The sequence below is a fragment of the Vanessa atalanta genome, chromosome 3, assembly GCF_905147765.1.
Source record: "Vanessa atalanta chromosome 3, ilVanAtal1.2, whole genome shotgun sequence".
NCBI lineage: Eukaryota > Metazoa > Arthropoda > Insecta > Lepidoptera > Nymphalidae > Vanessa > Vanessa atalanta.
The window spans coordinates 10,195,588-10,339,766 of record NC_061873.1 but is presented as its reverse complement, the minus strand read 5'-3'; the positions used below and the strand labels follow the sequence as shown (position 1 = coordinate 10,339,766).

At 33.2% G+C, this 144,179-nt stretch overlaps 2 protein-coding genes across 4 annotated transcripts in view; one reads left to right on the top strand and one right to left on the bottom strand.

The window, feature by feature from the left end:
* The window catches only part of LOC125076898, a 5,202-nt gene extending 5,176 nt beyond the window's left edge, over nt 1-26 (bottom strand). For all 3 annotated transcript variants that reach the window (XR_007120726.1, XM_047688628.1, XM_047688630.1), the window contains exon 1: nt 1-26. This exon is cut by the window's left edge and continues 71 nt beyond it. The gene's annotated coding sequence lies outside the window, so the exon portion shown is untranslated.
* Nucleotides 27-142,783: 142,757 nt separating this feature from the next.
* LOC125077265 (transcription factor Sox-14) overlaps nt 142,784-144,179 on the top strand; it is a 1,944-nt gene continuing 548 nt past the window's right edge. Inside the window, exon 1 of the mRNA XM_047689152.1 lies at nt 142,784-144,179. This exon is cut by the window's right edge and continues 548 nt beyond it. Coding sequence (XP_047545108.1) covers nt 142,917-144,041 — 1,125 coding nt within the window. The 5' untranslated portion in view covers nt 142,784-142,916 and the 3' untranslated portion in view covers nt 144,042-144,179.

Below are 144,179 nucleotides of genomic sequence, written 5' to 3'. Positions count from 1 at the left end.
TGGTTACATTATCTCGCGTTTGCGTGTGCGTGATGTCGAGCGGCAAGCGGAAGTTATTTTTTAGTCGGTAAAACAGTCTATTACGCAGCAAACAAAGATTCTTCGAAATATCAATTAATTTATAACAAAATTGCGTTTATAATGTATATTTATGTTTTTAATGGTTAAAAAATGATTTTTTACGACGTTTGTAGGCTTATTTAGTCAGAAAATAATATATGATTATATCTGCAGCAGCGCCATCTAGGCAAGGCAAACCTAAGACAAAACTCGAATATTTAAATAGTTCGTTCAGATCTGTGACGCTAGATGGCGTAACTAAATTTAAAGTTTACGCTATATCTAGGAGATGGCGCTCTCAGGTACTATATTAAGCATTATAAAAATTGATTTCTTTGGTATTATTGTTATAAAAAAATGAGTGGTTTATGGTACTTATAAATTACTTTAAGCTGATGACATGTATTAAAGGTCAATATTCTTAGTCGTAAAGCTTTGAGGATATGTGAAAAATGTTTTGATAAATAATCAAAATTAATTTATTCAATTTAAAACTGTCTTCAATACAGATATAAAATATTAAAAAAGGGTAAAAAGTTTAGTCTGATTATATCAAACAACCGTAAAATAAACTTGCTATTTGTGTTTTCACATATGATTGTAAGAGGGATTTTTTATGATTACGGTTGGCGGACGAGCAAATGGGCCACCTGATGATAAGTGGTCACCATCGCCCGCAGAAAATGGCTTTAAGAAATATTAACCAGTCCTTACATTGCACATGCGCCAACAACTTTGGGAAATAAGATGCTATGACCCTTGTGCCTGTAGTTAAACAGGCTCACTCACCTTTCGAACCGGAACACAAAAATACTGAGTACCTACTGCTGTTTGGTTGTTCAATATCTGATGAGTGGATGGTACCTACCCAGATGGACTTGCACAAAGCCCTACCACCAATTAGAATAATTTTCTTTCTAATTATTAGGTATGTCATGTTATAAAAACCAAAACAATAAAGATGTCCAGGCAAATTGCAAATTGTTTCTATGAATGCTTTTCTTTGATATAAGAATCAAACTGCAAAATAGAAACTACATAATATAGCAGATATATCTATTAGCAAATTGCACTGAATGTGTAAATCTATGGTTTTATTTATTTTCATTGCAACTGTCATTGGAATATTGTATGCTTCACCTACCCAACCATCGCTATCTAATGAAAAATATTTACTTTTTAAATTAAATGTATTTAAGTGTTTAATTGTATTTAGGAAACTAAGTATATTTTGTCATTTAACACTAGCTCACTAACCCTTCTAACCGGAACATATAAATCTTAAGTTTTGCTGTTGGATATAGAACATGATATATGGCCCAGACAGGTTAGCATAAAGGCATTATAGCAAGTACAAAAACCTCACCACCAATAAAAGCACTACTACCAAAGAAAACCTACTAATAGCTACACCTATATTGAAATTATTTTATAAACGCTCCAGAAATACTGATGGATTATACGGTTATCCCATAACTATAGCTATGGGCGTAGTTTATCACAAGAATAGTTTTAAATATGTGGTTGTTATGTGGAAAAATTGAAGACTGAAAATAGATGGGTATGATGTGGGAGAAGGTAGAAACGGCTCAAATCAAAATAGGGTATAAAAACTTTGCAATTTAAACAAACTTCATAAATTTTAAAATATATTTTAACTGCAACTTAGAAGAAAATAAGATGTAGGTAACAAACACAAACAAAGAAACACTCTATGTTATATGTAAATCACAATTAGGTAAGTATATCATAAAAGGCAAGTGTTATTTTTTCACAGATTTAAATCGATCGTCAAAACGGCTACCTAATTAGTATCTATCTACTATTTAATTTATGTCATGATTAGGCTCGACTTACGCCAGTAAAAAACCCGGGAGCAAAAGGGGGCGCTTCACCGATGATGGTCGAGTCTTGGACATAAGAAGAGGCACCTTAGAGAGTCTCACATTTTTTTTTTGGGTATGGGGAGTTTGCCAAAATACTGCACTCGAACGCGTAAGCATAAGCCTAAGATGGTTAAATACATTTTACAAATTTATTTTTCATTTAACTTACTTGAGCTCTAATACCTACCTATAACTTAAGAATTCTTTGTTCATCACTTCGACATGCACAATTAATTTATGTCATTAGAAAACTTTATCCGACTATTTACATTATAAAAAAGGTAGGTATTTGGCAATTAGTTATTTAGTTTAAAAATCTAGTAAGTATATGGAACTTCATATAATTTCGGGACGGATAATGCATGTATAGTATCTTAATATGTTGCATGTTATTTGAGATAAAGTTTAATATGCTGTGATGTAGTCGAAGAGAAAATTGTCAGTCCAGACGCTTTCGGAGCGATCGCTGCCAACACTATACAGAGACAAAAACATACCTAGCATGAGAGATTTGTAGCGCTCTTAAATATCTACAGAAAAGTCAGCGACATGTAAAGCGTGATATATAATAAAGTAGTTAGAACACATGAACCATTTTGATCTTTAAGAAAATGGGGTTACATAACAACTATTTTAGTAGTTAGGTACCTATGTTGTAATGCTACAATTTATTAATCCATAATAAAATTAAATAAAATACTTCTACTCGTTTTAATTGTAACCAGTAGGGTAGTTTTAGAAATGTTACAGGATATTGAAATAAATTGTATGATGCATTAGTTTGAGCAAAGTCAGGACGGGCTGCTAGGAAATAAAGCACTTCAAAATGTTCAGAAACATATCAAAACGTCAGAACACAGAGTGATTTAAACTAGGTAGGTACCGACTCCACTCAATGCCGGATTAAGCAAGCGCGGGGCCCGTAGCAAATTCTTTCGAAGAGCGCTTGATCTGCTATGGATTCTTAAGTATAAAGTGGTAAAAACAAAATTATCTATATAAGTGTTATATTTTTCTAGGTAAAGTCTAGTAGATGACTATGACAAATTATAATAATTTTTAAAAACTGATTGAGTATGCGGGGCTTCGCGCGGGTCCCGTAGTAATTGCTATTGTTGCTACGTGGTTAGGCAATACGGCACTGACTCCACTATGAAGTGACGTCACGATATAGGTACTTACCTTGAAGATGGATGAATAAAAAGTATGAAATGCTTTTATATTTCTTAAATATTCGTTAGTTACTTTTTTTTAAATAAAAGTATTTTTATCGCCGTAATTTTGAGTATTTTATTTCGGATAAACAATTTCGTTGGTGTGTTTTAATGTTTATGGTACCTTATTTACATCGGTGATTGAATCTTATAACTCACGAGTTTGTATTATATACCTATATGATTATTATCTATATAAAAGTTATAATTTTAAAATTTATAGCAGATAAACAAATTTTGTATAAATGTATCTAGTCAAGTTTTTATTAAATAGTTTCAAAGGTAGGTATTTAACAAATGTATCAGGAAGTATTTAGGTAGGTACCTATTTACTTTATCATTCACCCCATACCTTATTATTCTATTTTTTTAATACGCAACAAAACCGACATATATTATCTGGGTACGTATCAAATAACGCGTCACAAACAATACTTAACGATTCATAGGTTTAAGTTACAGTAGGATAGATACGTTCTAATAATAAAAAGAATTTGTAACATCCGATGTGAGGTTACTTGCGTTCAAGATCTATTGAGTAATAAATATTTGTAAAGATAACAAAATAGTTTAAATGATAAAGCTTCTTCCAGAATTTATGCAAGGTTAACCGTTATGTATTAAATATATTAAAATATTAGACAATATGCATTCCTTTGCAATTACGAAATACGAGCGACGGCGTGGAGGCGTCACAATAGTGTGTCACTCGTTTATCGCTCCGCCGTAATTGCTACGGCCAGCGCCCGCTGCCGCGATTTGTAAATATTCTTATTTCGCCACTTATAGCGTCCGTTCAATAAAATAATAATAGTAAACATCCGTGCAAATGGCCGGCGGGCGGCGGGCGGCGGGGCGCGGGCCTCGGGCGGCCGAAGGGGCAGCGGGGGTGCGGCGCGGAGGGAAAGCTTATCGATTCGCGCCCGCGCGACACACTGTATCTATCCTCTCATCGAAGCCCGTTTGCTGGCCCCACAAAGAAAGAGATAGGTTTCGCCGACTTTGATCCTTTTGTTTTTGGGCAGCGTCCGGCGATGCGGGCGGGGGCTGAAAAATGTGAAGGGGCGCTGATTGGCCGGGCCGGCCCCGCCCCCGCTCCGCGCATGCAGCCTCCGTCAAAGCCTCCGGTGCTCAGTTCAAGGGCGGTTGCGGCGCCGCACGCTGACTTGTTTGGGTTCTCGGTTATTTATAACATGATCAGAACAATTACCGCAAGCGTGCCGATAACGGTATCGACAAGCGGTTCATTTGCCTGTATTTGTCAGTCCAAGTGGCAATTTCTATACAACACACAATGGTTATTAAGCAGACTATGGATGGTCAACACTAGCATGATGCTTAGTTACCACGAACATGACACATAGACAATTAAATAAATAATTACATATTTACTATTTTAGTAGCAATTAAAACTCAGCTTTCTTTTATACGGTTTATCAGTAGGCATATAAGACGTTTTATGAATATTTTTGTAGTAAATTATAATCAAACGTTTTATTTATAACGTTTAACCGTTGGTTCCAAAAACAATATTCATTTAACATTTTATTAAATGTATACAAAGCGCTATTCATGAAATAATGAAGTAAATAATTATACAATGAATATATAGTTACTTACCGGAGGGTAGACAGACGTTTGTTCATGATTTTGAAATTAAAATATATTTCGTTATGTTTATCTTATTGCAAAAAGTATATGTTTGAATAGAGTTTATAACTACTAAATTGATAGAGTATATCGAAGTAAACAAAATAGCTCTATATTATATAAATTTATAAATCTTCTTAGCGTGTCTTCTCTCATAGGTATGTAGGTACAAAATAATTAAATCTTATCTAATATGAATTGTCAAAGATTAAGTAATTATAATCTTTTTTTTTTAATTAATGTCATATTGGACTAAAATACGAATAATTACGCACAGAAGTGAAATTTGTTGTATAACGACGACCAGAAATATTTGTGAAGGCGGTTTAAAAGCGTATTTATTTTAAGCCTCATTAACATTTAATAGTTCACGCTTATATCAAGACAAAGCTCAATCATATCAACACGTAATATTTATTTATTTTGGATTACAAAGTTATTTTGACAATTAATAAAATAACTCTAATAAAACTTAACCAATAACAGTTTGCCTTGATATAAAAATAAAAGGAACGAATATACAAAACATGAAGGACTTTATAATAAAAATTAACAAATTAAGAAAGAGAAAGACTATAATGGATAATTTCCAAAGAGTTCTAATAGGATAATTACAAATGCAAACCTTTTATTTAGTCTATGCATTTTTTCCGCTATTATCAGTCCCGGAGACTTATCACAAGAATGCGTAGAATGTAACCAACGTCTTGTTCAAATTTGTGCATATACATACTGATTTTATATACTTTGATTACTCTATATATATATAATTTCATAATCAAATAAGAAATTGGAACTATAGGGTAGCTTGAAGATATGTCTTATATACCTATATATTTTAAATAGTTTAGAATTCTTTGGGAAGTATAAAAATGTACAATAAAGTAAACTTTTTGATGAGATCGATTCAATGAAATAAAACACCATTTTTGTATTGAAATTAATTTCATGGATACATTTTTTTAGGACATAAATCCATTACGTTTGCACATAATATCACACGCAGCCGAGTTACTTACATACATTTGTACATAGATGTCCAGAAATGAAAAAATAAATATATTTTAGATGGACCATACTTCTGCGCTTTTAGTAACCACTGATGTACCTATACAATTTTATTTTTTTATTCGATATAGAAATTCAGTAGGTAATTGGGTCACCGGGTTATAAAGCACATCAAAAATTTTTCTAACGAAGCAGCACTTTAAGTAACGTCCTTATATTATATGTAGGTATGTCAAACAAAAACTTAAAATTATATTTAACAACACTAAACTCTTTTTTGTTTCATATAACATAGGTATGGGTAGGTAATATTAAAATTAATCGGAATTTTGTTACTACGATAGTTTATGACAGAGTTAAATGTATAATTTTAAATAAATTAAATCTTATTTGATTATTAGGTATGTATCTTAATCAACGTATAAATAATTTTCACTACCTACTATAAAAATATTACACAACTACAATGAAACCGGATAATTAAAAACATCAGATAGGAGATCGAATATCTTAAAGATTTTAAATAAATTTACCTTAACATATATGATCTCAATTCATTTTAAACAACTCGATTCTTATTTATCTAACGGTGATTTTATCTTGTCATACAAAAAAAAAAAAGAAAATTTACGTAAAACCTTTTACTACTAACCTTTTTTTCTCTGTTACGGATGTAGGAATTGTGCTATAATCTATACAAAAAATAAATACTATGCTATATAGGTTGACCTATATTCAGTTAAGTTAAACATGGCCTATAATAGATATATGTTGATACCAATGGGATATGGAACGGATTCGGAAGAGCTATTCACAACGCAAATTTGTATTAGAATGTATGTCAAAGACAGACGTAAAAGAAGTCTGCAAAAAATCATATACCATATATATTTTTCAAATGAAATAATTGATATGTCAAGACGAATTTGATTGAAAAAAAAAAACATTCATTTGAATTAAATATCTAACCTGAAATTGTGTTATTCCAGTTCCCAAGTGTTTGAGATGATTTAAACTATACGAAACATTGAAGGGTGAAAAAAAGAGTCAATGATTTTTAAAAAAAAAAGAACAATTCATTCATCAATAAATACTACGCTTTCCCAATCCGGTACACATAACGTTTTTTTTTTTCTTTTTGTTTCTTCACGATGTTTTACTTTCGAGCACGAGATGAATAACAAACACAAATTCAGTACAAGAAAATTCAGATTGAAAAAGTATATTTGCTATTTTCGGTTAAGATTAATTCATGAATATCAGATATTTCTTAAATAAGTGTACATTATATTTTATTAGTTTCTGTAATACAATTACAGTTTAACTAATACATCTTCGTATATGTCGTTTGAATAAAGTTGTGAAGGGGTGAAATTATTAATTATGTAAATACACCCAGGGATAGAAGCGTGACATTGTTATTGAAAATGGAAATATTGATTTAACCGGTTAGCTATATTAAATCTCATATATTACGAGGTAAGTACGAGAGGTTGTTAAGTTATCTTTAAAATAAGCGACTGTAGCAAAATTATGATATTAATGCTGAAGGTTCCGTATGTATGTTTATTAAACATGTCCCGGTCAACTATTTAGACTGGTAGCAGAAAGGGATCACTAATAATAAATTTTCGTTGCCAACCAACGTTCTATATTGTTATATTTCTTTTACTTATAATTGAACTGGCTAACTTAACATAACATTTAAAGTAAAGCACAGTATTAAAAACTATTGATTTTTATGTAGGTATCTAACCAAGTCTGGGTTTCACAATGACCGTTTGAATGTTGCGTAGTATTCTTAATAAATTATCTACGAACGTGGTTATCTGATAAGAAAATGATTCGAGCTTACTCTGCCACGGTTTTTTATTGCAAGTTAATGGATACTGGAAACGTGTGGGCTCAAATGGAATCCAACTTTGGTCAAGCCACCTCCAAATACAGTGTCGCGAGCATAGCTTTGAATTTGAATTTGAATCTTGAGTTATTCCGTTTAGATCAACACTATCTATCCACTAATCTTACTTAGTTCTTTGCGTGTTTACTACCTATCATAGGGCAAGGTTCTGTAGTGCTCCAAAGGTGAAGTCCCTAGGGGTAACTATTATGATATAAATAATACAAATTTGAGATTTTCTTATTAAACTTGACTATATTTCCATATTATAAATACTATAAAATAAATAGACGTTTACAAATTAATTATTTATAAAGTGATTGATGAGACCCGAAGAAAAAAATAATGTTATCTACAATTTTTAAACGACAGTTCAATACCGCCAATGCGATATTATAAGAATTCTCATCTCACTCGTGAATCGTTGACAGCCGACTTACGGTGACACGCCATTTCGATACGTGTATTGTATAAATTATAAAAATATTATAGTCAATTTCGTATATCACATTCTGACAGTTCACGGTCGTGTTCGTGCGGTGAGTATCGAGTATCTTCTTACAGAATACCTCTGCGGTTCGTGAAATCTTAATATGTTTTAATACGTTTAAGCGCAATTACACGTAAAGAATTATCTAGAACCCTCATATATAAACATTTATATTAGGTAGCTATCTTAATAACTTTCGGGCAAGGTCTACATCAGCTGCTTAGCTACACCTTCTGTCACTACATAAGTTAACAAACGCAAAATTAACAAATGATCTATTTAAATACATAACTGGTATTTTATTAAAGACATAGAGACGTATACAAATTTATTTCACTTTGTCATTCGATTTGCATGTATTTGAATCTTAGAAGGCACGTGACTTTCTTTCGCTTTAAACGTGATGATAATAATCAGCGTGACATTTATTTAAATCGTTACGTTACAACAAATGACGAGTCTCGCTTCGATCACTTTAGAGCTGGTGAAATGGCGTCTTCTCTTTGACGTGATATATATGAACGCGACTGCGCTTAAAAACGTCGTAAGTAAGAATTGTGGTGATAATCGCTTTATTGGTTCATTATAAATATTTTATATCGTAAGTATTACTTATGCATTGACGACTCAACGTTAAATATATGTTACGAGTTGTGTAATAAATGTATTAAATTAATGTAAATTTCATTCGGAGCTCTTGTTAATCTATATTATAATAATATTATAAATGTGAATGTAGCTCTGTCTGTCGTGTGTGTGTCGGACTTGCGAGCGAAGTTGCGGGCGACCACTTGTTATTTATATTAGTTTGTTTTAAAAACAAACAGTATTGTATTTTAAGCAGGATGTTTAATGGTTTCGACTATAGACATTATCAATTTAAGAAATATTCTAATATATGTTCGTGTATAATTTATACTAATATTATAAATGCGAAAGTAGCTCTGTCTGTCTGTTGCTCTTTCACAGCAAAACCTTTTTATGCCTATCACCTGACCAACCCCTGAAACACGAGCGTAGCCGCGGGCGACAACCAGCATTAGGTAAATAAACTAAAATCTAGGCAAGCGAGGCCGCAGGTTTAGTTTAAATCATTATATATTGCTTGGTGTTGAAAAATAGACTCTATGTTATATATTAAGTGAAAATAAAAGATGATTGCTTCGTTACCGTAAAAATAATATTCAATTTATTTATTAAAATACTCTATTGACTTACAGATTGCAGATTACAGAGCAAATGGCGTACTTAATGCCCGAAGGCATTGTCTATCAGTCCTGTTTGGTAAACAGATATTCATGAAATACAAACACTATTTAAATAAAAGCCACTGAATCCGTTTAATAATAGGAAACATTTTTATGCGATGATACATAAGTAACTTTATAACATAAAATAGTTTTTTTTTAATATATGTAATTTGCGGCGTCGTGACAAAAATCAATCCGTGTGTCCCCAAGTCGAGTCGTGACAGACTGACAGGTAAATGAACGCGACCAATTGAGTTCGTAACACGTTTCTGTCATGTCCGGGATATTTGAAATGAGTCAAATTGTTAGTGTGGAACATATGTATTTACCAAATGTTTTAAAAACCCTTGTATCTTGACAAATTTACGAGGGCGCTAGTGGTTTAAAAAAAAAACAATTAAATAAAAACTTATTTTTATTTAAGTAAGTACTTACGATGTAAGACGATTCATGTTACTTTCCTATAATGCTGTTTAAGCATTTACTTGTACTGTTCTCGCACATTGGGCCCACATAACTATCTGGTACTCATTAATTAATATGTATTATATTAATAGGTATATAATATACACAAATATATAAAAAAATAGAACGTAAAAATTAATATTTCATTTGAACGGATTTTATTGTACTTAGGTCCCTATTTCGTGTAATCCTATAATATTTTAAATTCTTATGATTAAGTTACTTCGTACTTATTTTTATTACATAACTTAAAGTTAAAACATTATGTATATTGTTATTGAACTTACGTTTTAAAATATGTTAGGTACAGCTGAAAATAAATAGCAAGATTTGGTTGCATTCATGCAAGGACTGTAGTGTGTGCAAAAAAAGTTGCATTAAATTAGGCATAATAACAGCTAATTATAGATAATGGATAAAAAATGATTTTATAATTATAAACAAATAATTCTACCGATTATTGTGATTGTTTCTTAGGATTAACTCTAACTGCAATTATTAAAATGCGAAAGATTGAAGAGTAGGCGATCAGTGTATTACAGTAATGTGAATTAATTATATTTTAAAAGTGTACTAAAAACTTACTTAAAAGGTGACTAAGAAAAAATTTAAATCCAAAGACATTTTCCTCGGATGACTGTTATCGAAATAGGTAAGACACATCAAGAATACTGACGTACGTATCTCTTGTTATAGGGTAAAATACTTCGACGTATAATGTATAGATTATGCGGCACCATTAGCTAATGGTTGTGTACCTTAGGCGTCCGCTAAGCGACGAAATATTTAAATAGGTATCCACGATCCATCCGCGGCTATCTCCAGATAAAACGCCCCAATTCACATGCGTGAGCCGCGTGATGGATGAGTCCGACGATCAGACCCTACCCCCCACCGAAATTTGCCTTCCCACCCCCGACAACGGCTCGGCCTAAGTCCTGTAGGTGATCCATTACACTGGCATTTTTGCGTAATCCCCGTTTATAAATATGAAATTGAAGGAAGACCTAGTGATGGTTAATCGACTGGAGGTCGGGGGTCAACGCGTCCCTCTGCCTCAATAATTTATAGCTGAAAAAAAAACCCTCGCGAAACATGCGGTATTTTTCAACCGCACCGAGTAAATCAAATCACGGAAAAAGTCATTGAAATTTGATTCGTAAAAAAATAGGTTTCGGACCGCAGGGGTACCGGAGAACCGAAGTCAATGCAGAGTACGCAAATTATAGTGATTGTAATCAATACACTGCAGTCCCGTTTATTATAGACGGGGTACGGACTGATTATAGATAATTATAGTTGGGGGAGGTGCGCCGCTCTGATGAGCGATTTGGGTATTATTTGCGCTTTATTTAGGTATTTATTGCGCTCGAGTGACGACGCAGATATTATGCTCGGTTATAATATGCCGCGTCCCTTGAGGGCTGCCTCCCTTCGGCTTTGTACTTACGCGGACATTGATTTGGTAATATTTAGAATGAGAGAATTTAAATATTTGGGCTTGCTACTTAATACGGATAATTTGGGTCAAAGGGAAGGCGAAGAACACGTTTTCGACGGTTTCGTTTGATTTCCTTTTTAGCAATCTTATTTAATGTTTGGTCAAAATATTTACCAATTCTATGTGTTTTAATTTATTTATTACAAGTTTTCAAACATATTATTTTATTAATAAAACAATGTCATCAAATTACATTATAAAATAAGTGGCTTTCATAGATATATAGATCGTAGAACTTTTATAACCAAGATATAAATAAACTTTATTCAAGTAGGCTTTTACAAGCAATTTTGAATCGTATTTTTCCAGAACTGTATTAAACGTAAAGAAAATACTTACATTGATTCGGAATTTAGCATCTATCTATAAGAACCGTCAAGAAACTCAGCGGTTACTCTTTTCCAACATTTGGAATACATATGGTTATAGGCATATAGTAGACCGACGCTTATATATAGGACGTTTTAAAGTGATGGCATAAATAGCGTGTGTTTTTATAATATAGCTTCATAGAAGGCAATCAACCCTGATATGGGTACGCAGTAACGAATTGCGGGTGAGCGAGTCCGCCACAAACAGCAATCATCAAGATTACGTCAGTTCGGTTCAGAATTACAATGCAAATGCTATAATATGATTGGTCTAATTACATCGCGTATATATATTTATCTAAATGATATATATGTATCGTCATAAAGGTAAGTACTCATAGCATCACTAAGTTGTTACTAAGTGAGTTATTTTAATGTAAAAATAAGGAGAAAAAGAAATACCTAAGTAAATATGCTTGATTATTATACATTGAATACATCAATTTATAATGAGACTGCTGAAGAGTTAGGCACTTTTCAAATTTATTTTCATTAAATATTTATTTATATATTTTTTGTTTCTAGGTCATCCAAATTAGAATAACTAACCAAAGTTTCATCAAATGCGGATGAACTGCGTAGGAACGCATCAGGAACGTATAAAGATACGTTTTAAATTATAATTTAAATATTTAACATTTTTAGTTGTAGCGATCATACAAATTAGGTCATATAATTCGTATTTGTACATGAAATGTAAGGTTTTTTAAGCTCTATACTTAAAACTTAATAAATAATACTCTAATCATATTAAGACTTAAACTATTTTTACTGTATGTTGCTAAGATATAAAAACATTTCTACAGCATTGTTTAACTCAAACATACATTTCTTTTATTTTATTTAAGTATTTTAACCCTGAAAAGAAAATGGAATATGTATAACAGTAACAATATAAAATATTTTATTTAAATATTAAATTAAAATATAATATCTGAAACTAGATAAGGCAAATCGTGGTGACGCTTCCCAACCACCATCGTTATAATACCTGGGGGCGTATAATATTCATTAGGTGCAGGCCGGGATGCTTCCTGGCTTAGTGCACTGATGTGGCGATAAGCGCTTGTTTGGGGTTACCTCAATTCTTTCCGAATTTTAATGCCAATTAGACTACACAATGTTGCCACAGCTGAAAGGATTGAGACCTTTATTAGTGTCGGATATTGTTATGTGCCCGTTCGCGCGGAAATTCGATGGTCATAGAATATGCTGATTACAAGGGTAATTCACAACCCCAGGGCTTTCGATTATAATGGTTGAAACTATATAACTAATTAATTAAATTAACGTTTGAAACGTATATTTTGGGTTACGAATTATAACTTTATTCATCCTACAAGTATACTACTTAGGATGAATGTAATATCAATGTTTAAGTTTATATACATATATGTTATTATTCTGTATTTTATTACTGAAAAGTAGAAAGTAGCTTAACGGCTTGTAAATTTCCCACTGTTGGGCAAAGGTACCTCTCAAGGAGAATGTTATGGGAACTTATTGAAACACGATTCTCCGGTGCAATTAGGGTGAATTTCACCTGACACATTTTCCTTTACAATCTCGTACGAGAATTAATTATATTCGTACCTATGATTTTTGATTAAAATTAAAATGTCCTGGCCACTGAGCCATAACGGTTCGTGCTTTAATCTGTACATGTCATGTTCTAACTGCTTAAAAATAAATATTGGACAACATCACATACATTATTCTGATACCAATGAAAGTAGCTAAAGTACTTGTGTTATGGAAAATCAGACGTAACGATGGTACCACAAACACCCAGACAAGACAACATAGAAAACTAATGAACTTTTTCTACATCGACTCGGCCAGGAATTGAACCCGGGACCTCGGAGTGGCGTACCCATGAAAACCGGTGTACACACTACTCGACCACGGAGGTCGCATATAATATGAAATAAGTCCTACTCATTTTTATATTTAAAGGAATTTAGAGAAAGAAACGTTTGACGATAATGTTTACGCGAAAACAGTTGCATATCGACGCGACGGTGCCTCAATCATTCTTTCGCCTTAATGTAGCACATACATCACAACATTAATCTGACGTCCATGATGGATGCCCGGATTCCCTCTAATATCAACGATGTTTCGTTGTTTTTTAACAAGTGCGTATTTCTCACGATTCATTGTAAAACATTTTTGCCGGATTAATTGCTTTATATCGTGCAAGATAAGTATTAATGGTTGACTATCAAGGGGCACCTACATTCGCACCCTTCTAATTATAGAATCTCGTTTATCATAACGTACGTAATGGCGACGTGAGTTATTGGGCTAATTATTGTTATCAGTGTAAGGGAGAATTTAGAGCGATCCTCGGATTTCTTTTGCCAAATATCACAACACTTGTTCCGCCTATAGTAAATTAAACTTATATATATTATACATATATATATTTACTTACTAAAACTTTCTTTCAGCCGCACTGTCTCTTCTAGTATAAGTTTTGTGAATATTGGTTTATTTGTTTTTTCAGTTAGGGTTTCCATAAAAAGTCTGCTCATTTAATAGTATAGGAGTTTGAGTAAAATTTATTACAAAATGAGAAATTAATTTGAAATGAAAATAGTCTGCTAAGCTCGTACCGTCTTTTGTTTTCATTTGCAAATGACAGAGTATTATTGTTTCGGTAGTAGTGTCAAGTGATATCCCCAGCGGAGCAGTCGCCGGTGTCCGGAGGGCGAGGCATTTCACGAGCGGCTGCCCGCCTGACCTTTCTGGCTCCGGGGACCGAAATGCCATCATGTTTTCATTTTTTTCTGCCGCCCGCGCCGCTCACTCGACGACACTCGATTAATTTTTCACGGTACGCTTGTCAAAATGTGATTTAATATAGCACGCAAGGGTTGACCGGGAGCGCGCTTTGACGTGTGATGCGTGCACTTTGTTCGCATGTCCGACGAGGCCTTGGCAAATCCGTTCAACACAGACATCAAGATACACATAACGTAATTTTCACTTTAATTTCACCTGAAATTTTCATATTTATTCCGTACTGAAATATAAAACATTTACAATAATGGCGCTGTTTTAAGCTCACAATAACCGCCTATTATTATTTGATATTCGGCATTCCGACGCCAGTTACAAGTGGCATTATCAATAACGCCAAAAATAGGAACCGCAATTTTCAATTTGCCGCGTCACTCCGGATTCCAATAGGAAGCGGGGATAAATGGAGTCACATTCCAATATGTCACATTGGCTTTTCGGCATTCTGGATTCGGGGTTTGGGATATTCGGTATGTTCGTTCGTAGTTGGTAGGTACATACGTCGCATAGTGCCCGCACGCATTCCATATCCCACTAATGAGATTCTAACGCACCAGCCGTATAAGACGATTTGTTTTATATTGATTATACTAATATGTGCCAACCTTAAACAAATTTCCTTAAGTGCGTAAAAAATATTTTTTGAATTTGATAATTGTTTAAATGCTATGTTTAATTAAGAATACGAACTTAGTATTTGTACCGAAAAAGTACTTAATTAAAAATAAATATTAAATGTATTAAAATACAAAATTTATTTTTTATTTTTGTGAGCACTTTTGAATCTTACAAAATAAAATTAAATGAATGGTTACTACCTACTTGGGATGTATATGCATGTACACTACCGGGAATAACGTGGAAGAAACTACTGAGTTTTTCTTTTTCGACAATTAAGTTACGTAGGTAATCAAATACAATTGAATTATTATTTATCCTACTAGAATATCAATGAACACTCACTCCACACTTTTTTATCAAATATGTAATACTGCTTATAAGTACTAACAAAGAAATGTTTTCTTTGAAAGTTGCCAAACAGTTACAGTTTAAAGATAATGTTTTAACATGAGACTTCTAACTTAAAATGACAAATATATGTAGGTTTATTATTAATCACACAAATTATATTTACTAACTATTTTTCACAGTCTGATTGGTCACAAATTATTATATGGTGAAAATGCTGCATTCCAATAGGAAGATGGATTAATTGAGCGTATCTTTATTAAGATGATATTATATATGTTAAAAATGTAATGTCTAATGCTGTGCAGTTAGTTCAATTTGTGGTACGTTTTAATAATTATTATTAAAATTGTTTCAAATAACCTTGTGACGATATGACGTCATATATGGATGAAACGAAACTGTGAAAATAATTTGTCAAGATGACATTTCTATTCAAGGAAATAAAGGATTTTTAAATTTTTCCAAAACAAGACATAAATAGGGTGAAAGGCTCGATACGCTGCCCTTTCAGATGTACATTAGGCAGTCTACACATGAGCGGCATGCGTGTCACGTCGCTCGTTATTGCCTGTATGGCGCTGCCATTGCCCGTCCTGATTTGAAATATTTCCACGGAACCACTTATACGCACCTAGGAAGCTTGATGTGCTCGGTAGACGACTTTGATTATTTCAATTCGTATTGGGTATTACGAAATCAGAAATAAAATTGTTGTTTTTTTATTCTTTAAATATTTAAAAAATGTAAAACGGAATGTCGTTTAACTGATGCAGCTGTTACTATACTATATTAAATTAAATTAATTTAGTAATGGTAATATTATTTAAATAATTCATGTTCATTTTAATCTTATCAAAGTATACGCGAATAAATTAAAAAAAAGCAATTTTCTTAAAGAAATTTATCACGTTTACAAACCACATTGTCATAAAAACTTTTGTTATAGTTTATAATCTTTACCTGAACAACAATTTAGCTCGAGTGTAGAGAATACGTGAATTTTAAAGCTTCTAGTAAGAGTCAAAGAGTGTTTTTCATTTGTGTTTATATCTCGTGCTTGCTTGACAGAAAAAAATTACCACCTTCATGTGTCGCACAAAAATTTGTCATAATTACTTGATTAGAAAAAAAGAAAATAAAATGCTTCAATGTTGCCTGTTACTTTCTTATAATTAAATTATTTTTTAAGTGTAATTTTTGAAGGTTAAACCACGTCGTTACGTAACGCGTTACAGTGCCAGTTTGCCTAGTTTCCCTTTCTTATTCGCATGCGGCAGCGGTAGGCAGGCAATAATGATACTAATAATGATCAAACACAAAATTCTAAAGTACATATTCAAGAATGTAACTAAGAATAAAACACATTAAAATCAATAATATAAGCTTTTCTCAAGTTAAACAATTTCAATATTAAATAGTTCAACCTAGATTTGTATAATTTATTCTGTCGGGCTTCCCGTGACGCACATTTTTTTCAAGAAAAGAATTCCATGAAATAAAAAAAAAAATGCCACTAAACAATATTAGTATGATATGATAGAAACGGAAGTGCGAGACTCAAGTCGAATATGATGACACGTGATTCGCAAATCCGTGGCATGTGAGTCTCTCAGGGCGAGAGGGTAATCGTTTTGTAGTGCTGCGTTTTGTGTTCCATTGTACGATGGGATGCGAGGCAACAGCGACCGCGCATATTCCTCTCGCGTACCTAGTCTAATGGGGTTACACGACTCGCGCCTTTACCTTACTCCGAGCAGGAATACTTCTCGTTATTACAAATGCGACTCTTATGGAGCATATTGAGATGTCGTGTCTTGAATAACATTTCGGTATGCGAATGACGTTTAAATACAATTTAATCATTCTATCAACGTTTTATGAATAGAAAACGAGTGTATTGCATATCCAGGCTTAAAAGAAATGTTCATAAGGCAATTACGATACATTAATTCTTAACACTATTTTCATAACATCGTAAGGAAACCCACATCTGTCAGATGTTGTCATATGTCACCAATTTGCATTGGAGCAGCGACAGCGTGGTGGAATAGGCACCAAGTTTTCTCTTTAGAGGCTTTAGAGCAGGAGTGGGATATTTACAGGGTGGTACGTTGTTACTATAATGTTATAAATTGCAGTGGCAAGTGGTCACCATCACATTGCGGCACTGTAAGAAATATTAATCACTGAATATAATACCATTACGCCTACCCTGAAGCTTTACATTAAATCAATGTGAACACAACAATACGGTGTACTGCTTTTTGTCGGTATTGAATGACCTGTGTACCTTTTGTACTACCTACCTATGAGTATCAATGCTTGCTCATAATTAGTACTACCTATTAAAATACATAATAATTTTCTGAAAGATATTTAAGCAAACAAAACTATTAATAAATAAGATGAAGGAGAAGATCGGAGTCAAATAAAATGACTAATAGAACGGACAACAAAAACCCAGGTGTTGCCGCTATTTTGCCACGGAATACCTACGTTACTGTCATCAGTCTATAAAAAAAAACTCGATTAAATCTTGCACAAGCCGAAAGCTCCGTGGAAGCAGATGTGCGCGTGCGCATCACCTGTCCCACGTGGCGCTCGAAAGAAACCATTGTTACATCTTCGCGAGCATTGATTTAGTATTTGTCCCATTGTCCAGTACGAGACGCTTTGAGTAACACCTGAATTTAATATATTTTTATAGTTTTATGCGATCGTTTTTAACAGCCGGCATTGACTTCAACTTCAATTATTAGAACCTTTAAAATATGTATATAGATTTCAAATTCGGTATCGATAAATCGATCTGGAATAATTTATGGTTTAAATAGAATCGTTTCGTTAACGTGGATTTATATTATGGTTTGAATATAATTCGTTATACATGTAATTAGGTACATAAGTTTTTTTTCAGTCAGTTCAGAGATTCTTACCGCTTCTCGCTAGAGTCTACATTCCGAACCAGATTTATTTGAAACTTTGAACAGTAAATTGTTATTAGCTTAGCGATAGATTAAATATTTTACTTACGTTGCGTGTATACTAATACTGAATATATTATAGAGTACTAGTTGTCACCCGCGGCTATGCTCGTGTTTTATGTAAAGTAGTATTATTCGGTTCAGTGGTTAACGCATGAAAGAGCAACAGACAGACATACTTTCAGATTTATACAAATAATATATAACGATATGATAATTTGGAGATCTATTATCAAAGAATAAATACAATAAATTAAATCCAGAAACAATAAAAACATTACAGTTAGGAAATAAAACGTAAACACAAAAGTGTACGTCATATACAAAAAGTACTAACAATAATAAATATTCTATTTATTTTGCAATATGTCTGGTCGAATTAGCTGTGCAATGTGACCTTTCATGTATAATCCAAAATAGGAACCATAATTGCAAAATTAAAAGCCGCATGAATTAAAATTGATTATTAGGTAGCGAGGCCAGGGGTCACGGGCAGAATGTAATGCAGATGACAGCAATCTCGTTAGTTATGTTAATTATTCAATAAAATTTGCAAAAAATATGTAACAATGTCGAGGTGAAATGTATTCGAATTAGTATTCTATACAAAATGTGGATTTCAAACATAGATCGAATTTTCACTTAGTGATTTGTTTATAATTTTTATTTGTTTTAAAATGTTCTCCTTTACATAAAGTAACTAACTAAACAGTGAGCCTGTGTAATACAAGCTCAAGGGAGTTTTAATGCTAGTTTCCATGATTGGTGGCCAATGATAGTAGTAATAGTTCCAATGTTTGTGGGTGGTGGTGATTACATACTACCAGGTGGCCCATTTGCCATTCTGGATATTTGAAATAAAAAACGTAACTGACAGCCTGTAAGTGTCCCACTGTTAGGCTAAGGCCTCCTCTCCCTTTAGAGGAGAAGGTTTGAAGCTTATACCACCATGCTGCTCCAATGCAGGGTCATATGTGGCAGATTTTTAGCGAAAATAAAAACATGCAGATTTATTCACGATGTCTTTTTTCGCCGTCGTACACGAGATACAAACAAAAATTAAGCACATGACATTGATTCAGTGATGCCTGGGTATTAACCAGCAATCATCGCTTAAGATGCACCCGCTCTAGTCATTGGGCCAACACGGCTGAAAAAATGTAGGTAACATGCCATCCTATGATGAGGATATGCTATAATAAGTACCTAAATATTAACTGAGAATGTACGAAATATCGTTACAAATACAATGATGTTATAGCTGCTTGTTAATGAACAGATTTTGGCAGAAACTAAATAAAAAAACCTTGCGCTATTACGAAATGCAATGCATTGTTAAACGCATAATACACGAAATGACCGAAATTCATTCTCGAAATTCATTGATGGATGACAGAAAAAACTACACGTACCTCTCATTTACCTGCCCGTAAGTGTCTCAGTTTTAATGATTTATATCTCGGGATGTCAATGAAAATAAAAGTAAACTTAATGTTCATGTAACAGAGCACATTTTCATTTAACGACAATATTAAAAAAAAATTAATGTCCTGCGGAGTTATCGACAATTGCTGTACAATTGTCATAGACGTGCGTCGTATTTCACTGATGTTTACGACACGTCGTATACGATTTGTGTCCTCCTGGGTGGGTTAATTTACAACTTTTGGAATATAAAAATATGATATAATGAGAAATTGACATTACGTTTTTATTTAATTTCAAATAATAATTAATATAATATTCAAAGTTTATTCAAAGTCATTTGTTAATTTCTATCGTTTTAAACATTGGTTATTTGTATTATTAATCATGTCTAAATGTTAACCTTCCATAAAATCATAAGATAAAATAGGTAATATAAAATTACGTTCATTTAAAAGATATCAAATTTTGGATGCAAATAAAATATAATAAAAAAAATAATACCTGAGGTACTTGCAAGCATGAGAGGACTACGCAGAAACGCACAATAGGCGTCAATTTTTTTCCCCAATGCGAGTTAAAGCGCAGTATTTCGGCATGCATTCCAAAAAGACACCTGGTCGGAAACGAGCCCCGGGGGTCCAGTACCCTGATCGATAGAGGCCGTACCGAACGTGATTTCGCAACACAATACCACTAGAATCTATCGTCATTCGAAGCGGTCCAAAGGCGGCGTCGTGAAGTCTGTTTAAAACAATCAATGATGGAGTTTTGTGAATGGACCATGAAACAAAGATCCTTTTTGGTCCGATAGTGGGTGGGCAGGATGTCAGGTGAATTATTGAAGGTATTTCGACAATTGGATCAATGGAATGCTTGAGGCACTCATTCAGCTCTAACAGCTGTATACAAGGCATGCGTTGTTCTTAAAGATCCAAAGGATATGCAATCATAATTACATAAAAAAAATTAATAAGATGCACGGTTTTTTTATTCACATACCTATACTACATACTTCATACATAGATATGTAGGTACTTGGACTTAGTTTGTTGTTATTAATTTTTGAAATGATTTATTAAAAATAAATACTAACATTGTATAATTTATTCATTGAAGTTAAAATTGTGTCAAAATAATAAAGATATTGAAATATTTTTGATTAATTATTTAAATTAATTAAAGTAAGGAGTTATTAAAACGTACGCCCTATATTCTTACATCCTCATCCCACTTTAATCCAGATTAATGCATGCCGAAACAATGAAATCCTCTGTACGTTTCGAGACAATAATTTGATTGATCTCATAATGAATATGCAGATATGTTAAGTAAAGATAAGATCCCGCAAAATAAAGCGAACTCCCCAAGGAGTGATTGCTGCCTACTGCCTACTGCCTACCTCAGTTACAGCCAGATTTTAATCTCAGATAAGTGGAACGGGCTTTGAGCAGTTTACATAAATTGTAAAGTTAGCACCTTGTTAACAAACTGCAGTGTTTGATTATGAGATTGTTTGATAAAGTAAGCTATGTGCTACTAAAATTTATGACGTACCTACTTACCAAATTATTATTATCTTTATAGATTAAAATATTATCAATTTATTATACAATACAAGTTATACAATTTGATACTGTGAGAATAAGCACAATAATTTCTATTTTTTATGAGTCAATGATGGTAAGTGGTGACCACTATCATAGAAATTGGTATTTTAAGAAATATTTGGGAGCTGAGATGTTCTGTACGTTAAGTAGGAAGTAATTTGATTCAATACCCTAACAATTATAAATGTACATTTAAGTGGTTATTTGGACTTGCTTTATATTGAATATTAAAAATGAATGTAATATATATATAAAATTAAGAATAAAAATTATAAGGTAACAGTTTGACCGGCGTTAATATGTAACGTTGAAGTTTGATTGATGAAATGAAAACGTTAAATTCCGTCCAAGTAACGAGTTTATTGTAAGCCAATTAATGATTTGTTTTGACCGTTTATGAAATTTAGGAATTTAATTACTTATATAAACATTCTCAATGTCACAAAATATTTCTGGCATAATTTATTTGTCACTCGAAAGAATAAGACACGGCATTGTTTAACAAAACACTGCAATAACATTTATAGCAAAAGATGATATCGTTTCACGTGAAATTATAGTTCAAGTGCATCAACAAATACAATGAAAACTTTTTGCTCTCTTTATTCTTAAATTAGTCTCTACGTGAGAAATCTCGTTAACATGAGTGTCATATTAACTCAAAGCGATAATTCAGTGTAGAGGAGCGCGTCTTCGTGAGTGATCTATAATGGCATAACCCGAAAAAAATTAACCTAAAAAAAAAATAGTAGCAATTGTTATTATATAATCGAATATTTAATTAACCTTTATTCTGATTACAAGTTTGAAATAAAATTTATATGTGGCAATAGTACAGGAAAAACTCAGTCAAAGTCGAAAATCTTTATTCAATACCACCACCATCTCGGATCAAAATCTACTAACGGTTCGATAATGAACACCGAACCTGAGAAGATCCAGCAAAAGAAACTCAGCGGCTTTTTTGTATGTCATAATTTACAATTATTATTTACATATAATAATACAACCACCAAGGTATGCAATCAACTAAGAAATCTTTCTTTTTGTAATATCCTAACACAATAACACTCTTTAACGATTCTTTTAAATGTTACAGTAGTTACACGTCGTCACTAAATTAATTAAATAATTGCTGTATAATTTCAATTCAGTCTAAAATATAAAAAAAATAAACGTTGCAAACAAACGACTAATTTACGAATCCAAAGCGAGTTAAAAAACAGACATGGAGTGCGAGAAATAATGAAATATCTTCATTTACCCTTCTAATTAATAGCCATCAGTGTCTCCTCCAGTCTCGAGGGCTGACAACGCTTTCAAGTTTTTTAATATGCTTCCTCACCTCGGTAAAACAGGAAGTATAATTGCTTTTTTTTTCTCTGCCAAGTTCCAACTCCCTTCGTAAATCTCGCTACAATTAGGAAAGTTGGCTCTGTTTTAGGAACGGGTTGACTTTAAAAGTTGAAGCTGCTGTGAGGGCAGATGATTTTTTTTGTAATAATCCCATTATTAGGATTATAAAATCCTATTATTACAGATTTGAAAGTTTATAGGTACATAGTTATGAATGTATATTTGTTAGGCAATCACGTGAAAACGGGTGATCGGATTTGGAATAAATTTGGAATAGAGATAGCCTGACTTAACATAGGTTACTGAACACCTCCCTCTTTATATTACGTGTGGGCGAAGCTGTTGCTGGAGCTAAGTATTAAATAAATTAAATAAAGATTCTAATTTCACTCGAAATGGTTAAATTGTAATAAAAAAATTAAAGCGGATATTACTTAGTATTATATATATGATATTAAATCCTATTTTTTAAATAAAATTTAAATTTGGACGAAATTGATTTTCTTTTGATTTGTATTGTTGCATCAGTGGAAATATTAGTGATTTGAATTATAATAATAATAATAAATATTATATTCACTATATATTACGAAAGTATCTTTAATTATATTTTACTTTATAATGTGGTTGTCAAGACATATATATGAGAAATAAAAACATAAGACATGGACAATCCTATGAGCTGCAAATTGAATAGTTGGATTACAAGACCCGTTAACGGGAAATTTTCAGGGTTGATATCTTTTGTAACTGAATAAAATGATTAATAAAATAGTATAAATTGACTTGAGATTAACCAGTGGTTAAGAATCTTAACCAAACATAACTGAATTAATATGTGCTTAATTTGTCTTTACAATTCTCTGACAATTCATCACGTGTTCGGCAGTGAAGGAAAACGTCATAAAGTTACTTCTTTAAGAAAATGCTGGTTTGTCTAATTCATTAACAATTGTAAAACAAGTTATACCTACTTATTAATATCCAAATATTATAATTGGAAAAATGCTTTCATTTCTATGTTACGGGTTTACATTAAACATATAGTATATTTTTTAATAAATATACAATAATTTCAGTGTATTATGTATAAATGTATATACTTATGTATATACTACTGTATGTATAAATACAAGACGATATAAGAAGCCATATTAGTGCATACGAAGACGCTTTTGAAATAATTATATAATTCTTTTTTTAAATTATCTCATCAGAAATCATGTTCTATCTTAAAATAGAAATGTTAAATTTTTTGCTAATGTTATTAATTAAAAACAAATATTTTTTTATTGGCAGCCCTAATCTCACCTCCAGGTATACATATTGCAGACTGGACTGATTGCGCGTACCATTGTGTTCGAGTCGCAGACGTTCAACACAATTAAGTATTAGAACGAGTGGAGTTTATGGCTAAGACATTAGATCGATCCAGCTTAATCATAATGATAACTTATATAATTTAATAAAAATTGAAAAGTAATGCACGATAATTGTTCGATAACTTTTTAATTAATATTGTTATTATTAAATGTTCTGGTGCCACTTACGATATTTATCGAGGAATGCTCGACATATTTCGGCGAGAATATGGTTCCCATCGTCGTGGTGCAGTTGACCTTGAAGCACGTTGCTGATGTAATTTTGACATACCTCTAAATCTGATAACATACATAAAAACTCACTACTACATTAGTCATTTTTTGTTTTGTTTATATTAATAATATTATTGCAGACTTCATTCAGTTACTTGACTTTCTTAAAAATTCAATTCAGATTTTTTTTTTTTGTATTTAACATGGCGAAGGCCACCAAATGAGATTTATATGGAATTCACATCGTATTTTCAACTAAAACAAGAGAAACTTTGTGTTTCCTGATTGTTAATGAGTTACATTGGTCAAATATCATACATACATGCATATTAGATGAAATAAATATAAAGTTGTTATGATAATGGAGTTTCTTATACGTCATGAGTTTTTGAAAAATATTTTAATGTCTTTTAATTATTTAAAATAATTGCATGGAATTAAATAAACCCTAAAATACTGATAAGTAACAGACTAGTTAACAAGTGCAGTACCATTGCACGCCACTTAAGTGGTAAATTTGAGGAAGCTGTCATCTGAACACAGCTCGTCGCGATCGCTCAAGTGGTCTGCTAACGAACACGCGTGTCAAAGCGAAACACTTCATTAGGTGAGCGACGCTCTTCGGCCGTGGAAAATCCTCCTCCTCGGCCCCCTCTCGCCTCCCTCACACCCTCGCGCTGCAGCTCCTAGCACCAGCCTCTATTTAGTGGGCGTCTTACCAACTCCGCTGCGCTAATTAGACGACGCCGACTCTCTTCTCATTAGTGGCGAAATTATGCAGTTTGCTGGAATTCGGGTTAAATGTGAGGTCGAGATGTCGAGTGCTGCGAAAAAAGTTGAGTATTTTCCAATGTCATCGGTTCATTTATTTCTATTCATTTTTAATTTCATAATTTAATTAATCGCCTATAATGTTCCAGACTTATGCTTGAGTTTATAACTCGAAAGTTCCAACTAAATTAGCATATCAAATACGTAAACAAGGTATAAATACGATAAAAGAGATACATTTCATTAAAAATATACAAAAGAGCGTTGGCTAATTAGAATGCGGACTCAAAAATGTGTCCGAAAAACGAAACGCTGAATGTTTCTCATTTAGGTAAACGGGCGGCAACGGGCATATTTTTGAGGGAACGTCCTCTCGGGCAAACAACGTTTATCTACAGCACATTGGGTTAATGAATAGGGGAGGAAGAATGAGAAGTAGGCATTATTTTAATTAGGAAAAAATGTTGAACACTCCTCCACGACCGGGGTTCGGATCAACGGTACGAGTAGACAAGGGTAATGGACGCTACAGCGTTGCTGGCTAACTGAGCAAGCTAATAAATTGCACTTGATTCAGGGCATGCATTTTAATAATAAAATGAACGTGAACCGAGTTATACGAATGAAAGTGGATATGTGAATACTGCAGTGTAATTCATATGACCTTTTCGTATACTGACGTACTCGTATGTGAGTGCGTAAACGTGTTGTTTTTCTAATCGTTTTATATAGTTAAGTAAACGCATATAAAACAAAATTCAATGAAATTCGTTGCTACTGTTACCTGTCCATTAGGCACCTAAATAAACATAACAATGTAAGAAATTTAGCTGCGTTAACGCCGCCCCACCCACTTGCCAACAAAAGGAAGCGGACCAAGGTAGAGCAAAAAACGCCGCATCATAGTTAAATCATTTACGAAATATTGACAACAATAAACGATTGCTTTCGGTGAGGACTTTAAAAAATGTCGGTTATTAATATTTTCCTTTCTTTGTCACGGACCACGTGTCCCCATACCTGAACTTGCGAATGACAGTGTATAAAAAATTTTTGCAAAAAATATCTGCCGCTAGGCGAAAAAGAGCAGAAGCACAAACAAACAACAGCCAGTTTGAATGATTGCTTCCCTGGAAGAGCGGCAAGTCCATTTTTCACAAGTGCCATTCACCGCTTTCATGTTTCGTAGGTACTGTGTATTTTATATATTTTTTCATTTATCTCCCTCCGCCGCCCTCCGCCAAATTGATATTCGTCGAATGCGAAATTTCGGCGTCCAATTCCTCACTGTTTTATTCATTTAGTGATTTCGTGATGGTAAACTCACAGGTAGATGTGTTTAATTTCGAAATGAATGTTTATTGCCGCGTTTCCGTTTTGTTTTCGATTTTACTACGGATATTCGATGTATGTGATGTTTACACCGTCCACATATGTATGTAAAACTGACTACTCGAACGTAAAATGCGTTGTTAAAATTGTAATTATTGTGACACTATTGTGTTATACAATTATACGTCGATGTTTTGATATAAGATTTAAACGAAGAATTTAAATAATACGAATTATTTAATTTTTATAAGAACTCATATGTGACAATATAATTGTATTGTAAATTATCTTAAGCTAATTAGATATTTCAATGTATTTATAGTTACTGAAATTTTATATTTTTACGATTAAAAATAAATTTATTTCAAGAATTACTTAGTTGTTACGAAAGAAAGGCGATGCTGGTGTCGTATTGTTCGAAGATATTTGATATCGTTTTTTACAGATAACCCAAACTGTTTTCTCTTGAATTTATCATATTGTGAATGAATGAAATAGATATCTTTTTTTTTTAAGAATGGTATGGGAAAGGCTTATGAATGGACCGACGGATTGTAAATACTCACCTATTCTTATAGGTATTTTGATAGGATAGTAAAATACACTCACAGGCCATCAAGTTTAATGAAGTGTTTATTTTCTAGTACTTAAGATATTTTAAATATTATGTAGATTTCTATGTATGGAGATGTGCCATAGTAGTTGCATATTGTTTTTTTATCCATTGTTAGGCAAGGTGCATTAAACGCATCCAAAAAATATAATAATGTAACATGTTGTTTAAATTATATACTGAGTGATAATTTTGAAATTCGATACATTCGCATGTTTTGTTTTTATATTATGCCTACTTTCAAAATATTTTTTTGTTTAATCGTTCGTGTGAACTCTGAATATAATAGTTTCTCACTGTCTTTACATTATCAGTCTCCTTGTTGCGGGAGCGTACTGTGTTTCATTTTTCCGGGACTTGATCCCTATGCAATAATTTTCACCCTTATCTTATATCAGTACTTTAAGTAATTATTATTGTTTGTTACAGGTTAGTAATAATTAAATAGACCAATTGTGGGCTCTAGCAAAAGTCGCCAGTTCACATAAGCCTTGGAGTTTTCTCCTGGTTAGGAATATATGCATGAAAATTTCACCTGACTCTGAAGCCAGGTTTTGTCATGACGTTATATCATCATTCATGTGTCTCTAGGCCCTCTCGATTAATTACGGTTACTTTATATTAATTAAATAACATTGTTGATATTTATAAAGCTTCTATAATCCACATAGAGCTTGTAAGTCATCACACCCCTATATATAATCGATTCAACCGCCGCAGCCCGCGATGATCCAGCCCGATCTAATGACGTAAAAAGTATGTCCCCGCTATAAAACTGGCCGAGGCCCAAACAAAGAATAAAAAGGAATTGTTCAGATGCGACTGTTATGAACGTTATAATTTGTATCCATGCCGATTATTTTAATGGTTGTTTTTTATATTAAAATAAACTATATTTTCATCTTGTTTTCCGTCTTGTAAAGCGCGTTTATTAAATTTTATTTGTTAATAAAATATTTTTATTATTAATTGGCTTTTCATATTTTTCTTTTACTTTTCATTGGTCGTTTTATTTTAAATAGTTATAGGTATTATGTATACACGTAAAAGTTACGTCATAATTGTAAAAACTTTAAATGTAATTCAATTAAGATTTATTGAAATGTGTAGTGTTTAGTTTAATATTGATGAAATCATGATTACCTGGATGATGGACAATAATGTTAATTCAATTGTTGACTAAATAACATTCGCATAAAATGGCTTAATAGAAACATTAGTCCAAGATAGTGTTAGGCATTAAACTGGAATTGTTGACAAAAGTTAGTATATGTTTCGTTGTCCAAAGGCGAGGCAGGGGTCGCGAAAGCACGTCGTCATCGGATGGCAATTTGAATGCGGCCGCTTAGTCGCCTGACGTCGCTATGACTGATGAGGGAAGGGTGAAGATCGTCTGATCATAGCCTGTCATCGTCCCTGTATATAATTTTGCATGCCCCTTTGGGACGAGGTCACGGTATTATTTTGTGGTTCAGGTGGATTTAAAGTTTACATTGAGTATATAGTCTAATGAAAGACAACTTTTATAACTGAATGTATTATTCCTTTTGTGGAAAAAAAAAATTGAAATCAACTTGTTATATTAACAAAGGCGACCAATCATTGCACTTAATAAAAATATCGATGCGCCTTTTACATGCAAAACGCGTGTATGCTAATGCACTTCCGACCCTCATTCCAGACGTAGATTCTAATATTAGCTTAGGAAAAAAGAAATTCTTGTTTTAAAGAATTTTTGTACATTGTAAAAACTCTCCAGTCAATAATACTAATTATGTATCTTGATTGCGGATGATTTTTATGCTTAATGTTTTAAATTGTTTTAAAAAAATAGGTTTTAAAAATGATCGAAAATGAATACTTGCTTCAAATATATTTTGATAAGAGTTAAATAAAATGCACATGAAATATTTTTTGTCGTGGGAACGTGAGACTTGTAGATTTCTCGATTGTGAAATTCTGAACAGTTTGGTGTCCAATAAATAAACGGCTTGCAGGTGGCGACGTGGCTTGCAAAGTGAGATAAATCTAACCACGTCCAAGGTGCAATCACGGCGGGGATTGGCCCAGAATATATACAGTGAATTTGCGAGTCGCCGTTGAATCGGCAATGAGTCGTGGCGTCGACAATCGGGCAGCGGCCGTTTGTGGCAACGCCAATTCGTATTCATTCATGGACCATTGCCGGCGTCTGCCGCTTCGTATCGGCTGTAATGTGTTCCACGGAATATGAATTTAGTGTACACTATCTAGATTCAATTTTGAACTTTCTTTACAATTGTATTCGTCATGTTGGGAAACTTTAAGTATAAATTTTTGGTATTAAAAAGTTAACCACTTGATATGACTTGTTAATTTAGACATTTTATAATATTTTGTAATGTAATGTAATGCTTTTATTTATACTATATAATTTAATTTAATTTTATTAATATGTTTTTTTTACATTAGCAACCTGTAAATTTGCTAATGCTGGGCTAAGGCCTCGTACCCTTTGAGGAGTAAGTTTGGAGCATATTCCACCACGCTGCTCCAATGTGGGTTGGTGGAATACACATGTGGCAGAATTTCGTTGAAATTAGACACATGCAGGTTTCCTTACGATTTTTTCCTTCACCGCCGAGCACGAGATGAATTATAAACACAAATTAAGCACATGAAAATTCAGTGGTGCTTCCCTGGGTTTAAACCCGAAATATCGATTTAGATGCACGCGTTCTAAGAAATGGGCCATCTCGGCTTATTATTTTATATATAGGTAAACGTACATAGTATTATGTACTTTATAAAAAAAATGCTTTAAATTTGATTTTTCTATACATTTTAATAAATGCAAAATGCCGAAAAGTTACGAACGATTATACCTAAATAAATTCTAATTAATTTAGCCAATGACGAAGACCTCGCCTCGCTTTCCCACAATTTCCCGCCACCGTCTATTACCTAACTAAATATTATTGTAACGTGCAAAATTTCGGCGTGGAAATAAATTAAAAACGCAACAACAAGCTTGTAACGAGCGTTGAACAAAGCCGCCCAATAAATCAAGGTAGGCAGGTGAGTCGGGCGAGTGCTGTTTGTGCATTAAGAAAGCCTCGTTTCCCGGCGGCCTTTCTAGGGCCTTTCTTCAAGTTTTAAAAAGGAGTCGACGCCCGATATTTTCGCGTAGTCATCGACATCACATAAATATTGGAAATGGGGCGGCCCCTTTCTTGTCTCGGTCGAATAATTAATGCGGCATCGCTTCTAAGTCGCGGCTGTTTCGTTGCCAAATATTACGGCGGTGTTGCGCTTATTGTTCGGAAAGGGTTGTAGTTATATTTATTGTTTATTAATTTTATTTAATATCAATATCATATATCATGTATTGAAATCGACCATTTCTATTCGACATTAATATCGCACAGTAAAAATGTATCAATTACAATATACACTTTTTGATTTGAATTTCAGATGTTTTAGTTTATGAAATTTGATTTCATCAAAACAAAAAAAATATCCAGTAATATCAATAAACGCATCCACTACATGCATTGTTATATGAACAAAACAATTTTCCTACATATAAAACAGAATTTTCAAAACAATATTTGATATCAGTTTTCTACGAGTACCTGTTTTATGTAGGCATAATAACTTGTATTTATCAGCTTAAACAAACAAAGAAAATAATCACTCCACAAAAATGACAGCAAAGCGGAGAGCCGTCAAAAACAAAAAAAGTCAGAGAAACATCTCAAAAGGCTCGTCAAAAATTGCTTATCTCACACACGCAATTTGCGTTGGCAATTTTCGTCGCTTCCTCTCATTACCCTGCCGTGATATATTTGCGTGTTTATTACTGCAATTACTTAGAGTAAATCTCACGTCCTTCCTCCCCCCTACCCCCCGGGAGGGTCGCGCCCTCCGCCATTTTACCCTCCTTCCGGCCGGCCCTGCCCTTAAGTCTTATGTACGTCGTAAGTTTCTTCGCGGACTTGGTAACCGGATTCAAATTGGGGCGAATTTAGTAGCAATTAATTACTGAGTTGTGGAAGTGTCGCCAGTATTGCTTGACCCGCGACTACTATTGTTATGAGGTTATTAAATTTAAGATTTAGTGGAATCAGCTCACTTATATAATTGTTTTAATTCGTTCGTTTTTCTACGAACATTGCATATATGTAACTATTCTTATTTAGCATACAGTCTAATGCATGGAATATTTGCTATTATAAATAAATAATTATAAGTATTGTTTATTGTTTTATAGATATAATAAACTATTATGATACAAATAGCGATTGGTGTAAATATAACCACTATTGACATGTTATTTTATTGGCCATCTGGATTTCTCGAAAGAAGCTCTTTTAAACTTAGATAGAGATAAGTTATTATTAACTTTTATGTAATTACTTGGACTTAATCATTTAATTATTGACGTGAAAAAAAATATTTTTTGTACATATTTTGCGGATTATCAGATTTTCGTAAAAACCGTAGTTGTAACAGATTATTTAATTAAGATACCACATCCAATTAAATAGAATTTAATATATTATTTTCAAAAGTATCATTTATGTCATAAAGTGATTATAAAAAATTAAAGAAAATATACTAAATTAAAAATGCGTAACGAAGTCAAGGTCAAAAATCTTTATTCAATATAGAACCGTTTATCCTTGCTTATTGTTAGTCAAAAATCTACCACCGGTTCGGAATTTAACACCTCGGACCTGAGAAGAACCGGCGAAAGAAGAAGTGAATAACAGTACCTAAATATCTCCTTTCGAAATTATAATTTAAAATATCTTCTATAAGTTAAGTTCGAATAAGCTAAACGCGACGTAAAACATTAATGACTATAAAGTAAAATATTAACATACAATATTTAAGTATGCAAAACTTTTCCGAGAAATAAACACATAATACAATTGTATGGTATATATTTGAATGTAAATGTGCCACCTTTGCCTTATTATAAAGCAGGACGAAACAAACGAGGCCACCACAACAAACAGTAACAATCAAATGGTGACAACACATTCACGATTAAAACTGTGAAGTTATGTCGACATTATTCACAACAAAATTCATCGCAGCGAGTTAAACCCAGATATTAATCTCTCGGCGGCATCCGAGCGCTGGATTCGCCATTTTGCGCCTAAATATGATAAACTTTCCCCCGAATTTCTTACGGACCCCCCCACCTTACCCTCTGGGGGGCGATCCCTCCCAAGCCAAGTCTTACGCCCTGCTTTTAAACTAAGCTCGTTAATTAATTACAGCCAAGTCGACTGCTGAGGGTACAACCTTACATAGCGCTATGTGCCAGCTAAATATTGCATCGCCTATATAATGTTTAAAAAATTATGGAAATGAAAATACGAATTCAAATCTGAATAAAAATTTAATTAAAAATTATTAATTATTTACAAAAAAAATGTAATTCATAAATTAATGTCCATATATTGTTATATATATTGGATGTATTTATATCTTTTTTGTATTTATTTTCTACCTTATAAATACTCAGGTACATATCTACAAACACATAATTGAAAGTATTAGATATATAACTGAACTGTCCAGTATGAAAACACAACATTATACATCCAATTTATCTGTTTTATATATGTAATAGGATACAATTGCGTTCAGTTTATGAGTGAATATGAAAAAAATAAGTAATAATTTAATAACATTAAGAACAAGGGACAGAATAATTAAGATTTACAAATCCAAAATTGACGCACGATCCCATATTAAAACATAACTTTAAACATATTGTTTCTGATACTACCACTAAGCAGACTAAGAAGTACTTAGTGCTATAAGTTTTACATACTTATTAGGTAGGCTCATATGGCCCAAAGGTCATCGTTGCTTATAGACGTTGTTGCTATTAAAAGTACAAGCAATTATTTATACTGTTAATATGCTGTAATGGGAACTAAGCTATAATATACTTAGAGCCTCTAATTATACTGGCTCATTCAATACTTAAACTGGAATACATCAATAAACTGAATACAGTTTATTGATGTATTCCAGTTTAGACAACGGCTTGCTACAACAACAACTTACTAATACATCATGTATTAGTATTGAAGTAAAAACCTTTCGGTTTAGAGCTTAAGCCCTTACGCTGTTTCAATGCATTTTCATAGCCAAATGTTTGATGTTTGCCCAGATTTGATCTATTGTCTATGTGCCCGGCTAAACTTTAGAATTATCTCTTCAATAAAATAACAATATATTTTTATAATATAATTTAATACGGCTCAAACATGTTTATCAAACATATTTATTACTATTATACTACACAAATGCAGCATATTTTTTTCTTTTTTATATTTTAGACATAGTTATTCTAGATTTAACTAACTTCTCAACAATTGGAACTGTTCAGTTTTCAAAAAGATAAATATTTAAAAATATGTATTGTTCGATGTTTCTGAAATAAGTTTCAAATAAAATTTTATTTACGCTGATAGCGAGTGTTATAAATATAAACTAGGTAATCAGTCTTTAACAAACCAGAGGTGTAAAGGTTACATGAAGTTACTTTTAAAGTGAAATTGACTTTTTTTTTAATTTTTATAATAATTTTACTATATACACATTAAATAAGATATGAAAAAAAAAATTTTTTCAAAAGATTAATTTTCTGCTCCATCAATCATCTTTATATAAATATAATTATTTCCTTATTACACTTACAATTATGTATAATATTTCTAAACCTAATGAGGAGTTAATAATATTCTAATTGTACGTCAAGGAACAGTTGAGGGAGTTGTGTTGATCGCGAGTGTTGAGCATTGGCGAGAGGTGTGCGAATACATGACAAAACATAGGTACGTCGCTGTTGCGCCCTAATCGCTTACAGCGATAACATTTACACTTGTTAACACACAGCCGCGTGAGTGAGATTACGTGAGTATTTTGTTAACTGCCTTATTTAACGTCAATGTAATATATACCTGTAAGTACATTTGAAAGAAAACCGTATGGTGTTATATATTTTTGGTCCTCGTGACAGTAAAATATCGTTCATAAAATCGATGATTGACTTTCTTTGTTGACGATCAAGATTACATTAAAATATTATTAACATAAAGGGATTACTAACATTAGCATTTGCTGTCTTTAATGTTACGAATTTTTTGTACTTTAATAAGTTTCCGCAGTATTTTGTAAGTTTCTAAATTTGAATACACTGCTGCATTAATACTTTAAGTCTAATTTCCTTATATACATGTACTGGCCCCCACAGCATCCCCCAAGACTTCGTAGCCGCGCTACGAGCGCCTACGTCGTCGTAGTAACGCCGGCGGGTGTCTACGGGTAAAATATGAAATATCTAGAAAAATTACAAGCCCGTGCCCTGGGGCGCGAAACCGCGCCTACGTCGTGTTATTTTATTTTGCGCTCTCTTGAACGCAAATCGCGTTAGTATTTTGTTTTTATAATACTTCACGAGTTGTTGGTTTTTGTTTTGCAAAGTTAATGCTGGGTGCACGGATTAGAACTTCGGAGGGTGTGTATGAAGTACTTTAATGTGTTCAAAATCAAAGGTAATAAATGTTGAACACGTTTTATTCGCTTCCTTTCGTGAACGTACAAAGTTATATGAAAATTTAAAAACTGAAATGCTCTTCATTATCAATCAAAACTCGTTAAAGTTTTATTCAAATGTTTCAGAAACGTTGTATTCAAGTGTTTATGATACTGACGCATCGCAACGCGTGTTCAACAAAGATTAACACATTTACGACGAAAAGTTTAACGTAATTTATTCATAAGTTAACACGTCTTTGCTTTTTCACTCTGCTAACTCGGAATTATGATTTGAATATTAATAATTATCAAAAGCGAGGGACTTAATGACACGTCACACAAGTTTTAATGAAACCTCTCGTCTGCGAAGTTCGGGAGAAATTAAGAGTTATTTGAAGAATGGATTTAATGTCGATGCTAATAGCACATCTATACATTTTTACAGTTGTATTTACATAAAATTTTATATATTCGACGTTGATTATATAAGGATCAAAAATAAGGTTAGTATTTAACATTTAGAATAGTCTCTTCGATTTTCGGTCCTTGAATATTAAGTGCATAATATAATAAAAAATAAATTTAATTTAAAAGTTGAAAACTTAACAATAATTACGAGAAAGTCGTTCGATGTCATCTCACGTCACTTCCGTTGCGTGCCGGACGCACGGTCCGTGCCGATCCGGACGGGGCCGGACGGCTCAGGAAACCTATTACGCCCAAATGAATTCCCCGCCGTTTCCGGACCACGGCGAATCCGCCGCGCCCGCCCACACCCAAGGTTCTGGGATTTCAGGGGTTAGATAAAGATTTGGACTAGATAAACAAATACACTAAAATCATTGAATACGCTGTAAAAACATATATGTATAATTAACAATAAAATAAAATAATAATTATAAATGTTAATGGTTTTTAATTTAGAATGCTTTTTAAATGTTATGATTATTGTAATATTATAAGCGACTTAAGACAGATTCATTACCGTCAATGATAACATTTGATAAAAGAGTGAATTGGTAATAAGTTTGGTGAAATAACCCTAAGTATATATAATCTAATCCACGTTAATTACCTATAGATGTATATAAAACAAATGTACCTTTTTGAATATCAATTATTAGTTCATAAATTATCGTCTTTAGTCAAATCGTATTCGAAATACAAACACAGCTACAGGATTTTACAGTGATATGAGATTAATAAATGTAAAAAGACATACAATGATGTTCGCGCATATTATTATATTTTCTTTGAAAGTTTTGTGTTGACAGCCCTAAAGAAGAACACCCTCGGACTTGACGAAGTGGAATTTTAATGAAATTTCTAGAAATCATCTTCTCGTCTTTTGTCACTCCGTATATTATACTTCATTACCGATACTCATATTAAATTACGTAACGATATTACATTTATTAATATTAATAAATTAAGTATTTAATCTTAATAATGACACTCAAGAAAATATATTATATGTTTCGTATATTTCGGACGAATTATTAATGCCCTCAAATCTTCTTCAGCAGCCCATGCTGCTGATATGGAGTTTCTTCAATTTCGCTCCACTTAAGGTTTATGGATGTTAATTAAGCAGAATTTCACCAGCCAGCAAGAGATAAATTGTTAACACAAATGTAGCACATGGATTTAGACTTACATTCTCCCATGTATTTTACATGCAGATTTATGTCGGTTCTAAATTAGAACGATATATTTTCAAAAGTAACCTCAAGTGTTAGACATTGACGAAATGACTTCCATAACAAAAACGAGAAAAATATTTACACGCACCATAGACGTGCGGGAGCGTCATGACGTCACGCTATTGTCGCCGTTCACAAATCAAACCATTTCCCTTTCACCGACGCATCAATCTTGCGATATGATTTATCGACCACACAAAATACGACCCTCTCATTAACTCGCGAAGTGAAAATATCACAAAGAATCGAACCATAATAGACGCGATGAAAATTCAGGTAACTGCCTTTAATTGATTCATGGAGTGACTTTCAAAAGATCTCTTTTTGACGATGTCGTTGTTATGGTTATGGAGGGGAGACGATTATATACACCAGTATTTTGCTATATGTAGTCCGCGCGAAAATGTTCAGGCTATGCACTAGTGCACAGAACACTAAGTTAAGTGAAACTATTTGGTTAAGTGGGATTTTTATTAACTACCGTAACTGTGCGATAAGGTGGACTGTGAGATTTGTGACTTCTTAGTTACATTAAATGTAACTCTAATAGTTACATGTAATGTAAAAAGTGTAAACTGTAATTAATTTGTTTTCCAATAGAAAGAAATTGTTAAACTTTAATTAAATTCACTTTTAGACTTTACGTTAATAGTCAAAATGTCTAACAGAGTGAAGTAAGTCTTCGTTTATTTGTTGAACAAATGTTTGCAGCGACGTGCATGCGCCTCTAAATAATGACGATACCGTTATATGTTACAGAAAAGTAACGACCTCCGTGGTCGAGTAGTGTGTACACCGGTTCTCATGGGTACGCCACTCCGAGGTCCCGTGTTCGATTCCCGGCCGAGTCGATGTAGAAAAAGATCATTAGTTTTCTATGTTGTCTTGGGTCTGGGTGTTTGTGGTACCGTCGTTACTTCTGATTTCCCATAACACAAGTGCTTTAGCTACTTACATTGGGATCAGAGTAATGTATGTGATGTTATCCAATATTTATTTATTTATTTATTATTAAGTAAATCGTTTTCCTCTTACAAATTACAAACAAATAAAATTGGCAAAAAGTTACAATCTCCAAGAAATCACACGGAAAATCAATATTAGAGAATATAAAGCCGCTTATTGGCAATCTTCAATTTTAATACAATGGTAAATACTTCAATGAGTAACGTTAATAGGAAAACTTCGAGCGGAGGCGCTAAGCGATTTCCATAAGCCCGTTCAGCGATCGACAGGTGACAGAAAAATAAATAGCTCTAATAATTCCGTTCGGATCGACAGTTTGTAATTTGTTCTGTATCGAGTGAAAATATCAAATGAGTGGATACGTCGGTGCGATTGGATCGAACCTTTTCATGCGGGCAAATTGGTTTTCTTTTTTGGCCGTCGCAGCCTCGGCTGACGAGGTGGCGACTATTTTTTCCCCGGTTGTATTTCTCTTCACGTAGCTCTCTCGTTTTATGGGTCATGCGACTATGCGCGACTATTTTTAATGGACGCGTAGGTACGCTGTTTTCATTTTTCTCCCGGTGATAAATTGACTCCTCGCTCACGATGGATGATCATCTTTTTGAAGCTGCAGTGGTTTTGTGAGCGCTTTAATTTCTTTCTATACACGTTTCTTAATTAGTTTTCCGTTTCACTGCAGTTTTGTTTCGTTTTTATTTTATATTAGCTACGATATTTGAAATTTTTGTACGGCATATTCTATATTTGTACGCGGAAATTTTACAATGCAAAATATTTTTACTTATATTTTAACACTTACTGAGTACGTATATAGTTGAGACTTATGACTATCTGACTAATGTAAACAGTTTAAAATTTGTCATTTGACATATCAATTTTACGTAAAGTTCCCTATAGATCGTATAATTATCATATAAAATGCGACTGAAAATTACTAAAATATACTATCAAACTACGTAAAATGACATTGTTGTACAACTTTCCTGTATCCGTTATTGAGCAAAATCTCTCAGTATAAGTTAGGATAAAACATGAATGCTGTGATTTATTATCAGTAATAAAATAATTTTTTTTCAGTTACATCGAAATCTTACAAAATTATAAAAAGAAAAAAAATATCTATAAAAATACTTCGGAAAACTTTTAACTTTATTTTAACAAAAGAACGAGTTAAAAAAAAATCACTTAGATCAGGGTTTTCACATGTATCCAATTTACCTTATTTATATGCAGGCCATAGTTGCAATCCGTATGCGCCGGCGCTTCCGATTTATTAGTTTAGCGCGAAGTGATTGGGACTTACATTGGTACTCGCCGGGCACGTGACTCGACTAGTGAGAGATAACGTAACGGAAAAGCTTTCGTTTACTTACTCTGGTGTGAAAAATTTATTATTCTTACGTTTTTTATTTACTAATTCAGTATATAACTACATATATACATTAGGTTTATTACCAGTAATGTTTATTTCAGATGTTATTAATATAAATAATAAGCAAGATTTCTAGGATACCAGACGAAATTTCTGTTTTATATGTAAGTTATGGTAATTATAAACGTTCTAATGCTTAAATACGCACTGGTTATCTGATTGCGTAATGACGTATAGGTCGCTTGGACAAATATATGTGTATCATATTTATCTAGGGCATTCTTTAAAAGTTCTTGTGAGAAGTAAGTATAGTAGTTGAATAGTTATATTCAGAAAGTCTGTTTTTCTTGTTTTAACAATATCTAATATACAAATGAAATTTATTAATATTGTTCATTTTTGTATAAATTTGTTAGCGGAGGTTGAAATTATAAGAGACATATGTACTAATAATAATTAAAATTATAATAATTAATATAAAGACCTTCGGAAGTGAAAAGTACAAGAACCGGAATGATTACGTATATCGTGATGGCAGTAGCAATTGTCAAAGACATTTACTATCTCAAGCATCGTGTCCTGCAAATTGATAAGATCAAGTAGTCGGGGGAAGGAAGGGTCGTTACGGTCCCGCTGCTTTATGCCGTCATTAGCGTCGTCGCATCCGCCATGAGATTTGTACCTCGTTTGTACCGCTGTCTTAAGCCAGCCTATAGCTTTCAAACTTGGCGGTGTTATGGCAAATTTATGTCAGGTATTAATAATTTACGTTAGTTGTCGCACTGCAAGTTTGTTCTCAGTTCCGCCCTCGAGTTTGAGAGTTCGGAACGTGGCGCTGACGGCTCTTTCACTTGGATTAAATATTTATTCGAGTTTCAGGAGTAACTTGATCGTAACTTGTCATTGTAACTTTACATAACTGCTGAATGATTTTTAGCTAATATAAAATATTTCACAATATAGAACGGGTATATATGAATATAAGAAAAAATCTAATTTATTTTTCATATTTATTTGTTTTATAAGGAAGTACAGTATTGTTTACAAAGTCAAAATCGCTTATTAAAATTATGTTATGTGTTCTTACAGATTATAAACATAATAAATAAAGCATCATATATACACAGCTTAAAGAATTAATTCAATATTTATTTAAATATATTTATTCTTATCATAAGGTACAGAAAATAGAATGAAGTATATCAAATAAATATATAACCAGTAAGTGAAATTTAACCGTTGTATCCCCATCTTCGTCTCACGTAACATTACGGACAAGGGATGAACCTCGCTCAAGCGGAGCGGGGTTATTAGCTAAATAAATTTGCTCATCCAATATGCTCGGTAACTCGATTTAATGGCGATAGAATTGATTCATTCAATTATGAGGAATTTTTAGTGCCCCAGCGAGCGGGATAACTTTGTTTTAGGGGGCGCCCTGCGAGGGATAGTTTTCTCACGACTGTAATGCTCAATGATTTCATTATTACATTACACTATAAATAGGTTTTATAATTAATACATTTATTATTTAAATTATTTAACTTTTTTCAAAATATTTTAAGGAAAATTAATCTTCTCTTAAATTGGCATAGATTTCGTAGCAAAGGTATATAAATAGCTAAGCTTAGTCTATATCAATGTTAACACGGTATAGGCTGAAACGTCCTAAATTTGACACGAATTTATGTGTAAACGTCACCGTCCAAGGCCATTAGTGCCTAATGCTTCCATTAGGGTGGGGGTGGGAGACATCTGCCGCTTGTTTTAGCTAATTTATGGCCTGCCAACAAGCAGCCATCCGAAGGTGAGCGATATATAGGCTGTGTGCGTTTATTTACGTACTTGTAAATAGATATGTGTGTGTCCTAGTGGTTTTCTTGTCAATTTATTTATTTATTTTTATACAGTCAATTACGAACATACACGATATATGACATATTAATCTAAAAAAATATTCAATAAAATTATACATAGAATTGCAAAGATATTTTGTTACGACATAAATAAAAATAAAGGTTCGTGCAGGTTTCATTTAAGGTAAGGTCCACACTTTACCAGGTCCGTATACTTAGACGTTTTATTTTTCAATTACAATTGTTAACGGCATAATCAGGTATCGCACAATCGCTGCGGGCCGGCTAATCCAGATTTATTCGAGTTGGGCCGGATTAAGGTGGCGTGAATTACACATTTATAGGCCATAAAGAGTGATCCGGTGGCGTGCTATCTCGCCTGGATATAGTTGGTCTTGCAAAGCCTGTGTTATACGGACTGTTTAATTATACAAAATAATTGTTTCATTTATTATTTTTGATTGTTAATTACTACAGTGATATACTATAATGACTCACTTCGTATCTCACATGTGAAATGAAATTAATCGTTTAAATATTGTAATTATTATAGTCGATGTCAAAAACAACTTTTTGATATTTTATGATTCCTGGTCTCCGGTGAGTTTCGAGTTTGTTATTACAGAATAGTTTACCTCTGGTCTAATTGTAGTAAATAAACTTATGTAGTATTTAAATAATTTTGAAATAAATAATTAATTAAATTATTATGTTGCGGGAAAATAGTTAATTTTGATGTCTATAAGAAAGTATTTAATAAATCTATGCATTTTTTAATTTTATCAAAAAATATACTTCTTGCTAAAATACAACATCATGTATAGTTTGGCGACGGTAGTTAGCAGTGGCGCGCACGCATCTTGTTGCGCGAAAGTTACGACCGCCCACGCAAGCGCCGCGGCCGCTAGCCGACCCTTCCGACTGAATGGTCCATTCAATCATTCCATAATGTCTCTTGACTTGGTTACCATGCTCTTTACCTCTCATGATATATAGCAAATTAGACCAAAAATTATACTAAATTAGATAACACATTTATATAAGTATTATTTGTATTTAATGTTAATAAAATACGTTTATCTCCACGAAACAATTTGAAAAACAATCAACTGATGTACAGTCGTCAATACAAACCGATAAAAAACAATGTAGCGGGTGTAGTGGCAGCAACGGAGACACGTTTATACGCTCGTAAACATCCCCGAAAGCCCCTGGGGTCATCAGAATTTATATGATCACTGTTATTGGCGGTGATACTTTAAAGTATTATATTCGTTCAACAACCAATGTGAGTGTTGTTACATTATATTTGATTATTACATCATTGAAGGAAAAATTGCAAGCTCTACGTCATTTATTTTATATATTTAATTGTATATTAAAATTATAAAGAGGTGTTTTTTTTTGTTTCTAATTGAAAATAATGCGATATTTGCTGGTTCTTCTCGGCTTAAAAGTTCGTGTGAAAGATACTCGTTATTTTATGTTTGTGAATAATTGTAAGTTATTAGTTTAGTAAATAACAAATAATAGATAATAAATATTTTAAAGTAAATCCTATTTTCATATCGGCTCGGGATACCGTGGGAGGGGTGAGTAGCACGAATCTCAAAGCAATGAGGAAAAATAAAAAAGTAAAAATGACAAGACGTTATTTGCATCCCGCTAATGGCCGCCACCGTCGTAATGCGGGGGTAGATGAACAAATATTGCTTTATCCAGTCACAATTTATTCTTACCCAGTTTTATTCGCCACTCCGAAGCCAGAAGTCGGGAGGGAAGTCGACAGCTTGGAATTTTGGATATTTAAATGATTCGCAAATTATTTCGCTTAATCGAGTACATTTATTTTTGTTTTGTTTCTTTGATTATTATATATATTACATTTATTTGTTTTTTATACTCTCGCTTAATATGGAAGCGTGAAACACAAAAAAAATTTAGGTCACGAAAATGTTTATCTCAAGAGCAGGCCCACGATAACCCTTTCTCACCTGAAGTCTTTATGTCTTTTCGTAAGCATACATTCACATACAAACGACTCTGACCCTCATCTCCGATATTACATGTTGTAGGTATAGTAGATAGTAACTTTTCAATGAGTAAACACGCATAACTTTTCATAATATGAAAGGAATTCATTACACTTTTTTCCGAATTATACGAAAAATGCAAATTAAAATAACTCTCAAATCCCAACTCAACCGTGTCGGAGCTTAATCCGCGAAGTGACAACGGCATTCTGACGAGGCGCCGGAGCTGGGAATTATTAAAACGAACGCCAACTTTTTCACTAAGCCCCGTCGCAAAGCCGTTTCAATTGCGCTGCGCTGAAGATAATTCCAACTGACGTCATCTTTTTTTCAAATTCTCGACTCGGCTGCATTTCTCTGTGCAGCAATTATAACATTTCCACCAACTAGGAAAACAGAAACACGTGAGAGAGCGCGTCGAATCGTACCGTTCGTAATTTAAATTTAGATGGAAATTTAATGATGCATTCACAAAGGGCGCTCGTAAAGTCGGTTGCGAGATATTTTTTACGAGGATCTCGCGAACTATTGCGCGCTTAACGACTCCGAAGCAAGATCGCCCTCTGCTTTAATGAGCGCCCGATAAACGTGTTAACTGCCGCGACCTTATTTTTATGCTGATGTAAAATTGCTGAAAAACGGATTCATTACGGTGAAAGAAACATTATGTAGCGAGATTTCACAACGAATGTTGCGAGGGAAATTTGTGTTTTTTGAGGTCGCTGTCGTCGCGCTGGAGCATTATAGGTATACGAGCGGAGTGAACGAGAAGGCGAGGCAAGGTAGACCTGGCTATGTTTAATATATGAGGGCAGGCGACGCAGAGCGGGTAAACACGGCCCAACCTTCGCTCCTGTTGGCCACTGTTTGCTCACCGTTCTAGTCTCGAGAGAAAATATGTTTGCTCTGCATACCTAACTGCAGCCCGCTTCGGAACAGAATACCTGTTTACCTTCGAATGTTTTTTCAGAGATTCAACAAATATGCATACCCACTATAAACATCTATTCATTTTTGTGACTTTGAAATGTCTTTCGAGAGTAGTTTTATGGCAACAAAGTATTATTTTTGATATATGCATATTTGAATTGTATTAATAAATTTATTTGCTTATAATTATTAATATATAAACAAGTAAAGTTAGCCACACTTAGTACAACAAAAAAAAAAAAGTTTAAAATTATAGAATTTCAATAGGTAAATATAATAAGCATTTTATGTTGAGCTCACTTTGAACTTAAAACGATATTTTCAATTTAGCATCCGTTAAGAGGACTCATCACGAGGCATGAGAGTCGTTAAAATTCCGCGATCGATATTAGAAATCATAACCGATGTTTGTTGAAGTGCTGAGCTCCAGGCCATAATCCTCTCGGCCGCGTACAACTCCACTTAACAAACGTATAAATAATATTCAAGGCGAGGGAACATATTCGAGGGTACGCTTTCGAGGGTAGTTTGACGGCGTAACGAATCGAAAAACCAAATCATCGAGTAGCACCCCTACTGTACACCGCTACATGATAGTTTACAAACGACGCCATAGAGTTGCTATTGTGCATAAAATATTTTTTAAATATTCCTCACAAGCGACATTGTCGCAACTTTTATCTGTTGTTTTATTAATACTAATTATTTTATTAGAATAACTTCTTTAAGTAATTGAAAACATGTTTTCAAATATTTCATGTTAGTGTGTAAACTCTGTAATAATGATCATTATAATAATTGACAGCGCTATTACAATATTGAAAAAGTTAATGTATGTGTTGCGAACATTTTTAACAACAAAAGAGGTTCTGGATTTGAAATAAGTGTTGGTATTTATTTACTGTGAATTATTCTCATTCGTTTTTACAAATAATACTCAAGATTACAGATATATGTAACTTTAATTAATTGTGTCTTAATTTAATCACCGTTTGCTTACATAACTCTTAGTGATATTTAAGTTTCGACTCTACGTAGTTCTGTGTAATGAAATCTTTAGGGCTGCCCCTTAGCGGTCTGTCGAGAGTGCTCGTAGTAGTTTTTTATATATTTTAATTTTAATTTCATATCGGGCGCTAATGGCGGGGCCTCAGCCCTGCGTGCCGAATCGCGCCGAGGAAAATGTATTCATGGTATAATAAAACTTAATGTAGCGAGTGAACTAATATTGTCTCACTCAATATTTAATTTTCAAAATATTAATTTAATAAATTTTTGCGATTCATAAACTTTAGTGGATGTTTGTTGACGGCAGGGAAGATTAATCGACAGCGGAACAACTTTGAACTGGATACAGATGATACAAAGATGTGAATTTATTATTGTCATTATAAGCAAACTATAGGTACGTATAGTATGTGTAGATACATTTTTGACAAAGTATTTTAAGCCAGTTTCGTTCAAATAATTGAAATGAAATTTAATACGCCCTTGATAACATAAAAAAATATTAAAATTTTTTAGGGTACTTTTTTCCGAGTAGCCGATAAAAAATAAGTTTTTAAATTTTTACCTTTAATACTTATTATGTTTTATTACCCTAAATAATAATTATTTAGAAATGGTGGTTTTAGTAATATGTAGGTGCTTACAATAATTTTATCATAATATTAAAATTATATTTAACCGATTTCAATATCATAATAATACAAATCAAAATATTCAACTGTTTTTTATGTTGATAATTATTAATACATAATAATGTTATTTAGTTATATAAGCAATTAAAACTATATTATAATAATAATTATACGATTATTAATAATACTTTATTGATAATCACTGTTTATTTAGTTTGAACCTATATATGAATAGGATGTTACATATTTAAGTTTGATTATTTGTTTAAAATTATGAAGTTTTAGTAACTCATTATGGTTTCATTGCTATTAATGTTACTTTACGTTTTTAAGATAAAATTATTATATTCAATTAAATTGCGTAATGTTAAATTATATTTCAAAAAAGGAAGTAAACAAGAATTTATTGACTGAATAATGAGATTTTATCTGCAAATATTTGACTTGATTTAATCCCTTGCTTATGCTCGATGTATCTAAATAATGTATACCTGATAACGTTTCAAATAACATATAAGCTGTCACCCCTCACGCACTGAGCAAACAGTTCTGGAGTCAAATCAACGCCAAGTTAATCCGTTTTGGTGCGCGAACCCACTTGATTAAGTTTAATTTATTTTAAAAATCAGCGCGGGCCGTGCGCCGCCTCCGGCCGTCGTGAGTCCCTTCGAAATACATTATTCAGTGTTTTAGAATAATTTTCAAATTCGATTACATAGGGCCGACCCTTGGTAAGTGGGTGGGCCGGGCGGTACGCGGCGGGTGTATTTAGCCAACACGGGGGTCTCGTCGCGTGCGATGCTGATTTGAATATGCGTGGCACGTGGCCTCCCGCGCTCCGGCCGGGCCCCGGGGACTCCGCCGATCATATTTCAAACGTCACCAGAGATGTCTCACTCAGATACTATCACCGATAAACTCCCAGATACCGGCAAGGGTGGAAATAGTGCCGAGGTCTGGGAGCAATTTTTTACACCGCGATTATCGCCTGCAGTTGACACCTAGATATTACTTTTCGTTCAGCGCACTTGTACACAGTGCTCGCTATACAGGCATTTTGCGGTTACGTAGGAGTTCGCAAGTGCTCTTGAAGTTTATTGGCGTGACAATATTTCACAGTGAGTTTTAGAATGATTTTTACCTGGTTCAATTGCTAACAAAAATTACCGTAAATCTAAAAGCTAGTAAAACGATTCACGATTTATTTGAAAAAGGTCTATGCTTGGATTTCTCATGTGATGGTAGCATATAATCGGTGGGAGTGGTGGCACGTGCGGTGCGGGTGCCGCGAACGCCGGCGTGTGCGTTGGCGGCCGCCACGTGTCGCTACCGGCACTCTATTACCGCGAGACCACTGCTTCTGATCAAAAGTGCAAAAGTATTGTCAAAGAATATGAAGCGAAACTGTTAAAAATACCAACTTCTATTAATACGGTTGAGTAGTGTGTACACCGATTATCATGGGTACGCCACTCCGAGGTCCCGGGTTCGATTCCCGGCCGAGTCGATGTAGAAAAAGTTCATTAGTTTTCTATGTTGTCTTGGGTCTGGGTGTTTGTGGTAACGTCATTACTTCTGATTTCCATAACACAAGTGCTTTAGCTACTTACATTGGGATCAGAGTAATGTATGTGATGTTGGCCAATATTTTTTTTTTTTTATTAAACTTTATAAATTCGATATTAATAAAGACATAACATGAATGAGTTAATTATATAATATCAAAAAAGATACTTATTACAGAACCCACTATAGATAAAATACTAAGTATATAAAAAAGTCCATATAGGTACTACAAATGTATATTCACAAAATCACGCGATTCTTAACCGATGATTGCGGATTCGAACCCAGGTAAGCACCAATAAATTTATGTGCTTGTTTATTGTATATATTTGCGAGATTAATTCGTGCTCAGAGGTAATGGAAAAAAGCAGACTGTAGCTAACACGCATTGGACTAGCATGGTGTAAAAAGCTCAAAATCTTCCCTTCAAAAGGAGACCCTGCTGTGGTGGTGTTTGTTGTGTTGGGACATTCATTGGCTGCTGTCGTTTTTATTTATGGTATTTTGAACGTCTGATCTGAATTAAAAATAATCTTTGCCACATCGGGTGACATAGATGCGATTGCAGCTTGAGCAAATCGCTTCGTAATCCGCTACTTGTATCGCAAATCGAGATATGAATTAATTTTGGCCGCTTGCCGCTGTAATTGAAATGAAGACTTAGCGTGACAGATCCAGAAATAGACATATCTGATTCGTAGATCAAGATTCAAGATTAAATGTCAGTTGATTTAAAATAGTATATAGTTTATGATTTCACATACGAAACAAACTCAATGGTAGGTATAAATGTGAATATAACTTCTAACTGTCTGTCTGTTTGTTATCTCATCACAACTAAATGACCTACTGAAACATTAGTAATGAAATTTGACATAACCTGGTAGGTTTCCTCGATAAAGGACATAGGTATATAAATAACTATGGAAAGCTACGGAATAAATTTGTTTAACGCAGATTAAGTCAGGAAAAACAATAAATTTGCTATATACCTAATATTTTAAATTGTTTTAACAAAAGTCTTTGTAAAGACAATAATGAATATTTTCTTTAAGGTTAGGTAAAGTTTACTTTATTAGTAAAATTAATAATTTTAGGGTAATGTTAAACAAAAAAAAAACATTTCTGACTTGTACAGAAGGTACATAAGGTTCATTACGATTTTATCTCAATTTGATATTTTTTTAATAATAAAATACCATTTTTTTCCTTTTTATTTTGTTTTTGAATAAATATAAACGTGATGATAAAGTAGTGTGACGACGAATATACCAATGTTCAGGATTGCGCACCACTGCGCCCCGACGGCCGACATCCCCTTTAGGATGTCCAATCGGGTAGCTTCCCGTCCGATTTGCCTACATTATACTCATGAAACAATTTAGTCAAAAAAAAAGATTTACTGATAAATCTGAATGTAAGCAAAATATTTTTAGGGCTGTAATTTACAATGAAATAATGTTTATTGTGTTAAAGTTTAATTATCTAGTCATCTCATAAAGTATTTGTTTTTTTATTTGATATTATGATATATTTAATTCATTTTTAGCTTTTCGAAATAATTATCAGATGAAATACAGCAAGAGTTCATAAAGGAATAAGGTAAGGTTAATTATATCAAAATGCATGAATTTAAAAGGTAGGTATATATTTTAGGTTTGTTTGACTCGTACCCTAATCAAATATTCTGCAACCAAACAGAAATAATAGGTATTGCGGTGTTCCGTTTTGTAGGGCGAATGAGCCAGTGTACTAGTCATATAACATCTTAGTTCCTAGGGTTGTCAGCATAATTATTAGCGTTAAATATAACTATTAATATTTTCTGTAAACTCAATTAATTCTTAAATTATTGGTACATTTGACTTTGTTTTTCATGTAATGCAGGTGGCCTTCATAAATACAATTATATTTGATACTAAATACATGGTCACTTGTAACATTTGTCGTTTATTTGATAAACACGCGATGCTATTTTCTTTACGAGTTCTGAAATCCAAATCGTTATGTTTTAAATCTGTATATAATATTTGATATACAACACAGAACGCAAAAACAACACGCAATAAGTTTTTACAAAAAAATGTTACACTAAAAACATAAAAATCAATTGTTCGTACTATTTATTATGTATGTTACCTTTAAAAAATAGAATTTTTTTAATAGTATTTTATAAAATAAGTGCTTGATTACAGTATATATTGAATGAATAACCCTATTACAGGTATGCACTCTGAATGCTCATTGGTCCTAAATTTTAATTATAATAGAGATAACTAGTACAAAACCTTCCAACAATAGATACTGCATAAATACAATAAAAGCTCAATAATCTCAATGAAGTCCAAACCAAATGAAGACAAATCAAAAATGCTAAGAAATTCAATAACCGTCCACAATTCTTTGGATTGTCACCCCAACACAGGGAATACCTTGACAAAGTTATGTATAGTCTCCACGCAAGTTACCAACACACTTATTTACGTATCGATAAAGAATAGTTTTGAATAGCAACTTGTTTTAAAAAAACGAATAGTTCGCCAGTACAAATCCCCGAGATTGAGTGCGGGACACCGCGGCGAGGGTTCGATTATTACTCGAGTCGATCTCGATACTCCACTCGATGCATCGCGGGGGAGCTGCATTACACGAGTAGAGTTTCGATTCGATTTGTTGGCGGATCGCTCGACTTGTGTCGAATCGGTGCGCTCAATGTTTACTCGACTTTCAAACATCATTTGCGTTCGCGATAAAGTTTTGATAATATGTGTATTCGAAATTTGTTGCGCGTAAGTCATTGTAGGCTTATAGTAGCTACATATAAATCAACTGTAATGTCTGTTCGTAGAATATTATGGGAATAATTACAGAGTAATGAGATATCTACTCTTAGAATACTGTTGTAACGAATAAATAAAAAACAATGATGGATGGATCTTTTGCTATTTAAGTGTTCCCCAAAAAAAAAAATGTAATATTTTATTCTTAATAGCAGGTATGATATGAGACAAGCTGGTGGTAGTTAGTTATATTATATGAATATAAATGGAGAGTAAAGTAATATAACAGCTTGAAAATGTCTGTATGTGTCTAATATTAATCTTCTCTTGAAAGAGAAAGGAGGAGAAGATATGGATTTATTCCAGGACTTCGTGTTGTAATTGTCATAACGATTCGTAAAGGTCTTCAAATAAAATATAATACGCTAACGAAAATGTAGACGTAACTGTCAATTCAAATACATTTATGTTTAATTCAAATATACACAATAGTACAAAAATATATTGTACATAATTTTTTATACAGAAAAGTTAAAATCGGCCGACAAATCGACAAACTGATCTACCCTACGCAATCGTCCGCAAATTTGGATTCCTGTCTAGTGCCATATGTTGCGTGGAATTTATTATTTTATTATGTTTTTATTTACTATCCTCCGAGACGAGTGTTTAAGCCGACGTTTATGATATTCTCCTGTGGTTACTGGAGGGGTGCTGATGCGCTATTGTTTCACCCTTCTTATGTCGGATTGGTTCAATGCGTAAATTTATAAACCATTAATTTTGTATTCACCGTTTATAAAAATTGAATTGTTCTTAAATTTTTAAGAATGTGTTAAACAATTAATTTGGGTATATGTATTAATAGTTACTATATACATATATGCATACTTTTAATTTTGAAAATAAACTTTGATTTATCAGTGATTTAAAAATGTTTTTAATCATTTTAAACGATTGTTAATTTTATTTGAAATGTTATCAACTTTCAAATCACTGTAAAAATATACAAAAGAGCTTAACGTAAATAGATACAAGTATTTAAATATTCAGCCCTATTAATATTGAAGGAAAATGTAATATCTATCTATATAAATAACTTTAAACAATCAAATTAGATAATTCTGATAAAAGTATATGTAAATAAAAATAGCACGCTGTATAAAAACAAGAGACGGTTTGTATCTGTAATATTATCCGACGAAAACTTGTACTTCATTAGTACTTGTACAACCACTGGCGATATTAAAACAAGAGTTGTATCGTAACACTAACTCTATGCAATATTTTAAATCGCTCCTATTGTGTACAGAGATGAAAATGCGAAGTGCAGCTCCGATGATCCGTGCACGATATTATTCTGCACAAAGAGCCCCATCAAATCAGTAGTGCCCGCTCTGAAAAATTAAAATTGCAATTCAAATATACTTTTCTGCGACTAATCGGTAACTACTTTGTATTTATATTATATATATTTTTGGCTACATTTTACGGAAAATTATTATGTATATTGTATATATTTAGGTATTTAGTAATAAAACACTTATACCTACATATAAATCATAATACTATTTTATAGTGGAAGGAACGAACAACATTGTCGTTAAAATGTTAAAGATATAAGTTATGTTATATATAAGTGTAATATAAATGTGTTAAAACTAAATATACTTTTAAATAAAGCATTCGATGTTTTAGAACCGATAGATAAGATATCAAGAAATTCTTGCTTGCTATCAACATAGACCCGAAGCTTCGGATTGAGCCCCAAAATCAATAGATTGGCGAGTACGTCACCAGTTAAAAGAACATGAAGGCTAATATATATAGGTATGTAGATAAAGCTCGCCTGATATATTTTCAAATTATAATTTCCTTTAGTATATTAGTATATAAGCCAAAATTTGCATTGACACAAAAAATTGTTTGTGTTTCTTTCTTAGGTCTGTGGTATTTATTTCTGGTGTTAGATATTAGGCAGTCAATAAACAACTAAAGATTTCGACTTTGAATAAGACATTGAAATGTATATAAAAATCATTATTATTTAATCTGCGATCATATTAACATACGCAAAGACTGCTTGTCCGACATATATTATGCTATGTTATAATTTCAGGACAGATAAAGCCTCATATATTTGAGATAAAACTTATTTGTCAACGTAGTCGGAGAAAAAAATGTCGGTCCGGGCAAAGCATCTAAGCGCTCGCCACGCGAACTTTACCAATACTATAATAGATAGAAGAAAACTTTGTACCTCAGATTTGAAGATGTTCAAATGTCAAGTGACAGCACACCTCATCACATCTACCTTTTGAACATTTCAAGGTAAATAACATATTCATTTTAGAACAATTAGCTCCACAACGAATAAACACGGAATAATAATTATTTATATCATATTTAAAAATATCTTGGAACGGTATATTATTTAGTCGCGTGAAGTGAAAGCTAAAATAGGTAGTAAGATATTTTATTGGCTTTTATCGCTTTATGAAGATTAATACAGAAATTGAAAGGAAAGCAGGTATTTAAGGTAGCTCGCTGTGAAATCACAGCCGTCAGGGACAAAATAGATGGAATATATTCATTCATACTGCTGATTGACACGGTCATGTGTCTGAGCAGCGCGACGGGGCACCTCAAGGGTTGTTGAAAAAACACAGCTCCGCCCTCCTCGCCTCAGATTGGGGTAAGATTTCAATCATTGCACGAAATGACAACACCAATTTCGAAAAATATATTTGATTATTTTGCGAAAGTAATTCATTTCCAATTGGAATGATACGAAATTTAATCATTCGTTTGTTTATTTATTCGACAAATTATAATAAAGATATTTTTTTGTGGACCAAATTTGTCTATAGGTATGGAATTAAAACTAAAGTGTAATTAGCTATTAACTAGACGTAAATGAAAACGTATATTTTATATTAAAATTCATTTAATGCAGTTTTTAAATTATTTTACTAATAATTATCAAAAGCATAATCTTAGTTAAAACTTAATTACGTAACAAACATCCAAACACATGAACAGTCGCATTTTAAAGTGCGATGCGTTATAGTAAAATATAACAGAAATACTTATATTAAATCAATTATCCGTTTAAGCATGGCAACACTTTTGAAAATACTGGGATTGAAGCATGCAAAAGGGGAGGTGTTGCTATAAATTAACTTAAAACAATACAATTCAAGGCAAGATATATTAATTTATCAATCCGTGTTTCACTGTTATTTGATTACGGTCCCTAAAAATCTTAGAACGCAAATGCGTAGGCCAAGGGGTCGTAGGGTCTGCGATCGAAGCGACTGATAATACATATACCATGGGGTAGAGTAATAGATGAAGTCTTATTTGAATATTGTCCTCGATCCGCGGGGGGCGCGTAAATTAAATTGCTAGACCGTCTGTGCAGGTAATATAATAAAATTCGAATATTAGCGAACAAACAATAGGTTTTGTAAGGAATCGTTTTAATGTTGGATTTAAGGTAAGGTGAATAATATTGGTGTTTTTCATTTAAGAGTTTACAGATATAACCCAAAATCTCTTTATCTATTAAACTTATACAGATAATAATGTTCAAGATTGTCACGAGGGCCTTACTAATAATACTTGTGTCGATGACGGTGGTGACAATGTACCGTCTAAGGAAAATTGGTAAAGAAAAACGTTTATGTAAGTGTGTCTGTCGTTCCTAAAAAAACTGATTTTGAGTATGATTAGTTTTTGGTTTTTTGTTTTGCAAGTTGACTTGATCGTGAATGTTCTCCGTGGTGATTTAAGAAAACCCGCTGTGCTGCTTGAAGATCATCAGCTCTCTTCTATTTATTAAATATATTATGTATATACATATACAAAGTAATAATTTATTCGTTTGTTATTTCTTGGATTTGAAAAACTCTTCGTCAACATAGAAGTCGCACACGTGGCGTGAAAAATGATTTGCCCGCGGCGATACCAGTGTGGGCACGGCCTAATGAAGTAGAAAGCGATAGCGTCCTATGCACGCGTCCTAATTTTCAGTGCGTCACTTGAACTAAGTTAAATTATACTAATATTATATAAAGGAAACTTTATTTGTCTGAGAATTCATACAAAAGTAATTATATATTCTGTTTCGGAGGAGTATATTTGTATATTGTAATATTTTTATAATAATTATATCAAAACAAAATATTCTCTAGTCATATTTAGTAATGTTTCTGTCATGATGTGAAACTCTGTAGTTACTTTTTTCTGACATACTTAAGTTTACTCAAGATAATATCTTGATTAAATATGAGTATGAATATCTATCATAGTAGATAAACGGCTAGTCGTTGGTAAGGTACATAAGTGGGTAGAATTTATATTTAAATTAAAACTTATTGTGACGCTAAACCGCTATATTGGGTATTGTTGTGTTTTTGATTGAATGGTGATTGACCCAATGTAACTTCAGGGAAAAAGGACATAACATCTTAGCTTCTACGCTAAGTAGAATTGATGATGTAATACCATGAATATTTACAGCATTAATAAATATGAGCGGTGGTGACAATCGGTGGTAAACATTTACGATACGCCTCCCTTTAATTATAAAAAAAATATCCGGGATACAGGGACAATTAGTTGATGGAAACTCGTAATACCTTTTATTCGATTTCGAGATTCTGAGAACGAACTGAGAACCTCATGATTTACAGCCGTTAAACTAACGAAGCCGCTTAACAACACAAGGTACAAATGAATACATACTTTGTAGCTCTAATATTGCCAACTTTGTAAATAAAACATCTATTCAACGAACTAGTGACATAAAAAATGTTTAATCTATCGAATAGCAGTGCGGCCTTCGTCTAATGAAGCAGAAGGCGATAGTGTCGTGTGCATGCACCCTAACCGCGACGCATCCGATGAAGCCAAACAAACTCAATATAAAATATAAATTATAGAGTAGGCAAAGGTCAATAATTCTTAAGTAAAGGTTATTAATACTGGAACAAATACTTACGTAACTGTTTTCGTATTCGACGCTTGTACAAATTAAAAGTTTTTTTTGTCGAAATACGTAATAGCCATTAGCAATATCTGTCATCAATGAACCTTAATAGATCAAAGGAATTCATTTTGCTTATTGATGGGAAGGTCATAGGTTCGATTTTGATGTGGTGCTATTTTTTTAATTGTTAGCGCAATGTTACTACGCAGTTGGAGAGGAAATTAGAATGAAATAAACCATACTAAAAATTAATTAATGCTAGATTGTTTTTTTTATATTAATCTTTATTTCCTTACTCGGATTTATTAACAAATGCTTAGATATTTAATTAAATGTAAGTTTAAATATATGTCTCACTATCATTTCAAGAATATTGGATAGAATGGTATGAAAATTGTGTTTGTTTTCTTATCCATATCGCCTAGGCATATAACATTATATTTAAAGTTAATTTCTAAAGTTTAGACGTTTACAGTTGAATATGTTGTAAAATGACACGAATAGATAATACTATGATATAACATGAAACTATTGTAGTATTACGAAATCCATTATAATCTTGGACTAGTTGTCGTTTAATAATATTTTATATGTAGCCAAATTTTAGGGAGACGTCTTAAGAGGTATCCTTAATATTTTCTCAGAAAATGGCTGATAGACGGAATGGAAAGGACGAGGAAGCGGACAGGGAAGAAATTGTCAAAATCCCGGCGCACATGAGCCAATAAGCTAAATTGAAATACCTTCTCGATGTTATACGAGTCTTTCAGAGTAATTGGTTGACGGAGCTCGAAAGTTAGGGTTGCCACGGTTCCGTTTATTTTATGTTTTGTGAATGAGAATATATATGATGTTTCCGTGGCAGCTGATTATTCCGCCGTCCCCAGCAATGTGTTATTCTTGTTAGTAGATTAAATAAATGTAATTACAATGAAATGATAGTTGATTCAATATTTTTAAATGAATTTATCAAATTTTTATATGTAACCTTTTTTTACTGTTTGTTCATAAAAAAACAAACTTATATTTATTGATGTAATTGTGGTGGTACGGATATATTATATTATATAACATAGGGGACGGTAATGCGTTTTAAATACAAGCCTTTTAAGCGTCATTATTCACTACTAAGGATAAAAAGTCAAAAAGTCAATCCCCTCAATACTTAATTCGTAGCCGATAGAAAACCGAACGTCCAACTCGAGTCTTGTCCCAATTTGAATGGATTACCTGACATTAAAAATACAGGGTCGTTCTCAATAGCAAGGACAGTACTAGACGGACATTCATTCGCTAAGTGAACCTAAACACGTCTTTGAAAAACTCGCTTAGCAAGCGCTTTTAAAACTTGAAAAGGAAAACTTTATGCCACATACTCTTGTATTTAACTCGAATTTTGAGTGATTTTTATATGTGCTTTTTTTGATTTAGCGAAAATACAGTTTCAAGTATATATTAGTTCTAACCTTAAGATGAAGTTCTCGTGACGAAGTTTAATATCTTTATCATAGACTATAGATTCAAATCCTAAGAGTCATATTCATTTACTTGTATTATATATTTTTTTACTTTAATAATGTATACTTTGTCATATAGCAAACAATTATAATATAAGAATGAAGTCAAATTCGAAACACATCAAGTAATTGTTGAAGACAATTTTTTTTATGATATCGGTAGACGGACGATAAATGGGCCGGCCACCTGATGGTAAGTGGTCACCACTGCCCATAGACAATAGCGCTGTAAGAAATATTAACCATTCCTTACATCGCCCAATGCGCCACTAACCTTAGGAACTAAGATGTTATGTCCCTTGTGCCTGTAGTTACACTGTATATATTTGTAGATATACATACATATATAGTTATATTATTAGGAGGCGACAGATATAAGGGTGTGCGTCGATGCATCGACGTGGTCATGGCTCAGTGACGTGGACGTTTCATTACGTGCCGATGGATATTAGCTTTTGCCTATCAATATGATTCCAACAAATTGTTGTGCAACATTTATGAAGCGGACTAAATATAAGTTATTTGTTAAGATTCAGTTCAGTTCAGAATTCAATTAACAATAGGTTCTAAGGCTAAAAGTACTAAGGCTGCCATATGAAATTTATAAAATAACAGTTCAGTGTTTTCCTTTATTAACGAAACCGTAAAAATAAAGCAGGCTTAAAGTAAACCTATTATGAACACGTGATTACATAATTTCTCGTCTTGGGTTTATCATGTACATATCTAATAGGTAATGTTCTATCAACTAACCGAACATTTTTACAAACGACAATATAGGCCAGTAACAATGCTCCAATACTTTAGTAGATTTTTCCTGAATACCCATCACTTGATTAGCTCCGATCGTAATTATTTCCTCGTCGCGAGGGATTTGTATAATCCTGATTGGGTGCGTATTGCGACTCGATGGAGTGTGCCCGCACGTGCCCAACGTTATGGCTTTTAGATGCTCTGTTGGATCTTGAGGCTACTATGAAGTTTATTATTGAAATCATATGAGTAAGCCTGCTTATTCAATTATTATTAGAGGATATTGTCATTTGTAATTTTCTCTGTTAATACAAAAATGTTTATGTATGTCTTTTTTTCTTTATTTAAGACACTAAATAGTTTCGAATGGTTAGTTAGTCCAGTGACTACTTTATACGGCTGCAGGCCTGAGATCCCGGTTTCGAATCTCGGGTTGTACCAATTAAAGATTTAGGGGTTTTCTGTAAATGACTTCACAATAGCGGTGCGGAGATTAAGGGGTGGTAGTGGTACACTATTGACTCGGAAAGCACGTAACCTTTTTATGATCCTTTTCTTGTTTTTGATTGAACTTTGAACTTGATATTTTGCGTGTATGTTGTTTTACAGCAAATACTTAGAATTTAATTGACTTTAAATTTGTTATTATCGTTTATATTGATTTGAATGTAGTGATAATCGTATTTTATTTAAAGTCCTAGCAAATCAAATGTACGGTTTTAATATTAAAAAAACCCACTGAGTTTCTGTCGCCATTTCTTCTCAGGTCTGAGTTGTTTCTTTAAGAATCGATAGTAGATTTTTTGATAATCAATGTCTATATGTAATGTTTCTATATTGATTTAAGATTTTTAATTTGACAAGAAGACTTGAATAATAAATTATTATTTGAATAATAAAGATTCAAATTAACCAACTTGACGATTCAAGTTAGTTAATTCTGAACCATTTTATCGTTGGAAAATAGTGAAAGAGCTCGATACTTCACTCCATACTATTTTCAAATGAAAAAAAATTACTTTTAAAGATTTATATTGCAATTTTCTACGCAACAACTAGCAAAGCCGGACCAAATTAAAAATTCGCCAAGCAAAAGGGAATTAAAGTTAGCAGCCGGGCTGGGGGCGGCCGATAACGCGACAATAGGAATTTGCCGTTCGCGCGACTACCGACTGGCCGCTCTTTAACCTAATTACCTAACTCACTTTCTTATTCGATAGAACTTATTACCGGACGATTTTAGAAAACATTCTATATAAATTATTAATTACTTGATCAATATTACTTATGATTCGAGCCTAGTCGAGGTGGTCCAGAGTCGAGTTAGAACACGTGAAAATGTAACTGAAGATTTCTAGTACAACGACGGACATGCACTGATTTTTCTGTATTTTATTTTTGTTTATAATTAATTTCGTGCTTAGTGGCGAAGGAAAAAATCATAAATCAATAAGCCCGCATAAGAGCGATGAAATGAAATAAGGTACAAGATTTCTCGAATTCGAAATATGAATTAGTATTTTTTTTTTTAAGTTAAAACTACCTAATAGTTTTATATCCAAATTTAACATTCGAACCTGCTTAATACGAAACGGATTTTTTTATCAGTAGATAATGTGATTTTAAAGCATCCTAGAAAATTTATTTTCATTTCATTACTAATTTGTTGGTGTTCCAGCTTTTTTTTTAAAATAAAATGGCGATGTAAAATACAAAATTAATAGCGAACTATTTAAATGAGTAGCTTGAGCTCTCGATAGCCTTACAACATTCTATAATTGAATCTTTTTAATAAAAGTCAAAGGAAATTAATTAATAGTCAAGTGCCCCGGCGACCAGTAAAATGTTTTCTCATTAACGTCTCCACTAAGATTATTTCGCCATAAGCCCCCACCGCATTACTAATCACCGCTTCAAACACTCCGCGCCCCCTGGCCGTCGAGCGCACTAACCCTCCCTCGCTGGCCGAATTGAAAACGTATAGCTTCACACACGGGAACCACTATATCAAAGGCGGGTAGCTAGTCGAAAACAAGCCAAGATTTATATAAATTTGGAACGTGAGGGCGCTATCACTCAAATGAGAATACTAAAATAATTCAAAAGACAATCGATATATATTTTTTTGTATTTTTTTCTATCTTTATATACTATTTTCTAAACCCATTATTTACAACTTTCTTTATGAATGTTATAATCATCAGAACAATGGGTCGCGTGAACTACAAAGCCTTTCTACGTAATAGTACCGCATGTCGTTACGCGTCTCGCTGATTTTGTAAATACTCGGCTTTTCACTAGGTAAAGTGTAGACCAATAGACATTTTCCGATGCTCAATTTTCATTCGTTTCGCAGAGGCAGCTAACTGAATTACACGAACTATTTGCAATCGAAACTACGTACAAACGTTCTATAAAAGTGAACGGGGCGCTCGGAAACATTTTCTTTCGTTTGTTTCCTTTCACATTATCGTAGAAGGGGATGAGGCGGGTCTGACTGGACGTACGGGCTTCGCATTTAAAAGCGATATAAAAAAAACTTGGGCCTTTATTTCGCAGGATGACCTAAGTGGCCGGCCGGGCCGTACAAAAACCCCTCTTGGACTTACCTGTATTTTTCCACTTATTTATCCAGCGTTTTTTTATATAGCCGGCGTTTGTTAGTGCCCGTTTTGTCTGTTTGGGAAGATCTTGTTTTTTAACGAGTACTTAGGGTCTAATTAAAAGGAAAGCTCCGCACGGACATTCGAGGCCTTTTGATGCCCACTGTTATTACTTTACGTATATGAATTTAATTCGCCTGGATGGAGTTTTGAGTGGTGACGGCTTTTTTTTATTTATAATTTGTGAAATGTAATTGAACCGAGTGGTTATTTCAAGTACGATCTAATCTTGCGATTGAATTCTGTTGAATATGTTTTTTAAGAATAAATTTAGGTCGAAGAATAAAATTGTTTGATAATCGTCATCATTCATTAATTAATACATGAATATAGATAATGTTCTTATATTTTGTTATTATTTATTATAAAGGGAGAGGAAAGATACTGTGCCATGGGTGCACCATAAAAAAGGTGGCAGAATTAAATATACCGGTATACAATACGGTTTAATTTTGACCATAGGCGATCCTTTGATTAAGTCAAGTCTAGATCAATAATTGTTATTATAATGTATAAATGAGACAGCCGCTATAAAGAGTGTTCCTACCATTATTATATGAAATGTTCCGATTTCACTTACGTTAGGTATTTATTGAGGGATGCTCGACATCTTACGAGGAGACATGATTAAAAAAAAATATATTAATATGAATACCAATTTCCCTTAATATTTATAATGAAATAAAGTTAGTTGGGATTAAGAATATTTATTATTGTTAGTTGTATTAAAGTAAATAACAAACTGTAAAATGTTTATAATAATTTTATTAATTATTATTAATATGAGTTTTTTGTTTTTTAAATATTTTATTTGTTTCTTGAAAATTAATAAATAATATTATAATCATATAAATTAAGAACCGAGATGACACAGAAGTTAGAATCGTGTCAATTTTGACTAAACGTTGCAGGTTCAAGCCAGAGCAAGAATTTGTCTTTAAAATTTATTTTGTGCTCGGTGGTGGGGACGATGGTTTTCGAATTAATTTGTTCCAGAAGTTATATATTGATATATAATTTTTATTCTATGTTAAACATTTTTTTTTAATTACTTTACATATACATATTGCTAACAAAAATACACTTGGATTTATGATTAGATTACAAAAGCTGTGTAAATAATGGATGTGTAAAGTATTCGCAACGTAGTAGGTAACGGTCGGTGTGAGTTCAAGGATACATACTCGTAACTTTTAGCGGGGTTGTAATTTGGAATGAGCGGACAAGGTCGGTGCGTGTGCGCACATCTCCACGCTACATTAGCTGTCTGCTAGCTGAAGTAAACTTATATACTACTAAGGCAAGTTAGGAATTTATATAGCTTTTAACTACAGGGACCTTATCGTTAATAGCTGCAGGTAATTATAGTTACTTCGCTTGACAAGTTTTAATTATTTTTTTTACCTCAAAATGAACTTAGTTTCCACTATGATTTATTTCGATCGTTGCTATCTAGAAATGGTATAATATACGCGTCAAGTCATAAAGAAGAGTATTTGTAATTCCTTTTTGTATTTTACTGTGGTCAGCACGGGAACCACCACACGTGGTAAATATTTGGAAAGTAATAAATCGGACGTCGACTCCGTAATGAGGAAAGTACAATTTCGTTCACATTAAGAGTAACTTAAGTCCCATTGACAGTAAACGTCAAAAGGAGAATAACTTGCACGTGAGTTGACTTCTGGCCCGACGCTATTACAACTTTAATTTCCAATATGACAGATGGCATAATAAAATTTATTTATTTTAAATCACGGACGGAATAACTTGGAGTAATGAGAATGTATATGTCCCGTATAGGTGGAGTATTGGACGATTCGGTTTGAGATAGTCCTTGATTTACTGCTCGACATTTGAGCGCACTAAATCATTTTTGTATGGGACTCGAGAAACTATTAACTATTATTATTGTTGGCGAACTACGGAGGCCTTTGTGTGGCCGGGATCTCGCAGAGACGGATGGTTTTTTTTTTATTTTATTTTTTATCGGTGACTTTTTCGATTTTTATGATTCGCGTGACGTTGGATGAGTAGTTTAAGATTAATTTGATTTTCAAATATAAAAAGCAGTTTATAAAAATATAATAAATCTTCGTCACAAGTTCCTAAGCTTTAACATGAAACTATTTTGTCCGAAATTTACAAAGAACTAAATTTTATAGTGTGATTGCGTATAAAATTACAAAATTAGTCCTGTTTAAAATTATCATTATCACTCTTAATCAATCACCTTATCAATAAAAATAAATTTATCAATTCATCCAAAAACACGTATTTAAGCATCTAAATTTTGTTAGTCTGACAGCTGCTCAATTCACACAGATACTTAATTTATTATTAACATACAACTTATATGATAATATGAATGTAAGTCATAAATTACAGTATAACTGATTTTTAAATTAAGAATTTGTTTTTAATTATGTTATAAATTAATTTGCAAATAAATTAAGTTAACACGTCTACACCTTCACACAATTATAAAAGTGGTGAGGCATTTATTTTTTCTCATTCGGTTATTATTTACGACCACAACTAATTTTTAGACGGTTAGATGAAAAAAACAACCAATGTTTGTGCCATAGTTTGTGTAGGATTGGCCGTCGGACCTATTGTTTGTTTTGACTTTAACAATAGAAATAAATGCTAGTCAGATTTTGTCCAATACGAGCCAATGTTTTAGGGTCGTTGGGTATATGTGGAGCCACGCAGTCTGGCTTTTTCGTGTGAGGTCCGTCGATCGTTTATAATCTTAATTTTTTTTTTGGGCTGGAATTTTCGAAGAAGTCAATCTATCAATGTTTAAGGTATTTCCTTTGGCATTTTTTAACTTACGTTTTATTTTCTGATACTTTTACAAAAGTTTAACTATTTTATTTTGACACTAGCTGCCCACCTGACTTTTGCACAGACAGAATAAGAGTCTACAAAAACATACAACGAAAACATCTTCACGATTTTTTTGGATCTATGGTGGTTTTATGAACGTGCTAAGAACAAAAAAAACGTTAATTTTTATTTAGGTATTTTAAAGGTAGACGCCATCACTAAGATCGTCTCAGTGATTTAATTTAACTCCGTGTATAAAAACGAATAGTGACATAATGATATGAAAGCATGAACAATGGGTGGTAAGTTTGCACGTGTAATTACGTCGGTCGTTGACCCCACAACAACAAAACAAAACAACAATAGAACCCAGCGCGGTAATGACTCCTAATGCGAGGTGTGATGTGGATTAATAGAAAATTGTTAAAATAGTTTCCTAAGCGATTAATAGTATTTATAATATTTATTTAAATAATAATTGCTAATTAACAGAACTAAGTATTAAAATAATATTACCAGTATTTAGTTTTTACTATATTAAATATATTTTTAATTAAATCGGCAAATAGTCTTTACTGTATCATAATGTTTACTTATTTAAAGTAAAATCAGTAAGCGTTAAATTTAATTCATATCCTCAAAAACCTAGCCTAGCCTCCTTTATAGTGAATATTAATTTGGTATTAATCTTTTGATTTGTTTACCTATTCAATGTGAAGTATTTGTATTTTGTCGTTAAACGTCGCCTTATTCTAATAGACGATGATTCTAATTGCATATACTTATTGATAAATAGAAATAACTTTAAAATGCTTATGTAAGTAGTTATTATTGTAACGAATTAATAATCTATTCAAAACTTATTAAATATAAGTCGTGTTAAGCATTTTATTACCAATAATTTACAACTCCGAGTCGTTGAATGTAAAAATGAAATTAAAACAAACCATTAAACCATTTTATACGAGATTCCCTAACAAGGACGCTTCCCTTAACCGGATCGGGAGCACACCTGGGTACTCGAAATTCTACCCAAAAGGTCTCAAACGACAAACCTATCAGATATTAGATAGTCACAAGTAACATAAATAACGATTAAATTTTAACTGTATCTTTATTTAAATAAGATTCGATTTTGATTGACAGCGTACAAGCCTGTTGGCAACCATTGGACATAAGTCGTTCCGGAAGCAAGGCGAGTCGAGATGGTAGATTTTAAAAATGGAACGTTTGATTTGCATTTGAATAAGAGCCCCCGGCGACCCAGGTGCGCGCCGGTACAGTCAGGAACCGAAAACTTTTTGATATATTTTTTTTAAAGGGAGCTAGCAGAAATTAATATGTATGACCATTTGTAATTGACGGTGTTTGTTGTCCAATATTATTAGCATAAAAATTAAACTTGGTCGCGGATATTTAAATTTAGTCGCAGATACGTAAATTTTTTCAGGTGTGTATGGAAACTTTAAAGTAATTTGCCATGTAACATTCATTCACGATGTTTATTGGTTTTATAATCTGTGAATGATTGAAAATATAACGTATAATATTTACATATATAAAAAAGGGTATGTTTTTATATTTGTTGAATATTTTTTATGGATAAGGTTTAAAATATTAAGATATTATTTAAATAAAATTATAAACTATTTTGTCGCGGAGTGTACATTCATTAGGTTGGGAAGTTCCATGTGATTTTACACTCATGACAATAAAAACAACAACGTTATAAAAACACGTGTATATTGGACGGATTTATGAATGTTTACTGTATTTGTTGATTGATATTATTTAATAAATTTATTTGATAACGTTTTTTTTTTAAATTATTTAATACTTGCCATTTTAAAGAATAAAAAAGACTTCATTATTACGATTCGAAATATGAAAATCTATTTTAATTCTATATTTGAATTATGGAAAAATATGACCAGTAACGCAAAAAAAAGCTTTAACCGATTTTTAATTTATCTTTTATAATTGTAATACGAATCATACATATCAATTCACTACTAATAAAATTCGAGGAGGCTCGACGAGCTTGGGAACTTAATAAGAAAACATCCACTACATATTTTTTTAAGAGCGTGTTTGAGGCCGCCTTGTTCGGCCATTGTTTGAGTTTTATTATCATGACGAACAAAGAGTGCGTAAACGGTAGCATTATCGGTGCTTGTGATCATTTTTATACTATTTAATTTTTTTGACGAAAATCGAGATGTGGTTACGAGATTGAGCGGGTTTCTGGTTGCATAGCCTTGAGGATGAGTGACGCGAGTGCGAGCTTTTGAGCTCAATCAAAGGGGAATTCTATATATGTAAATGAGTATATATTACGAATAGTACTTATTATGAAATTACGTTTATTAAAAATATTTTGAATCTGTTTTTTATTTATAATAGATAAGTATGGGGCTGGCGATTGGGTAACCCCCCCTGTGTCGGTAAGTGGTCCCCACCACCTATAGACATTGGCACTTTAACAAATATTAACTATCCCTTATGTTTGCCCTAGTCTGTATTTCCCGGTAGGTACAACGTTAGTGTCTTCAAATCTAGAGTTAGCAGTGGGGCTATTAAGGTTAGTGTATAGTAACTGTTGCTTTCAAATATTTGTTACGGATTGATATCAATTCAAATCAAATTAAAAATTGTAAATCTGTATTATGAACCTATGCAGTAGCATTATACTCCATAATACTGATTTATCGACTGGAAAATTTATTAATTCGCATCGAATATTTGATAGCAACCGTTTCTTTGCTCTAATCGCAATGGCCCTGCAGGTATCTTCTTGACAAACGTGTTGCATCGTAGACCGTGTCGATTCTTAAAATCTGGCAAGGCACAGTCAAACGCTAGCGAAAAAAATAATTCGCCAAATTGCCATCAAACTTGGTGTCTTTAATTAAAGAACTTGTATCTTTAATTGCTATGGCTTACTCACCCTTCAAACCGGAACACCATCATATATGATATTGCTCTGTACACAGGATAGCTATTCACGACAGCTATTCACGCCCTTATGAAAATTCATCAAGTACTGAAACTGAAATTCTTAAGAATGGTTTGGATAAGATTAATGTACTAATTTATTGAAAGATATATTGAAATATATTGTTGTTATAAAAATTTATAAAAGTTTAAACAAAACTGACTCTATCAATTATAGATTAGAGCAATCACAATACCAACATATTTTTATGACGTCCCTAACATTTGAAGTTACAGTGGAATACTTGTTCATCATCCTTTAAAGGTAGATTCAATTTGGTGGCAGAAGTTACACGACTAACTGATATTGATACTGCTTTATTATATTTTGGTTATTTTCCTTATATTTTATCATCATAATATGTTTACTATGTTTAACTTTCCAAAATAATATTGGTATTGTTTGTACATTTTATATGCAAGATTGTCTGCAAGATTTTATAATAGTATATGAGTACAACTAACGATATCATTACAATGTCCGATTATATAAAGCACTAGCGACCCGACCCGGCTTCGCACGGGTGCAATGCTGATGCAAAATATACAACGGTATGTCTTTATATACAACGTTAACTATTTCTTTACTTTATTGTGGATGTTTTATACATATAAACCTTCCTTTTGAATCTATCTATCTATTAGAAAAAAAACCGCATCAAAATCCGTTGTGTAATTTTAAAGATCTAAGCATACATAGTGACAGACAGACAGCGGTAAGCGACTTTGTTTTATACTATATAATGAAAAGGCAGATTGAGCTCGCGGAAAATCATAAAGAAGCAACAAAATCGAATCAAAATTCCCGGTAGTGCGAAACGGAGCGTGTACTTTAATTATTAATTATTGGGGTAATAACAAGTTGCTAATTATTAAGCACACTACCGGGAAGACAATATATAATGTATACTAATAATATAAATGCGAAAGTAACTCTGTCTGTTGCCCTTCACGGCCAAACTACTGAACCGAATTTGATGAAATTTGGTACGAAGTAAGCTTGAACTTATCTTCCTACATCTAGTTTTATTATATAAGATATAACTGTGAAAAAGAAACTACCTAAAACAATATCTGCTATTAGTGCAATATACGAGAATATTATTATAGAATGAAATAAAAGTTTATTTGAATCACACACACTACAATAAAGTAATCTACATGTATATAATGCAATAAAATAAATACAAAAGGTAAAAATATATGTATAAATATTTATAAACAGGTGAACAAAAAACATTTCTTTTTCTGCGACCTAAGTTTATAAAGTTTTATTTAAAACGTTTAGGTTATATGGATTATGTTTATCTCAAAAAGCAGAAACAATTTAAAAAATAATTATAATCATTTTTGTATTCAACCTACCAAATTTACCTACAATTACCTAAGAAATACCGTGCGTGTTGTGCTCTGTTTGAGCTTAAATTTGCTATAAATAAAAATAAAAACTATATCAAAATATTTAACTAGGTTTTTATATGTGAATGGTTATTTTAAGGTTTTAAATATGATCGTTAAACTAAACATAAATTGACCACTGGTTCGAAATATAGATTCTACAGTACCGACAAGAAATTTAATAAATACTCTTTATTGTAAAATAACAAATAAATCATCAACCGTCATTTATCCTTACGTCATGCTTGTACAAGTTGTAAATTATTTTGTAAATACGAGACGTCTGTCTGTGAAAATAAAAACGGAACATGAAAGTAGTGTCGCTTTCCCTAGACGTCGTATTTTAATATCTTCTTTGTACAGTTGCGTTTGTGTAGGTACGTATGTATATACGTATCTAAGGAGTTTGATAAACTCCCTTTTTTATACTGGTATAATAGTTATTTTATTGACGATCGTCTTTATTTAATTTTCCAGTGAATGACAATTAATGATGTGCGTATTATGTTAATTTGTTACGATCGATATTATTTCTATAGCAATACAATATATATAAAAAAATATATAAATTAACTTATAGCGGATTTTTTCCTAATTTATTTTAAATTAAATTAGTTTTACTGCATCTATATCGTTTTACTATGCCATACGATAAGTATAAAAAAGTCGTTGTTATTCATAATTGGTCCAATAACTCATTGCTGGTATGTTGCTAAATATCAACGCAGTATGAGGGCGGTCTTAGAATAACAAACGCACGAACTTGTTACCGACGCTCCGCGAGCCGTGAACGCCGCTCAACTATTGACCTCGTTAGTTCGAACAAAACGCTACCACTACGTAAAACAACCGCGCCACTCGACGTTCGCCTTTTCCTCTCAAAAATAACTCATCTCGGCTTTTCACGAGGTGTCATTAAGCTGGCCCGCTCCCGCTCCCGCGCCCGTGCCCGCTCTGCTCGCCGCGTAATGACGCGCCACTCAACGCAAGGTTGTTTTTTACCTCATTAACAAAATGCTTTGCGATTAATGTTTGCGGTGCGATTACGGCGAGTATTGCTGCATTGTGGAGTGGGGATGACGCTCTACGTTATCATTTTCAATGATGTTGCTGGGAAATTGAAATTTATTGGATGATTCCTATGATTTTTTCGATTATTCCCGTGACGCTCGTTGATGTTTTTAATTTCTTTACAGATTTATGATTGGTGTGATGACTTCATAATTTCTGTGATATCTTTTACTGAAAAATTACTTACTAAGTGAGATTGATTGGTTTTGTTTTTTTAAATAAATTGAGTTGAACACAGATATTATTCCATAATTCTAAGCCTAGAAAATGATCTAGCATAGAATACTAGTAGTAGTCTATACTTAAACTCTATCTAATTCGAATATAAGTACTTACTAGAATAACTCATTACATAGAAAACGAAATCGGAAAATCAGTTCAATAGAAACGAAACTTGTTCAATTAAATATGACGTCTAAACTAACACATCAAAATCTTAATACCGACATTTAAAAGAACAACACAACAACAATGATACATAGTACTTTAATAAAGTACATTATTGCTATATTAAAACCGCAGCGAAAATGTTCTCTCGACCAAAAATAAGCGCACATAATGAAGAGTCCTTATTATGGGGAAAATATTTCTTTCAAGAAAATGTGTGGACAATAATTTTTGATTTTCCTCAGCCCTCCAGCGCGACCTCCGTTCTTTTAATTACTGCGGCCGGGCGGGTGCCTCGAGAAAATATTTAGCCACGTCCGCACCAGCCTCCGTAATTACTAATGAGCTTATATTTTCTGATATTCTTGCATAGAAACGGCAGAAATGTTAATAGAATATAATATGTATAAACGTTGAATACTGCGTTTTGTACTACTGTTGTTAATACTCCAACTGTATAAAATCTCGTTGCTTATAAAACTCGTTCTGGTTGGGTGATTACTAAGATGGAATTTACTAAACAGGATACGTATTAATTAGTAGTTTCTTCGTTGTGATTGTGAGTTATTGATTTTATGATGCAATATCCGATTTCGAATCGATCAAAATATGACTATTTTCGAATCCAAGCAAAATGATTAGACTTATAAATTATAACGTAAATAAAAATATATATATTTTACTCTGAATTTGTAATATATTTTTAATAGATTTTTTGCAGAATGTAGGCTGTCTTCGTCGGGATGGCGACGGAAAAATAAGAGGAAGTACTCCGGAGCAAATTAGTGAGCGCCTTCCGCAATAAGAGTGGACCCGTGCCTATTACTGAGCCCACATTGTAGTATTATTTTTTCATCTGCCTAACATTACGGCTTTGCATAAATTTTGCTTTTTCCATGTTTGCTGGATACATGTGAATAATATTATTATAAGGATATTATTATTTAAGTATTAATTATGTTATAAACAAAAGAAGTATTGCATACTAGCCTTCTCCAAAATAGGGGCCGAGCCCAGCGTTGGGAGATTCAAAGGTTATTATATTTTATTGCATACTAATAATATTAATTAAAACAACATTACCACTAACATAAATTTTATATATTATTATTAAAGTCACTCTTATTAATAACAGTCGAAAACCAACCAAACAACTATTTTATTATTCAGAGAGATTAAAATTACACATTTTCACTATTATGGGAAAAATCACAGTTTGAAAGCAGTTAACACGATTAGTCGTTTGCGGGAGCACAACTCATCGATCGGGGCTCTTCACATTAATTTCATAGCAATTAATATATACGAGCAATTCGACAATTAATTGGTGCAAAAAGAGCCGGGAGCCGCTTTGGAATCGCAACGGAATCGCGGCGGGATCGCAGTAAATCACATTCGCACAATGCCGGCAGGTGGTGGCGGCGGCGGCGATAATGCGCGCGTTTAATTACGCGGAATAATTAGTGAACGGAATATTTTCCGGGCCCTAACTATCTCCGCCGTCTTCCGGCGATAACTAGGCGGTAATTGCGGATTAACCTCGCATTCAGAATTTAATAGGTGCTCCACGGAAGCACCATGACGCCCGACCCCAATAACACTATTTGTTTAGTGACGTCGAAGTAATCGCTCCGCAAAATATTATGACGACCGATACACGTAGTATCCTTATAATTGGACGTCACCCGCGCGCAGACGTTTTAATTGCAATTTATCAAAATGAATGTAGCTCCGATTTTCAATAGGTATCGAGAAAATTTAATATCGGAGAGTGGGAGCTGTAAATTTCCAATATTTTAAATTCAGCCACGCTCGGCACCCAGTGGCGATTGTTTTAGATCGCGTCTCGCGGGAGGATTCTCGCAATATTGCAGAAGTCACGGCACGTGCTGCCGATGTAATTTGCGCTTTATGGCACGTGAATAATTCGCGATAATCCCGTCCCCGGCGCTTCCCGTACTCCACCCCTCCCTCCGCCATGTAACTACGACGACGTTTGATCTCCGTAATAGAAGGTGAAAAAAATAATAATATAAGCGCATTTGTCGTTCACCTGCGACAATTCGTCCGAAGTGTAGTTATTGCCGACCCCCGGGGGTGGCTAGTTGAGCGTGAACTTTTGATATCGGCGCGAAATATTAATTTCTCAGCGCCAATAAACAGCCGAGCGTACGTAATGCTGGCAAATTAAGCTGAGTGCCTTTAATAATATTTTGTAGGAAATTTTAATTATGAAGCGCCGAACGATATTACCTCGTAGAGGTGTCGATAGAAATATTTTGAGAGCTAATTAATTTTTGTTATTAAAGGTCGGACAATGCCTGGCTGGTTATAATAGAATATTATATAAACATAATTATTTATGTTTTTCAACTTAAATATAATTTGAACTGTACCTAAATAGTTAATATGTAGGTACATATGTCTGTATATCACGAATAGATATACTTAAAACGTATGTATAATATTAAATGTTAATAATCTACGCAGGTGATCGACAGCTCCACTAAAAACACTGTCGAATTATTTGGTTTTAAATTTTATTAATACTTCATTTACGGTAATTCGATTTAAGTGTTGTTTTATTTTTCATTTCATTAAAACCCTTTTGACATTCAAATGTTTTTTCTAACTTTTATAAAACAAGTTCCATCTAATATCAATTTGGAACATGTATTGGAGCAATTACCAATATTACTTGGCGGAGCACGCCAGATGGCGCTGGGGTGATCATTCAAAAATCACTGCACATTGTTCTGAGCGCAACTAATTGCGGGGAAAGTGGGGTTGGATGGACTCTGACTAAATCATTTTCTAATAGAATAGCGTATACGCTTTGGTTCATTGTTTTGATGGAAAAATCAGGGACCGGTCATTGAACTACATAATGAGAAAAAATTATATTTAGTAATTTGATATTAATTTTTCATGAATATTTAGGTACGCTATTTATAAAATAATTTGCTAATAAATTCAAGTACAATAAATATTGTATAACAGAGTATTTTTAACATATATTTATGTAAAGTCTAAATATTTTTTTTTTAATTTCAGATTATGGTGATTTTTGATAGAACGTAAGTGATATTTTAATACTATGCTTAAACACAAATTAAATAATGATTTCAATTAATTTATAATTTTAAAGTTGTACTCTTAAAATTGCCATTATAATCCGTGTAATATTTCAATAAGTAATGTTACCTATAACCTTTTATACAGCAGCATGTGTCATCGTAATTACTAATAAAACATAAGAATAACATTTTAGTGAATTATTCTAATATAGATTTAACATTTGAAATATCTTAATGCTTATATGGACTTAGTTATTATATATCGCTTAATATGATTAGGAAATTATACATTAATTCATTTTATTGCAATTCACTCTAAGTAGTCTAGTTTAGTAGCGCCTACGTCTATCATATAAAAAATTCAATATATTTTTTAATAAATAATGGTTTGTGGTTAATATGGTATTATATATTAGATAACGAGCTTCAAATATATTTTTATTATATTTTTATGTGCTAATTAATATAAGTAAAATAAAATTAAAGTATGAGTATTTCTTACCGATGGCAGTTTTATTAAAAGAGAGCAATGTTCCTACTTTCTAACTAGTAAATAACTTTGAAAAAGTCTGGTATCATTTTTATTAGAATAGGATAAAATAATTATTTAATTTAGTAATAGATCTGATGGCTAATATTTTAATATTGTTTTCTAGATTTAAGATTATCTCAATACACGTCAATCCATTCCCATGAAGTTACCGAAAATTAAACAGTCTAGGTAATCTTGCTATAAATATTTATTTTTGTTTTTTTATTTTTTATTATAGAATTGTTTTTTTGTCGTAGAATAAAGATATAAAACTATATAAGTCTCGCAAAAGACAAAGTTAAAATTAAGGATTCTGGTATAAGTTATAAATGAAACAATTGAAATAGTGTACAAATATAATATAAGTAAGATATGTCTCATTAACGAAAGGAGCAGTTAAAATGGCCCGTGACGGTTCAATGCCGTCATCCTCAATTGAATCATTCAATTTGAATCGTTGAATCAATGTCCTATTTCCTGTGAATCAGATTCATTTCCTTTTTACCCGCTGCTGTTCATTTGTCAATACATTTCGGTGATGGAGAGACCTTTAATTTGTCGATTGGTTTTAATAATATGAAGTGTAATCTGAATTATAGGTTTTTATTATGTCTTTTGTCGTTTGCGTGTGAATATTTATATGTTATAAGTTGTATTTTATTATGTATTACAGTAAGTGTCAGCCTGTAAATTTCCCACTGTTGGGCTACGGCTTAGGGGAGAGTGGGGATATTGCGGACACCTAAGGGAATACTTACCTAAATAATAATAAGGTATAACCTAAAATCATTATTTTTTTTAATAATTATTGTTGGTCTTCACCTTATGAGATTAACATATATAATTATTAAAAACGAATCAACGTTAATATTATTTTCTCAAAAAAACCCTTGCTGTCCGTATTGACTCCACACTGCTCCAATGCAGGTTGGTGGTTTGGTTTGTGTTTGTACGGGTTTGAACTCGGAATTATTATATATATATCGGTAAAGATTCACGTCTTCAAACCACTGGTCCATTATTAATATCTCTATTATATATCATATGATTATGGTGTTAATAATTTAGAAAACTATTTGTGTTTACGTGTCAATACATTTACAATGAACCGTTCTAGTGATGTTGATAAGGCTGTAGATCTCGAAATTCTGGGTTCGAATTCAGAGTCAGGCGACTAAAGAGTTATAAGATATTTTTTTTATTAAAAAAACATCAATAGCAGCTTAGAGTTTGGAAGTCGGTAGCGTTTGAAGTAACGTGCCTAGGAAACCATGGAAACCTAGGAAACCGTGTAAAGTCAAATCCTGCTCTTAAATTCTCGCCGGTAGTATTTGAGTGAGTGAATAGTGAGTGGACCTGAATTTGTATGTTTTAATTCTCCCGTGCAGTTGGCTTGTTTCCCTCGAGTTTGCCCGCCGTGCCGAGATCTGTCAGAAACATCATAATAAGAATATGTGTCGTATATCGCGTATATCTAAGATAACAAACTTGAAAAAATTATTCAGGTTTTATTTCATAAATTTGAATCGAACCGATTGCCTTGAAACAGAATATAACAATGAAGTGAAACAAAATTCACTATAATGTAGATAAATATAATATCGATAATTTATATGTATAGATTTTTGTTGGCTTAAAAAAGCTACTGATCCGATCGAATTATGAAAGATTATTTTTCAAGAATACTGTCTGTGTCCAAATCATTCACGGTTAATGAGTAAATTTTTATGTAAAGTTGACATTTTTTTATATGTTTCCTCCATTATCGTAGGGCCCAAAATTTATCGTTCCACTCGGTGGAGCAAAGTCCGCTGTATGACTGCGTTCGGTCATCTCGAGATTATCTCGAGCATAGTGAAAAATTCCCACTTTGCTTCCGAGCCATCGCCACCCGAATGCCTTTTTTACCGAAAAGCTTTATCACTTCCGTGGGGACATGGGCTAAGGAAAAATAACACGGATAAACATTATATGGAAAAACCAACGAGTGCAGTCAAAATATACTTTACAATTTTTAAAAAAACGCTTCATAGAGAAGAAATGTATATTTCCGGCATGATATTACTGGATAGAAATGTATTTTGTTTATTATATATGATTAGTTGGTTAATTAATTATTTACATTCTGTGTTTAATTTTTCAACTTTGCTTCATTTAAAACAAAATCACTTTGTTTTCCAAATATTTTCATATTCATTTTCACATGTGTACCGAAAATTATATATGAACATGGTTTTTGATTTGACTTACAGATTATAAACACAAACTACGCACATAAAAAAATAGTGTTTTCTCTACTACTGGGTCAATGATTTTGGATTAATATTTACTCATCTATCTATCTATCTACTTAATATCCCTATTATAATTTGACAATATATTTAATTAAAGAAAATTGTTAATATTTTTTTATATACCCGATCTAGCAGAACTATACAGTACCGGACATCGGAAAGCAATGCAGAATGCATGTCGTGGATCACTTTTATAGCCGGATGCCGTTAAATAAATGTCGTGGTCTCTCTTACCCCGGCTAATGATACCCCACATTAGACTACAGTAAACATTGTAATATATCTAGACGGACAAACGACCGACAGTGAGCGGTTATTGGTCAATGTTACGGATCATATAAATAATGTATGGAAATAAATTATGTACGTAGATCTATGTAGATGTTTTCGTTAGATTGCGTAATGAGATTGAATAAGTACATGTATCATATTGTTTTAAGGTTAATGATTACTTTGTTTTGTAATCAAAAACTTGAGTCACTAGCCAGACTAATCGTAGTTAATTTTTCAATATAGTATATAAACTTTTAATGAAATTGTATTTATGAAAACGCTTATAAAGGCATAGACTCTAGATACTAGATAGAAAAGAGAAGGCACAGCAATCTCGAATTTATAATATAAATAGTAGGGCTGGCAGAGCTGCTCATGGCGCCCGTGCATTCCTAAGACATACGAATAAATACGGTTCTTCATCATGCGATTACGCGCTGGCCGGCGGCGATCGCGACGATATATTGCCGATTTCCGCCCGCTGGCGAGTAATACGCTTCCGGAACGCCCCCGCTCCGCCCTACGCGGTATGCTTTACGCAGCTACTATACATTTGCTGATCGATCGGATTTCTTTAATAGATATAAGAAAATTATGAGGCCGTAACATTGCAACTGCACTAAACAAAAATTGGTCACTTTTGTGTTGTCAACAAAAATTGATGCGAGTTGATTATCATCACTAGTAACTTAGTTCCACGTAATATGGAATATTTTCATTTTTGTTCAGCCTAATACAAAAAAGCCTACAAATCAAATAATTTCTGAATAAGAATGTAACCTAAAATATCGTGGTATGTTTATAAAATTATATTCATTAATAAGGACTAACATTTAGAAAAAGACGCACGTGCAAATTATTTTGACCGTTCATTTACAAGGTTCATAGATGACGTCAGAACCCTAAATAAATACGTCCTGAGGTTAATAGACTGTGAACTGGGAACGAGAGGGTCGCTTTCGTCCACACATTAGCGGATACTTGATTCAGATTTGTAGACATTTGTAATATTAAACAATATCTGCAAAAACGAAGCAGCTTCAGATTTTCAAAAATATATAACAACCATGGAATCTACATTATATCATGGAGTCTTTGTTAACTTTATTGACTGATCGAAATCTCTATAAAGTGAAATAACCTTATGTGTATCTAATGTACTATCTGAAGAGAAATAGTTAGCTGATGTAAATGGATAGATAATAAATAGATGGTCTAGATAGACTGTCAAAGCTGAGAACTCGTCGAAAAAGTAATGGTCAACAGTTCACACGCACACTTGTAAATTAATATGACGTTTGTCGAGTGTCAAGCGTAGGTGTCACGCACACAACAACAAGTTAGCTTGTATGTTTCAGTTCTTATATAGTGCCACACTTTTTCTAAACAATCTAAGACGATAAAAATCTTAGCTATTTATCTTCTGGTTAAATAAATTACGTAAAATTCCATTATTTTTATTGAAGTAAATAGATATAATATATTTCCAGTAATTTATAACTAAAACGACGAACACACATTTACCCACTTACTTTACATATTTTAAAAATAATTTCACCGAAATCGAATGAAAGATTGATATAATCTGTCATAATTTATAGTAATTATCAATAAGTTGACTCGCGAAACTCAAAAACTCATTGTAAAATTCCGTTACACATAAGTATATTCATTAATCTTTACTACTAATTATTTTAGGGTGCTGATGTAAGAAATGGTTAATATTTCTTACGGCCCCAAAATCTTTGGGCGGTGGTGACCACTTACCATCAAGAGGCTTATTTGCCCTATCGTTGGTATAAAAAAAATATCCGCTTGTATAAACACGTTGTATAAAAACTGGCTTCTCCACGTGGTTTCAACCACGTCAATGCTCCGTCCCCATGAATCTTACCGCATTGTTCTAAATAAAAGGGCTATGTAACGAAAACAAGCATTTATAAATTAGCATTAAAACTATTAGTAACTTTATATTTAATTCAACACTGTATCATGACTATTCAAAAGCGTTTTTATGACTCTACTTAAACAAAGAATGTTTTGATTTTGAAATTAGAATGGCAGATTTTAGTGCATTTAAATAAAAAGCAAATTGATTCACTTTATATATATAAGTAAAGATATAATTTATATATGTTTATTAATCAATTAGAACACCACTATCCAGTGTCACGCTGTACCTTGAAAGTGACTCGTCAGCGTGAACCCGCCCTACGATTAATCATTACCTTGATGGACGCTTTCTTTTCATTACCCTTCACTTTGATTCTTATATTCGTTAGTCGATTTGTTTGATTAGTAGAAAGCTATTTTAATTCATTAAAAATCTCGTTTCGTGGAATATGTATTAAGGTATATAATAACAACGGCGAACACTTAAGGTAAATTAAAGGCCCCACTATGGGGGTCTTATTCCACCACACTACACATATACGTGTTAGTGGATGGATATTATTGTGGTAGAATTCCATTAGATTTGTTTTAGTCATATGTTCGACTAAGGTCCAGATTGTACTTGGTGGTAGGGCTTTGTGTAAGACTGTCTGGGAAGGTACGACGTACACATCACAAGTTCCTTCTGTGTTTTAGTTTTAAAGGTAAGTAAGGCAATGTAAACTTCAGGCACAATTAATGGTTAATATTTACGCCAATGTCCACGTGTGTATCTAAGCTCATCCGATTATTTATTTTATGTATAAAAAGAACACTTAAATCAGACTACAACCAGAACAAATATGTTTAAAAATAAAGACAAAATAAGACTCCTAATAAGCAGTAGAGTTACAATTAGCAAGGGCGGGCGGCCGTACCCTTCAGCTCGCCCGCTGCGGTTACTAATTGCCATATTGCTTGTTATTATGAACTCAACGATTGCATTGATATCAATAATAAAGAATATATACTAATAATAATACCTCAGAAACATCTCCAGTTCAAATTCCAATACAAAATTAGCTTATATTAAATTTTATTCATTTCACTAGCCGTGCTTCTCAGTTTCATTCGGGTTGAAACAAAATCAAGATTAAAATACACTTTATTCAAGAAAGGTCTTCCAAGCACGTTGATTCTACATTTTGTAAATGAAATTAAATTTTAAGTTACCAACGTTACAGATTGTAGATAACTGCCGCGAAGAAATGATAATAAACTCAGCGATATTCTAAATAGATGTGTTAATTATAATTAATATAATTTGACTAATATGAGTGCATTTGAAACAATGACTAAATTACCAAGTGTATGTATTCAATTATGTACCAGTACATATTTTGAAATTTGAAGCTAGTCCGTAAACCGTGGCAGAAGTTGTAAGGTCTGTAATCTTCTTGAATTAAATGAATATATATCGTGAGAAGAACTTCAAAATTGAACTTAAAGTTTCAGATTAAAAATTTACAAACAGTTCATCTTTATAATATTATTATGTACTAACAAACAAACAATTGTACATTGTACTGCTTAGTCGTTTTTATTTGGGTAAATATGAAATGTGAATTTAACGATATCATTCGAAATTTAAAATATAGAATTATTTCATTTTCAAATTAATCATAACGAACTCTCCTTGGTTATATTAAAAAAAATTAAAGAACAATAGCGAATACAGAAAACAAAAAATATTTTAGGTATGCATATCGACGTATTAGGCATGAACCACAATTCGTAACGGTCTGGGAACAAAACACGAAGCGGTGTGAGTTACAGTACGTTAGGATGATTGATCGCGCTCTGTATGATATCGTCGAACAAAACCTCACTTCCTAATGACAGGCTTTTAAAAATATACGATGCGATACTCGTCACCTCGGCCTAATGGCGTCGATATGTTACCCGCATCAATCCTCTATTCTGCTCACGTCTGCGCCGGATCTAATTAATTATGGTAATTAAACAGCTTGCTATAGTGCGGACGTGTTAGTTCGCTGGGAATTTCTATTTCTACACGATTTTGTGGTTGCTTGATTTTCTATACACGGATGTTCTATGTTTTTATTTTTAATATTAATTATCATTAATTTATTTTGATACGAAAATTATCTCACTTGTCTCTCTAAGCCTAAATTAACTGTTAAAGATTGTTAGACATAGGAGTTCCATTTAGTCGTATGTTACATAAATTATAATATACATAAACTATATAAGCTATATATACATACTCGTATATGTTCTAAAATTGTACTCATGATACTCTACATATCTTTTTATTGGATAGTTCTTAAAAAACGGTTCAAAGATTTACGAAAAAACTAATAATCGAACTGAAAAATTTCCCTTATATAACTATAGTTTGTTAAGATATGTTTATATTTGCTGAATGTTTATAGCATAGATTTTAATATGGATATTTGTAAATAATTACACATGAATGAACGTAAGATTCTTTTTCGACGTCATGTACTAGCGTAGTTACACATTATTTGCAATATTAACGTAAAATTTTATATTAATTAAATTTTGCTATATATGTCTATGTAGTAGATATATAATTTGTAAGTAGGTATTTGGTTCGGATAAGTAATCAAATTATTTATTATTTAAAAAATACAGTATTTTTCAAATAGATCGGTACTTTTGAACCGTTATGCGTTTTGAATGTAATTGAAACTACAAGAGTTTAATTACAAAAATATTGAATGAAACGTGGAAGTATAGTTTGAAAATGTATATATATTTTATACCTATTATGTTTTAATATAGACAATACCAGTCCACTTTTAAGTTTATTACACTTGACATTGAATTTGGCGTATTTTTTAACACTATATGAATTCATATTAAAGTATTGTTAAGTAAATGTAGCAAAAAAAGACCATAAAAAGTATTCAAAGATTTTTTTTAAGAAATAAATTAAACCACCGATAAAGCTGACAGGGATAATGCGTACATGAATTACAATATTTTTAACAAACTCATATTAGTTGTGCATATGAGGCTATAAAAAAAATTAAGTAATGAATTGACTTTTAGTATTTGCCAGGGGTAGTCCACCTCTGGCAAATACTAAAAGTCAATTCATTCTATTGATTCTACAGAACACATACACTTATTTTATATACATATTGTTTATACCTATATAATATAATTTTGCGATGCTTTGTGCTAACGATTATACACTCATTTTTTCTCCAAGAAGGCAATATTCATCATGTGTTTGGAGCGACATACATTTTGCCTTCCTTATTACTTTTTGTCCCTTTCGTTATCCCTTATTTGCTGTCTTCGGTAAAGGATTTCAATATTCCAAAGCGAGGTATTAAGAACCTTCCTTTGTACATAGTGCGATTTTCTGTTCACATTTTTAATGACTTGGCCCAAGTCAAAAGATTATCAGAACTCGATTTTATATTGCCAATTATCTAATTTATTTCAAAAACCTTTTGTATTATATAACTTACTACGGTACTATTCTTTTGTTTTCAATAAAATTAATAAACAGTTGGTCAAAGAATATAAGTGGTATTTGTTGTCGATATTTATTGATCTAAAATATTAATATTTGTAAGTATTACTAGTATATGTATAGCTGTTGTAATTTCAAAGAATTTGTGTCGCTTGTAAGTTATTTTAAGGAATTGTGATACTGCACTAAATCGCGAGAACTCGCTCCTCAAACCACGGTAACGCATTCCTGACGGAGAATGATGCTTTCGGCTGCGAGTAGGTAGTGCTTTGTTCGAGTGATTAAGTGCCTCGGGACGGCGTTCTTAAGCCCTTCAGCTAATGAGTTGAGTCAGTATTAATCATGACGAGCCGGACGACCTGACGGACGGTGGGTGGTTTTGTTGATGGCTCTAAACTTGAGACGTTAGCGTATGCGGCGTGATCAATGACCATATGCCGTCAGGTTATCGTTTTACTCAAAAAAAGTGTTTATATAGTTTATACTTTCAAAGTTACAGTATTATATATTTAGTTCTTTATTCATATCTAAAATAACATTAGTGTTACTGATATGTATCAAATGTTTTAACTAAATTTTTTAAGAATGATCATCTAATAATTATTAAGTACAAGTTTTAGGTTAAGTATTTATGCTATTTTACGGTGCATCAATTATTAATTCGAAAGGAAAAATTGGTGAAAACATTTTTATTATAAGTTAGCAAAAATTTCAAAGATTACTTACTTCCTCAAGATATGGGATCTGCAGGAAGTAAGGTTTGTAATAATATAGCTATGTATTTATGACAAAGATATTTCTTCAATCCAAAGTTCAAAATCAAATCGTCATTAGTTCACGTGTCAAGATCCTGACCATGCCGAGGTACATTCAATGCGAGACGTGTCGCCCGCCAAGACACGCGGATGACTGATCCGTCGCGCAAACTAATGTTCTTTTTTCAAAACCCTACATTTTATTTTTTAAAGCACAAAAGGCAAAGGCATGAGTTATGCCGACTTGTAGTTTTTACGATACACTTAACTTGGATTAAATTTTTATATGTTTTTATTCTTTCGCCGCTCAATCTCGGTACGTGATGGCATGCGACATTAAAATGACAAATTAGTTAATTATTCTTAATCCGACTGAATACTTTGATATTCTGCTTCGATGGTAAGTATAGACAGCGGTTTTTGTTTTGATATATTGTTCGCTATACCTCCTTGCAGAGTTTGTTACTATAAACTTTAACAATGGATTTAGTTTTTGTTTTAAATATACGGATTTTTGTAGTGCTCTTTTATTTAAAAGACAAAAGTAACGTATATGCGTAAAATTGCAGTCTCCGTAAATTTTTTTGTTCAGGTTTATGTACTGCATTTTATTATGATAATAACGGGAGACATTACCCGTTTAGCCTGCTACGAATGCGCTCATTTTTCGCTGCAACCGAACTGGGGGTGAACCGAGGGCAAATAAATCGACACGTTACTTTTGATACATTTCTTTAAACATTTATGAACAAGCAATCTTTGGAATACAAAACTTAATATGAATGAAATATAATTCTACCGCTTGATTTTATTGACAGATTATACGTTTAGAAAAGTCAAGAGATGTGTGATGGTGTTAAAATATGTTATTTTACATAGGCCCTCTTATTATTTGTTTTAAAAAATAATTTATATTTATTTGTTTGAAACAGTAAAGTTGTCTACATGACATATAAGTTGTTTCGGCTAACTTATAGTTTGAGACAAGTATATTTCCAATTTCGACTTTTCATCTACAACGTTTACATATAACGATAGTATCAAAACATAGTGATCGCAGTAAGACCTATACTGCTGTACAATAGACAGGTACAAAGGTCGAAACAGTCGCAGAATCCGCGCCATCTCGGGAAGTCAGCGGAAAAACCAGCGAATATGAATATAGCTCTCAATAAATTAAAGTGAATAGCTGCAACCTTCTAAGAGATAAGTCATGTTTTATGCTGAGCTATAATTAGGAAAATTTGACGGAGTTAAACATGTAAATGTTTTATTCTTAATAAATATTTTTTGCTGTGATATTTTTATAAGGCTATTGACACTGAGGCTGAGTTAAATTTTTACCCTTGGGACTAAAATGTGTTTTATTTTGAGTACGAATTATAATGGATCGATGGAATAAAGCTTATCAAAACACTTATCCCTGGATTTCGCATCGCTGGTATTCATGTTTTCCAATACAACGACATATAAGGTTTGTCGATGTTATATACCATAGTGTCAGGCTCATACTCGGAACTCTCTCAAATCTATGCGATAACCATTAAATTATTGAGGGTATAACTAAAATTATCATTATTCAACGATTGAGTTACCAATAAGATCGTACCAATAGTTGCATAAACACTAAGCTCAATAGTGCAGTACACGTAAGCCTCCTTTGATATCAGCAGTGGCCAGGACAAAGCTTTGTGTACAAGATCAATGTCTTGAGAACTGCACACTCGACATCATATACACCGACCCTTATATTCAATGTTGCTAGTATATAAATACATACATCTAAGCCTTTGTGCTATTGACCGTTCTGGTCCGCACTTGTGTGTATAATTAGCGTGGAACGATTAATTAATAGCGAATGCACGTCTATAGAGAATATATAGATACACGAATATACCTAAGGTTAGTTTGCCATGGACATGGAAATTAATTTTGCTATTATTTAGTATAATGTTTTGAATTATTGCAAAGCGAACGTTTATTGAATATATTGGTCCGTTCCGGCTTATATTATTGCATTCGTGATGAAATTGTACACAAAACAAAAACCCGACACAATTTTGTATAAGCAACTTAGATTAATTTGCATTTATATTCTTAAATCTATATGAATTTAAGAAGTACATTTTTAAAATCAATCATAATGGAAACCAAATTAAAATTCCGTACCATAAATAAACAGTACTAATTTATTAGTCAATATCAAAAATAAAAATGACGCTGCATACAATAGTAACACAAAACGAACTCTATACGATGCACAACACAAAGAGAACTGGCGCTCGTGGCAAAGGGCGTTAATTCAGCAGAGACACCCAAACAAACGCTTTGTGAATCACCTGTTGGTTCAATAGGTCAATGTTACAGCAAGGAGTTTAGCGAAACAGACTTTTGTGGCTGTTGAATAGCACGCAGCAGCTATTGTTAGCTCGCACAAAAGCGTGTATGCGATTGGATGCCTCCGATGCGACTTGCGTCTTTGAAATTGAGAGTGCCATGCGAATATCGGATTGGGCTTTCACGTTCGAGTGAAAAGTGACGTTGTTTAACGTTTTTTAAAAATGTTATATTTCTCTTTACTTCGATTGATATAATACCTATTATCCCCATTGGGAATTAAACTTGAAATTGGGCGAATTAAAATTATAAATATTTTTCATAAATATGAGAAGGTAATTATTTAACTTTTTTGGTTATAAGTACATGTATTTTTGGGATACATACAGAGGCGTTATTTACAAAGTTACATTAATATACATGCATATCTAAATTGTCTTTTTTACTATAAGGTTATTTATTATACTCTATCAATCGCAAAAAAAAAGAATTTTACATATCTATGTTAAATCTGCAAAAACTTTATTTTGGCGGATTAAAATTGGGACCGGATTACTCGTTCCACGTCCTCTCGCATAGAGCTTTAGATATTTCAACATAAACACACATTTTATTATAGCTAGGGATAATATTAATAAATACGATACCAATTCAAACATTTACCGAGAAAACACGCTACTGGTTATGCGGACAATGGCCGTGAGGTTCCTTCAAAACCACTTAACATGGGGCTGACAGGTTAGTTCGATCACTATACGCCCCCGGCCGGCAATTGAAGTTTTATTTTTTGTTGAAAATATGTTTTTCTGAACCAGGGAGCCGCACCGAACACTGATTCTCACGGCATCTTAACCATACATTCGATTTGGCAAAACATTTCGAAATAAACGAGTTATATAATAAACAAGAGTACCAAAATAAAAAAGTTCCAAAATAAAATTCGTTAAACAAGTTCGAAAACATTCTAAAAGAAACATGTATTATAAATTAAATGTTCGCATTTAACTTTCTGCTTAATTTATATTACATAATGTACAAATTTTGTAGCAAACATAAAGTTTCAAAATAACCTTGGCTAAGAAAACGTGATTCTGAAGTATTCGGTAAGAAAATAACGAGTAATGGGGACAATAGGGAGGAGTGGACGCGACTGTTATGAAACGCGACGTCACAGACTGCTAATCGATGGAGAACAATGACGTAATGGAGTGGGGCGCGCAAGCCGCAGTCAGAGTAAATGTTTACCCGGCATATGCTTGATTTCTTTTCCTTCATCTCATATATTTCGCTTCTATGTATGCGGCACACACGTGTTTACCCGAAACTAATTCGCCTTCTTATTAATAAAACATTATTTAGTCTGAATATATTATTTTGTGATTGTTTATTGCGATTGATTTTATGATTGAAGTAAAAAGAATGACTTATGAAAAGACGCAAAATGTTGTGAGTTTTAGTTTCGATTTTTTTTTAACATAAGTTGTATCAAAAATTTGACGTTTAGTAAATATCTCCAAATACAATTTCTTTATACAAAACTGCGTCAATAGCAACCCCAATGTTTCTAAAATCGAATAAAGTGCAAAATAAATTCTCTCTGTTCGAGGGGCTGTTTGAATTGCAGGTTTAATGAATTGCATTAATATTGCATTAACGGGTACTGCCCCCAGCAGCAAACAATCATTAGAGAGCGGCCCGTATAGCGTATTTGCGAGGAACTTGTTTGCGAATACAAATTGACATTAAGAAGTTTTGTGTACACTGTTAACAACTTTTTTTGGAAAGCGAGCAGGTAGTTTTAACTTAAACTAATTTAGTATTCAATTCGAAATAACAGATTCGGTAGAGCATTTATGCACCATTCACGTTTTTTGTGTTTTAAATAAAGTTTTTAACTCAAAAAATTATCAGAATTATTTACTACTTAAGCGTTTTTGATTGGTAATTTTATTCGTACAAATAAAGTGAGTAACACCATGATATGTTTTAATGAGTTTATAAAAAATGTGTGGTCAATTAACCAAGACTTCAATATATTGTTTAACTCTTTATACAATTTTCCGTACAAGTGATACAAAATGGTTCCATTATTCGTTAGCGACAGTACATTCAGGTGTTCAAATATGTTCGTCAGCGAACGGCTGTTGTCTGACCAACTAATGCCGCTACCGGAAAATTGGACATCGTCTGCCCAATCATACGCGACACTCCACGCAGATTAGCTGGCCACCCACTACCTACTAGCCGCACTGCCCTCACACGTACCGCAACACAACGAATATTCATTCTCTTCCGGCCTCCATTGACCCCTGAATCCGGGAGCTCTTAGCGCCTTCCGCAGATAAAGCGGAATTGTACAGCATCGCCAATATTACCTTAAATTGATTCAATGCTAGCGTATTCAAATTCCTCTATGTCTTTCCATTCTCGCAAAATGCCGCTTTAGTCATTTGTTGTCGTTGTTCAGCAATAATACAAAATGAAATCTTAGAAATAAATCGTACTTACTTTTTTAAAATTCAACGATAATATTTTATGAATTATAATCGTTATAGATTTAAATTACTTTAATAAAATATGTGTATGTAGGTATGTTCTAATGACTAAAATGTTGTTTCTGTGAGTATTTGTAATACAAAGGAAAGCAAAAAAGAATAAGTTAAGCTTTTGAATGTAAAATGATCCCATAAACGTGACACATCTAAGTCGCTATCGCATTGCGGAGCGCGTCCCGACAATTCAAATCTTTATTTAGCATTCTAAGTGGCGTTGGCGGCTTTAATTTTTTAGGCTTACTACAACGTCCATACTGTATTCACCTCGCGTTCCCACCACACTTATACAGGTATGTACCTAGCTAATGGTGGACTGTGTAGAGCGGACCAGTCGTGTCAGATATTATGAGAGCGATTGTATTCAAAACTACACTGTAAATTTAGGCTGTTAAAGTCTATTTTCAGTTTTCAGCATTCGTTTGTTAAGATGTTTTGAAGATGTAAGTACCTTTGGAGAAGTAGTTTGCATAGTTATGTGCGCGTTTATCTAAGCTATATCGGTCTGTACAGGCGTCGGTGACGCAGATTCAGTGTTAAGAAGGTCGACTAAACGTTTTACTGACGCAACCTATTATATTGTAGATCTAAAATAACATATATTTATTTATTAAAAATATTATCGTTACTAATAGAGTAAGGATAGGAAGTAACTTCCTATATTCTATCCTATAATATGTTTTATAGTTAATAGTTGAGAGTAGTAAATAGAGCAATAAGATTTGTTATATATCAGTAGTAACATAAGATATTTTTTAAAATACTCAATAAATATTGTATTTTATTTTATTAATGTAAATTATGTACGCATATAACGAGCCACCGTCTAAATTAACGGTCATGTAACATTTAGCTAATCCAAACATTGTGATTATTCTCCAGCTAGTCGACAAGAACGTTCGACATTCAGTACAAATTAGCAAGGCTGTTGTATTTACTCCATTACCCGGCGAGGCCGCCCGTATCAAGTATTTATAGTGTTTGAGGCGCTTCATAAATATGCAGCGGTAGGCGCTCGCCTTGCCGACACTAGCTATTCAGCTGCGCTGAAGGATTAGACGCAAGCGTGGAAAATGAGCGACTTTTTCTATGCATCACCATCACCGTCAAATTCCTTTTAAAAAATGTCCGTCTGTTATCTTTATATTGGAAATGGTTTTATAAAAACTTTAGTAAAAAAAACGATCACTCTCATTATTCATCAAATCTATATTGTTGTACCTATTTCTATTTATGTACGTATATAAATATAATTTAATTAATTATTTTTTTATAGAAATTAACGGTGTTACTATTTTTTTTTATTTAAATATAACAGTTTCCAAAAATTATAAGTAGGTAATTATTCCTTTAGCTTTTCTCTTTGTAATTATTGTTTTTGTATATTTATATATTTAACATAATTTCTTTAGAATGATTTGTCAAACAAAAATTTACTAGAAATATCTAAATTATCAATATTTATCAGATTACATTCAGCACGAAAATAGATTATAATTATATTTTTTCAATGACAGAAACACACTAATTGATGAATAAATCCTATTTTATAAGTATGTACCTAATACATGAACCTTTATATACTGTTTATAAAATTGGTTTCCTGACTATTCGGGGGGCGTTATAACCAGTGGTATGAAAAAATAATACGATATGCCTGACTCCTATTTTCTTTGTGAATGCTTTTTCTGGTGGGTTGGTTTGAAGCCAATCTGATTAAGGCGCTCAGTGCCTATCACACTGAAAATCCTTTAGTTGAATTTTATAACTAACTATGGGTAATTAAATTAATGTATGAATTGAAAAATATATCATTACCAAACTTACATTACATTACATTTGTAATGATTAATCAGTTGTATTGTATTTGTTAAAAAAAATAGAGACTTAATATTATTTTACTAGTATTTTTATAAAATGTTAAGATATAATTATTTGTAAATTTTCACATTTTTATTAAAAAAACAAGTATGTAGATATAATTAAATTGAATAATAGTAAGTGTCCCCCACCGTTTCTACTAGATAGTAATCGCTTACCTATCAACTGCTGGTAGCAAGTGTATATTTTATATATGTATATACTATGGATCCGGTCATAGCTTACAACTTGTACCGTTTCCTTAGCTCCATGGCTGGTTAGGCTCTGCGCTCCGTGCGTTACCTCACTTTCAACAGAAACTTGGCGATGTATTTCCTGGTGCATTTTTAAAGTATCGCTTTTGTATGTTCCACTTGTTTTAATATTGAAGTTGTGTGAGATTATTTCGATCTAATTTTTATTTACTCCCACGATATACATATAGCTTCGACTTCCATACGACTATTTTCCTTCTAAATATATATATTTTTAGCAAGTTCATTTTGTAGGCTAAAACAAAACATAATAAAAAAAAAATTGAGTTCAGTTCTTAAATAATCAGCATAGCACAGACGATCTTAGAATAACCTCTCAAAGTTTTTCTTAAGAGTACAGAACCCGGTGATCGTTAATACCATTGAGTGAACTTTAAAAAATATATAAATATGTATATCGAGTATGATTTAATTTAATTTTTTTTTTCAATTCCTGTATTAGAAAATAATAAATCAATAAAGAATAAATATATTTCACACGAACGAAAAATAACATTGAGTTATTTAAAAAACTAAACAATTCAACAAACATAAAAGACGTACCTGTATGTTACGTCAAAAAATATCTTATCGTGTCACCTTACAAACCAACCACTACCATTGACGCCATTCATACGCGGGTGACATCTCACCTGTCACTAACCTAAACTAACGATAATCATCGAAAAACCATTCTTAGACCACCAATTGTTCGCGGTTCAAAAGACCGCCCCCGAAATTTAAAGGGTTGATAAACATATCAAAGCGATTTTCTATTGTACGTCAAGTACCCAAACTTTAGCCATAAGACACCTGTTTATTTTATTTTTTAATAAACAACGACTAACTGATCCTATTGTATGCTAACAATCGACTAAATATCGATGCGTACTCGGTAGATATTTTATCGATATCAGTCAAAGGACCACCCGTACTACACTACCCATCGAAATTGTTCGAAGTTTTAAATAAATAAATATAGGAATACAATAATAACATTACATTATTCGTATATCTAGGTAGAGTATTATTATAATAGACCTAACACAAATTAGCCAACTTTATTATCTTGGTGTGCGTGACTGCTAAGCTTGACACTCGCCAAACATCATACTACTTTACTAGTATGCGTGTACCGACATGGTAGTCAACTGTTTTTTTCATCGCGATTTCGGCTTTGACAGTCTATCTTATCGTATCGTTAAATTAAAAAAAAAATGTAAAAGTTACAATTCGTTTGGATTGAGAGTTATGAAATATTTCTAAAGAATATAAAAATAAATGTTCTTAATTAAAAATTTCATAAATATATTTAACAGAGCATTTTTGTTACAAGGTAAACTTATAATGTAAAGTTAAATTAAGTCAACTTGATATTTTTATTGCGACACAAACTTCTTTCAAACTCTTCAATGACGTAATGTGACGAAACCTTTATCTGGTTTCCGTAACTCGTTAAAAATAAATTTTCCAAACTTCAATCAACTCGGGTTTAATCTGGAGACTAAAATTCGTAGTTCAAGTGAAACGTCGAATTGCGTAATAAATTTATTGTTGATTGGGCAACGATCATTTTAGCAATGTTTATTTTGAAATTAAACTTTTCTCAGCTTGTAAGATTAAATGGCAAGTTTGACATTCGCTTATGTAAGTTGAAACTTTGCTGCCAGGCGAACTTTTATTTTGGCTTCTATTTTTATTTCATTCTTCAAAATTCTTTTGGATTTCTATGGTTACTTAATAATTTTATTAGTAGGTAATTATTTTGTAGGCTTTTATGATCTTACGTACCTAAATTGCAAATCACAATGGGGCACACACATTCTTGACTGTGACTTCTCATTTTTAGATTGCGGACTTCTAAATAGTTAATTCAAACTCGATATTAACGGATCGAATTAAAAAAAAATCGATCTGGATGTAATGATTGAAGCTTATTACAACACACTGCTCCAATGCGGTTTGATTATGGTGATAGAATTTGGAAAAAAAAATCGTTTTTATTATCGACGAGGCTAGTATTCCGATACTTTACTTTATTATTTTCAAAGAACTTTAAAATTGATATAAACAGTTAAGTAGAATAAGGCGGTATTATAAAAAATATACTATATTAATAAAATCTGCTGCATTATGAACTACACATAATACGTAAATTCAAGTGTTGTCTATGTTGACTCCTTCAACTGGAATAAACTATACAAATGTTGTTGTTGAACGGAAATTCATTGCGATCTACAGCGTTTAAGGAGGTATTTTTAATTGTCTTAAGACATTAATTAGATAAGATAATTATAACCCTCTGTAAAGCAATTATTTTATATTTCACGTGTTCTAATACGGTGGTTGTGATAAACAATTAGTAAGGCATTAGTGATGTACTCATAGGCACCACGAACACGTGCCGACTGCGCGTGACGGCGACGTGATAGAGTGCCGATTAGCCGCCCGCTGCCTGTCTGCGCCGTGCCTATCCGGCTGTTTTGCATGCCGAGCTGTGTAGGCATTTGAGTAGGCAGATTTGGCAGCGTTGCTACTTTATATGATCGATTTTATTTTGGAATTAATTGAAAAGTTTCACTTTGAATATAAATAAAATAATCAAATTCGACATTTTAATGTACATACATACTCTATCAGTTTTTATTTTAGGTACAAAAAGTTATGTAACACAATTAGTGACGTGGTTAACTTATTTGCGTATCGCCTATTTAGCTGTTTTGTATGGCCGAAGTAAAGTTTGCTGTTTGCGTTTAGACAGATTCGATGAGAGTCAAAACTGTTTGAAAGCGACAGCGATTGCCGAGAGAGGATTCGTCTGCGGCATTGACCGTATGTCTATTGTTTTATAAATACAAATTTTACTCTTATTTGTTATACCTCTTCAAATACGACGTAAGCTTTTTAATCTTACAAGATAAGTAAATGTAAGGCAACATTAGCATTAGATCCTCTCGCCGTTTAAATAAATTATTATTGATTATTATTAATTAAGAACTTCTTCTACCACTCTGCTCCAATGCGGATCGGTGGGTATACAAATTTACGACATTTTCATCCAAGTTAAGCAGATTGATATCGATGTTTTCCTTCATCACCGAGCACGCAATGGTTTATGCACATACAAATTTAACAATGTTAGAACGGCTTCGAATCTACAATATTCGGTTAAAATAGAACTTAAGTATATCCATTGTATATCTTTAGAAATTAAAGAACTATTAAATGTACCTTTACTATATTATCCACGTTAATAGTACTGTCATTTAATTGAAAAAAAATATTACGAATTATCAACAAATGTTACTAACAAACAACGATATATGTTACCAGGAAAACATAAATACGGTATTTACACAATCGATTAGAATAATGTAAGGTACGTTTTTATATATTTCTATTGTTTTCTACTCCTTTTATTATATAATTTATTTATATAAAAAAAAAATCCAATCTACCCACCATCAAATACCTAACAATACGACGCAAGATATAAACAAATAATCATAAATCTATTTATAAATTATTCAACGCCTCGAATCATACATAATTGATTATATACCCAAGATCTTTCAGTTATCAACAATGCTAATAAATGTATCCCTTATGTCCATACTGTTAAGTGTCAACATCGCGTAAATGTAAACAATATCAGCGGCGGCGACTGCGGCTGACAGATAGAGTGGCGGTTAGTCGATCGCTGCCTGCGATCAAGAGTGTGCATGTGTGTTATACACATGTATATTCAATATATATGTTTTAAAATACATGCAGACAATAAATGTTGCAACATATTAATGATAAATCATATAAATGTCTTTATTAATCGCGTTCAGTTAATTAATATATATTAATTATAGAGTAATATATAGTTCTAAGAATAAACGTTAAGTTTTATAAGCGCGAACAATTTGAATTGAAACTAATTCAAAATATAAATACCAACTAAGCAATCCCGTCGAAACAATTTGCAAACTCGAGCCAAGTCACCGAATAGTTTATCTAAGACAAGAGCAGCACAAACAGCGAACGAGGAAAACATCGTGACACCTACCTAGTACCTATCGTCTACACAGATCCGTATCCTTAACTACACACTCGAGTTAGCTGTGTCTCACTCGCGCTAAGAAAATGAAACGGACCAATGAGGGGGTGGGGTGACACGCATTTCCGGGCCCGGCTCCAATCAGCTGCTAGAACAAAGGAGTAACGATAGCTACTTACCTACAAGTAGCTACAGGCGAGGGGACATAAGTAAAACAGTGTTCCAGTGTTCACACACGTGCGCTAGACACACACTTGGATTTTTTTACCTGTACAGAGTTTTTGTGGGCGTATCGTTTGTTTGTGTTGCGTCTAGCCGAGTGATCACTTGGCGAAGTTTACGTAAGCTGAAGCGTAATGGCTGGAACGTATTGCCTTAAAATGCATCGAGACGATCTAATCTTTTGTAAATATATTAGCTAGTCTTACACGGATTTTAAAGTTTAAAAGTTCAACCAAACCCTATTTTAACACCTACTTATGGTACAATTATGTTTGAATATTGTCAGTAGTCTCGGTAATTAATTAATTAATAAGAATAGACAAATGTACTGTTTCGTCGGTTATATAACAAATAACGCACTTCAATTTCTGTAAAAAGTACTCTCTATATTATCTCGAAAGACGTCCCATTACAGCTTATTTTTTCATTCGTCTCTCAGAATCCTCACGTTGTTAAAAGTACATTTTTCTTTGCAGTCCTCATGTGACGTACTTCGTATATCCAAGGACCCTTCCTTAGGCTGTTGTAATGCAAATAGTGTCTTATAAGTCGGTAACACAGTTGCAAATGTAATAATTTAATAGCGACACGCTCAGTAAGACTACAATTTGACTATCGCGAATTTCCTGCGTCTCCGCGGCCATGAAATGTTTGATGGCACGATGAAATTTCGAGCAGTAACAAAGTCTAAGTTCTAAGTGTTAGGGATTACTTTTGTTCGGAAGGCATCGAGACGGTGAGAAACAAATCTGCGTAAGGTACGGGTGTCGAGTAACTCGTGTTCTTACCCTCTCTCCTTTGTTCGGGCCGGAAGAGTGCGCTAGAATTACATGCTCGAGTCTGATGTGCGCTTATTTTTTACGGCGCTATATGGTACTCCGACTTCGTATAGTTATGCAGTTCAACGACTGAAGGAATAAGGGGGCGGTTGAGTAGGTAAACAAAACATGTTTGCAGTTTTGATTTAGGGAAAAGTGTGAAAGAATACTATAGTCCTTTATAGAAATACAAGCTTTACGCCTCAATGCCGCCGGCGTATTATATTTCTTTTCAAATAAAACGGTTCAAAGTTGAATATTAATGAGAACAGTTTAGGAAGAAAAATACATTTACTCGTTAAATTACTTATCCGCCCAACGATAAACATTTGTAAGGACTTTAATTGAATTTGAAAAGCGACGTCTAATATATTATAGTGTGAGATTTTTCCCATTTGGGTCCGTTTGGTCTCATTGGTTTCCGTGACTCGTCGCTGCACGCCACCCCGCATACTGATATACAGATTAAATTACTCGGCCAACTATTTTACACAAAACCAGAGGCCATAATTAAAGTCCGGAGCGAAAATGGGGAGAATCAAACGTCTTATCTGACCAAGGAGAAATAGCGTTTCCACGCTGAATAGTTCCCAAGTCGGTAGCGAGTGAGCGGAATAAATAATTATTGCGGCAATCTAAAGTTGGCGTTAGTTGCGATGCGGTAGCTTCCCTGCCTTGATACCTAATGAACACAGTTTCCTATTGGCCTTTGATTTTATATAACAATCAATTATAACTTCAGAATGAAAATATGCGTTTGCATTATTCGAATTTAATGATTTATTTGAGTTTGCAAGAATGGATATAAGTATGTATGTTATGTAAGCTATTCAGTAGTTTATGTTTGTTCGAATATTTTATTTTTTATAAAAAAATAAGGCCTAATTAAATACATTAAACATTTTTGTGTTTCATATTCACTGAACACGCATCACATAAAATCAATAGAGAAAGGAAATACAATTCAGTTTGACGGTGTCTGAAATAAACCATTCTTTGCATTGAAAGGGGAATAATCTGAGTTTAGCAGCGGGGGTTTAATCAGAAATCCGTGAATTGCTTTAAATCGAGGAAAACGCAGGAAATATCCTTTGTGCTGGCAATTTCCCGCATGCGTGGGGCTAATGCGCTATCGGCGCGTAATGACTTCCTTAATTAATTCGCAATATTGTCTCGCCACACCCGCCTTCACGACACCGACAACACTTACCCAATAGAATAAGCGTAGTATAACTAGAATACAAACAACTTGTTGTGTTTTGTAGGAAACATTTATCTGTAAAATATAGTTTTATACTAAGTTCAATTTAAAATAAGTTTTGATAAAATAGATTATTTTTTTTTGTAATTGTTAACCACAATGGTTACTTTTAATTAATATTCAATACTGTTATTTATAGGTTTTACACAAATCTGTAAAAATGAAAATTAACATTTTCATTTACACCGATTACGGAAATGCACCTACATATTGATTTTATAAACAAACCGTTCAATACAAATATGTACACTTAATTTGAAGATGGCCATTGCTAAGAGATCACTGTTTTACATAACCCAGTACATAGTCAACGAGGGTCTCGAAAGAGGGCTCCGTTCGGTTGCCTAGCACCGGAGGCAGTAAGAAGTTATTTTAGGAGAATATTGCGAGACATCAGAAGCTTATCTTTACGGCAGGTGTTCCCCACGGGGACAAATTCGCGAAATATGTTTCGACTTATGGGGATCATAGTACGCGACTCGCTAGCGATCTCGCTTTACGATGCAATTTCGATATGAGATTTTTTTAACTACTTAGTACTAGATTTTTATATTTTTCTGTAAATATGTTACAAACACTCTTAAATTACGAAGTAGGTAAAGATAAATTTATAAATACCCTAACATGTCTTATTAAACATAATATTAGTATAACTTGTAAAATTTCGTTGGCATTAGTACACCCGTTTAAGCTTAGTTAACAAAGGAACACAAGTTACGGCCTGTTAACCTCCTACTGCTGAGCAAAGTCCTCCTTTCTTTTTTGACAAGAATTTGGAGCTTACTCCATCACACTCGAATGCAAACCCGTATTGGTGTATACACGTGGCGGATTCTCATCCACGTGCATGGTTCCTAACGATATTTTCATTCACTGCTAACCACTAGATGAATTGTACATACAAATTAAGCACTTGAATTCAGTTGTGCTTGCCGATTTGAACTCAGAATCATCGGTTCCACGTCTTGTAACCACTGCACCAGCACGGTCTAATTAATCCTTCAAATTGGAATATATATGTATGAATATATAACATGTTATATTAAATAATCTTTCTATGCATATGATAATCGTCGTTTACAAAATAAACAATTTTAAACTAGCGGCAAAAAATCACATTTTCATTTTTGAATCATATTTTATCTAGATATTTTCAGGCTGATCGACGTACCAGGCAAACATAAAATGTATGTATATAGATAAGCCCTTAAATTAACAACGTGGTTGTGTTATTTTGGTATATATTTTTTTAATTTCTACTTGCTTAACGATTTAATATTATTTATCTGATTTGATGTTGAAAGCATGAGAAGTTAATACGTATGTTTGATGTTTTTATTTAAATCGCATTAATAGTTAAACAACAAACGCTTATCCCCCTCCGTTACAACTCATCTCTATTATAATATTCCTTGTTCCTACGTGTAAGGAACATTGAACATACTCTACACTTGGCAACAAGTTAGATCAAAGCAAAGCTCTCATTAACACGACGAAACATTCGTATGTAGGCGAAGTCACGTTAATAAGCAATTAAATAGATTAATAGATATTTACGGCATACCAACGATCAATTGACTTATAGGCTTTAGATTCCAATAAGCCTTTGATCTTGTGAAGCTCTTGAATCGTTTTATAATCATTGTTTGACACTTCAGAAATATCGACACAAGACGTCGCGATTGTTTCACAATTCAATAAACTGCTTAACATTATCATGAAACAACTAAAACATCAGGTATAGATTTTCATTAATTCATTTTGTATCGGTATTATTCGTGTAATGAACCTTCAACAATATCATGCGTAGGTATCTATATAATATGTAATACGTAAACGATTCGCTTTCTGCCTCTGCTATATCTGCGTTAACTTTTTCTTAACCACTCTATGTGTATGATAGCATGTGTATATCTTCTAAGGTTCACTCGTAATGGCTATTATTATCTACTACAGATTATTAAAAAACTAAAGCTTATTATTGAAGCAATGCTCTCATTCATTTATTCAGATAAATGTGTCAGTTGCCTTTGGTATATTATCTGACTAATATTATACTTGCTTAATAGACGGAATTTTGTTACTCAATTGAATGTTACTGGTTGAATGATTCTAAATAAAATTTGGCACAGAGATAGATTGTACTCTGAATTAGAATATAGGTCTTCACCCCTACCCTCACACGCGACCGTGGGCTGAAACACCTACCTATTATATACCTAACTTTGATGTAACAATAATTAATATGACCTTGGCAGTTAATTTTTCCCAAATTTAAATCTTTGAGCGGTGGACAGATTTTGATCTTTGGTTTGCAATAATATTAAGGTTCAATTAAGTTCAATCAAGTATATGATTCAAATTTCTCATTTGTGACATACCTACTTAACATTTTCTTCACTTTTCAATATTTTTGATAATAGATTCGTCGTATAAAATATATTTCCTGGACATTAGAAAAATGGATAAAATTAAAATGATCTTTTTAATAATTCTCTAATACAATTATTTGTATACTCTAGCCACTATTTTACACATTCAAATTTTGGGCAATACATATATATACATATATATCATTTTAATCTGATTACTTTTTATAGAATAATCAGCATATTAAGCTCTCTTTTAGCTCTAAAGTTAAAGGTAAAATTTGTAGCACTAGAACTGAAAACAATCACCCTCTTTTACCCACAAAAACTCCTCAAACAGAAACGTATGTAAGTCAAACCTGTACAGCCTGTTTAATTACACATTGTAAAACTTTATGAAACCTAAACATTCAAATAAACTGTTGCTCACGTCGGTTGTCGGTTAAATAAAAATTACGCCAGAAACGTCCCGAGGGAGCAGTCTCATTGTGAGACCACAATGAACGTTCCTGATTGGCGGAAGGATGTTCTCACTAAATAAAAAAATATCGTCGCGTCATTTCGTGCAATTTTCGTCGAATTTTCAAACGATAAAACCTGTCATTTCGCTGTTGACGCGCCTATAAAATATTCATACAGACGGGCGAGAGATGAGCGATTTTTTCTTCGATTTACGCGCCGAAATAAGATGTCATTTTCCGTATCATTAGCGACGACTCGGAACGTCGCGCGATGCCACTATTTATACGCAAATAGGATAAAATGACGCCCGACCGATCGACTGTTTGACACGCCATTGATAAATTGCGCCTTATTGAAAATCGTTATCTTTATGTTGTATTTTTCATTTTTGTACCACTCTGGTATTCTTTGGCATTTTCATCGTAGACGTTTCATTGAATTGGAATTATATACATTCATTCGATTTTGAGACATTGGCTTACGATTACTTAGAATTTTATTAGCGATGATAACAGTAAAAATTTAAGCCATATTAGATTTCAATATAAAAATGATTTCATGAACATCCTTTAACGGAACCATACAGGTGTCGACAAGCATCCGTATTTCATAGCGAGGTAAATTCGATTGGAATAAAACTCGTTCCCGATAGTGGAAGCTCGTTGAGCCCTCTCTTTGCGAAATCGCGCGGACTAGTTTATCTCACCCGTTCACTTACCCGCTACCGCTACCCGACAAAGGAATCTAGCACGATAATCTGCAGATGCTTTCGATAAGGGAGACTGTTTATCAGTTTTCAAGAGTCCCTTAAAGGCGGCTAGCTGTCTGACTCTAAAGCGGATACTTTAAAAAGCTAGATGAATTGCTTGCTTTATAAAGTGTCTAGAGCATTCCTATTAAACGGTTTTATCATTCGAGAGTTTCATAAACGGTTACGACTAACAATTTATAATAATAACTGAGATTTTGAAAAATGATTATTTAATTATGTAATAAGATTATTTGAAGTGAAATAGATATCACCTTATAACTAAACACAATAGATAAAATAATTACTTCACAAAACGTAGCGAGAGCCAGAAGTTTTATCCCTGGCGCGGGTTGAGCGGCTTATTACTGCCCCACGTTGGGCGCCATGCGACAATATTGCGCTGCCCGTGTCCCGGACTAATCCCCGGATTCATTTATTTTTGACAACGCAATACGATTTTATCTCACGGCTTCTGATGCTGTTTGCCGTCTGTTATTATGCTCCCACCATATTCGGGCTACTTATTTATTTATTTATCCACCCCTTATAGGGGTTATTTGACTTTTAATACTGCGTTTAGTGGTTGATTTAATTTCAAGATTTGAATTCATCGTCTATTATTTATATTTTCTCAAAAACAAACCATTAGATTCCTTGTAATACCTACATATATATAAGACATATATAAAAAATAATGTTATTTATAATTTATTTAAGAATGTCACACTTGCATCATAAGTGCACGCACATTTATTTAAATTCAATCGTTAAATGTTTTTGCTTTTTATTTAATAAGTACAATCTTTATTTCTATTATTATCTTAGCTCACGTGGTCCCTCATCCTCCAGAGACACTCTTCGATCTAACCGAGGCGTACTGTAAGTGACAGATTCCGCGTACGAATGTACTTGAGCTTTTAATTATTTCAATATTTGAGTTTTAATGAACTCCCATTGAGAATATATAAATAGAACTGGTTTTTAATTAACTAAGCGACTTGGTCTTAATATAATAAAGTATTTTTATTTGATTAAAATACATAAAAATTAATAACTATAAACTACATTTATTTGCAGTTATTCTGTTAAGGTCCCTGGTTTTTTCCAATAGTTTCTAGGTTTTCTTTATCTTCGTTTTCTTTGTGTTATCGTCTTCATTCTCATTTTCATCTTATGGCATTTTTTTAGTTTCATCTATGTATCGTTCTATATTTTTAGCTCACCTTCCAGTTGGTTCGTCAAAATTAGTAAGCGATTTTATCCACCTTCTATCGGTCAATCATTCATGTATCCAGCCCATTTCCAGTTTCTAATGCTGAAGAGCATCTATCACTTTGGGGTTGTTTGCACATGTTTTCTGATTTTTGGGTTTTATTCAGTCTTACATTTAGGATACTCTTATCCAAAGCACGCTCGGTCTTCTGTATACTACTAAGTTTGTATATCTGTATGATAATTTGCAGGGGAGCAGAAAGACATCCTTATATTTATTATTACACATTAATTTATAATGTATATTTTTGTCATTCGATACTATCTCAAACCTAAAATGTATTTTTTTTTACATTTATGATTGTATAATGTGAAATAGTAATATCTTGATTTTTTTGTGAGACTATAATTTTACATATATCGGCAGTGATTTATTTATGATGTTCTTAAAGCGGATGGATCGTTCGTCATCTGATAAAATCAGTATTTAAATTAAGAGAATAATTTGCATAACTTATTAAAAACTTTGACGGTCGAAATGAAAATGAAAATGAGACACGTCAAAAGAAAGAAGAAAAAACAACAAAATGCTCACGAGACAATGGTTATTTTGGACGTAACGAAGGAAAACGGAGTTTTTTATCATGGAAATTGCGGGTGAACACTTCGCGTTTTTCGCCTTTCCCTCGTTTCTTGGTGGAGTCTGTTTTTTAATTATCGTGTTTGGCAATTAGTTTCGGGAAACGATCTTTTTTTCCCATTTCCCCCCCAACTTGCAGACAACTTGTCCACGCTTAATGAGGTAATTTATAGTCTAAATACGGTTCGTCTAAGCACAGAAAAGTTTTTCTTTTAATTCAAATTCGTTTTATATTATGACGATTAGAGATTATATAAGCAGTTTTTCGTGGAATTATTTTCTAATACCTACTAAAATTAATTTTTGAGTATGGATTTTTTTATTAATCTGTAATATACACCCTTGGCAGAATATGTAGTAATATATAATTGTTTTACTTAAAGTAGCAATACAATGCCATTATGTGTGATTTTTGTTCAGATTTAGATACAGAGATAAATTAACTTTAGTTATAAAACCGCAGAAAGGCGTAATTGCCGAGCAATAGAAAAGTTTACAAAGATATCATCTATTTACCGCCCCTCGTATATGTCATTTAAAATAATGACGTAATAAGAAAAAATCTAATACGAAGCCTAAATCAAACAAACGTAGGTACTTTGAAGTAAGCAAACAAATTGCTAAGACACTTAGCGGGATTCAGAGGCTATTCCCCAAATGACAAGCCACAAAGCAGTGGATTATATCGATTGAATCCAGACTTGAGAAGTGTTTTGATATTGATGTATTGTACGAGTATGAAAAGAAGTAAAATATACTATGTATACGTACACTTTTATAAAATTAGATGTATTTAAGCGATTTTCTTCTTTATAAAGTTAGTACCTAAAAAGGATTTAAATAATCTGTCAAATGACCAAAATTACTACATTAAATTTAAAAAAAAAAGCGAAATTGCACTTACAAGGAGTTTGACTTTGTATTGATATTATGAATTGAATTTTTTTGTTTTAAAATACATATTTTCAGGATCTACTAGTGTGATTCTAATCATTTTTTTTTTCATTAGATAAGCCTCTTATTATGTTTTTTAAAAGAGTTTGTATGACATACCAAATTATAATATCCTTTTTGTTATCAAAGATTGTTTGTTATCCTATTGTATTAATATTTTTTGTTTAAAATTTATTCTCACAGATTCTATTAAATGTTTGAGTGTAGTGTTTAGTTACCTTTGTTAACATGTAAGTTGTAAAATGTAAATACCTGTAATGGTGTATCACACTGTACAAGTTTTCTTTTGTTGTTTTTCCTAAATATGATTTGTGAATATGCCGATGGTATTTCTAAAGCAATAAATAAATAAATAAATAAAAAAATAATAACATACCAAATAAAGGTAACGGTCTTGTAGTTATGGTCAATTTTTTGGAACTAGAAACATCGTCATATTAGATCTCAAGAAAAAAATATGATTGCAATAACGATAAAGCTTAAGAATATAAAATATCTTGTTCCCGGTAATCTAGTTTTTAATGTTCTAAACGACTTTACTGAAATATTGTTATTGTATACGTATTGTAAAGGCGTAATTCAGAAGTTATCATCGGCTGGCTCATGCATGCTTCCATAGGAAATGTTTTTTTTTAATAATTATATTAAAATTATGAATGTGTGTTACAAATACGATCATTAAATAGACAATGTGAATAGTTTGGAGGTAATAAATGTTCGAATATCATTGATAACATAAAATTGTTTGTAATGTTCTAACAGATGTTTCGTACAAGTGCCAAATCACTAGGACGCCTTCGTTGAAAACCGCATCCCTCTTGTTTTTTACGGAGGGTTCGGCTAATTCGCGCCGCTAAGCACCTATCATGTGAAGTAATTTCGGGCTCGACTTGGTTAGTGATATATTTATTATACCATTATTTAAATCGATATTTTGATGTAAACAATAATTCGTTCAATGAATTACATTTGATCCAAACATAAACAAATCTCGACAATGTTCTATACCTTACGTCTTATTAAATAAGACAAGACTTGTTATTTGCTAATATTTGTATGAAATTAGACTAAATACAAGTATAGTTACATACATCATCCACATATAGATACGAAATTATACATTTTTTTTCGAAAGCGTTTTATTACTAAATTAAGATATTAAATGTTGTCTACACGACCGCAATTTGTGGTGTCATTACGCGGGATATGAAACTCGAACGCCACGCTGACGCAAATCAAGGAAATTAAAATTCTCAAACAGAGGGCAGTTACGCCAAATCCTGCCACTAAAACTCCTATATAGATCTCTGCGAGCGTTGTAAAAAATCATTGCCTCCGTCTACCCTCGGCCCTCGGCGAGGGGAAAAATCTAATCTGTGCATTTTTTGCGGGACCGCGATGCCACAAAGAATTTCATTTCCCACTGTTCATCCATCTCTATTTCACTGACGGCTCTTGTTCTTGCCCCCTCCGCCTTCGCGTCCGCACCCCTCGGACTCCTCAGCCGTTTTTTAGACTTCCTCGATCGGAGATAAGGTTAAGCGAATGTCGTCTTATTAGTGGTTCGTACATGAAATTCGCAGCCTTATTTAAATTTATTATCACTCCATCGAATAATTTTATTTTTAGGTTGTCTTAAATCTATTTAATACTGACAATTCCAATTTCAGATTTGTATGCGAAATATGTATTTATTATTAGAAGTCTAAGTCTGCTCATTGCTGTTCGACATATTATTAGTGATTTATATAAGGAAGTAGCGTATAAGTCGTAATGGGAATACAATGCTAAACGTCATGTTTATCACAATAATAAACGGCGTATAGAAATCGATGAGTTAAAGTCAAACTTTAATTGTCGAAGTATCACAATCGAATGGGCCTCCACGAAAACAGCATAACGCAATTGTGTACAATTGACATTCAAATCTATGGACATTGATGCTTTGTGCTTTTATTGCCACTTATTGACGCGTAATTGTCAATAAATTCCTACGGGATCGAAGTTTAATGTGGGTTTGGGTGAAAAAAGTTATGTTTTATTAATATTTTTACGAGAGCGTTTAGGATGAACGATAAGATCTGGCTTGGGAAGTTTTTTCTTTCAATTTCCGTCACGATTTGTAGACTCATTATTGGTGAGTCGATGGGGGCGATAGGGGCAGTGGTCGCATGCTATCGAGAGTGCGATGTTATCGTATCTCTTAGCGACTTTCATCGGGGCTTTCGATTGTCCCCGGCCTCCCCCTTTCTTGTAGTCGCCTGTGAAACGTGATTTCAATGACTGCCAGTCGTTATGATTTATTTCCGAGCGAATTTATTACAATATAAAACTTGTGGAAGTGTTTGTAAAACAAATTTGCGAGTCAATGGTTGTCGTTTACTTTGATAAATGGATATAAATAATATGTTGCAAGGACGATTACCTCTTCCTACAAGAACTTAAAATATTTAATTAAACTTATTTTTATATTAAATATAACTTTAAAATATTAATAAATATACAGATGTTTTTGGCCGAGTTTCGTCGAGTTTTTAGTGATATTTTAAACCATTGTTCCATATTATTCGATTATATTCATGTGAATAATAAAAATTCAGTAACACTTACAAAAAGTAAGAACTTATCTAGGATGTATTTTCTAATCAGATTATTACAAAATTACTCATGTAATTGTGCATTAAACTAAAAAGAGAACGTCTGGGATGGCTGCTAAGTCTGAGTATTATAGTTTGTTTATTTGTTTGTTTGTATGCTTTGCTTATTGTTTATATTTGTTTCCTTATATAATTATGATTTACATATCAAATTTACCCATAGAGAGATTACGTAATTTTGAATGATTTCTGTTTGAGCATATTAATGTGTATTGTGTGTATGTGTGACTGTTTTTGTGTTAATTAAGAGCGTTTAAGGATTCAAGGGTGTTTTATGTAGTGCCTCTAATGCCCAATTGCTGCGCTAAGGTTTCCTTTCCTAAAAAGAAGGAGAAGTCAAGTTCATACCACTATTCTCCTCCCATGCGTGATCTTTATCCGATACTTTGATGTTGCTTTTCATTGTCGAGCACGAGATGAATTAAAAATACAGATTCAGTAGATGAAGTGGTGTGTGGCCGGATATGAACCTGAATTTTTCGCTTTAAATATTAACCCACCAGGTAGCGTAAATATACGCTACTTGGTGGATACAAGGGATAAAACAAGATTGGTGCATCGCCTAAAGTATGGTTAACATTTGTGACTGCGCAAATGTTTATAGGCGGTGGTGGCTATACCAGGTCACCCATTAGCCAGTCCAAATACGTATTTACAATAAAAATAAAACTTGTCTAAGCCCTAAGCCTATGTTTTGTATATATATAGGTATAGTATAAGTAATATTAAGCGTTTATTATCTGTGTATTTCAAAAAAAAATATAATTATAAAAGCTTATTTCTACCGGTATGTCGAGGAATATATCTAGTAGGTATATATGTATATTATAGATATGAAAACGCATTGTGTTGTCATATAGAGGGATTAATTCAGGACACGTCGCCGTGCTATCTGATCTTGGCGTTGTGGGGCTTTGATATGCTGTTTATTATTTACTGGGTAAGATTATGAAAAAATATTTAGGGACTAAATAATTCGAAATTATCATAAAGTAATTCTTTCTATACTGTTTAAACGTTTATTTCCAACAAGAAATCGATTTTTCAGGTACCTAACTCGAAAGCTCGTGCCGCTCGTTTACACGTGATGGAATTACTTTTTTGCGTCAGAAGAGTTTTACTCGTTTTACGTTTAGAAACGTGGCAAATTCGACCTTGAAGTTTTACACCTCGATGTAAACCCCTTCATTAAATTATAAAACTAAAAAAATACTCAAACGTAAAACTGATATTTATAATATATTTGTTTAATTCGAAATAAAATAATTGCAATGATTTATTATAAATATTTTGTTAATCTATGTCAATATAATACAGGTAATTTTAGAAGCTTAAAGTTTTAATAGCAAACAAATATTTTTATAGTCACTTCAATTTACACGTATTTTAATAAATGCTTATTAAGCTTGTCGCTCAACGCTGACATTATCTACCCTAAATCTATGTCAGGCAACGAGCAAAACATAAAAATGACGTTTGTCTTTACGCTCAAAACCAACCGAAAGGTATAAAATATTAAACACAAACGTTTATCCGCGAACCGAAAGTCGTACTTTGATTTCGTTTCGTATTCGATCGAGATAGAAGATAAAAGAATAAATTCTATGTCCGTTTCCCCGTGCCCCGAGATATTCGCGCTCTAACGATTAGTGGTTGAGATGATATCTCTAAGTAAGACGAGCAAACATTAACTGTAAGTACGCGTAATATTAATAATATTTATAATTGTATACACTATCTATAAGTAGTACAAATCAAACTTATACAAAATATTATTAATTGTTTGTTTTTTGAGAACAATATAGGTACAATTTACAAAGCTAAAACTATTTAAGTTAATTTCAAAATAAGAACACTTTAAAATGTTAGGTCGAGCGCATTTTTTTTTTCTCACGCCTAAAATGACAAATGAATTAACATTTTTTTTTAAATTTTACAATAATTAAAGGAAATAAGTTACTATTACCAATTTTCATGGGCAAAGAAAACGTTATATTATGCCAAAAAGCCAAGTGAGTATGATCATGTCATATACATGTTATAGAGATAAATAAAAGCTTATTAAACAAATCGCTCCCTGCTGACAGTATCTACCCTCAATCTGCGTTTACATTGGTATGGGTGGTAACGAATCCATCACACTTGTTTTTCTGCACTATACTATAGCTGCATCTACGTCTATAATAACTAAAATAGGTACGTCTATTTATTATGTTACAGCAAAAATAATAGATTTATTTATACTAACCTTCAGCACTATCGTGATATTTCAAATGATTAGGTTGATTGCAGTGTAATTACTTAAATAAATGAAGTACTGTTAAAATGTTTACACAAACATTTAATATATTTATGTTAAGAATAAACTAACGCACAATTTGCTTAAATATAATCATATATAAAGGAATTTAAGTAATTATTAAATTTAAATATTTTAAATCGGATCGTTGAATAAAGAAATACTATACATTTAAGATAAATTTGAATAGCTCGCTTTAAGTCTTAAGAGTAAGAACTAAAATAGAGGTCGAAAGACGTCCGTCCAAGCATTTGTATCGCTGAAGCCGAACGACATCAAACAGGCAGTTTTTTGCAATCATCAAATTGATTTACCCGCGCGCCATCTGGCCCGTGAGTAAATCGCTTTCGGAGTCCGTGAGCCGAGGAATTAATTCATATAAAACACATATCGTTTTTGAGGACCGATTTAGTATTACTCGATACGAGATGAGAGATAGACTTAAAATGTATGAGACATTTAGACGGAATTTGTTTTCGAAATACTGTTTGGATTGAGTAAGAAGTACAATTCTGTATAAAACGGTGCTAAGTAGGTACTTCATTTATTTACATTTCTATAACTGACTACTTAATGTATTAGTCATTTAAATATTTTTTTTCCGATAAGTTTTACTATGTAAACACAATTTGTTTCAACCAATTACAGTAATCAATTTTATAATTGATTACTGTAATTGGTTGAAACTGCTTGTTTTAGAAGTCACTGCAGTTGCATGGCCGAAATGTTACATTAAAATTTATTGTGCACAAAAAAACGCTTTTACTAAACATATTTTTAACTGGAACTACAAAACATTTTCACGTTCTAGCTGAAAATTGTTACTCTTTCCCGGCGTAAGCCCGGCGTCTAGCGTAGGGCGTGTACACGTGCGCTCATCAACTAATGGTCCGTGCGCGGCATTTGAACCGAGCCTACACTCGGCACAAAACAACCGCCCGCCTGCCTGCCTCTACTCCTAGGCCTGCTTTCGGCGCAAAATTATAACGTGTAAAACACGGCCTCTCCTTGCATTCCGCGCACGGGATTTTTATGAATGGCGCGATTATTATTCGCATTTTAAACTCGAATGCGGTGCTATTCTCCCCGAGACGTATATAGCAATATTCGTAACGAGTTTTCTCAACGCTGCTACCTAATTTCAGATCGAGGGCGGTACGTATAGGTGTGGGTGCTATGCGGTACTGTATCGTTGGAGTCCACTCTGTCGAAAAGCGAGTATCACCACCGCGGCTACGAATCGAACGCGATTGCAAATTTATTAGCGGACAGTCGCCGCCGGTCCGCGGGTGCACGTACGCGCAGTTGTTTTTACTCTTCGTATATTTTTTTCTCGGCGAGACTCGGCTCTCCCCTTTTGTTCTCAAGTGGACCAGCTGTCATTATACGCCATGTTACTGTTATTTTTTTTTTCGACGTTTTTATAGAGTTTTACGTCGAGAGGGCGTTCCGTTTGGAAAAATGTTCGTTTTGCGTGCGTCCTGGAGAGTTTGCGTGGCAGCGATGTCGACGACGCTGATACAAAATGAGTTATGAATTTCATTTATTTGAAACTTTAGTTTTATTGTACTATTACTCAAGTAGGTACGAAGCGAAGCAAGCTGCAAATATAATGAACACTGAACTAATATGCATGAACGTGGAACTAAGTTAAACAATGTTAGCATTATGATGTCTATGGTTGCGCAAAGCAGTTGGACGACTAGTTGTCGAACCCCGCAATAACGCGACCGAAATGTAACATGTGTCATTGCAGTTTTCAAGTGGCTTCTGTTTGATAATTTAAGCGAACCCTTTCAACTGCGGAACCCTCGAGATTGTAATCAATGAAAGATATAGTTTGCCTCGATTTGTATTCGAAGCACTTGAAATTGTTCAACAGTGACGTAGCCTATAGTAAACATTCAAGTAATTACATTTGATTGTAACAAATCAATACATATAATATTTCAGTTAGTGTGTGCGATTTATTCCTTATTAATACTCTTTCATAAATTTCCGTAACCATCTTGGCGGATTCACATCTTACATATGAAACAAAATACATTTTCCAATATACAGAGAGAAAAACTATTTATTCTTATAAATAAAAACACGTAAAACAGTTCATAAATCGAATATTAATATATATATCGTTTATCGTTATAACAATCGTCTCAAGATGGTTATTATTAGAAATATGTTCCTGCTATTATTGGCAGATAAATCGCTTCAAGAGGTCTTATAGGATATTTCAGAATTCAAAATTGCAATATTGCTTCGGATACTAGACGGCTTATTACAATATGCTTCGTATACGTTCTTTTGCATTATGATCTTTATAGTTTATGCGGAAGAGCTCGAATTGTTAAGACTTTATATTAATTGAGTACTATAGCGTCATTTTATAGTTCACAATGGACTGTGGGCGCCTTTTCTTTGACTTATATCAGAAAACACTAATCGCTTGCCCTACTCGAGATTTAAAACCAAGACCACGGAATCGAAAGACTCCTATGCCACTACGATGCTATACGTAATATTAAACTTTGCATTAAAAATGTATACAAGTGGATTGTATTTTATTGTAATGCAATAAAGTCTATCGATATTAACTTGATATGTTTTATTAATTTAGTAAATAAAACAATTCAATCATATTAAGATACTTTAGAATTATTGCACGTTTACTATCAAGTTGCAACGCTTATTATAATACGTAAAGGTACATAAATTTTACAGATACAGAAAGAACTACATAATATGTAGATTGGTTGCATCAGCTATGTATGGAATTACGAATACATATCATCTTAACTGTTGTCTACAGACAGACGTGAACGTTAACCGATAAAACTGAACATTTTCAAATCTGCGTCAGAACGATAGGTGTAAAACTAAAAAATATGCTCAATAAGTAAATTTTCTGCAATTAAAAATAAAAACCAAACGTAATTTAATATGTCATACTTTCCCGACGAATCCACGAGAAACTCTTATTAATATAAATAATTACCACGAGTATTACAAAGCCTTATTAAATAATATTAGCGCTTTTGTCCATTCCGTTATAAGCTAGCAGTGTCATCGTTTATAAGTGGAATATTATTCGACAAGATGCTGAGTCGTGGACGACGTGGTACATTCCCTCGCATACAGATGACATGTGACTCACGTTTTTCACGCGCGACTAACTAATAATTTATGTTAATTACACAACCATCGACTAATAAATATGTACGGCACGTTCTTACTTAAGTTTGTTCTCGACGTGGCGAGATCGAGATGGACTATGTGTGGAAAATATTAAGTATCTCCATACTTCCTTATATGTTTCAACATTTTACGCCCTCAACTTATTCCGATTCCGAGAAACTTCAACACTGGCAATAAGCAACTGAAACTTTTCATTTGTTCGGCGTGATCAGACTAAAATATAGAAATTATAGTTATTCGAGTGCAATGCTGGAAGTAAACTTTTCGTTATTCATCTATGTATATACAAATTAAAAAGGCAAAACATTTCTTTTACACGAAATACAGTATTATTTGGTGGAATCGTGAAAAGTGGCTAAATTACAAAAGTAATCAAATATTAACATCAAAAGTCAATTCATTAATAATACGCGTCAAATATTGAAATCATGAATTAATCAAAACAATAACTCACAGGCTGTCACGCCACGTCAATGGAGCGTTCCTCACGCGACGGACGTGACGCAATACGCTATCACGTGCCGGTTCATTTTAGGGCTACGATTTTCCACATCTCAGACAGTGTAGTGTCAGTAATACAATAGAACATTCCCGTCGAGTGGGAGCCTCTTATCGATCTACTGGGACGTCATCGAGCGATAGCAGCCGCGGTGACGCAAAAAGCGTGTCAGTGTGCCGGTTACAAAGCCTTTGTGGCGAGACCGGACACCGCTCGCCGCCGCCGCTAGCTTTGTTTGCTGTTTAGTGTTCGTGCGCCTCTAAAAGTGGTGACTTTAGTGTCCGTAAAGTTTGTTAGCGCAGACTCCGCTTAGGTGCCCTAATAGCTGTAACGGTACCAAAGTGTTACAGTTATTGCACGCTGTAATGACGTTTTCACGTATAAAGTACTTTAAGCACAAATATTATCCTATTTTATTCTATACGTATATGAAGTTATTGCTTTATTATAAATTCTGTGTATTAATGAATATTCCTATTATTAATAACATTGAATTAGCTTCAAATTTGTTACCGATTTTTACAGGACAGAATAAGTAAAAAATGTTTCAATCCAGATTTTACTTAATGTTTTGTAATGAATGCGAAGTTATTATTATATTTATTAAGTAAAATATTCTTATTTATAATAGTTAAAGTGATTTTAGATGATGTGTGGTCGAAGTGTTTTGTGAGGAGGGCGACGCCGGCATCGAGGGCGAACTTATTCGAGGCGACGAAACTCCGAGATGTTTTCACTCAAAATAATAAGTTCGAAGTCAATTTTTTGCGAAACTCGGTGTAATGGATTGTTGGAAACTTCGATAACTTTCGGAAGTTGCTCTTCGATTTTATTTTCCTAAGGAATTTTTTAGCCAATTTCTCTCGAATTGAAGGCGAAGTTAGAAATCATCCAGTCACCCTTCACTGGTTTGCATCACGAGATTTTATTCGAATAATTTACTTAACGGCCATTAGATCAACAAATTTTTTATCATATATATTTATAAACATCATTATATTATATTATCCCATAGATAACTTTGGACATACTATTTTTTAATTAGTGGAAAGAAAATCAATATTTATTTGAAAAATGCTAATTTTATATAATAGTATTTATTAGTAAAATAACTGCACTGAAGTAAAAAACACTTTTTCTAATTTACGCGAGTCAATTTAAATTTGTATGCCAACAATTAAATAGTATTTAGGTACCTCTATTTACAGTTAGAAGCTTGTCAAGCCCACACGCATACATAATCGAATTATGCCAAAATCAGTTTATTACTGAATCCGTAACCCCAACAATTTCTGTTGGTGGCACATTGATGACGCGTAAAACAAATACTCAACACTCCATCCGTCAGGCGGTGCAGGGGTGTGAAAGTTAATAAAATTCATGTATCGGAAACTTATAGCCGTGAAATATTGTTTGCGCGAGGGTACAACCCTAGCTTCCTTATAAGAATAAAATTACTCAAAGATTCCTCAGCGCTATAAAATTGGCGCTGAGCAAACACTTCAGTCCCGTCTTAGCTCTTAAAGTAGGTACTAATACTAATTTGCTTTCTCTCATTATCATACTTTAAATTTGACTTCAGCATTGACTCCTCTGGTTTCCATTTCCATTATATTTGAGTACAATATCTTTTTTTTTATGTTTTTAACGTTAGAATATTTTATTATTCTTTTTAAGATCCATTATTAAATCAATTGTTTGATTAAATATAACCTACCATATAATTTGTTAAATTATATAATAACAGAGTTTAAAATTAAATTTTTCTTTATAAAATTGGGGACAACAATCAACAATCATCTTTATCAATTTGTATTGCAATGTTTAAAACTTGTACTAAATTTTCGTTATATATAAATGAATCAATAGTCAATTATAATATCAAAGCAATTATTTAAATATTTACACAACTATTTAAATTAATTCATAGCGGAAACCATGAATGTTTTAATACGAACATACGAAGGGTGTCCAAAGATTAGCCGTGCGTCAGACTGGGTGGCACCGGTCGCATCAGCATTAAAATAAAAATAAGGATAGCCATAAATAGCCGCGTACAAAGACAAGATATACGGTTATAGCGGACTGGACCATTCGTGCAGGACGCCCGCTACGCCCGTAGACATATTAAAAACAATTACTTTCTTACATAGCATTAGTTCTACATAACTGTGACGTTAAAATATATTTACCTACATAAAAATCCTTCAACATTTATTATTTTAAAAGTCACTAGCAAGCGGCTGTAGTTGTTGTATATTATATTCGAACTTTTTCTAAAATAAGATACAAAAACTTCAAGAATATACTACAGTACCTACTTACATAATAGATCAACCTTTTGAGTTTTATAACGTTAGCGAAGCACTTGCTCCAAAATAACAGAAAAGTGTCACCGCCAAAAGCCAAGTAACCCCGTCCTACCCTATCGGTCATCGTACGGTACTCCCCTATGAAGAAAGGTCGTCCGTATTTCTGGCGCCAAGAGGGCACTGAAATAAATAAGAAAGGCTTCAATCGCCGTCAACCTCGCTCTACCCTTTTATAAGCAGGTAATAGATGAACGTACCTCATAATGCAGTCAAGAAAATCAAATGAAATTCAACTAAATACAAAGAATACATTTTTAAATAATATTAGCTAGCTTCTGATACATTTTAACTGGTTTGAGCTGATGCAATTTAGTCTGGGTAGGTAGCCCACTTATCAATTAGCCTACCACTGGAAAAACTTGGAGGGGGACGCCTTCGTAAGTGAATATAATCATATTTAAAGTAGAGTATGCTAGTGTAATTACCTACATACAAGTTCATCATAGTTCTCATGGTCAGCGGTGTATTGACAGTGTGAGAAAGAGGTAATACTACTAACAGTGATTATGCCTACAGACAGTAGCAACCTTTTTCCATCAGGTGACCCATTTGCACGTCTTTCTATACAAATAAAGATACGTTTTGTTTGTTATTTTACTTCTAGTTCAATGTATTTTTGTCGCTTTTTTATTTATTAAGAATGTCTCTTTTAGTCGATGGGAAAGGTTTGGTGGCTTTGAAGAAATTTTGTAATTTTATAATACGAGAAATAATAACATTTTTCAATTTTAAAACGCTTTGTCGTATACGCTTGAGTACCTTTTAACCCTTCAGCGGCAGCGGGATAAATGGGCAAGTCGTGTCGCCAAAGTACAAGCTTCCGGACCACTATGTGAGGGTTATGCGATTTGGTTTGGAAATAAAAAACTACACCTACTTAATGGTGTTTTTTTAAATAATATATTGCATGATTCAAAACTATAGGTAGAAATTATAAAAAGTTTCTAATGTGAAAACATTATTTAAATTCATAATTCCAAAATATGAAGTTCATTGATAAGCAATTTCTTAATTTGAACTAAACTTTTAAATAATGTGATCCCTATGAATACAATACAAAAATAAATACTATGAATAATCTCAGTATAAATTACATATTAGCTGCAGCGTTCTACACAGAGTTCAAATACCTGTCGAAGAAAAACTCTGTATACTTAATACTGACAGTCAGTTTTAAATATTCTTAATAGTAATTGAAGTAAAAATTGAGATTCGAAATACAAAGTGCTAATAACATTGAATTAAATTTATAGTGTTTGTAATATATATTTTTTAGAATACAATCTTTACTATGTATTATGTAGTATCCTGTAAATGGAAAACTACTAGGCTATAAGACATAATATTCCGAATAAGAAGAACGTCACAAATTAGCCATTCTTATCTAGTATTTCTTTTAATTGCACCGATAGTCTAGTAGTTAGATATAAGGCTACAGATTCCGAGGTTCTACGTTAAAAAACTTGGGTTTTTCTGTCGAAAATTTCTCCTCAACAGCCCGGTCTGGAAGTCTGGCTGGAAGAACACGTTAAGCCGTTGGTCCTGTGCCTGGACTCCTTCCGGTCGTGATGTTTTTGCCGTCCCATCGCATTGAGAGTGAGAGAATAGAGATCTCCACCTGCATTATCGGGTACACTTGCGCACTATCATGCCCTGCTGAGTCGACTAGTCTCCATTGAGAATGGCAGCCGTGACCTAAATCGGACAGGAGGTTGTCATCATTATCATTCTGAATAAAATCGCTATTTAAATGATTCTGTTCGCGTGATCATTGAATATGTAGAGCTGACTGTTCTTTGGGTAGATGTAGTGTATAGATTTTTTTTATTAAATGTAAAGAACAGTATATAACATTGAGGTTGTTCGATGGTGAGTTTCGAGTTTTTCTTACAGAATAGCTCTACGAATATTATTGTGATATGTCAGAAATTGAAATGCGAAATTGACCGTAATAAATATATCACTTAAAAGATACATACCTGAATCAATAAAGCGTATTAACATAATGATGCGTATTTATCTGGTGTTGTGGCTTTGTGCCAGCCTGTCTGGTACCAGTCGTCACTAATTCTACCATCATACGATCATCATACTAAATGACAAATAAAAAATGAAGTAGGTTACCAACATTTCACTAATGAGTTACAAAGTGAATTCTTACAGAGTATCACCGCTAGCCGCTTTCGTTTCTTATATTTTCTCACGAGGAAATAAACTGTGACTTGACCTGTAGTAAATATTTGGAATAAATCTGAGGTCGTGCAACAATGCCTAGCTAATGAATTGATCGCGTGCGAGCGATGGGTGCATTCGGATGCATTAGTATCGTTTCCGGGGCCTCCCTTCTGGTACTTCCACGTTTTTAGGGTTCTCACAAAAAGCTCGGATTGCTATCGATTATTTTTTTTATTTAGGGCTGGTTCGGACTTGGCAATGTTTGTGAATGTTTTATATAATATGCCTTGTACTTTCATATCATAATTTTTATATCTATAAATAAATTAATTCTGGCAGATTTTAAACACATACTTAAAACATAATACAACAGGTACGGCCTGTAAATTTACCACTGCTGGACTAAGGCCTCTTCTCCCTTTGAGGAAAAGCTTAGGAGCATATTCCACTAAGCTGCTCCAGTGCGGGTTGGTGGTTTGAACCCGCAATCATCGCATAAGACGTAGGTATCTACGCGTTCTAATCACTGGGCCATCTCGCCATAAAAAAAATCTTATTGTAATATATTACGTCTTAAATATTTTTAAATATAAAAAATTAAAAAATACAAATTGAATAAATTATATTCATTAATTAATGGAATATTTTACATACAGTCAACCCAACGGAGCTAAATTTAATCTACATAATTTTAATCAAAATGAGCTCATATATTCATAACATAAAACTTTGCGTAACAATTTGTCATTAAGGCCAAAAATACTTCTAAAATTCCCGAGACGCACGGGTAGACCTTGCGATAGAAGGGTAGTATTTCCTGTTCCTGCAGGAAGGCAGGGGGGGCGGTCCTCTTTGTGTTGCGATAACCGGAAGCGAAGGGCTCTGAGGACGGAGGGTAATGTCAACTGTAAGGTATTTTTAAGTTTCTTCTCAGTGCTGATTATTTTTTCAAATATTTTAAGAGATATTTTCAGTAGGTAGGTATATACGAATTTCTTCCAAAGATGCGTACGTGGGTAATCAACGAACTTATTTTATCATCTGAAAATATTTGTCATTCTTTATACTTTTAAATTTAATCGATATTATTATTGCTATGTCACGTTATACTCCGTGTTTGACTTGTATTTAACTATTTTTTAAATAAATATATGGGAGAATATTAATAAGTCCATATTTAAAATTGGTAAACAGATGAAATGACATTACCGATTGAGCTGTTAAGGATCTGCTAAATGTAAATGTTGTAACTAATGTAACATAATATGTAACAACAATCGATACTTAGTAGATACCTACTGGCGCAGTCCGCGGCCAGCAATCACCGCTAAATGGCTACTTTTAGCGTGAACAATAATAATTTTTAGTTGCAGCGAGTGCCGATAATGGCTACAATTTCCGACGATTAGCCGATCGCCGAACATTTTACGGACACTTGGAAAAACGACTATAATAATGCCTTCGAGTGCACTGTTGTAAGTCTTAGTTCCGGCTATTTACTAGAGCGACCGATTTTCTAAAAAAAATAGTTTAACATACATGTACATACTAAATGAAACGTAGGCACATTTTCAGTGACAATTTATAAATATATTTGATAAGATTTATTAAATTAGAACTTTGTCTAAATATATTCTGTAAAAATAAGAAGAAAAATATCTATTCTGAAGTTTCTGAGGACTTATATAAAATTAGAGGTATAAATTAAGTTATAGGGAGTATTTTTAGAAAGCCAAGGTTGTACATATTTTTACTAAGAATCAAGAATATTCAAATAAAGATATACTTTTCAATGAGAGATCATTATCTTTGAAGTTACAGTTTTTCCGTCGTGCCATTCTAATATTACTGGTTGTTTACAATAAAAAAGTCAATTGTAAAAGCAAAGTGATGTAACCAAGTAAAGTTGATAATACAAGCCCATTAAGCCTAAACTCTCGTAATCTCGCACTCTAAAACAAAATGTCCGCCGGCATTCAGCCTCGTCCTACGTAGTGCTGTGATAATTTTTATATACACCTCCGTATCGACATTTAAAATTCAAAAAGTTCAAAAAAAGACCTCATCCTTGGAAATTTTGAAATTGTAATGGATTTGTTTAAATGTTCGTATTTTTTTAGAAATATCAATAACAAATTTAAATAAATTTAAATTTTATCATTAATAATTAAATAATACAAGTTACTTGTGTGACATGGTTTTTACGTTTTGAAATACTTATTTAATTTTAGTATAACATCCAAAGTTAGCGGAAAATAATTCTAGCTTTTGTATATATTTATATATAGTTGAAAATAATGATACTCAACTGATGTCACATCCCTCGGCCCGTATCCGAAGCGGCATGCATTTGATAAATATTTGCGATTTATTTCATTCCTGGAGCCATTTTTTGAGAACGCCCGTAAAGAGACGAAATGGCGGCGTGTTCAACGGAGCGGCACTGAAGTTTTGGCGGGAAAATAAAAACGCGTTTAACTTTGTGTTAATATTATATTGTGCCATTATTGCGCCATTTATTATAATACCGGAAGGGATGGGGTTGAAATCGCGTTTAATGGACGTTTTGTTAGAAAAAAACAATTTTTAACGATATTCGGGCGAAGCTTCGGTAAATAGCAATTTATCAAATGGATATTTTATACATTAGTCCTGATGAGTTTTTATTTTGTTTGAATGATATACCTATTTGTTTATTTTTTAATCTCGACTTAAATATTTTTTGCTTGTTATATAAGAGTAGGTATATGAAAGATCGCATAAGCGAGACATAATATAAATTTATTATGACTAATTAGTAAAAGATAATACTTACTAACACTTAAACGATTAGAACAGATTTGTTATTAGGTAGGTACCTATCTATGTATAGTGATTAATTCTATCGCATTTTTATGTGTTTATTTTGACAATAAATATTCCAGATCTTTAGATACTCAGAGACTGATTCGATGCTTGTGTTTGTAAGAACAATTAATGTGACACTATTATTTTTTTTATTGTCACGATACGCTATCCAAGTTACATATATATTGATCAACTAGCTGAACCCGCGGCTTTACTCGCGCGAAATATATTTAACTTTATCCATAACACACAAAACGTCACCACACATTTTACCCCCTCGAGGGGTAAGTTAAGAAAACTAGCCTATGTCCTTCCACAGACTCAAACTTTCTAGCGGGAAGAGGTAACAGACAGAGTTAATTTCACATTTATAATATTAGTACTGATTAATTTCAATAAAACACCAAAACATTTCGAGAAAACTAATAGTATTTGTATTTGATACGTAACGCAATCGAAGATTGATGAAAGAAGGACGAAAGCAATTGCTTCGACTCGAATCGAATGCATTTGTCTAAGCCCGCTGAAGTTAGACTTCACGAGACGTTCGCACACTAATGCTATTTACTTAATTGTCACCAAGAATCGTACGTAGTCGCATCTCTAGTCTATGGTAACACGTTCACAACTTTTATTGCTGTAAGTACATTTTTGCATCTCCCCTCGTTGCTAATGTCTGATGGCCAGCCTAGATCGCGCTTATTGTAAATTAATAATATAATAAATAAACCGCACATTTAATACGCAAAATAATACTATCTTCAAGACCGTGACACATGAAAAACGAAGTGTCGTTCGATCGAACCACGCCCAGACCATTTTTTATCGAACACTATATTCAAACAAATTATTTTAAATAACAACATATCTATTATATAAGTTAATATTTTATATTCGAAAAGTATTTGCCAAATATGAACAAAAAAAAAGGTAGGAACATACCTACCACATAAATATATACCTACAACCTACATGTTGCACATTTTACATTATTTCTATTGTACGTGTAGTTAGTTATCTAGCAAAAAAAATATTAATTAACATATTAACAAATAAATTACCCACTAGATTATTCAGGATCTAGAAAGTAGTTTATTTGTCTTTACCCTTGCTGTCATTGGAACCTAAAGGCTACCATAGGTATATTTTATAGATTATATAATAATTGGATGGTAGGTACCTAAATATTATCATTATCAACGTGGATAACATGAGATATTTCAATAAACAAATAAATAAAAAGCGTGAGACGTACGATGATTTGCAATACTTATATCGTATTTTATAGAAAAACATACATTAACAGCCTGTAAATTTCCCACTGCTGGGCTAAGGCCTCCTCTCCCTTCGAGGAGATGGTTTGGAGCATATTCCACCACGCTGCTCCAATGCGGGTGAATGAATACACATGTGGCAGAATTTCATTGAAATTAGATACATACAGGTTTCCTCACGATATTTTCCTTCACCGCTGAGCACGAGATGAATTATAAACACAAATTAAGCACATGAAAGTTTAATAGTGCTTGCCAAGGTTTGAACCCGTAACCATAAGCAAATATATAAAATATATATAATTTAGAAATTCTCTCTAGAGATTCTGAATAGCGGCTAGAAATATGGATGTAAGCAGTGTTTGTACTTCCGTACCTCGGAGAGCACGTAAACTCTGCGCCTAATCTATTCCCAGTCGTGACATATTTCCCGTCCATCAGATTACGAGAAAGTGAGAGAAGAGAGTTCACTTGTGTAGCGCACATAATTGTGCGTATGTCTCTTACTTGAGGATAACCGCCATGGGCGATATCCCTTTATTAACTACATACTAACTGCATGTATTCGGTTTTTACGATAAATCTTGCTATTTAATCATTTTAAAAATTGAATAAAAAATTATATGTATTTAAAATGACCAACTAAACATAACCTTTGTTAAAAACAAATCGATTTTTCAATGTTAAAAACCATGGCATGTATGTCCCAGTTCACGGCGCGGCGCGCACTTTGTACAAAGATCATTAATTACCAACGCAATCTAACCACCGCGCGCGCCCTTAGGATATTCATTACTACGTGAAATGTGGTTAACCCTAAATTGCTGTGGAATAATGCTATTTAGGCTATTGATTTTTGGCGCAGTACGGACAAAGACTGAGAAGATAATTTATCTTGTCGTCCCAGGTCCAGAACAAGTCTTCAGAAATTGAAAATTAACGCTAGTAAGCAAACTACAAAACAATTTAGCTACAGGTATTTGTTTTTTTTTTGCATATTTTGATTCAAATACAATATATCATACGCATCATCATATATATCTACTAATACTTAAACGAACATACCTATATATAAGATAATATTATAAGGATCCTATTATAACCTTTTTTATCTAGGTTTATTTTTAAACAATACAGTCAAGACCTTCCGAAAATGATTATTAATTCGTATTTTCCCCTCGGGTAGAGCATGTTTGATGAATGAATACGACAATAACCCAAAGGGTTGGAGTCGAACCTGTGACTACCACATCGCTCAGCGGTTTGTATCGTAGAGCTATAGATGCTTCAGAGCGATCGAGAGTGTAAACGAAGATGAGCAGTGGAACATCAAATCACGTTTTAAAAATATTTAGTTTTGGTCCATAATATTATTTTGATTCATATCTGTGTCTCTTTTCAAACAGATTTTCAGTATGACGTCTTAAGATTTAAATGTCTAGTTTTGTATTGTATTTCAAATTAAGTTTTTAGTCATGTGGACAGAATATTTTACCACCAACAAAAGATAGCTTAGAAGATTAATATTTAACTGTTGTTCATTTCAAAATGCTTGGAGCTATCCAAAAAATGGTCACCGTTAGCTGGACTAGGTGTGCTAGATAATCTATAGTATCGAGTCCAGTGGCGACATTGACGTCTCTCGTGCTCGGCTGGATGGTGCTCGGCGTCCTCTTGAACCTCTCGAGGGCCATCTCACATTCACTGCATGAGCACTTCTAGCTGTATATCTGGGTTGATGGTGGACGCGTCATTAAACTAACCCATGTATGCAACTCTAGTCCCTTTCTCGGTAAATTTAGATTAAACTACAACTATTTTATAGACATTTCCTGAGTCAAAAATTAAAATAATATGAGCTTTATACGAGGACAGTTATACAAGAACTTTTAAGTTTTTTTAATCATATTGGTACGATTAATCAAACGCAAAACTAATACTACCCAACGGAACATAGACGCCACTCGGACGAACTGGCAAGAAATCGAGTAGGTACCTAGGTACATACTACCTAGTAGTCACAGTACTTCACGAGTGTCTTGTATTGACTGTCGAATGAGTTAATTAGATAGACAATCGATCACATTTAAAATTTTATCATTAAAATTGATTGATTAAATGTAAGTCTTCTAGAAAACAATGGTATAGCTTGTAACCAAGACATTACTTCTTATCTATCTTATTATACATTGAATGTTAAAAAAATGATTTTTTCTAAAATTAAAACTTAACGCCGTCATGGCTCCGTTAAGTATTTGCGTGTACCTATTTGCTATTGACCCTTAAATCTATTTAAACATTTTTCAAACTGATAGCTTGTCAAAACTATAAACTGTATATTTCGATAAGTATTAAAAGAGATTTTAGAAAATTTGTGTTGATAATATTTTATATCTATAAATAGCTAACGTATATGCGATATGTAATTATGTATTTTTTTTTGTTCATTTAAATACAGTAAACATATTACATAAATAATTTTACATATATAAATATACCTAAGATTAATTGGTTCTAATATTAAATAAACAAGTTTCATGTCAATGTTATTTCTACATAATACTTATCTATGTATATATTAAAACATCGTATGTATTAAAAGGTTAGGATAAAATACCTATAACAAAAATTACGTAAGCGCGTACTTGAGTAGATTACAACTTAAAAAAAATTATACGAAACAACAATAGACCGATTGATAACTTATCAACGTCTAACCCTAAGCTATCTAGGCCAGCGACCTGAAGTAGCCAAGGGAAGAATACCCTTCCCCTCCCCGCTCCCCTTCCCCGTCTACCCCTAAGCGACCTGCCGAGTCTTTAATTGAATAATCCCATTCATTAATCATAAAACCCGTCTGGAGGTGAGTTTAAATTATTTTCAGTCACAGTGACTTGATTCCATGCTTAATAGATTCGTAGTCATCGATTTTATTCTATTTTAAATTCTTGTATAAAATATAAAAAGATAATATGATTATTAATATCAACGAATCAAGATAAGACAAATTTTTATTTTTTTCTCAACTTTTAATATAAACTCCTTAGTCGCATCGCATTTAAGAAAACGGTTAAAAATATCTAATCGTCGTTTGGTATACATTTAGTAGATAGGCAAATTAAAACTTTATCTTTTTTATGTGAGTAACGTACGATTATATAATTATATATTAATGATTTTATTAGGATATAAAACACTTTTGTTCATAAATCTAAGCACACAGACACTTATATAGGTTTATGTATATAACTTTTCCAATACCTCTCTACTTACTTAATAAAAATAAACAGTCCACTATATCTTACATAGGCAGGACGCAAGGGCCGTACCTATATCAAAATCAAGACCCGGGGCACGTACCCGCTACCCACATCCCACGCCTTACCTACGTTATGTTATACACAGACAGGAAGCGTATTCCTTAACTCACACAAGCAAACACGCTTCACTAAATACACTCACACACTGCATCGCCCCTTTGTCTTAGCTAAGTGTCAACCAATAAAAACAAAGGATTCGAAAATGGAACAAAAAGAGCTGGCCAATCGCGCAGCGCGTCACGCATGTTGATGCGCGGCTATTGGCTTGAAAAAATCCGTTTAGCTCTGATGACTTCGACTAGACGTTAAGATTGATCGAAGGAATTTATATTAGTTCCTTGAACACAACCACATTAATCAACTAGGTACATATGTGCTCTTACTAGAAATCTAATTTACATTATTTTTAAAGTGGTACTATTTAAGATTACTTAAATTTAAACATGATTCAAACGTCGACTAACAGAAAATCATTAGTGATTTTATGAAGTACATAAGTTGTATGAATAAAATGTTATGGGATTTAAATCGTCTGTAAAATGATATCAATATTCGTCACAAGTTCTTTCATCATTGAAGCGGTTATCACATCTCGACATTCACGGAGACTTAGCAGACACCAAGAATAAGGAGAATATCTCACGGCGTGTGTTCACGTGTGAACGGGGGGAGGGGAGGCGGGAGGGGGAGGGGCGTTCGGAGGGTCATTTATCATTCATATCATCTTCGCTCCACTTCGCTCGCCGCACCGCCGTAAATAAATAAGAACAGACTCATCTTTTACAGCCGGTTCCGAAACTTAAATTCGAAATTGTGTTTTATATTTTACTAAACAAAGATTTTTATTCCTTGTAAATAATCATTTATCATACGTCGTTTTAAAATTGGTTACCTGGTTAGGGAACTTATCTAGGCAACTATGAATGTTTGAGATACATGAAGATAATAGACAATTCGAGTGATATAAATAAGCATATGTTTCGTATGATATTCCTCAGTTTCAAAGTCGGGACACGTGTTTGGTGAAAGTTATTTGACCTAGATTGTTACGATACGCAACTAAGTCAAAGTTCTATTTCGCCGACCTACATTTATTTACATTCGGCGTCTACATACAGAAAATAATTAATTGTGGTAAGTAAATATATATCATATCAATATATACTTCTAATAAAAATAAGAAAAACCATTTTCATTACTAAGTACCTAAATCTTGTAATACAATAATGTAATTAAATTAATCGAGAACATGAGCAGGTGTATACTGAGCAGACTAGACGTCCGAACAATTGCGAAACCTTTTATTATCTAAGCATATTAGGTGCTTGGATTCCAAATAGTTCCGCTCGCTCTCCTCTAAGAAGATTAAGGACGATTGGACGTCCCAGAGACGTCGGTACGGGACGATTTTCAACATAATGGCAAGGTAGAAACAGCATAGAGAATGGCCCATCAATCTAAGTAGACTATATCGATCGCTGACCATTCCGGCTTAACCGTATCTGTAAGGCTGGTATATAGCAATACAATTACTAACGTAACACGCTCGATGTTAGTAGTTTTCGACTTAGTAAATTGAAAGAACGCATAACATCTACAGCTCAGCGTTGCGTTTGTTTGGTCCGTCATAATTGCTCGGCTGCATCTCTGAGCTGACGAGTCGCCGGCACAAAAACTCCTAAATCCAGTTCATTAGGGCTCTATTCACGGCCCACCCCTGGATGGAGATACGCGGTGATTACTGCAACCGCTCCCGACGGCTCACGAATAAAGACTGCATCATAATTTCACCAGATACACCCTCACAACGCATTAAAAGGAATAACGACCTTAATCCGGGGATTTAGAGTCGCAATTTGGAATGCTTTCTCTCGTGTCACTTGCACAATGACATGTAAAAATAATGAACAAACTTACGCTTTCAGCGACGTAAGTTAAGTCTTAGCTCGGGGATGGGAAGGGTTATATTCGTTTGCGTTCCGTCAACGGAGATGTTTTGTAAATTAATAGGAGGAAAAGTTTCGCGGGACGTCGTACCGGCAAGGTTGTCGCAGTTGTGATTCAATTTGGACGCTAATTTAATGACGTTGTCGCTAAGGAAAACAAATTGATATTCATATGGGACCACCGGCGGTTTATCTTATTTATACTTTTACATCTGACGTCGATTTCATAGAATCATTAGCTGAGAATAATGTCAACTTTTTGTTCTATTTTCAAATTTTGCGGAACTTTAACGTTTCAGAATTTTTGGTCATTAGTGAAAATCCTTGTTCGCAAAATGTTAAGCACGTTCCTTATAACTATTGATTGTTGGTATTTTGAAAAAAAAAATGCAGAATAATTTTAATTAGTGCGCGCATTAGTGCTTGAAAAGAATCATTTTTATTTATTTAAAATGATTAAGTCTTTGCAAAGTAATCATTAATAAGCAATACTCACTTGGATCGTGAGATGAAAATGCATTCAGTGAATAATATCAATGTTTAAAAACTTCGAAATCCCTCAAAGTACCTTCTCATTTAAATGTACCTAATTGTAATCGTTCCGAGTTTTGGAAATAAAAATTTTTGTGAACTCGGCGTTTTTTTAGCTTATTATATGTCTGTGTTCGCATGTTACTTTGTATATATCTACTTATGTGAACGTTATTTTCGTCTCGGATCGATTCGAAAGAAAAAAAAGTGACTTTTTTTGTAAATCGAAACCGATTAGCTTTTCATTGAGATAAGATCAATGCACCTATAAAGAATTATATGTACCTACAAAAATAAACTATCAGTTAAGATTCATAATTTATAATTTAAGTTGTTCAGAACTGTGGTATAATTTCACTTGACTCGTGCTGGTTTAAACGTAACCTAACGGTTATGTCATTTTCCTTCGCCGCTGTGTAAGAAACGAATTATGAATAAAATATAGCACATAAAAAAATTGTAGCTACCCCGCGTATTTAAATACGATCAACAGTTAAGATAAAAATTATTAATTCTTACCATAAAATGTGCATAAAGTGTCAGTGAATTTTGTTTTGTTACGGCGTCAAATGAAAAGTATTGATATACCATTTACTTGATCGTCAGTTCGGTACAAATTATTTTGTTTATGTACGTTATGCATTTGCAATGTCTCCTTTGAATATCAATAAGTTAGCGATGATTGATTAATTTTATTACTTATTTTATCGCTAAATAATTATAATTTAACCGGTGTGAACTAGTTAGGTATGAGTTAATTGAGCCCAGACCAGGAATGTCAACCTCAATTCCGCATTTGGAAGCACAAATCAATTTAATTTATGCCTAATTAGTACCTACATATTACAATGTGAATGACCTTAGATGGAGGTGACACGTATGTCAGCGTTACATAAATCAGTTTCTGCAAACGGACAAACTCAAGCGACAATTATTGTATATAGATCCAATGGATACGTCTTTCTTCTTAGATAACAGAATTGAATGTTGATTCTTAATAAGTAGTTGAGAGCGTCATCCTGGAAGACGGCAATATTCGCGCACCCCGGAACGCCCGGTTCCCAGTGCGTCGTCAACGAGATAATTGACTCGTCGGCTGCGTCTGCGCATTGTTGGTGTCGTTACACCCTCGTTATTCAATTCAACAATTGCTCCTTGTTTCGTCTTATCGAGGCTAATGCGATGCTTTCTTGGAACTGATGTTACAATGTCTCAAGCTATATTTATATTTAGATCGTTTGTTTTTTTTGCGTAGGTAGGTATATATATAATTTATGAAATAAATTGACAACTATAAATTTTATATAATAAAGTATAACATTTACTTTAATTTTCTTAGAAGCTAAGATAACAAATTCATCAGAATATAACAATACATCGTGGCCGTTAAACTTGTGTGCATTCAGCGAGAAAGTATTTAGAAGGCTAAGCTGAGCTGTAAGGTGGAGATAAACGCGGACCAAGTAATCCTCTTTGTGTAAAAATGTCCCCAGTGTCGCCCCCTACCGGCGCAACTTTATTAAAAAGCGCGTAATCCCCACTAGTGGACTGGGTAACGCGATTATACTCTAAATAACTCAATATGGACTATATGAAATTGAATTTAAATCCGCGCTGATACTCTTGTACTTAAACTATCCATACATCTGTTGTAAACAAGTATCTACCGACTAAAAGTTAATTGGAATAGGTCTATATATCAATATTAGGTATATAGTTACACTTTCACATATTATCTTCTTGAAATTTTTCTTATATATTAATTTTAATTTAATTCAAGAAGTGTATAGTGTAGTTATAACTATATATTAAGTATTATTCCTATAGGTATATTTTGATTTTTTATACATTTAGTACCTAAATCATTTGTTACAAGTTGAATTATTATAAACTAGTTGGCGCCCGCAGCTTCGCCTGCGTGTTTGGGGGAAGGATCGTAGGTTTTAGGTATAAAACAAGTCTATGAAGTCAAGTCAAAAAAAATATTCAAATTGGGACACAAAGACAGAATTACTTTCGCATATATAATATTGCTATAATAAATGTTTTGAACATTATTATAACAATCGAAATCTATTTTTAAATCGATTCAAATTAAACGGCTTCCAATTTAATACCATGTGTACCAAGACCGAGAACTGGTTACTCGGCCTTCAACGTCGTAGGTACATAACATCTAGCTACCATAACCATAGCGCCCAATTGCAGTGCATTACACGAAATAGTCAACACAAAATTTGAATCTTATTAGAAATTAAAACAATGCTTAAATTGCTAATTCCAATAAGTTCCCAAGGTACATCTAATACGCAAACGTAGCTTAGTATCTTGACACCCCGACAGCAGGAAGCGGGGAGAGGTGGCATACTTCATTACTCGCAGATCAAACAATCGCCGACACCGCCGCCATCTTGCCGGAAGAGACGTCACTGACGCGCGATCGCTTTGATCCTACACAAAAATAACTCTCTAATTCGAGCCCTCCGAAGTCTCCAGGTTTGCGATTAATGTAATTGCTTTTTTGTACATGTTTTATTGTTATTTGACGCTCTAAATAAAAACGATGCAGCGATTATGTGAACATTGTCTATTTAATTTGTCTATTGGTTATAACTAACATGTGGTTTTGATATTTTTAATCAATTAACAATATTTTAATCTACCTAAGTTTTGTTCGGTCATGATAACGGCTACGAAGTAGTTGGCTTAATTAAATGTAATATATTAAACTAATTAGATACTAATCATCGCATAGAGAAATGTACACATACTATAAAATCAGTAAACGACAAACAAAGAAATGAACGCTTCATAATAAATAGAAAGAGAATTAAATACGGAAAAAATAAAAATGATTTTCTTTAAACAATAGATAACTAATACTTATGTCATAGAAAAATATTTACCTATAAGCATTAGCAGCCCGTAAATGTCCCACTGCTGGGATAAAGGCCTCCTCTCCTTTGAGGAGAAGGTTTGGAGCTTATTCCACCACGCTGCTCCAATGCGGGTTGGCGGAATACACATGTGGCAGAATTTCGTTGAAATTAGACACATGCAGGTTTCCTCACGATGTTTTCCATCACCGCCGAGCACGAGATGAATTATAAACATAAATTAAGCACATGAAATTTCAGTGGTGCCTGCCTCGGTTTGAACCAAAATCATCGGAAAGAAGCACGCGTTCCAACCACTGGGCCATCTCGACTCACTATTACCTATAAATGTTATGCTATTTAGATGCAATCATTTTCGAGTACTTAATCATCATTTATTTATTTATTTATTTATTTATTTATTTATTTGATCCACCAACATTTGTTCACATCATCACATACGTAAGAAAAATATACAATAGGTACACATAACTTAAAACTAGGTGTGACAAACATTTAATCATATTCTTTAAAACTGCAAGAAAAAGGGTCTGGCAGACTTTAACGCCGGTCACCTGACTTTCCTTTGTTTCTCGCTGCCTTACCGTCATGCGGGTTATTGAGGCACTAAGTATTGATGTACCTGTTTTTGAGCTCAATATAAAACGTTTTTAATCCGGTCTTACGACAACTACAATTAAAATTGTATGGATATATACCTACTTTGTTCAGAGCAAATTTCAGATACAAAGAGAATCTATAAACGTGTACTTAATTATATTTAGTTTTAAATTATATAAGACTATGTAATTTTTTATATGTTATTATATATATTATTTTCTTATTTACTTCAGCAGGAAAATTGCCTCTTTACACTGTGAATACATCAAAAACTATAAATTAGAGAATCGAAGAGGCCGTTGTTGAAGACCCTATTGTCAATGGTCAGAAAGCATATAGAACATGTGACGAGTGCAATAGCCCAGACGGTTCAGCTCTAAAAGTGATTAAATAGGCAATAAAAGTCATGGACACATAACAAAATTATATTTTAAAAGAAGGATCTTAGATATTTGTTTCTTGGTAATTGGTTTTTGACAATTATTAAGTAACCGTAACTATTTTATTCAAATAAAGATTTTAAATTTGATTTGATATCATATTTGTACTTATTGAGATGTAGGTTTATGATGATGATGTCCTTCTGGCCGAGTCATATATGGGCGGGTCATATTCTTGTGCACAAATATGTGCGCCAAAACAAGTTTCATAATCCGATGGGAGGAGAAATTCGACACGATCGGTAAAGTTTCAGGCCTAGGCGCAGGACCAGCGGCTTTCCAAGGCTTCCAAGTTCCAGATTTCTACTGAGAATTTCGAAAAAAAAAATATAGAAAAATAAAAGTGTATTTCGTCGATAAATTTGAAGAAGCAATTACCCCGTTTTTGGTACATCAATATATAGCTACATACAAATAACAATAATTAAATATTAGTTAGTTAAGCATTGAAACTGACTCATAGTTTAATTTCATATACAACCGATTTTATGCGTTGATTCTTAGTCAAAAAGCAAAACCTTTTTTAATTCACAAAAGTAAAAAATGAAACAATTTAGAAATTAATAAAAAACCTTCACACTCAAACCCCAACGTGGTATATCGTGACACCCTTGTTACCATAAATCGTCTAAACAACAAAACACATCACACTAAATCATGTAACTATTCAAAACAGTGACTTCTGACGGCGAAAAAAACTAATAAAAACTGTGTCATCTCCCTATAGAAGACAAAAGACAGTCTTTAATTGTCGGTGAAAAGGTTCGAAGACAACAAAAGCGTTAGATGTCAAGCCGTATCAAGGGAATTAGAAGTGTATTATACACGATGAAAGGATTACACAGGTGTCCTGCAGCGGGCGTCGGATTACATGAGGTTGCATGTGGGGGTTGAGGTTAAACAAAAATGTATCTAAAATCTGGACCATTTAAAAACATGGAAACTTTTTTAAGCTTACTGATAATATAATCGAGAGTCGAGATGGTACAGCTGTTAGGATACGTGAGTCTTAACCGAAGACTGCGAGTTCAAAACATGGACAAGCACCACCAAATCTTCATACGCTTAATTTAACGAAAATAAAATAGAAAAAATAAAAATTGTGGGATCTGAAAAAATTAAATAGGCAATAATTATGTATAGTATTACGGTCATAGAAAAATAAATAATGGCACACGTAGGTGGCCATTTTTGAATATGATAAAATTTTACTAGCACTTTTTCTACTCCCTGGTCTTCTCCTCTCGCCCCCCTTCCGAGGCCTCCTTCTACAACATTTTACCAAGCAAACCGTTGATGACACTTGGCAACGAGAAGTCCCCGCCAAAGCTTTCCTCTGGGGCCCTACACGACACTTTCCGTCAGGGTACGCCATGGCGACTATGACCATGGACAATAAAAAAAACCCAAATTAGATTATATTTGTTGAGTTTATTTCAATTCAAAATTAAAAAAATAATATGTAGAGGCGCGCCCTCACCAGTGAATAGATCTATACAGTAATGAAACATAATAAAACATGTAACAATTGTAGTTAGTATCTATAAAACAAATTTATACTTTCTTCCAGTGGGACACAAGCATTTTTGAATTTGTTAATTTACAAAACCGTATTAAACGTAAAGCTACCCGTTGGAATGTCGACTTCACCGAGAAACTGGCAAGAAACTCAGTTGTTACTTTTTTTTGAAAATTTGAAACACAAACTTAAATCAGTACCTACTCGTATCTTGTCTAAAAGTCAACAACTGACATCCTAACAGGATTGCTTTTTAACCTGTCACCCTATGTATCTATTTATCTATCTATCTACTTACTGCAGAGATAAAGAGGATAAATAGTGAAAATATTATTTAAATCCTAAAGATATCGAGTCAAACAAGACACCACTCTTATATATACTTATTTACTTATTCTAAAATGTAATTTAAAAAAAATACAATAGTTCAAAATGCACAATAGTTATAACAATATTTACGAAACGCCTACAAGTGTAACTCCACACTTAGTTTCCTCGTCAAGAGTGTCATGTTACTGAAACAATTTTGCAACTCTGATACGAGTGCTGAGGTAACATAGACTCGTTTGTAATTATAGCCGTATACATACCATTAACCTCCATCAGGAAACTCCACAAATGTCATTTGCGATGCACTTTGTCTCGCGTCTCGCGTTACCTGTCACAGGCAGCCATTAGAGTTGACCTCCCACGTTTCTAACTTACCCTATGAAACTTACCCTCCATGTCTTGGCTATTGGCAAAAATCATGTTGCATGTGATAATTTCCTTTAACACCTCTAAGCTATCTGTTATAAGAGCTATTTTCGAATATATTTACGTTTTTGAATGGTAATGAAAAATTTGCCGTGGCTGCCTCATGACCCAAAACTTGTCATTTCCTCCGTGATTACTCGCCTCAGAATACGTTCGGTATAGTTGTCACGGAACGTAAGTTATTATTGGTGAGTGTCGGTTTCAGCTACTACGATATGTTGACATTTTGTAGATATGTTTTGTGAACATTAACCTTTCAAGACAAAAATCTAATGTATGTTATTTTCCACTTAATATAACTAATGGTTTCATCTTTAACTCAGATATTCTATGACAGGTTAAATCAGATCTTTTTTCTACGGTTCTATTATAAATTCTATTTGATCTTTTTTTCTTGTAATTATCTACACCACTTCAATAACTATGCAATGAATCAATTTTACTTCAGATGTTAAACGTAAAATTATAATCCAAGTTTCATTTAAAACCAGTCAGCTATGACTAGGAACTTTGTTCATTAGTCGCAAAATATTTAAAAAAAAAACACGCTTCATTATGACAACATTAAAATCGTCTACATTTCTTTATTAAAAACAAACTGTATAGCGCCACAGGAATCTCATAAGTTAATGACGTGGCACACAAATTACGTTTACACCTCGAGCACACTCTTTTAAATTATTAAAGTCGCACATAATCGTTCCGAGAGCGTCGGTAAAACGTCACGAAACCTTTCCGCGACAACTCTTGTGCCGTGCATTTCGAATAACAATATTCTGTCGCCGCAGGAAATGACAATTATTTTTCGGTCCATACCATAAGGATTGAGAGAATGGATCCTCTTTCACACGCGCAAAATACCTTGAAGGAGTCCTTTGTATGCGCGTACACGACACAGCGGGACAAAAAATGCCCATTCACAAAAATAGGTTAGTCGCGAAACTCATGCGCTCTCAATGACGGTGCAGAGGCTTAAGTATTTAAAACAATTTTGTTTAATTTAACCCCGTATGTAATCAACGACACTTAAATCGCTTTGTAATTACGCTTAACACGAACCTGACAAGTGAATGACATAAATTAAAAAGTCTTCAGTTGCCGATAATCGGGTGGCTATTACATAGTATCTAACAGTTTTTAATTTTTATTAACGTCACCTATAAAATACACTATCATCAAAGTTTATTCAAAGAATAATCATTGCGATAGTAATACCCATTATTATATCCGACACGTTCAAATTACGACCATTAAGAGCACGAGAATTGGTGTTAATATCCTTATTCAATCGGTGAAGTGATTAGAACGCGTACATAATATACGAATAATGATGGAGCCAACTATAACATTTCACATCGATGAGGCGGCATACGATTAAAAAAAATCTAGTGAAGGAACAATGCCACGCTGTCTGCCGGTAGACAGGTATATGACGGGGCACATTTTATTGGTTTTCCGAAACATTCCCTTGCCCTATTAATAAATGAGTGGCGGTAAAAAAACTCGTAGAATCCATTTGTCAGGAGTCCAGTGATTTATGGGCAAGGACTTATGGGATTCCTAGAAGAAAAATGTTTTGTTCTATTTGCTTACCTGTCACTTTGATTTAGAGCGGGAATACATTCGGTCTAGCCGTTAAATACCTATTTACTGTGACGGAATTTAAAGTTATCACCAAGTTGCGAGAAAACTTAAGATTACCAATTCACAAATGGTACAGGTAGAAATTACACATTCAAATTAAAGGTAATCTAAAGAGTATTTCAAGACCATACTATCATGCTATCAAAAATAATAAAATTCCCTCAATACCTTCTAATGTTACAGAAACATGACCTACGGAATATTTGAGATATTTTACATCGGCAGCGTGAGTCATCAAAATATTTGTTGAACTAATTTTATAATTAAAAATTATAATTAAAATGTATACAGCTTTTCGTATTTTATATAGTAATTTCTAAAAATTGGTCAAAAACAATACTATTGATTAACGTTCATTAATTTAATGCCCAACTATTCCTATTTTTTATCGTCTATAACAAAAATGTCTTTAAAAATAAAGCAAATAATGACAGGTTAGATATTAACCAGCATTCCCTTTCTTCATGAACTGGACAGTTCATGGAGTGTTCAAATTACGATATCGCAACGTCACCGCGATACGATCGATACGTCGTCGGTATCACACCGCGATCGCGCCGCAAAATGTGCTGACCTCACGTAGGTGTTACTTATCGAATGATATGAGAATATTCCTTCCGCGATACTTATGACAAGCCCTAAGACGTGAAATGTTTTTAATAGATTTTTCGTGACTTACCTTTTCAAAAATAATAAGCTTAAAATATTTTCGTAAAGGAATATAAATGCGCGAACCTATTAAAATCAATTCTGTAAAGTCATTAATATTTCCCTTAGATGCAACTTTCATAGAGACACTGACAACTCCTCATATTTGGAACGTATTCCATAAACGCAGCGCAGGCGCTGAAGCTACTGTATTAATAGACTAGGTTTTGAAGAAGTGAAGTTCGTGGTTATCGAAAACCAAGAATATATGAATAAGCTTTATACGAAAGTGGTCCACAAATTTGTCCATCCAGGATCTGACTTTTACTAGCTCAAAATCTCTATCTTTGAGCTAGATAACCGAGTAATTCAAACAGGTAATAGCACCAGCGTCCTTACCTTTGAACGATGTTTTCGATTTCATTAGTTTTCATTTATATATATTTTTATTATTTTACAATTCCATAAAAAGTGTTGGGGAACGCATTTTTTAGATAAATTATATTATTTGGATTACATGTGCATATAATTTAAGAATTGGGATTTAGTTTAAGCGAAAACTCAATTGGAGTTTGTCTATATTATTAAAATTGAATAGAATAATGTATTTAATCTTACATTAACTTGATCTCTTAATCTCAACCGTTCATATTCCTTAGCTTTACATAATATAATACTTAGATAAATCTAAAACCAGTCAGTATATAATAATTCCCAAGAACTTGATCAGGGTTTATCCTCTCACGCAATACCTCGAGAGCAACAGTCCCCGGAAGCCCATTGTTCAACGAAACTCTGAAAATATCGAACCGCGCCAAATCTCTCGTTTAATCGAAAAACGTTTCAAATTTTGCCCAAACAAAAAATAGTTAGCTAATCCGCGGCCTCTTTGATACCAGCAACCGACAAGGATAGAAACATGTTTGTTTCTGAAGAAATATCCTTAAAAAAGCCACGGATTATTGATTTCTGCGAAAAGTCGCCGGTCGGTACGGATAATGTTCCCTTACGGTACGAGAACGAATTACTCGCTGAGGGATAAACACACCTCTTATTTCGACAGAAAATTTACTAATCTCGTGATCGGTGAAGTGTGAAAATATTACCTGCCTCGAAAATATTACAATTATTTCTATAAAATATCGTTAAATATTCTTATAGGCCATAACACCATACACCATTAATTTGGTACTATCATTAACTAACAAGCAATATTAAACTGCATAATTAATAATCCCATCGCAAAAAAGAGTAAAATTAACATCGGATCTTTAATAAAATAAGACGGAGCGTGATCGATCAAAATAATAATTAATAATAGATCAACTTCGAGTGCCGACTGTGATGGATCCCTGCACTTAGTCATCGCATTTAATTAAAAATGGCGTCGTAAATGAACAGCTATATTTCAAATTTTTAACTTCTCATCATTAACACCTTGTTCACGCATTTATACACACTTGTATGTCATGACTTCTATTGCACAATCGTCAATAATATAAGTACATAATAGGAACAGCTGTTATTGCGATATTATTCAAATCATAAATTATGAAAATATTTTTTAATTTGTTTGATATTCTAAGTCAGTTGAATTAGTTACAATCGCTTGGCATTCAAATATTTTTTTCTCAACTAATAGGCATCAAGTAGACATTTATATTCGTGTATGTAATTTTATATCCAATTATAAATAAAATAAGTATCAATACATTAATAACATAATAGAAAAAAGATACGTGTTAAACATATTTCGGATGATTATCAGCAACGCCGAAAAGTATTTATTACCTATTTTGTTTCTAAATTGATAAACATAGATTATCCTTTGTTTAAATTTACAAGTGTCTAAGCACGACGCACTTACTCGGTTGTTAAGACAGTTTCAATTAGATGATCTCTTCTGACCGATATCGGTTACAACGGCCATTTCCAACAGAGACTAGAACTGCGTAGAAGATTTTATGGTGCAATGTACAAGTCTGTCTGTTGACACAGACTCTCCAATCACTCACTCTCATACCCTGATGAGCCAGCAAGTCGTGACGATGATGATGGGATCCGATGCACGCCAACGGCTTAACGTACTTTTCGAACCTTGACACTTCAATATTACTAACTTCAAATTGCAACTGATCATGACGGAGAATAAAACATAATTTATTAATCCTACCTAGGATTTGAACTCAAGTCTTAGGTATCTGCAACTTTAAAAAAAAAAATACAAAAATTTGCAATTTTAAATGATGTATTTTTCAATTATAGTATTTTGAATGAACGACTTCAAATATAAGTATATATACATATATATTAGTTAACATTACGGCTTCAAAGATATGAATAGCCTCTGTGTACAGGCTGCAAATTGTCCGTTATTACCTATTACTAATAAAAAATACAAAAGTAACAGATAATCTTATTATTGCTTTTCATAAATTTAATTAATAATAATTTACAATTAAAACTCTGGTTACGATTATTTATTTAAGACAACAGGTGCAAAATGAAATTATATCTTTTCTATCGGTGGATTGGTGATCAAAGACAATCGATGGTGGTGTTACGTAATTGGATTAGCCAGATATGAAGTTTAATTGCAGAGCGGATAGTGATGGACGCGCGCCGCGGGGTGCGCTCTCTGCGCCCGCGCCGACTTAGTACCGAGTTCATAGACTGGACGTGACTGCTATAATAATTTTAATAGAAATATTTTACGTTTTATATATTAATATTCGTTTTAAGATATGTAAATAAAAAAAATATCGACTTTTTACCGTAAAAAATATATTTTTAGAAATCTTTATAGCAGGAGTAGGTAATTTGTGTGTTATCATAATATATTAAGCACTTACATCGAAATATCCCTGCGAAGAATAAAATATACTTTCTAGGAGTCGTTGCAATGGTCAAATTAGGGTGAATTTTGTATATTATAGTAAGGGGGCAATATTACAAGTAATATTGGTTATATCCATACTAAGAAAGTGCATAAACCCAATCTGCAAAGCGGCAGGAGGTGTGTTGGATCGAACTAATGATAACGGCTCGATCGACGGATTATTACATTAAACTCGATGTTTTATCATCAAGCGCACCGCCACTTCACACCTCTGGCAAAATTTACTCTGATGGATCATGAATATCTTATTGGATTCCAAGCATTTTCGTTTTGTCTCGTATAAACTTTTAAAATACTTATAGACCAAGCAGACACGTCATTTAGCGAGTCCATAACATATTCTGTTTAAGCAGCTGAATTTAAAAGTCATATAATTTGTAATAACATCGTATGTCGTAGTATCGATCTAAAGAACCGTTAAATAAACTATAGTGTTAAGGAATAGTTATTCCTAAGTTAAAGTGACTTCTAGACGATAAAGTCCTAGTAATTGTGCCTCGCATGCATTACGAGTACTAGGAGTGTAGCAGATAATAGGAACTGATTAGCGGGCGCGACGCCGATGAATGGCCGATCCGAGGGCGCCGCGGCCGCTGGCGAGGCCGACAAAGGCTCACTCACGGCATCCGCAGACAATCCGCCGAGTATCGATCTCTCGCGACCCTTCGAACCAGCGCCGAGCCTAGCACAATGCCGCGGCTCTTTATTATAGCATCTCATATTGTTGTCATTGTTATTATTATGATTCTTTACCGCTTTCCATTGTCGGTCGACGTTGTGGCGGTGCTTTTTCACGGACCGCGTTTAGTCTGGCCATTGGGAGCGCGACGCTCGCACGTTTAGTTGCGGAAAACGAGTGTTTTCCTCGCGGAAATTTTAGTAGTTTTGTTGTTTTAACACGCTATGAGATGCGCGCGCAGTGTCGTGTGACGGACGAGGTGTGGAGTTCCAGATCGTTCTATCTGTCAGCTGACTGTGACTGAACTGTAATGTACTATACATATTATACATATGTGCGTGTATGTATAATATGAACAGCTGTATAAAAATGATGATGTGTTTCAAAAGTGTTAGCATTAAATATTATTATTAAATTTTGTACATGTTTTTAATGCTATATTAATTTAGTAATTTACATTGTATGCTTATTGTATAAGATACTAAAAGTATAAATAATACTTAAACCATAACTAGATAGCGTCAGAAAAACACAATACACTCTGCTACCTAGGTTTATAAATATATTATAATTCAGTTTTTCGAAAATATATGACATTATTGAGCCTGTCTAAATAAATTAAAAATGCCTCGAATTTATTTGTCTTGTATAAATATATCGTACTTTTGTATTGGAACATGTTTAAAATGCATGAAATTCGCATTAATACGCAAATTACATATTTTTATTTTTTCTTTTTGTATATATTTCTGTATCTTGTAGTCACAGCTGTAAATTTAATTTATATGACGATCAACTACAAAAATGCGTCTAAAAGCCTTTTTGAACGAAGAATGTTTTTATTTTGATTTTTGATTTTTAATGTCCAGTAGAAAATTTGAGATATGGTTACCAAGACAAATATAGTCATTATAACCTATCCACCTTCATACGCAATCTCTGAATCTAACTGACCTAATATAACTAAAAGTTAAAGTAGGTATTGCTATCTCATAAGTAAGAAAGAGATGGCTCTATTTTTCAGTCGCAAAATATTACAGCGATTGTGTAGGTATAGCAAAAAAAAGGTAAAGATAATAATTAATGATTACATTTAAAGTTTCTATATATTTTTATTTCATTTTACTAATTGCTAAAACAAAATATATTGCTAAACAAATCAATGAATCCTTAATTCTCTAACACAATGTTTTTACACATAATTTGAGCCTCAAGTAGGTATCTCTAATTTTTCATACCTACACACATAACTACATATGTACATGTATAAATACATTCAGATATGACCAGTCCATCGCACGTTACTATTTAATTTGCAGGCTCCCAAGATAGGCCTGATGAGTCGGAGACAGCGGCCGGAAGATATCCCCCTCTCCCCCTCATCCCTCACACCCTGGACACAGATAATGTATGTAGGCAGTAGGCCTATTCAAGTGTGACGGACAGAGTATTAAAATGAAGATTGCAGACTTTTTTATGCTCTTTTAAATTTGTAAGTATATCTTTAGAGAAATTCAACGTCCCTAGAAGTTTTGACGTATTAAAAATGGTAAGGAATGGTTTTATTAGGTTCTTACATAAGAATTAAATTTGTTACATTAAATTATTTTGTTTGGATACCGAGAGCCTAAAATTGTTTATGTATTATGTTTATATATAAGCCAAGAATTAGTTGCAAAATAAATTGTGAGTGTTAATATATACCTAGATAAAACAGTACATCTTATTTATAATGACCTAAGTATAACTTAATATAATAAATTATTTGATAAAAAAAATATCGTAAAAGTTAACTCTGTGTATCCCGAGGTCTATATATGATCCAAGGGGTGGCACCCCCCAACAAGGAGAGATGATAGCTCTTACGTGCGGTCTTGTTTGTGTCCAGTCGCTTCGAGCCCAATATTGGCCTTTCATTATCATGCACCGGCTACGATTCCGTCTTGAGATGGACGATGCAATATATTATATGTGAATTCCCACAGAATAGTTGGCTCGTGATTGCCAATTAGGTTACTAGTTCTTTTTTATTTCACAATAAAGTTAAGGGTACCAATCAAATTCTTGGCAATGTAAGTTACTTTTAAATTGAGTTCATGCATTAATTATGAAATGGGGCAGTAAAATCTGCGTAGGGCTAATTATATTTGTTTTAATTCTCCAGTCTTTGCTTAAAAATTAAGGCAGCTATTAACAGATTAATTATTGCAAATGAAACTGACGATTCCCGCCAACAATGCTCGGCGGCCATATTGCGGCGCCGCGTCACCTCAGTGTTGCCAGGCGTAATAATTATTAATTTGCAGCGACACTCGCGCTCTCGCGGCTGTCATTAGTGACACCTCGCACCAATTAGGACGCGCAGAGTGTTTGATGCTCGGTTTTTATTTAACACCAGCAATTATTGAATGACTCGATGCGTTGTCACTAGTGGTTTTCAGTTGTGCAGAGGTGTTGACTTTTCATTTTTTAAAAACGCCTGCATTTTCATTGCTCTTAAATTGAATCAAGAATGATTGCTATAGAGTTAAAAGTAAAATTGGAAGATTTAAATTTCTTTTCAACTTACAGATATTTAACTATTAATTTTTTTACAATATTATTGGAACAGTATGATGATACAAATTGACATTTGTTATTGAAATGATTAATTTTTACAGAAGATAACATTTCAAAATTAATAACATACTTAATCGTTAAAAAAATATATGTTTAATTATAATAAATACTTTTTAATATTAGGTATAGTTTTTTTTTTTCAAATAAGTATATCATAAGTTCGAAAAAATTAATTATATGTACCTAACGATTACACAAAAGTATAATTATATTATTGTCATAATATTTTAAGTTAAATTACAAATATTTAGTTTGCCAACGATGTTTTATTGGAAATATGTAATGTATGTATTTTGAATTAAAATTTAATATACATTTTAAGTACAAATATATAAGTCGTTTTATTTACAATCCTTTTAAAACTATAAAATATTTTATTAACGCTTGTCTTAACATTTTAATGTAATGTTATGTCAGCTTCTCTTTTGTTTAACTATTACAATGATGAAAGTAAGTGAGAAATATTTTGACTTAATGGTTAAAATATATATCACTACCATACATGTTTCAGTTACGAAAAATGTTTATTTTTGAGACTAAAAATAATTAAAAGATGAAATTATTATTCCAATCATAATTCCAATAAGATTCAAGAAAATGTGTGTAAGTATAAAATTAAGGTTCAAATAAAAATAAAATTATTGATTTCATTTTATATTATTTATAGGTATTTAATTTTTTCGCCTAGAATGTCTTTTGCGATGTTTTAAAATAGGATATTATATTTGTACTTAATATTTCGGTACATTGTACCAATAAATTACTACAATTTAAAAAAAAGGATGTCTTTTGATATATTTGATAAGTCAAAGTTTTGAAAATCGAATTAATTAATTAAATTATTGTAACATATACAGGTTTATTCTATACATTAACTTATGCAGACATACATAGGTATAAGTAAAGTGTAAATAAGTAAGGCCATATATAGGTACTTACCTAATTATAATCTGTAATGTACTTTTTTCTTACTTTTCCAAATTTCTTATCGTAGACACGCTAACCCAAACAAAGTTAACAAATGTAAATATATCAAGTAATGTTCTTAAAATCTAAGAAAGTAATATATAACCGTACCTACGTACTTAATTACCTACCAGTTATATCATTTTTCTTAAAAAAAAATTGTTTATTCGTTTTAAGTTTTCATTGAAATTAATTTTTGTTTTAGACAGTTTTCTCTTGTCATTGATATACAATTAAACCTTAATAATTTTGAGATATAACTAGGATTTCACCTTATTAAGTGTTACGTTTTTTCTACGACCAGTAAAACAATAACTTCATCTTATGGCAAAAGTTGCAACTCATACCTATGTATGATATATATATGTAATTATATAGGTATATAAAGTATACCTAAACTTTATAACTGAGACTCAGTTATTTGATTTGACATTAAATATAAAGTAAGTATATACTCCAGTACTATACTTATACCTGGATTACGGTTAAAGTCGATCGAATAAGGCGATGACGTAATAGATTAAATTTAGGTGGATAGATCAAGTTAAATATTGTTTGTTTATTCATGGATAAATAAATTGTCTTAGTTCCTACATAATATACATAAAATCGTCTTTTGAAATTCTTTGTCTTAAACCTACCAAAATGTTTTTTTTTTACATATGGCAGTAATGGTCCGTTTACAAAGCAGGATTCATTTGTTTCGGTCGGTACTTTGATATAGAATATTTGATTTAATAATCTTAGTACAGAAGTACTTAATAAAATTATGTAATAAAAATATCAGATAGGGACTTATTGTTATTTTCCAAAAATTACTCCAGCAATAAAACAGATAGGGGAAATCCGTCAAAACAAAAGAGTTTAGTTGCCACTAACGAATGTAACAGAATTTAGTTTCTAAGAAACCACCTACCTGACTTGACAAGTTATCTTATGTCTTTGTTAAAATATTTACCGTTAGTTCGGTATCAAGTAATTAGTTGAAATTAGTCATAAATTCAAATTTATGAGGAATATTAACATTCGTTTGTTTTTAAATGAATAATTTTATTGGCATTTATGACTTCTTTATTTGGAATTTTCAGTAAAACCTTTCATAAATAATATTTCTTCTACAAATAAATTACTATTATTTTATATTCGTATCTCCTAAGACATGTAGTTAGTCCATATCTTCAATATACTTACTTGTATTTGTGTAATATTACTGACTACTGGTTACTTCAAGTACTTAATTTATATTAAGTAAGTAGGTACTTAATTGTTCTAGCACCATATGAAAATATTTTATGCTTACTGTAACCACATTAAAAATAAAGACGACATTAACAGATTGACGTAAAATTAATTGATCTAATCGAAAATAAACTTATGGGTATCTGCATATAGGTGTGTATATTATTAGGGGGGTTTAAGATTTTCTTACATAGTATCAATGCATCATAACATATTTTTTCTCAATTTTCCTGAACATTACGTAGTAGAATTGTACGGTTAATCTACCTTCTTAATTTGGCTAAACAATACGTTATATAAAAAACATCTTCTGAATTAAATCAATCAGTCTTAAATAAGGCACTCTTATAAAGAATACACTAAAATAGAATTAGGTATGTATTTACTTAATAATTTCGAAACGTTTACATACCGAAAATAGTAAGTACCGACTACCTACTAAATATGCAATCATTAAAGGCCAATGTGGACAAAAGGATTTCAAATGCGAATTGTATAAATTCGTAATAAGGGAATCGATTTTGAAGACAAATGACTTTCTAGATCCAATATTAACACCATTTATTTAATTTTGTAACACAGTATTAAGTCTTAGGTATCAAAATTAAACGTGGTACAGAAAAAATAATTTTCCTTTGGTAAATGTTGTCTTTCAAATCTTGTTGTTTGGAGCAGTGTACACTTCGGAGAAATATAGAGATGTACTTATGTCGGAACGCGTAGGAAAAATGGGGATGCTTTAAGATGTATCAGCACTTAGTAGGCTGGTTCATTGCGGTATCACTCCAGTTAAAAGGGAGATACCTGCAAGATGGTAATAAATTGTTGTTCAATATATGTTGTTTTATTATTTATTTTATTTTATTTTTCAGTAGGACAACCAACAGTAGATACAATATCACATAAAAAAAAATTACATTTTAAAATCATCTTGACAAATGTTCAACTATTTTTTTTATACATTACCTATTATATATTACCTACAGGTAGTCTCACCACCACTACCACATTACACAGTATGTATAATTTAGATATGTACCTAATACAAAATAACTTTTATTATGCCATTTTTGAATACATGCGAAAGTTAAGGTTTACTAGGAATTTTATTTAATTAAGAAAAATGTATAATATGTACTAATTATAGGTACTTCTTGGTTATACTTAGTTTCATTTTTATAGTTATAAATTAGAAAGCTCACCCGATTCAACGAAATAAGTCTTATGCTAAAAATCTTTATGTAGGTACAGTTATCTAAACCTACCTTCTAGTTGTTCGAAAACAATATAGTAAAAGTACCTAAGATAGTGGAAAATAAATGGAAAAAAACTGTAGGTTCACATTCGATATTTTATTAACAAGTTATTTCCTTTAGGTACACAATTTCAGATAGTGTACTAAATTAAGGTATGTTGAATCCATTAGATTCTATACATAACATTTATAAGTTCTGAAATAAACGAAAGTTTTAAATAGAATTATCCTGACAATACATAACAGTGAATAAAACAAAAAACAATCTAAAAAGTAAGAGAAACCAAAACAAAATTGAACTTATTATAACATTATTATTAAGCCTTCTGACGCAAGGATGAAGTATTATATATTAACAACTTCAACTAACCAGCCACTGTTTTAGAACGTTTCAATAGCACTTTGTAGGATTACCGAACTGTTTTGTAACAGATAACTAGCAAAAGAATAGTAAAATTGGCCTTGTGTCATAGTATTTATTGTTTATATATCGCATAATGCAACGGTGAATGAGTGTTTAAATTGAATAAGTCGCTATTGTGGATAGGAACAAAGGGGCATATTGTAAGTGATCATCAATGACTATCTGAATTATTGTAGACATTAGCGCGTCGCCATCTCGCTACGCGAGGCCTTGAACTTAGCTCACAGCTGTGCACACTTCAACGTCAATCCAGCTGTTTTGTACCTTCGTAACAATAAACTAACAGAACAAAAATGAAATTTATAGTTATGGTTTTTTTTTTACTTATAACAATTTTTATATATATCTTTATCTTTAAATAATAGAATAAGGTAAAATTAATTACTAAACTCAACTTGGGCATGGAAAGAAGTTTTTTTTAATTGAAATTTCAAGTAGCGCTCTACAAAAGAGCTAGATAGCGTATGTTGTTTACAACATAAACTAAGGTCGAGGAGGTGCAACCACCGTCGGCAAACAAAATTGTGATTTGCATGAGGCGGCGGCGGCGAGGCGTACGCTCGCCTCGGTCGCCACGCGATTAAAAATGCAGGGCTCGGCGGGTGGGAGCGCGCGGGCGGGGCGGGGCCGCGGCCGCCTTCTATTGGAGCGCGCGCGGCACGGGCGGGCCCCGGGGCCGCCGCGCGGGGGGATGCGGGGGGGAGCGCACTCGCCGCCGCCCGCCGGACGACCACCTCACAACGCACGTAGCCTCCGCGCCGTACGGTACCGCGAGACGTTATTCCGACGCGCACCGCCGCGAGTCCATGTGAGCGACCGACAGTTCTCTCGTTGTGTACGGTGAACGAAGGATCGGCAAGCTGTACGCGCCGCAGGAAGACGACATGTTGACGATGGAGACGGATCTAAAGGGCGGCAGCCTACATGCCACTGTGCCGCCGCACCACGCGCTCCAACACGGTTATGGATCGTTAGGCGCGCTCGGCGGCATGATGTCGCTGCCTCAGCAGCAGCCGCTTGGCCAGCATCAACAACTTCAACACCACCAACACCAGCCGTTGCCTCAGCATCATACGCAGCCCCAGCAGCAACACCATCAGCCCCCGAACAACAATAATAACAACTCCAGTAAGAACTCAAACGCAGAACGGGTGAAACGCCCAATGAACGCGTTCATGGTGTGGTCGCGTGGGCAGCGCAGAAAGATGGCCTCGGATAATCCCAAGATGCACAACTCTGAAATTTCAAAACGTTTAGGTGCTCAGTGGAAAGATCTCTCAGAATCTGAGAAGCGACCGTTCATCGACGAAGCGAAGAGGCTTCGAGCTGTTCACATGAAGGAACATCCGGATTATAAGTACAGACCAAGGAGAAAAACGAAGACCCTCGCTAAAAAACAAGAAAAATATCCGTTGGGAGGTGGAGCATTACTGGGAGCAGGTGACGCTCAAAGAACAGCCGCACCGACGGCACAGCAGCCGCGAGATGTATATCAGATGGCGCCAAACGGATACATGCCTAACGGATACATGATGCACGACCCCAGTGCTTACCAGCAACAGGCATATGGGTACCCGCGCTACGACGTATCTCAGATGCAACAAGGCGGATATGGTGGCGGTTATTATGGTGGAGGACAAGGGTCGCCATATCTGCCGCAACCACCATCACCTTCTGCGTACGGGCTGGGTCCCGGCTCGCCGGGTGGCTACGCGCTGCCAGCTTCTTGCGCTTCACATTCACCGAGCGGCTCGTCAGCCAAGTCGGAACCAGTGTCGCCCGGACCCCCAGGATTGAAACGCGAGTATGTGTCGCATGAGCCTCCGACGCAGTTGAAGCGCGAGTTTGGTGGCCACGGGCACCTATCCTCGCAGACCCACCCGCACGAGCAGCTAGCTATGAAGCGCGAGTACGGGCAGCAAGACCTGAGCCACATCATCAACATGTACCACGTGCCCGACGAACAGCGGTACGCGGCCGCCGGCGAGCGCGCCATGCCGCTCATCTGAGAATCGCCTTTCGCGTGCGACATCGACATCCCGCCGCTATGAGCTGGTCGTGTCGGCGCGCTCCCTCAGTGACTTTGTTGCGACTCGTTCGCTTAGGACAGTGATCGTTATCGGCGTACATACTTCTAGGTATGTTCT